This window comes from Erpetoichthys calabaricus, chromosome 17 (genome assembly GCF_900747795.2).
Source record: "Erpetoichthys calabaricus chromosome 17, fErpCal1.3, whole genome shotgun sequence".
Taxonomy (NCBI): domain Eukaryota; kingdom Metazoa; phylum Chordata; class Cladistia; order Polypteriformes; family Polypteridae; genus Erpetoichthys; species Erpetoichthys calabaricus.
In genome coordinates, this window is record NC_041410.2 from 442,969 (window position 1) to 575,230 (window position 132,262).

The 132,262-nt window shown below is 46.6% G+C and overlaps 1 protein-coding gene and 1 long non-coding RNA gene across 6 annotated transcripts; one reads left to right on the plus strand and one right to left on the minus strand.

Moving 5' to 3' along the window:
- Positions 1-4,089: 4,089 nt before the first annotated feature.
- gramd1a (GRAM domain containing 1A) lies at positions 4,090-113,447 on the minus strand. 5 transcript variants are annotated; one of them, XM_051920804.1, is made up of 19 exons: positions 113,200-113,447; positions 51,046-51,292; positions 50,935-50,955; positions 47,165-47,252; positions 45,998-46,101; positions 45,621-45,716; positions 42,273-42,353; positions 41,303-41,409; positions 40,329-40,485; positions 30,516-30,687; positions 29,265-29,408; positions 29,032-29,150; positions 25,346-25,488; positions 24,582-24,685; positions 22,384-22,572; positions 19,663-19,741; positions 11,264-11,371; positions 9,463-9,583; positions 4,090-8,387 (listed from the first exon to the last, which is right to left on the minus strand). In XM_051920804.1, the coding sequence occupies exons 1-19, from the start codon at positions 113,307-113,309 to the stop codon at positions 8,295-8,297; spliced, it is 2,283 nt and encodes a 760-aa protein (XP_051776764.1). In that variant the 5' UTR covers positions 113,310-113,447; the 3' UTR covers positions 4,090-8,294. The 5 variants fall into 5 exon arrangements, with proteins under 5 accessions (XP_051776764.1, XP_051776763.1, XP_028679278.1 ...); XM_051920803.1 differs by lacking the exon at positions 113,200-113,447 and adding an exon at positions 90,988-91,358 and having other exon boundaries at positions 29,265-29,405; XM_028823445.2 differs by lacking the exon at positions 113,200-113,447 and adding an exon at positions 90,988-91,358.
- A 319-nt stretch (positions 113,448-113,766) lies between these two features.
- Positions 113,767-117,034, plus strand: LOC127526186 (uncharacterized). Its single transcript, XR_007933807.1, has 3 exons — positions 113,767-113,984; positions 116,041-116,176; positions 116,961-117,034. It is a non-coding gene; the product is annotated as an uncharacterized LOC127526186 (long non-coding RNA).
- Positions 117,035-132,262: the final 15,228 nt, after the last annotated feature.

Here is a 132,262-nt window from a genome sequence, read left to right on the forward strand (position 1 = left end):
TGGGAACGATTCTCACTTCAAATGCAAGCATAGAAGAACTAAACGCAGAACTCGCCTCACGTGTTGTTATGGCGTTCAAAATCTTGTGAAAAACTCACGGAGTGTTTGCTTGTGACACACACAAATGGTGGCCATCGCAAAGCTGCCTCTTTCCTTTGACCAAACGGCGGAACTTTGCCAAATATTATAACGAATGTAATCATTTAACGGCCATCCTTTTTTTTTTTAAAGAGATATTGCGGTAAGGTGTCCTCGGAATTTAATGGACGTTTCAGACAATTCACACCAAAGCGATGCTGAACGTTTTGTAACTGTGATGATATCTCGCACTGCCACCTGGTGGAATCTTCCAGATTTTCGTAAAGTACGCGCGCGGGTGTACCCGGCACAACGCTTGCGCAGCAGTATCGTCCGCTGGCGGTCACGTCACGTCACGTAAACTCGGCCTTACTTTTCACTGAGCGCCTCCCCACCAGCCTAACGGGATACGCTCATGCAGTCAGGCCGCTTTACACGCGTATTCGCGCACGTCATTGAGCTTCTCTTGGACATCTTGAAGCCTTCAACTGTTCCTCCCGCTCGCGTTGTAATCCTCATCCCCGTGTTAGCGACACTCCCGGCCATTAATTTCGTTCTTTAGCGGCGCCCCTTGGATTTGGCGCACTTTTTTTCCATATCCGACGGAAGTCACGTGAACTGGGCTCCCTTCATAACGTTTATATCAAGACTGCGTGTAAAAGACTTCATTCAGATATTCAAAGAATTAAAGTCAATTACTTGCCGTAGGCTTTGCGGTTAACGTCACAAGCTCCGCGGCTTCACGTGTGCGTCAGTGGCAGCGAGCGGGGCCGAGGAAAGCCTCGAGCGGCTCCATAAACGATGACGTGTGCCCTACTGCCGCCCTGCTTCTCCGATCGACGCCTTTTTAACATTTGACATACGACTGATGCCGTTTCTTTTTGGTTTTTCCAGTTGAAGTGTCAGTAGCGGGATTTGAACCCGCAGCCTCAGGATTTCAAGTCCTCCGCCTTCACCGCTAAGCCTCACTAAACTGTCTTTGTTTGACCAAAACCTCCCACGACTGATCAGATGCAAACCTGTCAAACGTAAAAGACGACTACAGCGTCTAAAGAACAGTTACAGCCAACGTCACTGCTCCGTGCTCAGTTTTTAAAAAGCATACAGCTCACCAGTTCACTCCGTTGTAGATAAAAACTCTCGAAGTCTAAAGCCACGACAAACAAGGAGTCCGCCGTTGATCTGCACGAGTGTCAGCAGCGAGCGGCCCTTCCCGCCTATTAGTCTGCTGAAGCTACGCCGGCGTGAACTTCGCGCCCAGTGACTTCCGGGAATATTACGGAGGCCTCAGACGGACAAACCTCGTGGCTTACCGTTACCTCCCAATCTGCCTGAACACACTGCGGCTACACCGTTACACACAGGCATATGGGAGGCGAGGCCACAGGGAAATGTCATCTATGCAAACAGAAAGCCTAATGTGCTTTAAGACAAAAGAGATTTGTATCAACTGTGTAATATATAAAGAGCGGGGGGCCTACGTCTCAGGGACCCTGGGGCATGACGGAGAGAGACCACCTGGAGGGATTTGGGGAGAGAGAGAGAGAGAGAGAGATGTACTAGCAGATGGGGCGTGGCCATCGGCAGAAGGGGCGGAGTGTGTGTTAGCCTTCGAGAAAACACGATGAGGGACCCCTTAAAAAGCTGAACTTAGGACGGCCGCTCTGCTGCTTAAATCCGTTAGCTTGGCCTGATGATGCCAGTGATCTTGCGACGGCTGCTAGCTGGGATAGCGAGGAGTGATGGCGTTGTCTCCAACCCCAAATGAGCGCGTGGCATTGAGCGGACAGCATGAATGTGCAGACGAGGGACATAACAAGGGATACAGCACTGGGGCGGCAGAGAAGGAGCTGTGGAAGAAGATGGCCTCCAGTAAACCTCGCATGAGGGTCAGACACCGCAGGTCACAATGTATTAGGCTATCAGTGGCAGTGACGACAAATTGTCAGGCGAAAAACTGGCCTAAAAAATATGAAGCTCTATCAACATATTGTCATGAAGACGATCCACCGAAGGGCAGCATTTCAAGATATTTCAACATTGGCAGCAAACATCAAATGCCGAGAGCAGAAATGCAAATCAAAGCAAACAGAAGAGCCGGTGAACGAATCGCAAACTGAGAAGAAGTTGAGTTCACAAACAGTAAATTGGATTCAGGCGGCTAAGAACAACCCAGAATCCTGACTTTTATGAAAGGCGCTACCCAGACAGGCTGGCGCTGGCCAGGAGTGCCACCCGCACTCCAGTGGTGGCTGCTGGACCAGCTGATCCGATTCAGTTGTACTGGCGAATGTAAAACGCGTCCCGCCACAAAAGGTGCGAATCTGTGGATCCACCAGCAAGTGCAGTTTTGTCTGCGATTCAATAAGCAAGCGGACCCCTGTGAGAATACTACCCAGAGTGCTGTGCGGCTCAGCCATACTCTGAACAGGAATTTAAAGTAGGGACAGAGGACAGGAAAAAAGCCAAGGGTGGTCTTTAATCACTTCAAGCCAAAGAAGCCTGCTGTCAGATCTAACGGAGTAGCTTTGGTGTGCCAGGGTGAATGATCAGTCACTGATACGTCTGTTATTTGTCATGACGCCATTTCAGATTCACCGTACCTTCAGGATGAGCCCATGAGGCCGACTACTTGGCCACCCTGACCACTCATGTCTGCCTCGAGTCTCGGGCGTGTGGTGCACTACTTGTGTTGTTGTCATCATTGTGCCACGGCCTCGACATGCCCGCCCTTCGAAAGTCCACATACGATATGACTGACAGATCCCTGGCATCTGGGTAGGCATCACCTCCTGGGCTTTCTGTGTCCCAGACGACCTTTCTGGGTGAGGCTGCTGCTCTCATAGCTGAAGTCCGAGGCTCACGCAGCTCGAGGAGGCTAAGCTAAGGGTGACCTGATGGTGTGGACTGGGAGTTTGTCTCCCTAAAGGACTTCTTCAACAACAAGACCACAGCTAAGGTCACAAAAGAGGGTGAAATGGTGACAATCCATAGGATGAATGGACAGGAGAAGCCCTGGCATGTGGAAGTTGTGTTAAAGTCCATGGAAGAACAATGGAGCAGCACATCCAACCAAGAGCCAAATGCAACCGACGCCATTTTCAAACAGAGGCAGATTCAGGAGAAAACAGTAGAAGGGAATCCCGAGCGGCTCTGGACCTGCGCTGGTGGTGGACTCATGGAGTGTAGGAAGGCAAAGTTCACGGAGGTTGTTAAATCTGTTTGAAGGAGCTAAAAGGACAGAAGTGCACATGGTGCACGGCCTTCTTTGAATTCCAGGTTGGTGTACATCAGGGGTCTCGTCTCAGTCTGGTGAATGTGCCCAAACAGAAAGGTCCAGCCAGCGGCATCAGAAAGTAAAGGACTGAAGCCAAAAGACAACAGAGGACTCTCTCAGAATCACCAACCCTGAAGTAGTGGAGACGGCGAGACCTGTGGGCTCAGGAGTGACGCTGCCTGGCAGAAGTGCAAAGATCTGATGGGCGTTCTGGGGGATCAGAAAAAACACCAATTGGAGTTCAACGAGGGGCGGGCAAGACAAGGATGAGACCTGCGTGGACTTATGGGGCAGAAACATGGAGGCCGAGAAGAAAAGAGGATCGACTCTGCTGTGGTGTCAAGCAGAGCAACGGGGAGACAGTCTGCCTGCATATCCACGTACCGTACGAGGTGGTCCCATCATGTGCGGCAGAAGAAAAGACAGGCAAGTAGAGCAACCCAAGAGCTAAAGGTACCCCACCTCACCACAGAAGGGGATTAAGAGGGAGACACCGAGGGCGAAGCCTAATCTCAAAGGTGTCACACGCACTCCCTCATGTCACCCGGTCCCCACACCCAGTGAAGAGGAACCTCAATGTGCGCCACCATCTCCTCCTATATAGAGCAGTAGAAGTAAAAAGACAGACGCTTCTCACCTCTGAAGTCCGGGGGTCTTCGTTCTTATGTGCTGCCCGACATTCTTGGGCTCACCAGGAAGGCAGGAATCTGAAAAGAAGGACAGAGCAGCTCCTCTCCAGCTCATCTAAGTTTTATTAGACCTGAGGACTTCAGCACTTTACAGTTTCATTCTTAGAATAAGAGAAATTAACCAAATGAGACAGACATGAACTGAAATAAGAAGATCAACTCAGACAACCAGCAGCAAGATCAACATGGAAGGAAAAAGCAAAAGAGGAGCGGCTGGGTGCACAATGAGGACCGAAACACAACGGCCAGCAGCAGCCCCCCATGATGGCCACCACCGGCACAGTCCCAGCGCCTCCTCCGCCTTGCAGCGCTTCAGCTACGGCACGGCAGGTTCTTGCTGTTTAAGCAGCCGGTGCACTCATTTCAAATACTGAAGGACAAGCAGCGCAAGTCTTAGACAGGAAGAACGTGACGTAAAAAAGAAAGAAAAAGAGCAAGGCTCATAAATCAGGTCCAAACGGGAGGAGCACGTCTGTAACTTCGGCCTCCCCAGTGCATCACGATGCGGCTTTGCACCCACCCAAATAAAGGGCCCATCCGGCAGGCCAGCAGGTTAAACCCAATAGAGACCAGAAACGCTGGAGTCGGCAAACGTGAAATTGAAATCTCATTCGCCTTAAGGAGGGAGCAGCAGAGGTGCCGAGGTTTGAAATCCCAGTGCAACACCATTTCAGATTCAAAGGTCCACCGAACTGTCTCAAACAGAACAATAAATAGACCCCAAACCAAAGTGCTCCCTAATAAATAAGCCCTAAACAAAACAGTCCAGAAATGACACAACACGGACTCCCATCACTGCCCAAGCCCGGCACCTGCAGTGTCACTGGGTCTCCTCCGGGTGGCACTGCACTCGTCCTGGTTGAGCCTTTGGACGGCTCCACTTGGCCCTCAGAGGACGCAGGCAGACCTGACGGACATGGCGACCGCGTGCCTTCACTCTCGGCGCACTTCAAATTGTTCTGCCGAGTAGGAACGTCCAGGCCTTCCCATTGTAGGCCCGAGCAGGAGTAGCAGTAGAAGTGGGAGTCGGAGTAGAAGTAAGCCAGCGGCAGTGAAGGAGGGCATGAAATGGGGGCGGCCGGGCCAGCCTTTGGTCAGCCCGATTTCGCAATCTCGTCAGGTAACCAGAAGTCTTCATTAAAGACCAGCAGACCACAGTGGCACCTCGAAGGACCTTCGTCTTAAGCCTTAACTGCAAACTAAGCTCTTGTGGACCCCAGCGGACGCACCGCTCTGCGCCAGTCACTGAGGACACTCCTGTCCTGCGTCTCTTTGTTCTCTGTGGGGTGACAGATGAGCCCTGCGCTCTCCTTCACCCTCCATTGAGCCCCAGGTCTGGGCTAGCAGTTCTATTTGATTTTTTCGGACTTCTATTCCATACATTTCTCGGGTTTCTTTTCTCATTGTTTCCGGATCTGAAATATGCAGATGCTAATTCTAAACTTCATTTTCGATTAAAAGCCCATCGTAAAGTAGTTACATTATTTTTGCACTTTTCCCTGTGCCATTTGGTATTTACACAGATGATGGGGTGACCTCTTACTGGGGGTTGTGGTTTCAGCTCCCTGCCTGGTGTGACATTTTAAAAGTCAATTTCTAGATTTCAGACATTACTGATAAACAAACTGCTTCATCACTCGGCGTCTGGCTTGTTTTGTTTGCATCTCCAGGCACAGGAACTTTGGCTTTGACTTATGAATTTCTGTGTGGCGTCGATGACTGCGATCTGGACTTTGCAGTTTTGACTCTTTCCTTAAGTCACTTCAAACTGGAGTGGACTTCTATGCTGGGCCCTGCCACCTCTATCTAAGATGGACTAGCTGGCAACTGTGCCCGCTCATCTTCCGTTAACAAAGGAACTTCAGCAGCTACACTCCTGAGCCATAAAGAGTCACACTTTATCCTACAAAGTTGGCAATGGGTTACCATGGGTATGCATGAAGGACCACAAGGTCAAGACTCCACCGCAAGCCAAGCTCTTCACTTGAACCTGGAGCCACAGCAGGCTCACACCCCACTGGACTCAAGATGGCGCCAGCATTTATGAGCTTTTAACTAATTTGGACACCAGAGAGAGTCGAGTCACCGCAGAAAGCTCCAGTGCTCTCTCGGCCACGGCTCTGATTTAAAGTGAGGATGAGGCGACCGACGCTGACCACTATGCCATCTTAACAGCACAGTCAAAGCAGAGGTAACTGTCACATGTACCGTGGACCCGCACACTCAGCATCACCCACAGCCCTGAACACTACCGGGCACATGGCAGGGCTGGGACTTCATTACCACCCTGCGCCAGAGCCATCTTACTCTACCTTCTACATACCACCCTTCTCTGGACATGTGGAGTTCATTCAAAGTCTGCTAACAGAGAGCAAAGGAATAAAACAGCTGGTGAGGAAAAGTAAGAGAATGGCATTTGTGGCCCACAAGGCCATGTGTGTCACTTCACTCACATCAAACCATCAAGTGTGCTGCAGTCCGAGAACAACTACGGCAAAAAGGAAGAATCCTAGGAGTAATTTCAGAAGTTACTTGATGTCTCCTGGACATCTCAACTCCTACTCGTGTCAGATTCCTAAGTACGCGGGTTACAAGAGCCTTGTGAGGGTCCGCGGAGAAGACGAGGACCTCGAGGCCAGAAAAACGGTGACAACATCATGTGTCCATGAGGCTGGGCCTCTTCATCATCTTCAGCACACTGTGGGAGATGATGAAGCACAAGTAAGGGGGGCCGTACACACACCAAACCCTAAACACACACACACACACACAGATTAGGTGAACACTCCGCAGCATTTACAAATCTGGCGGATCGTGAAGACTTTGGTGCGTTCATTTTGGCTCCTTCAAGTGTGGAGTGTCAGCCTGTGTTGAGAAGCTCTGTGGGAGCCCCCTCGTTTTACACAAAACAATACACACATATTTTATAGAAACAGACACACTTGTGTGTCCTACCCTGCAATGGACGGGCGCCCTGCCCAGGGATTGGTCCTGCCTTGTGCCCTACGCTTGCTGGATGTCCGGCCCCTTGAAACCCTGCTGGCTTTGAACAGAATATCACACACACACACCTAACCCTAATGTCTAATCACACAGATGTTCCCATCCAGTGTCTCACTAATGTTACTGGTTAGGACTTGTGGGCTCTCAGTTTTCGGCCTTACAAAACGGGAGAGGAAATCTCGTCACCCTGGTAGCCAAGGCCAACAACGAGAACGTGTGTTTACAATGGCTGGGCCTTCCTGCTTAATGTCGAAGGAGTGAAGATGTGACCTTTGGCTCCTCCCACTCATTGTTCTACTGCACCTTCCTCACTCTTTGCCCACATAAGGTGGCACTGGCTCCTGCTCGTGGCATCTCATGTGCTTTTGGAATAGGCCATTTAAGACGAAGACGAGATAGTCTGAAATTCTCCTTGGTCTACACGTCTGTTAACAAAGCAGCAAGAGCCGAGAACCGACTGCCCTGACAACTTTTGCCCATAATGTCACGGGTGGATGTAAAGAGCGGGAGATGAATTCCCTCACCGCCAGCATTGCAGGCACAGAAATCCAAACCTTTCAAAAAGGTCAACAAGTACCACAGGATGTCAAACCTCAGTGCAGCTGCCGATCCCTAATAAATTAGTCTTTTTCATTCAAAGGCGGTGAAGCTAACTGCCTGCAGTGTAGCCCCTCTTTCAGTGCAGATGACGCAGGCCCCCAATCCCAGTGCGCTCCAAATTTCAACAGTGATGCTGGCCTTCGTCTTCCATCACGGCACACAACAAGTGTGGAGCTCCCCAGCACTGAAGCACAGCAGTCATGTTTTATCTTTTCAATTCCTCTTCGGACCCCGACTGCAGCTTTGAAGGTCAGCGAGAGACCCTGTGCTCTACAATGCTACATTGACGTGGCAGCAGTCTGCTGACCAAGGAGACAAAAGTCAAACCTTCCATTTTCTTTCACTTATCACAGCTCAGCCTCTTGGATGAGGTTTGGGTGAAAATGAATGTTTTTGTCCAACGGCAGTTTCAAGTAAGAACAAAACACTGATTTGTATAATTTATAAAAAATAAAAAGGTCATGCTCCTCCACCTCTGCACAAGGCTGCCATGAACTTCCATTTCTCTCCGTTTCTTTGTAGTAATTTTGACCTAATGGGCTTCCGGCTCCCTTCTGGCCACAGCTTCTGCCTATTCATGCAAAAGTGGGCTCAATGTATTGCACGTTGCTCACAAGACCCTCCAGCATCCTTGGAAAACCACATCACTAGGCGAACGGGTCCTCTTGGTTGTCCTCCGACGTCAGAGGGGCCTCCATTGTTAATATGCCTTTATGCAGCTTCTCCAAGGAAAACTTCATCTGGTAATAAAAGGTACAAAATAGTTAGCTGTCTGACAGTCTGTGTAAAGTGACCCCAGACCCCAGGTGGCACTGTCTCCAGCTGCCCATTCTATTGTGGGCACAGCAGAAAAGGAAGCCATGACCTTGTCGTCTGAAAGTCAACACAATGAATGGACCGTCTGGTGCTTCTGGTTTGGCTCCCTGCATTAACCTTTCTGATGTCAGCCCTGACTTGATGATTACTTGGAGGGGACACCGAGTACCTGACTGATGATGGTCAGGTGGGGAAACAAAACCAGCTGATCTGTCAGCACCTTCTCCTAAAGCTTCACAAGAGAGGAGTAAGAACAGAGTGCAGCAAAGATGTTTTCACTGGACAAGCAGAAAATGGCCACCATGTTAACCAACATGCAGCCGCGGCCTGAAACACTGAAGGTCCCTACTTCTGTTAGTGCAATAAAATGGCAATGGCTGTGATCCTGTATAGCCGACCCTTGTGCTCTTTAAAGTACAGGTTCAATGAAAGAGCCAACATGGAGCACTTCATGTTACTTTAGGTGCTTGAGGAAAAGAAGGAATGAATTATGGCTGCTATGTGAACCCTAATACCCTGCACTGGGTCTGGGGTGTGTTACGTCAAACAAGGGGAGCCTATTGAGCAGTTGGGACTTTACAAAGCACACCGAGAGTTGCTTTACAATTTCACTTACACTCCAAACTGACATGGCACTCAGTGACAGAGTAATCCAGTTCTTTATGAACCGCCCTGCAGAGCGTCTATGCAGCGTCACCTGGGACAGTTTGTGCAGGACTCTGCCTTTAATCAGCGCTGCTCCCCATAATGGAGGTGTGTGACTATGGGTGGGTGTTCAATTCACAATTGGAGAAGGAGAAGTGTCACCACACCACGGCTAAAACCCAAAGGTCACGTCTACCAGTAAAACGAGGGGCTACTCCCCACGAGGAGGATGTGAACTGCCTGCTCACGTACAACTGAATCTGATTTGACCAAAATAACATTAATGGGAATTAAAGGTTTAAATGAAATGTTCAATAACGAACGCCATAAACCGTTGCCAGAATATCATCTCACCTCATCCAACAGTCGAACAGAGGCCTTGAGGATCTGCTTCCACTTGCGGACTTCAGCATTGTGGAACTCCTTCTGCAGCTCCAGAATGTGAGCCCACTCTGTAACTGTCTGAGGCAACTTCCTGAGAAGAGAAAGAGTCGAAGTGTGTAAAGACATCGACTAGCGGGGCTGACACACGCAGACATTCCACAGGCACCACAAGACGAGACAGAAAGGTCACAGTCACTTCGGACAGCTTTGAAAGGTAAAGACCACCAGAAAGAGAGTAAGAGGGGCCGTTGGTTTACTTGGGGCATGAAGACAACAAGAAGTAAAAGAGCCCAAATGAACCACCGCAATCATTTTACACCGCAGACGCTGTCCAAGGCAGTGGCACAAGTTATTGAAGGAGTCTCTCGATAGACAGGACTGCTTAGGAGTCTCGTTCCACGCCACACGCCATTCTAGCATTTTACCGCTGAACGCACTGTGTGAAAAAGCCAGAGTGAAAATCTCAAGCTGCCATTTTCTGTGGTCAAGAATTAAGTACGAATGTCTTTGCTGAAGAATTCACTGTGTGGTGTCACTGGGGAAATGTTAGTGCAGCTGGTGCAAAATGACGTTTAACTGGTACAAGCAAGCATGACCCCAATTTTGGCTTTCCTTCACTGGCTTCCAGTTCGTTTTTGAATCCATTTTAAGATTCTTGTATTTCTTTTTAAATCCTTCAATGGTTGTGCCCCATTTTATCTGTCAGAACTGCTGCACCCTTATGTGCCGTCTCGCCCTCTCAGGTCAGAAGACCAGATGCTTTTACTTGTCCCCAAGACACGATGCAAACTTAGAGGCTTCCTCAGTTGCAGCTCCAAACCTCTGGAACTTCACGTGCTGTCCTTCAATCTTATTGTACTCCCTGGCCTTTGACCCCATGCGAGATGTCGACTATCTGTGCACTTTTTTTTTTTATTATGAATTTCTTCAGCTCTTATGTGTTTCTCTTTCTTTTACCCTTCTGGTTATTGTCTGTCTTATATGTTGGGTTTTACTGTACAGCACTTTGGTCAGCCCTCATGTTGTTTTCAAAGTGCGAAAGAACGAAATGTTGGCCGTCAAGTCCAAACCGAAGGCCTTCAGATTATTAACCAGCCATCTCATTCAGCTGAGCTAAAGGGCAATGCCCCCCTACTCAGGGGCAACACGGCTCCTAACTTATGAGGCAATGACGCTCTCTCTTCCAGCATGTGATCACTGCCAGTGTGGAGTCTTGCCATTTTTCTCACGTCTGCATGTGTTATTATTCTTTATTTATTTGGCCGATGCCTTTATTTAAGACTCAAAACATTTGTGAGATACAATTGGCTACGTTTCGTTTTCTTTTTCCACATGGCGCACAGACAGGTGAAGTGACCCCACAACTTTAGGGTCTTACCCACTACTCCACACTGCCTGTCCCTCCACATCGCCAAAGTCATGCTGGTTAGGGTCGGGGTAGAGGTCGCCGAGGGTCATGCCTAAAGTTTTTGCTTTAAAGTGCGCTTTTGAGTCTAGCGGGCTGGTAGTTTGTAACAATTCCCGACTTCCACTCAATGCCTCCCTCCACCTTGAACTGGATAAAGCAGGCAGGAGAATGTTGTGTGCAAATGAGGGCTTGACATTAGTCACGCGACCTGCATGTGTGATTTCATGGTTTAAAGCCCAGTACCCAAGATTGCAGGCCACACTGCCAGTGATACGACAGTTGTTCACAGAACTTGCCTAAAGTGAAGGAAGTGTTTGGTAGGACAAGAAAATGACAATTAGGGGGAGCAACAGTCACACTCACCCATCTGAAAGTGCAAAGGTGTGCAAAGTCTCAAGCGTGTGTGCAGCTCGCTCCAAGGACCACAGCTTGTAGAAGAGCAGCATGTTCAGCACCACAAGGACCACCAAGCTGAAAAAACAACAGACATAGGAGTGAGTGGTCATCACAGAGGTCACATTCTGCCCAATTATTTGACAGGGAAGGAGAGAGGGCTGGCGGACATGACCCTAAGACCAGTCTGAATGTCGGATGTGATGACTGATGTACAGTGCGGACCTCCATTGAGGAGTCTGTTATGAGCGGACCACACATGGCCGGGGTCTTATGAATTAAATTCACTGCAGTCAGTTCAGCTTAATGCAAGCAAACCAGAGACGACACAGATTCGAGTGTGCCAGATGTGATTCACCAACAGACATCACTTTACACATATGCTGATCTAAAACGGTTTACAAACAAAAGCATGCAAATATAACATGGATGATGGTCACATTCAAGTTATCAAGGTATGTTATAGGACATTCAAAGTAAAACAACACAATAATGGTGCGTGTGTGTGTGTGTGCCCTGCACCCCAGAACTGAATGACTCAGGCTTCAGAAGGGGATGTCATGGACGTGGCATGCACCTGTTTAGCCAAGGCCTTTACTTCGTCTAATGATCACGACTGCCCTCCCTATTCAGCTCTTTCACTAGCGGGTGAAATCACACAAGGAATTGAAATGGCAGGCCTGACAGTGGGCCAGCAAGCACAGCAAAGGTGACATAAACTGAGAAGTCAGTACTGGCAACTGAATAAACTGCTACTGCCACTTCAGGGTATGGGCAAGGAGAGTCTTTGGGTAGAGTGCCAACTAGTACTGGCACGAAGACTGCTGAGGGTGTCGCACATTACCATATGGCCGGATTGCGTCATCCATCTGAGGAGGCAGCTTACTACTGGCGGTCTGTGGGAAACCCAAAGTAATAAAAGGCACGAACACTAAAACAGGAGCTAAATATTCTGAGAACACCAAGGAGGCATCAGGATTGAGTTTCTAGTTGAATCAAAGGGGCTCCTGTGAACAATCAATTCACAACTGCCAGTACATGTGAAGATATCCAAGTCAGCGATCACAAACACACGACCAATTACTGGAAAAGATGTCTGCAGATGATGAAAATGTTCAAAACGAAGCAGGTTGCGTGCGGGCCACAGGTCCTGTCAGCAACACCTCATCTTCTAAACTCAGAAGAAAACATCATGAAGTACACTTAAAAACACTGGGAATGGTCGGAGTGCTTCATAAAATCACATAGGCAGCCTGGCACAGGGCCACCTTGATTAGTACCCCTAATTAAAAGCAACTGTGCTTAGTCAATCTGCCAGGCCCTGAACCCAACAAGATGCCAAACAGCCAGCGAGTTGCACTTTAATGTTGTCGTTCTGAAGTCTGGCTCACCAGTCAAACAACATTTGATTTGTAATTGAACTTCCTGGCCTTCTTATCAGTGAAAGTCATCAGATTAGATAACGTCAGTCCAGTCCTCCAGTGCCAACCACTTGGGGCCCTCAGCCCAGCACAGGTACCCACCACTTTATTTCTTTGGGTCGGGAGGTGTCCTGACACGGTACAGGCTGAAGTTGCCCCTTGTGACACTGCTGCTATGCTCGTCTGCAGTCACGTCACGCCACCCTCATCTGGCACAAGTCACTGCACTGCTGGGTAGATGGTTTTTTGGGTGGTAGACCATTCTGTATATATGAATGACTCAGCTCTGCACAAAATCTCCCTCAGGATTTCTACTCGTGATAAACTCATGCCAGCTCCTCCAACGCACACTGCCTTGCTCACCACAATCAAAGCCCATGCCTACATGAGATTCACTGGCACCCACCTACTTTAAGTAGGATTCTCTGCACGTGTGATGCAGTCACTGATTGAGCGATCCACAGTTTGGGTAGTAAAGTGACCACTCAGTGCTTCTTGGCCTATTCATGAAGGCTCGTGTTTAAAACCTATTAGGCAGGGGGCACGTTTATTAATCCCTGCTGTTATAAGCAACCTGCTACCAAACGGCTACGGGGCAGGCTGCTGTGCAAATCAAACGGATTTAAAGAACAAAGGTCATCAAACAGGTGGGCTTTCAGCCGTTGATGGTGGCTCAGCAGCTTTGTAACTGGACACAGGATGTCGTCAGCAGAACAGGATTCTAGGATGCTTGACGAGAGCAAGAAACTTAAACCAACGGCAGCTAATGTTAATATCAAGCAGAAATTAGAAGAATAATAATTAGTTAAACAAAGCCTATTTCCAGATTGCTAATTGCATTTTCTGAGTCATGCCGATATGCTGCAGATGTGACTCGAAACACAGCATTGAAAACAATCATTAGCAGTGGGAATGACTCATACAGTACCTTAAACAGATCCTGCAGCGATGCAGCGTTAGGGAAAGAAAGACAGACAGACAGAGACAGAGAGAGACTTGTTTAACGGTCAAAGAAAGAAACCCATAGAAGTAGTGAACATCTGAGCACATGTCAGCGACAGGCGAGTGTGAAAAGGCTTGGCACAAGGAGGAAGCCAATCCGTTATTTAAACTGACCCTACTCCATCACTGTGCAGAGGGTGGCTGAGCCAGGACAAGGGGACAGCCTCACGTTTGTCCAAGAGTCTCTACAAGCTCTGCATGTGCGGTCACTTCATGTGTTCAGACACAGTAGTGTTGGCTACGGCTGCAGACTCACAGCTTTGTTACACCGTGGGATTTGTAGCTAAATATCTCGAAGACCAGGCACATGATTGCAGACTTTAGGACCCCCCCCTCCTCTCTCAGTATTAAAAGGCTGACCAGGGGGATGGTGAAGCACTCCAAATACTTTGGGACGATGACTGATAACAAGCTGACCTTTAAATTTCCATAATGAGCCAATGAGTAAGAACGGGCAGAAAGTGACAGGTCTTAAAGCAGACACACCGTAGACTCCATCTTTCATAGGCCTTCTACGGAATCTGCTGACACTCCTGAACTTGTGTGTTGGTTTGGGAAGTTTAAGAACTGTCTCAATAACATTGTTAGTAGTTAAATTGTGGCAGATTCAAAATGTGCACCTCGGAGTCCACTTTGGTTTTTAGCAGCACAGTTTTATTCCAGCAGCAAACCCTTGACAACTGTCATTAAGAGGCACAATAAAAGTCAGCAGAAAAAGCCGATATATGGTAAGTAAACTAATGGATGTCACATGAAAAAGTTTGGGAGCCCCTCTCAGCCTGCATAATAACTGACTCTCCGTTCAATAAAAAAAGATAACAGTGGTATGTCTTTCATTTCCTATGAACATCTGAGTACTGCGGTGTTTTCCAAACTAAGACTTTTAGTGACGCAGTATTTAGTTGTATGAAATTAAATCAAATGTGAAAAACTGGCTGTGCACAAATGTGGGTCCCCTTGTCATTGTGCTGATTTGAATGCCTGTCACTGCTCAATGCTGATTGGTTGGATGAGCTCGTTAAGCCTTGAACTCCATAGACAGGTGTGTCCAATCATGAGATATAAAGGTATTTAAGGTGGTCAATTACAAGTTGGGCTTCCTTCCCTTTGACTCTCCTCTGACGAGTGACAGCATGGGACCCTCAAAGCAACTCTCCAAAGATCTGAAAACAAAGATCGTTGAGTCTCCTGGTTTAGGGGAAGGCTACAAAAAGCCATCTCAGAGGTTTAAACTGTCAGTTTCTGTAACTGTAAGGAATGGAATCAGGAAATGGAAGGCCACAGGCACAGTTGCTGTTAAACCAGCAGGTCTGGCAGGCCAAGAAAAATACAGGAGCGTCATATGAGCAGGATTGTGAGAATGGTGACAGACAACCCACAGATCACCTCCAAAGACCTGCAAGAACATCTGGCTGCAGATGGTGTATCTGTACATCGTTCTACAATTCAAACATCTGTATGGCAGGGTGATGAGAAAGAAGCCCTTTCTGCACTGACGCCACAAACAGAGTCGCTTGTTGTATGCCAATGCTCATTTAGACAAGCCAGATTCATTTTGGAACAAAGTGCTTTGGACTGATGAGACAAAAATTGAGTTATTTGGTCAGAACAAAAAGCACTTTGCATGGCGGAAGAAGAACACCGCATTCGAGGAAAAACACCAGCTACCTACTGTCAAATGTGGTGGAGGTTCCATCATGCTGTGGGGTGGGCTGTGTGGCCAGTTCAGGGACTGTGGCCCTCGTTAAAGTCGAGGGTCGGATGAATTCAACTCAATATCAACAAATTCTTCAGGATAATGTTCAAGCATCAGTCACAAAGTTGAAGTTACGCAGGGGTTGGATATTCCAACAAGACAATGACCCAAAAACACAGTTGGAAAACTACAAAGGCATTCATGCAGAGGAAGAAGTACAATGTTCTGGAATGGCCGTCACAGTCCCCTGACTTGAATATCATCGACAATCTATGGGATGATTTGAAGCAGGCTGTCCATCAAATTGAACTGGAGAGATTTTGTATGAAGAATAGTCAACAATACCTCCATCCAGAATCAGACACTCTTCAGAGGCTATAGGAGGACAGCGTCTAGAGGAGGCTCACCCGAGTATTGATGTCATCTCTCTGTTGGGGTGCCCACATTTATGCACCTGTCTAATTTTGTTATGATGCATATTGCATATTTTCTGTTAATCCAATAAACTTAACGTCACTGCATGAAATACGACTGTCTCCATAAGGCATGTCATATATTAAAAGTAAGTTGCTACTTTGAAAGCTCAGCCAATGAGAAACAACAATCCAAAGAATTAAGAGGGGTTCCCCATCTTTTTCATATGACTGTATCTACCAAAGACAGCCTCCTAGCGATGCTATGAACCTATAAACAACAACAAGACTAAATACGTCCCCCCAGTGCACATATGGCGCCCCTTTACTGTCCTTCAGACCAGCTCAGCGACAGGACAGATGAATTTGATCAGACCGCTAAACAAAGAGCAGCGAGAGCCTATCAGGTCCTGGATGTGAGCCCTTCAGAAGTACACTTGTCTTGGGCCTTGCTCCGACATGTCTTGGCCTCCTATGATCCTCTCAGTGATGCTGCAAGTCCTGGGCATTCAGCCTGCCTCAGAAGTATAAACTCCCTCCGTGGCTTTTCAAAGATGCTTCACAATGTCACAGCAAATCGAGGTGCAGGTCACAGCCGCTCTACGTGACATTCTGTCGCTCCCTTCATCTGTCTGTAAAGGGTTTCCTTTCCAGCTAAGAATGTGTCCTTTTTCACTCCTTGGTGGCTCTTCCATCATTCAGATTAGCCAATCAAAGTTCATTTCCTTCTCAGCACACTTAGCTGCTGCAGTGAGAAGCCTACGTTGCTTAAAGAAACAAAGACTGCAGTAGTTCAATAATTAAAGCGCCCCACTCCTTTTGCACCTTTAAAAATCCAACAGATAATGAGAAGCTGCTGCAAATGGACTGATGTGCTCACCGTGCGCGGAGTCTAAAGCATGTCTGAAAGGAGGCCAACTCTGCTCTGGGAAGTTACCGTCGCGCTGCAGATTTAAATTCCTCAGACTCACACGTAACAGACTGAGGAACTCAATCCCTGTACTCTCTGCGTTTTGAATTCTAGCGGCTCCTGGGTAAGTTATGACAGGGTACTGTAGGAATTCAGCACACTTAATCTGTAGGAATCCGTGGCGTGTTTTCAGCTAATTATCAATGGAGGTCATTTCTAGACTCCTGACTTGTTTTGTTCTTGCAGTGGGTCAATGTGCTTTAAGTGCTTATGTGTTCATCTGGTGCAAACAAATAATAAAGTCGACCTAAGCTAATGCATATCGTATCAGAGATGGTGGGGTTTAATGCACTAATGTTACCATGACCTTAGTGTAACGCGCAAGTTAAACATCCTGAACGCACCGATTTCAATTTGCCGTGTTAGAATTTCCATTTTTCCTTTAGGAACTTGAAGTAGCAGTGGAAGCAGTTAGAAATTAATAGACTAAAAAAAAAATCGACTGTAGATCGGAATCGACCAATTTCCACTAAAAGATCGGTAAAAAGGCTGATCACCAAAATTGATATTTTTTCAGCCCGTGCTTTTTAAGCTTTACAGTAATTTAGTTGCAGTGCTCCTTTACAAGAGATAATACGGTAGTTGAGCCAGCGCACATCCTTCTTTTCATCCTGCAGTGTAAACAAAGAGCAGCGAGTGGAGGCGAGGTGACTGGTATATTAGCCTTCGCATTAAAGAAAGTGCAGTAATAAACTGAACAAAAAATAATCGGAGAAGTCGTCCTGTGCTATCAGACCAACAGCAAGAAAAGCTACTTTAAGGAATTCAGACCTTTATTTTGTCCTATAAATTAAAATGGACACCCACTTGAGTTTGGACAGCATACTTGTTTAAAATGCACTTTTAATTAAGACAAATCTGAAATTGCTGCTTAGTAAACAATAAGCTCTTTTAAAAGATTTATACTATGTTTATTATTTGTTACATAATTAAAATGGGAATCCATATTTATATTTACAACTCAAGAATTACAAATGTCTAAGCTGATACACTGAACACACACAGCTGCATAAATATAGTAAATGTGTATTTTAACAGCAAAGCGCTGTAGTGCAATCAAGGATTTAAAATGATTAAAACCTGTAAGTGCAGGTATATTTATGTTTAAATGTTTACTTGCCAATATCAATGAATTGTTTGAGAATATATTTACTTTTTTAATGTTAGAGAAATGGTGAACACTACTGTTTTTAATTAAGCCTCAACTCAAGATAGTTCATTACAGAAAAAAACAAAACAGTACGAGTTTGTAATTCTGTATGTAATTTTCTTTTATGCCATATGTATTAAGGATGAATATTTTTGTACACGTTTTATTAGTTAAAGTATCTATTTTAAGGAAATTTGATTTATTTTAGTATTTTATAATCACTGAATAATAAGCCTACAGAGTTTCATTTTGTTAATACAAAATGAACATTTAACACCTATAGTTTAACTATAAAACATCTGGACGTGAGAGTCGGTAAGCTTTGCGCCGCTGGAATCAAGTTATCCAAACTATTCTCTAACATTTCAGTACTTACAGCTCTGATGCCCATCTTTCTGATCATAAACTGGCCATTACGATAGCAACTGATGAGAAGAACTCATAATTAACTGCAGAATTACAGTATTTGTGGGTTCCACTGGAGAGTTTCTTTCTTTTGCACGATTTGCTCAAACTCATCTCATCGTCTCATAATAGGCTTGAGTTTCGAGTTTGGTATTTTTCCATCCAGCCATTTTAGCTGTAGACCACCCTCAAGAAACTATGACACACACACAGACAGACAGACATCCATCATTGAGATATCACTGTTATCAGTATCAGGGGACCCTAAAACATTGAGATCCTTCAAAAACCAGAGATTGAAATTTTTGATGAATCTAAAGCTTCCCCACAGATGATGGCGGAGGGGACTTCAATAAAAAAAATACCCTTTAATATGGGGCATAAGGCTTCTATGCACCTGGTTATGCAGGAGCTCAGTGTGTAAAGGGCTAGGGTGAAACTCTGAATCGATATTGGAATCAGCCGATCAAGTAACATGAAGATCGGTGCTCGGCCTTACTGGTACCTGACTGGTTGGTTTTATTTTTAAGGGATGCTCCAGTTTCCGGCGCTGCTGTCTCACGTCTCTCTCTAGGCAGGTCCAGAGCAGACATTTTTGTTGGCTGACATTTTCTTGCTCAATTGTTTCCAGGACTTTGAAGTTCCAGACTTTTGGAAGACATGAGTGATGGTCTGTATTGCTGAGACATGAAGCACCTGTCTGCTAAATTAGGGGATTATATTGCTTGATGTCCCCTTATTTAGATTAAAAGTAAAAGGTATTCCCAACACTGAAAAATGTGGCAAGAGACATAAATTTTTGGCTGAACTGCCAAGTCGGGTCCTGCTGCCCTTAATTGCTCAATTTTAGTTAAGATTCATTTCTACAGACTTTCCAGTTTAATTTTAGTGGTTTCTTTTTTTTTTGCTAGAAAATTAAATCCACATTATCAAAATTCTGAAAGCATTTAAATGGCAGGTGCCAGTGTGGCACATGGATTGTTGCCCAGTCCAAGGTTTGCCTTGTACCCGATGCTCCAGGTAGCCTGTTAGAGTGCTAATGACGCGGATATACAAATACAGTACATTTAAAACAGCAAAGCCTAGCAGCGTCGTCTTTTATTCCATAAGCTGCGTTTATGGCCACCACATCCCACATATTCACCAGTACGTCTGTGCCCTTGAAAGGGAAGCTTTACTGTACGGACCCTAAACATCACCTTGTTTCTCAAAATGCAGGATGCAAGTTTATTTTGTATTATTGCCAACAAGCATGTGAACACGCTGATGGTCGCCTGCCCACCATCACAAAAGAAAACACACATTTACTCACATGAAACTGACGATAAGCAGGACAGTTGAAATGCCGTGGCTGCCACCAAATCTCTCTGTGTGCTTTAAGAAAGATGACGCTATAAGAAAGAAAACACAACCGTATGTTGAAAGTTTGTCTTCTGCAAAATGTTCCCTGCAGTGCAGCTTCTACCAGAAAACTCAAGCAGCTCAGCCACAGTCTTAAAGCAGAGAAAGTCAAACAACTAGGAAAGCAAATGCCGTCAGACAATTTACATGAGCCAAGCAAATACAAATTAAAAGAGGAGAAGCTTGTGTGGTTATGAGAGTAAGACTGACAAATACGTGGACAACAGGGGCTGGCTGGAATGATTAAACTCAGACTCGGCGGCTTTGCTCTTGTTCCTATAAAGTTCTAAGTAATCAATACACTTGTAGGACCCGAGACATTTCTAGTGCGACATTGTCACAGTTGTCACAGCTGTAACGCTGCTCTCGGTTTTCAGACCAACAGCAAACAGTGGCAGTCCCCCTGGATTTTCAGGTCACCCATTGTCACAGATACCTGCGCTAGGCCGGGGATGGCGCTAAATGCCAGGCACCGCAGGGGAGCTTGGCCATACACGTGGTGGTCATCAGTCGAGTTTTGTCCGCTTTGAATGTATTCCTTTACCACAACATTTAAACACTTCACCAGAGTTTGATCTCATTGTTTCTCACCTTCTTCATTCACAAACTTCTGGGTACTCAGCAACTTTAAGTTTACCCTTCAAAATGAAGTATTAGCTATAAGACCAGAGGCTTTTGAAAAATGATAACCTGCAAGCGTGAGGCTGTTATACAAATGGCTCAATCTTATCTGTGGAAAGAATGCGGAGAGCACCATGACAGGCGAGCAGACACATGGAGCCTGAAGTGCGCTACCGCCATCTACAGGATACAATACACACCAAATGAACGGCTCAATTGGATACCAACTCCTGACTTTACATTCATATAAATCACTGAGTTTTTCTTTGTTCTTAATCAGTACTCTTGCACCACAAATGCTCGGCTTGTCTAAGAAATTCAGACTGAGATTTACTGTAGCTAGACAACAGACACACGTTCAGTCTTTTCAGTTATATGATTTAGGCCAAAACAGCACTAGGAACACAGAAATTCCTAATTGCATCCATTTAGTCCTCAGGCCAATTCAAGCCTTCAGCTTCAGCTTGTCAAAATAAAATAAATAAATCATTAAGATCCAAAGTAAAACTGATTATGTGGAGAATTTCTTCTAAATGATTGTGCCAAGTATGGCAAAAAAAAAAAAAAATCAAGTGGGCAGAGATGAGGGCACAGCCTGAATGAACGAATGAATGAAGTGGCAGACGTGACAGAAGTGTGCAGGGCCAGCTGTTCCTCCATCATTATCTAAAATGTGTAAAAGCAGACATGCCGATTCAAAAGAACGACAAAGTGAACAATCAGAACAGGAGAAAAGCAAGAGGATTCAGTTGAAAAACTGGCAAACACTTAGGAAGGAAAAGTTGGGGTTTTTGTCTTTTAGCTTCGTTTAAACCTCTTTCAACGTCCTGCAACAGTCTGAAGGTGACAGAAATTAAGTGTAGGCTTAAAGATGAATGTCAAAAGCTTTCATAATTACAGCCAGTGTGAGTAAGTAAATGCATGTAGTGCAGCACACAGGGCTCCCTTAAACGGCGGGCCCTCCTCCTGTTGACTTGCACTTGAACTCGATCCTCAACCACACACTGATCGCCTTTAGTCAAATTTAAACTGCCATCACCAACCTGACAATTTCATTTGGGATTATTTCAGCACTTCATTATTCTCTTGCAGATCACATCCGAGATGCTGGCTGTGCCCTTGAGCCTCTGGGAGTGACTGGCTTGTGAGTGACCGGTCCGTTTCATGACGGCACTCTAATGATTCGCACATGCCATTGTTCCACTACTGCACTCCCATAATGAACTGTTGCAGTTTTCATGTTTGTTGTCAGCAGACAGAAATCTATGCTGCCAAACGCTATTTTGTCAAGCAGGTTCTGAGCTTACTGAACGCTGAATCAGGCTAACGTGGCACTGCAATGTCTCAGTGATGCTGGCCGTGTCCTGACAACATACATACAGTGTATGTGAACGTATCAAATTCTGGGTGTTAAGAGTTCCTGAATTCAGGTTTGTCCTTTATTAGTCCCAGATGTTTTACCTGAGTTATACTTCTTAACAGCCGATGGTGCACCATCTGGGGAAGACCGTAATCCTTGTGTGTTCATTATCTGAACTCGCTTATCCAATCCTGGAGCATGGGAGCTGGAGCCAATGTGAATATTCATGATATATGAACAAACAATGGAAAAAATGGCCGGTCCCAATCATGAACACATCCATGCTCAATAAAACTAGTCAACTTATTCCAAGTAACTGTATGTCACTAGGTTGAACACTTCGAGAGAAACAGGAGATGGTGTTCAGATGAAAGTCGGGGGCGAAGGCTCACTGGTGGGAAGAATACGACAGATGAGCGGCAAACATACAGTAGAGTAGAAGAGATCCAGTCTTTCTTATGAGATGACAAGTGGGAAAGCTCACCGTGTCAAGAAAGAAAGAAAGAAAGAGACATAAAGACAGACAGAAAGGGTCCAGCAAGCTGCCCTGGCCATTTTAAGTTCCCTTTGTGTCCTACATTTGGGCGGCCCTGGCTTGTGTGCTTTCTCACTCACTCACTAAACTCGTCATAACAGATTCTAGAACATTACCTGCACTCAGTCCAGCTCGTGGGGGTCTCTCCTTGTCAGCCAAAACTCCCAGGGAACCCAATCCATCTACATGATGTGACTTGCGGCTTGGATTGCGCTTCCTCCGGCGGAGCGACGGTAGTTTGCTGGGGGTCTCGCTCCCGGCTACCTCGGGTTTGAGGAGAGCTTCTACTTTAGACACCTTTAGCTCTGTGAAGACAACACGCAGACACAATGGTGGAAAATCAGTACTCGACACATTTTTATATTTTGTTTTTCAGAAAGAGTCATTAATCACACCCTATACATGAAGGAAAATAACTGTAAAGACACACCGATTCTACAGAAAATGTACAGGCTTCACTCTCCAAGCAAGCACAACATGACAACTAGGAAAAAAGGGAATTGTGCAAAATCGCCTATTGGTCAGGCCATGTGTGCCACGCTGTGTGCCCTAACACTACAGAAAGCAGAAGCGATAGCAGAGAAGATTTTAAGAGAAGGAAAGGTGTTTGAATTTCTCAGCCCATCACACACAAGTCTTCAGTTCAGCTTCTGCTCTGACCAAAAGGTCATGAGGGCTTTATTCTTTTGTCCGACTGGGCAAACAAACAATGAAAGGCAACGTTTTCCAGTCAAAAACAGCAGTTTTATTTTGAAACTGGCATTTTCTGATGTATTCCACTGCTCCCAGGGTCCTACCCTGTTTAAGGCCATCTGCATACTCCAGGCCCACTCTCCAAGGGTCACCACATACAGGCTGTCGTTTATGAAATACTAAATAGACTCACTGGGTTCTGCTGTCCTATGATTAACAAGAAGGGCACGAACTTCCATTTCATAGTCAAACAAGTCGAATACGGACAGCACAGCAATAACAGAAATCAGTAAAACGACAAAAGAAAACTCACTGCGCCTATGGGAGTGTCACTTCCTAATGCATACAGAAAGTTTTTCCACTTTCTAAAAATACTGTATTTTTATTCCATTATTGTGCTTTCAGCAGTGACTTAACTAAATAAAACGTCACCGGTTAGACGTGGTTACTGCAGCTTAGCAGCGAGACAGACGTCTGTCATCAGTAAAAACTGTCAGCCCAGAGGCTGAGTATAATAATAAAGCAATTTCAAGAACACGAACGGCTATGCGAGTTTGATTAAAAGCGTATTATCGCTCACTTGTCATGTTCAGGGTGGAGTTCAGCTACTTCTGCATATTTTTAACAAAGGCTGCTTGCTTTAGTGACGCACTCAGGATGAGCACTGAACCAGCACCCCTGGTGCCCAATGTCTTAGCGTTGGCATTACATCACCCTGTCCTCCTAAGGGAACGGTATGGCATGAGACCCGCTGGTGTCACATATGAAGTGGAGCTCACCACAAGGCCCAGAACTCACATGCAGTGTGCTTAGCTTCAGCCTGCCCTCTCACACACGCCCTGCAAAGTAAAATAATCTTCTCAAACCGGCTTAATTCAATAAAGGGTCACAAGGGGCTGGAGCCTGTCCCGCCAGCACTGGGGACAGAAGGCAAGACCATCACAGAAGCCACTCGCTCATTTGGAAAAGCCAATTAACTTAACCTGCAGGGTTTGGGAGACACACTGACAACCTGAAAAGACAATAAACGACCAAACTCGCCATTTGAAGGTCCATCCATGAGACAGCAGCACTAACTGCTCCGCCACCGTCCTGCTCCTCCGCTTAAAGGTAAACTTTTCAAATTTGCTCTCACCACGAGACGGGGCAACTCACAGTAACCAAGGAGAGTCGGACAGAAAACCTGGCAGGCCAGGACTGCTCAGCTAAAATGGTAAATTTAAAAGGGCAAACCTCAACATGGAGTGAAATGATTGCTCTGTGAAGCCCTTGTGGAATTGTGACCCAGGCCAGGTGGAAGACAAAACAGCCATGGAATGTGATTGGATAAATCGGAACAGCTACAACCCGCAGCTTTTTAGGCACTGCAGGTAATGGCAGACACTCAGTGAATGCATGTTGGAATAACCAGCTAGTAAACTGCAGTGAATAATGAAGGTAATATATATTTTATAATCTGAGAAAAGAGACAGAAAGAAGGAGTGACCCGCCTGTCCACATGAACTGCATTGTCATTTTAAAATCCAGCGCTGCATTCACATTAACAGCCTCCACCAGGCGGATCTTTGCCCCTCCATGATCTGAACAGCAGGCAGTCGTTTGAGGCCCTGGCCGTTTGTACCTAAATGTCTGAAGTAGTCCTCGATACCACTCCAGGTGTTCTTCTCAATAAAACTTTTGACCAGGTTCCACGGATGCTTCTTGTAGCGGATATCTGATGACACCCTTTAAAAAGCACAAGATAAAGGAGAGACATAAAACAAACAGACTTCACAAATTGGGTGATTTCAAGCAGACGTTCCTGCAGCCCACGATGACGAATGACCTTCACATGGCAGCTGTGCACTCAGCCTCCTATTCTGCGTGACGGCTCTCTGGGCTTTAGTTGTCCGAGAGTTCATCTCCACTGCCTGCCATTACTACACTTTGTTATGTGCCATCAAATCTGCTTTGCACACAGACAAGTGCAGACGTGCGGAGGATTCGAGTATGAAACCGTAACACGTGTGGGAAAGCCTGTGTGCGCCGTTCACACTCCTCAGCTGTGAGGGCAGACAGCCGACAAACACTTCTCACTTCCTGTCTCGACACTCTAAAGCAGATAAACACTCAGTCACACACACACACACACACACACCAGTAATGATGCCTTCACGCAGAATAACAGTTACCTCCACCCATCTCACAAGCTCAGAGAACTTGAGTAATTACCCAGAAGATCCTCAGGATCAAAATAAAAACACACTGGCTCCCGGGACAATCCCACAAAAAGGACCTCCATGAAATGCCATGGGGTACTGAAAACATGAGCTCGGTGTGGGGGGACAGGATTACAACAGTAAAATAAAATGTCATGTGGGAATTCAGGAAGAGACGGAGCTGTACCTCAGACGACACTTGCTTCTGGTAACGCTCGTCAGGCAGTAGCGGTGCACGGTGTAAAAGTAGTCCTGGTACGGGATTCCTTGCATCACAACTTCAGCGTCAATCACGTAACTCTTGCCCTTCTCGCTGCCTCGGCACAACGTCTGTGAAAAAGACCACCATCAGCTAAACATCATGGGCACTTCTATGGCATCAGAGATCACCAGATTAAAAAGAAAAGAAGAAGAAGAAAACAACCTGGGAGAGTAGACATAAAGCAAAAAATCACAAACAGACTTCATCTGATAAAGCGTCACCTCCACAGCTCACAGAAGTACAAGGCGCTTCACAAGTCCAGAGTGCGACACTCAAATGCTTACATCCATCTTGCTTCAAATGAAGCAAAAACCGGGCAGATGACTGGCAAGTCAGAGGCTGGGACTCCACTTGGCAGTTCAAGTCCAGTGCTTTAACCACTAAGGCACAAAACGCAGTTTTAGGGAAGTCTTGGCTCGAAACTCAAAGTGCACAGCAATGAAGCTCGGCATTCAGTGACAATGCATCTGGGAAATAAAGTGATTTACTCTGGGAATGGCGTCAGTAGAAAAATAAACCCATAAAGGACTTATTACAGTTAAGAAATAAGAAGAGCATTAGAAAATGGGAGGCACTGCTTTTATTTATTCGTTATTGGGTATTTAACTATTAAAAAAAATATATATACAGTAATCCCTCCTCCATCGCGGGGGTTGCGTTCCAGAGCCACCCACGAAATAAGAAAATCCGCGAAGTAGAAACCATATGTTTATATGGTTATTTTTATATTGTCATGCTTGGGTCACAGATTTGCAAAGAAACACAGGAGGTTGTTGAGAGACAGGAACGTTATTCAAACACTGCAAACAAACATTTGTCTCTTTTTCAAAAGTTTAAACTGTGCTCCATGACAAGACAGAGATGACAGTTCTGTCTCACAATTAAAAGAATGCAAACATATCTTCCTCTTCAAAGGAAACAGAGAGGAAAGCAAACAAATCAATAGGGCTGTTTGGCTTAAGTATGCGAAGCACCGCTGGTACAAAGCTGTTGAAGGCGGCAGCTCACACCCCCTCCGTCAGGAGCAGAGAGAGAGAGAGAGAGAGAGAGAGAGAAACAAAGTCAAAAATCAATACGTGCCCTTTGAGCTTTTAAGTATGCGAAGCACCGTGCAGCATACTTAAAAGCTGCACACAGAAGGTAGCAACGTGAAGATAATCTTTCAGCATTTTTAGACGAGCGTCCGTATCGTCTAGGTGTGCGAACAGCCCCCCTGCTCACACCCCCTACGTCAGGATCACAGATAGTCAGCGCAAGAGAGAGAGAAAGAAAAGTAAGTTGGGTTTCTTCTCAGCCATCTGTCAATAGCGTCCCTTGTATGAAATCAACTGGGAAAACCAACTGAGGAAGCATGTACCAGAAATTAAAAGACCCATTGTCCTCAGAAATCCGCGAACCAGCAAAAAATCCGCGATATATATTTAAATATGCTTACATATAAAATCCGCGATAGAGTGAAGCCGCGAAGCGCGATATAGCGAGGGATCACTGTATATATTTCAAAGACGGGAGGTCTGACCTTAACACGCATTTATTTCTACTTTCATTTTATGACAAAATTCAAACTGGATAAACCTCTCCATTTATCCCCCATTCTCGAAGCTTCGTTTTATGAAACGGTCCGAGGGGACTGGATGTCCAGCACGGTGGCATCCAGCACACCAAGCAGTGGGCAGCGGGTCATCAGTCACTCACATGGCTATTTGGAATAAAGAATTTCATAAATGCCTGACACGGCTTAGCCAGAGTTTTGTTCCTGTGTTAAGTAAAGTTTTCTTTAACTTAATCTTTTTGTTATTTATTAAATAAAATGTGTACACACTATTTTGTTATAAGTAATGTGCTTGGTACTCTTGTGTGTTACATTTTGAATAATATTTCATGTACTAATCATTAGTTTTGTATGTATTGTGTTTACATGTTTGGTTATGTGCCCTGTCCCCTTAAAGCAAACACACTATCTGGGGCGGGGCCACCATGACAATCAGCTGGAGCCACACCCACTGCCTGTTTGTGCCTCTGAGTCCGGCCCACCACAGTGGCACTCAGTCGGTGGAGTGAAGGTCTTCACAGTGGGTATGCTATTCAGATTTTTCTAGTTTTCTGATATTTGTGTTGTTTTTGGGACTTAGGAATTGGACTGCAGACTGGACTTGTTTGCTTTGTATGAAAATGCGCTATATAAATAAATATTATTGTTGCTTTGAATCGCCTTTTAAGGCAAACCCTTTTTTATTAGTTTTTTTTTTTTTGCTCTTTTCCCTTTTTTGTTCCTAATATAAATTCTTCATGTTTTATATTTGATTTTTGTCCTTGTCCTTTACGCCAGTGTTTTTTTTTTTTTTTTATGGTTTCCGTCGCCTGTAAGGATGTCTATTTCAAGATATTTTTGGGCTATTAACGCTATGCCCCATTTTTGGGCCTGTATAGGCCTTGAAACCTGCCTGTTGGGTTTGGTGTCTGGATGCCTGGCTTGAAGCCTGTTTTGGGGTCCCAGATCAGGGTAGTACTGGTCTGGCTAATAATATTTTGAGGCCTGCCTCACTTTTTCCTACATTTTGTGGAAATTTTCATAACAACCCCACCCAAGATGGGCTCCTACTTTATACTTTCTCCTTCTATAATGGCCACCTGCTCCTTGTAAAAATAACGAGGGAAAACTGACGATTAGAGGATCAAAGTTAAATAAAAGAGGCATATAAGGCCTGCACAGCTTTTACTTCAGTTAGGTTTGCAATTGGAATCTTTCTCATCATCTCGGTTCTCTCTTTTTATATTTTTGGTTTGCTTTATTTAGAATACACAAAGGCTTATTGATCACCTGCAGAAGGTCATTTAAGCTTCGTTTATGCAGATCAGCACATCATGTATGACTCTGCCGTATTCTTAGAATGAAGGTATGAATACTGAATACTGCCCATCAATTAGGTGGTGCGACATTATGCTTTGTCGTTTATTTCATCTTATTTTCAGCCAAAGCAGTCCTATTTGCCTTCCGTGTCCATATTCAGTTCACTGCTTTATTTAAAAAACACCTTAATGGTCTCAAACTGGCTTACTCAGGCTGCAGACAACCCCAAATAACACAACACAAAATGAAACAAAGTACCCTGGACAAGCTGCCTACCCGTTGCAGGCCCTCCTCAGGCACAACTCCAATACTGAATGACCATTTAAGACCACCTGCCTGTCTCTGGAGGTGTGGGAGCCACAACAGAGTGTGCGATTAGAACCCAGGACAATGGACCCAACAGACACAAACACTAACCCCGCTGCCTTGTTTTATTTGGAATATACTGTCTGTGTGGAATGCAGCTGCAAGCATTTTTAATAATGATAACATCCAAGGCCTGTTCGAGACCCCCAAATAATGGGTGCTTCACAACAGACAAGACACTGCCTATATGATAGTGCCTCTCTCCTTTAGGTGAGGATCTCAAATATTACTAAAGACGACGTTGTCTTGCTTTTCTTTTTAAATAAGATAAATGACCTCAAAATCCTTGGAGGTTTCTTTGAAATGACAGGATTTGACGAGAGTTTCGAGTTTGTTGCCAGTAAACACTTCAGAGATTGCTGCGTCAGTCAAGTGGCGACTGCGGCCCCCTCACCTGAGTCTCAATTGAAGGTGCGGTCTTTGGTCCAACAGGCTTGTTGATGCCAATGTTGTAAGAGATAACTCTGCTGGAGCTACCACTGTTGTCCTGCTGCCACTCATTGACGGTGAGCTCTAAAACAAATATGGCTCATTTAGTGCTGGAGAGACAAAGCATCTCAAAATAATGAAGCCAGGATGAGTTAAAAGAAGCAAAGACAGCCATGCGCCATGGAGGAGGCTCCTTACCGGTCATGTTGCGCTGCTTGAAGAGATCCTGCATGAAGTGAGGGTCAGTGAAAAGCAGCTCAAACAGCTTGTCCACGCCGATATGGTAGACAACATTGATATGCAAACGTCCAGCAAGGTCTGTGCAGATGGCCTCCACTTCTACTGAAAGAACATCAAAGGAATGTCACAAGACTGCAGCCGCTCTTACCTCTGGGCTCGAAACGCAACACAACACCGAATGAAATGTCGCAGAATTCTTCCTGCATATCCCTGCTTTAGATACCCTGCTCCCAGAGGGCTGTGGTGACTTCAGATTTCGTTCCATTTGATTTCAATCCTTGAATAAGACCCTGCTAGGATTACCGTCTTGTAAAGGCCTAGCAGTAAATGAGCACACCATCTGTGTGATCCATCAAAGGGTATCAGCACATGGAAAAGAGCATTCAGTGTATGCCAGGGAGAAAGGGGACAGACAGATGAGGGTGAACTGTGGAGAATTTAACGTCTGCTGAGATCCTAACATTCTGTCATTAATTGTAGCAGGCAGCAACCTGCTCAGACATAACAAACACTACACGTCTCCCGAAGTACAGCGCGACATTGTGGTGTGGGACAGAGAGTGACGTCTGCAGCTCTTATGTCGAAGATGTGACCGTCACGGAGCACAAGCGTCTCCACGGCTGGATTAGACCTGAAGGCCCACTGTTGATCAAACAGTAGGACCTCAATGGGAGTCCGCACAGTGATTAGTACTGCTGCCTGACGGATTTAAATTCCGGGCTTCAAATACCTTTTCAAGATGTCACTGCTGTGGAGTGTGCACATTCTCCGGGTGTCTGTGGTTTGGTTTTTGGTGTATGTTAGGACGACCGACAAGTTCTAAACTGGCTTCTTGTGAGTGTCTGCGATGGTCCAGGATTGGCTCCTGTCCTGTGCTCAATGCCGCCAGCCTCACCCATCTCCCTGAACAAAGTTAAGCAGGTCTGGAAATGTCATATTAATGTAATCAAATAAATTCGAGGTCAAACCCAGCACTGTGACAGGGCGGTTAATGATGGAGGTTTCCAAAGCTACAGCAGACACTTCGCTTGTCCATGTACCTACGTATAAGATTACTGTACTGTAGTGTAAGCGGGCTTCACCACTAATGTACCAAAACAAAAAAAGGTGGCCGTGAGTGGAACTCCATACTCCGATCACGCACAACGACTACAAGACAGGCTGGCGTTTGAAAAACCTTCTAGTGAAGCAGAAAACAAATCCAAGTACCTTCATCTTGTGTGTCAGAGGAATTGCTCATGTCTGTGGGAATGTCATCGTCATTGATTAGGTCCAAAGAGTACAAGATCCCCACAGACTCTCTTTCGGAAGCAGGAGACAGAATTTGATTGGGTAAGCCATCCAATTGGCTTTCAGGTCTCGGCTCAGGATCATCCAAAAACTACAGCAAAAAAAGAGAAAAATAATAAAGTGTTCAGTGAGATGGCGGCAAAGAAGTCCAAACACGTGCCTGAAACGGCACAGGACGTGCCAACATTGACTGCGAGTGCTCTCCACAAACTCCGCACCTACAGTGAGAACCGTTCTTATTTCCTCCGGCACTGCACTGCACTGGGGGATTCAAAGTGAAAGGAGCACACCCTTGTGAAGGGTCCTGACTCGGGCACATTCATAGCCCTACATGTCTGGTAGTTTCACTTTGTAAAGAGCTGCCAATCTGGAGGACAACTGGCACAGAAAGAGAACTCAAGGCAGCAGGATGCAACTCCACACAATTCCTTCTGGCTGCACTAGGAATGGCACAGACGTCCTGGGGTCATATGGAGGGAGCCTTATAAAACCAGAAAAGTCACAGCCCCTGCAGCTCCGAAGGGCATATTAAGGGCTGCTTCTCTTTAACTGGTCACATAACCTGTCCATTTAAATCTGCGCCATGTCTTTAGGTATTTTAGTTTTAGTGCATCTTTCTGGCATACGCTCATCCCACTTTTCCAGTAAAGTTCAGTGGCCAACTGAATCCAATGCCAGTACAAAGTTACACGCACAGTTGGTTTGGTCCGTTTATAGGAGATGGACGTCTGAAGCAGAGCTCCGCTAGCAGCGGCTTTATTTTCCCACGTATTTCATATTATTTAGAGGTATCCTGTATTTAACCCGACCAAGGAACTTCCACTACAATATACAAGCATGAGTAACAAGAAGAAAAGTCAGAAAGAACCAGAAAAGAAACTTAAAGCTGCATCGAAGTCCGGACAGACTTCCGGCCTGAGTGCAGGTGTAAGGTATGGCATCACGGAGACTGACCTGGAACAGGCAGAAGAGTGCGCAGAATTCCTGGGGCCCCGCTCCATTGTATCGTCTCCAGTCGAGAGTGAAAATGGGAGCGAAGGCGCAAGTGATACAGGTCGCGAGGGATCGCCGATTACAGAGGATCATTCGAGACTAGAAAGGGCTCTGCAGGACGTGCTCTCATCTACTCATCGCGAGCCTGTAACAGGAGCTGCATTTTCACTTGCGGAGCACGAAAGCAGAAGCGAACTGTCCGAACTGAAAGAGATGATCGCTACACAGATAGCTACACAGATAGCTACACAGAAAGAGATGAACACTACACTGGCCACTGCCATGGTTACGGCCATGAATGAGCTTAAGAAAGATAACACAAATGATCTTAAGAAGGTGGCCACTGAGCTCAAGAAGGATAACAAAGATAAGGAAACGCGTCTATTTGAACGTTTCGACGTGAACTTTAAAGGCATGTTGGAGAAATTAGTGGAACACATTGAAGAAACTAACTCCAAACTGAAAAGGCTTGATGATCATATTAATGACGTTTCAGACCAGCTGGAAGACGTTAAGCAGGGACTCACGGCTCGAGTGGAAACAGCGGAACAAATGGCATCTAACGCCGATGAAAAAGCCACAGCTGCGAACTCGGAATACAAAAAACTTGGAGACAGACTTGCAGCCCTGGAGGATGGGTGCAGAAGAAATAATATAAGAATTGAGGGTATACCTGAGAAACGAGAAAGCTCAAGCCCAGTGAAATTTGCAGTAGAATTACTGTCTAAAATAATTGGAGATGACTTTAAACTCGACAATGAGATAGCCACGGCTTATCGCACAAAGATACCAAGCGCCTTTAAATCTAGGTCTTTTATTGTCCGCTTCGAACGACTAAGATGTAAGCTTGATGTGATGGCACTTCTCAGACACAAGCAAGAGATTATATTCGAAAATAATCTTATTCGTATTTTTCCCGACTTCTCACCATCAACAGCTGCAAAACGCAGATCCTACAACGACATTAAAAGGATGCTACGGGAAGCCGATATCAAATACAGCCTCTTGTATCCTGCCAAACTGAAAGTGGAAGTTCAAGACGGACATTATATTTTCTTCAGCAAAGAAGAAGCTGAAAAAGAATTAAAGAAGCTGTTTCCGACACTTTTTTTGAAAGTTAATTAAAATTAAAGAGCCGTATTCTATCAAGGCACGGGAAAGACCGATGATCTGATCGCTGGATCCATGTTTAAAGAGACTGGTATTATAATTATACATCTCTTATTCTCTTTTTTTAAAATTTTTTTTATATCTGGACTTTATATGTTATATGTTTATGTTTCAATCAGAGTTATAGAGCTATAGACGTGAGTGTGAAAATGTGGAAGTGATTAAAGTAGGATTCGTTTTATTTATTTATTTTTTTATTTCTTTTCCTTTTTTTTTTTTTTTTATTTTATTTTATTTTTTTTTTTTTAATTTATTTATTTATTTATTTTTTTTATTTTACTATACCTTAAAGTAGACTGTTTAACTTCATACCCTTGGTTTAATGCTTGTTCTACTATTTATACAATTACCATTATACTATTACAGTATGAATTACCAGGTTTATCCTGGACTAGTTTTTAAAATCACTCCCAGGGTTGTTTTTTTTTTTTTTTTTTTTTTTAACCTTAATATCTTAACTTAAAAGCGCTGAAGATTATTTCAAGATTAAATATTGTTAATGAGAACATTTTCGGCAGATAGTATTAAGGATTTAACTGTAAAAGATATCTCTGTTTTAATTCTGTAACGCCGCTGCAGGGTGGGGTTTGTTTTGTTTTGGACGTGCTCTGTCTCTTCGTATGTCAGAGGACTGGAACATCGCGAAGTGGGGTCTAGCCTCATGTGGGGAGGCAAAATGGGGGGGTGGGGGGATAAAGGGGGGAGAGAAGGAGAGCAGGTTATATCTAATCTATTCTTATAATCCTTATAATTATAAATATCAATGCAGCAACAGGCTAACATGCAACAACTCCTGGGGAATCTTGAAACTAAGATTAAAACTGCCATATTACCAATTAAAACTATAAAATGACATTAAAAACTCAGAATCAATGTCTCCATGATGGGACAGTTAACTTTGTGAGCTGGAATGTTAAAGGCCTGAATCACGAATTAAAGAGAAAGAAAGTATGCTCTCACCTAACAGGCTTAAACGCTAAAATAGTATTTTTACAGGAGACCCACTTACTAACCAAGGATCAGTTCAGATTACAAAAAGACTGGACTGGCCAAATGTTCCATTCTAGCTTTATAAAGAAAACTAGAGGGGTGGGAATTCTCATACATAGAACAGTTCCTTTTGTAGCATCAGAGGTAGTGTCGGACCCTGAAGGGAGATATGTGATGGTCATGGGCAACTTATATAACAGTAAAATGATTTTGATAAATGTTTATGCACCCAATGTTGATGATAAGGAATTCATGCAAAATCTATTTGCATCCATTCCCAGTGTGAACACTCATAAAATTATAATGGCTGGGGACTTTAATTGTGTTTTAAATCCACTCTTAGATAGGACTCCTGTGACAGGGGGGACGACATCTAATACTGCAAAGATAATTACACAGTTTTTAAAGGATCACAACTTATCAGACCCCTGGAGGTTTCTTAACCCAAACTCAAGAACATATTCGTTCTACTCACCAGTGCATTATAGCTACTCAAGAATTGATTATTTTTTTATAGATAATAATTTCCTGCCTACAATTAAATTATGCAAATATGACACAATTGTTATCTCTGACCATGCCCCTCTAGTCTTGGAGCTAAAATCAATAAGCCCCTCGTACTCACCTCGCAGATGGCGTCTTAAACCTCTTTTATTGGCAGACGAGAACTGCACAGAATTTATATCCAAACAAATCAGCTTCTTCCTAGAGACAAACATGTCTACAGAGGTTTCTGCAGGAACACTCTGGGAAACTCTAAAGGCCTTCCTAAGAGGCCAGATTATTTCATATCTTTCCCATAGAAATAAATTAGAAACCAAGAAAGTGTCAGAGCTAAGAAATGAAATTACTAGAATAGATGAAGAACAAGCCAGGCGTCCAAGTGAAGCTCTTCACAGGAAAAGGCAGGCCTTGCATACAGAACTTAACATCTTAACAACTAAAGAAACTGAACAACTTATTTATAAGTCTAGACAGCATTACTATGAACACGGAGAAAAAGCTAATAAGCTTTTAGCTCAACAAATTCATAAACAAGAAGTTCACAATGCAATACCAGTAATCACCAACAAGAATGGAGAAGAAATCATCGACCATAATAAAATAATGCACACATTTAGAGATTACTATAAGTCTTTATATTCCACTGAGCCCAAAGAAGACAACACGCAATCTAATGCATTTCTGGATAATTCACAAATACCACAAATAGATGCTTTAAGTGCTGAGGAACTAGATAAACCTCTAACGCTAACAGAATTACTAGACGCTATAAAGTCACTACAAAGCGGGAAATCATCAGGCCCTGATGGTTACCCCGTAGAGTTTTATAAGAAATTCTCCACTCAGCTAGCTCCACTCTTATTGGTAACATTTACAGAAGCTAAAGACCACCAAATACTACCTCAAACATTTCGACAAGCATTAATCACCGTCTTTCCTAAACAAAATAAGGACTTGTTACAATGTGCATCATATAGACCAATTTCACTCCTGAATAATGATGTTAAGATACTCTCAAAAATCCTAGCTAGAAGGATGGAGAAAGTGCTGCCCTCGGTAATATCACAAGATCAAACTGGATTTATTAAAGGCCGACATCTATCTTCAAATCTCCGACGCTTGTTTAATGTTATATATTCACCAGCAAAATCAAACACCCCAGAGATATTACTATCATTAGACGCAGAAAAGGCATTTGACATGATCGAATGGAATTACCTTTTCACTGCATTGGAGAAATTTGGGTTTGGCCCGAATATTTGTGCTTGGATTAAACTACTGTATACCAGTCCAGAAGCTTCAGTTTGTATTAATAAAATTTGCTCAGACTACTTTAAACTAGAACGTGGTACCAGACAAGGATGTCCCTTGTCGCCACTGTTGTTTGCAATCGCTATTGAACCACTGGCGGTTCACTGCCGAAATTCTCATCAGATAAAGAGGATTGTCAGAGAAGGACTGGAACAGAAAATTTCTCTATATGCAGATGATATGGTCTTATATATATCGGACCCAGAAAACACTGTCCCTGCTGTTTTAACAGCACTAACAGAATTTCAAAAGATATCTGGTCTTAGAATTAATCTGAATAAAAGTATACTCTTTCCAGTGAACTCACAAGCATATAATATTAAATTAGACACCCTACCTTTTACCATAGCAGATCAGTTTAAATACCTAGGGGTAAATATCACAAGTAAACATAAAGCTCTTTATCAACAAAATTTTGGCGTCTGTATGGAAAAAATTAAGCAAGACTTGCATAGATGGTCAACCCTTCATCTCACTCTAGCCGGAAGAATTAACATTGTTAAGATGAATATCCTTCCTAAACTTCTCTTTTTATTTCAAAACATTTCAATATATATCAATAAATCGTTTTTTAAAAAGTTAGATTCAATAATAACCTCATTCATTTGGAACTCAAAACACCCACGTATCCGAAGAGCGACCCTACAAAGACCTCAGGCAGAAGGTGGCATGGCTTTACCTAATTTTCAGTTTTATTACTGGGCAGCAAACATACAAGCCATAAAAACCTGGACACAAATAAATGCACATACACAGGCTTGGTCTGCAATAGAAGTAAAATCCTGTAGTACTTCTTTATATTCCCTGCTTTGCTCTCCAATAAATGAAAGTTATCGCAAATATACTAATAACCCAATTGTGCTTTACTCACTCAGAATATGGAACCAAATTAGGAAGCATTTTAAGATGGAAAATCTTTTATCAGTGGCACCTTTGCAAGGGAGCCACCTCTTTCAACCTTCGCAAGTATATCCAGTTTTTAATACCTGGAAAAGTTTTGGGATTAAAATGCTCAGAGATCTTTATATAGACAACATATTTACATCTTTTGAACAATTACGTTCAAAATTTAACCTCCCAGCTACACATTTCTTTTACTATCTTCAAATTAGAAATTTTGTTAAACAGAAATTGCCCGATTTCCCCCACCTTGCACCCTCCACAATGCTGGAAAAAATACTGCTCAATTCCGAGGAAACAAACACTATTTCCGCAATATATAAAATCTTATTAGAGTCCCTACCTTTCAAAGATCCAAGAGGACATTGGGAAGAAGATCTCTTAATCAATATATCAGAAAAGGAGTGGAAGGTAGCAAAGCAGAGAATTCACTCGAGTTCTATATGCGCAAAGCATAGAATTATTCAACTAAAAATTATATATCGAGCTCATCTGTCTCGCTTAAAACTGTCCAAAATGTTTCCAGGCCAGGATCCGACCTGCGAGCGCTGCAACCAAGCTCCTGCCTCACTGGGTCACATGTTCTGGGCCTGCACCAAACTAACATCATTTTGGACAAAGATTTTTAAGTGCCTCTCAGACAGCCTTAGTATCACAATCCCTCCTAACCCACTAACAGCTGTGTTTGGTGTCCTTCCAGATGGACTTGAATTGGAGAAGGACAAGCAAACGGTGATTGCATTCACTACACTCTTGGCACGCAGACTTATTTTGTTAAATTGGAAGAATCCTAATTCTCCTCTTATAAGTCAGTGGGAAACTGATGTTTTATATTATTTGAAATTGGAAAAAATCAAATTTTCAGTTAGAGGATCTGTACAAAATTTTTTCAAAACTTGGCAGGATTTAATCAATATTATTTTAGAATAAGAGAATTAACTATTATTGTATTTAACTCCCTTCTCCATCTCTTATTTATATAGATATTTACTTCTCCCCTTCTTTTGTCTAATGTTGCCTTATTAAAAAGCTTAAAGAAATTTTCCTTTAGCTAAGCTCTCCTTCTCAGGGATGGGGTTTGATTTGTTTTCAAATTTGTTGGGTTATAAATGGATCTGTTTGTATGGAATGATTACAATGAAAATTAATAAAATAAAAATATAAAAAAAAAAATAAAAAAAAAAAAAAAATGAATCCTGGACTGGGCGTGAGCACAAAAGGCAGAGTGCGCGCTCGTGTCTTACTTATTCCGTCTTTCACAACCCCACATGGGCTTCGACAAACCTTTTTATTGTTTGTTTAATAAAATGCACCGCAGGCTGCAGGACACATCGGCTCATGGCTGTGAAGCACATTTGGACTCTTGGTTTTTGCAGTCTGAAGCCGCGGCTCTGGGATGTGGTCCCAAGGTACACAGTGGTTACGTTTCTTTTCATCCCAATCCCACCTTCATTAAGTAATTTGCTGTTTTTCATATTTTGGTGTCAAACACTGTTGAAAGTAAGCATTTCTATTTATTAGATGGCGGCAATGTCGTCTTTTTGTCTTAGGATTTCAATGGTCATGACAGCTGCCACACCGTCCTACATGTTCTGTTACTTAGTGATGAGCACAATGGCAGGTCTGGCGCTGAAGCAGCTGCAGGCATTCAGGCTTGTTTGCCTTGGTGTCCATTCTGCTCATCACTATTAGGACGCAATTGAAACAACAAACTCCACGACTGATCATTTTAAAAGGCCAACCAGGAGAAAACGGGATCAAAACCAGCAGACTGAGAAAAGCCAAGAATCAAAACCAAAGTGAGGAGCGAAAAAAAAAAAATGGAGGGTCTTTGAGTGGAGCTAAACTAAGAACACCGGAGAACAAAAAAGAAATATGCGTTATAAAAGCAAGAAGCAAGGTTTGTTATCTGCAGCTCCGGTGACAACACGGCAACCTTTGAACTCCATTGTTGCAATTATTTGTGTGTCACGACCCCCAGTGGACACTGGGATACAACATGGCACCCAGAAACCAAACAAAATCCAAAATATATATAAAAACCGCTAAAAGATAAATGAATAGGAAAATTGCAAAAAACAGTTTGCACATAAAATTTTGACAAAAATACTCTTAGATTTGTTAGAAATGCAACTCTGACGCGGATCTATCTATCTATCTATCTATCTATCTATCTATCTATCTATCTATCTATCTATCTATCTATCTATCTATCTATCTATCTATCTATCTATCTATGTGCTTTTCCAAATGCAGGAAAAAAAAAAGGAGAAACAAAGAGCACCTAATTACATAACAAAACCAGTTAAAGGAAAATGACTCACTGACTGGGATATTGTGGGAACAACCCCTGGGGGGCACCAGGACGGAGCTAGAGAAGGGGGTCTCGGTCCTGCTTGGCTGCAGTAGTCTCCAGTTTCCCAGTCAAAAAATGCGGTTAATGAAATGTCTTGGCCGCGTTACCACTCTCGTCTCGCCTTAACGTCCTCTGATGCTGCACAGTTTGTCTTTCGGAGGATGTCCTCAAATAATGCTTTGCTTCCAAATGATAATTTCTGTCAGTTACAAACTCTCTGTTGAATGTGGCAGGGCTGGTCTCGTGTTTTCATGACACAAAGAACCATCTTGATTAGCAGCAAACAAGTCACAACGTCAAATAAGTGAAGTCACACAATCCAGATGTCAGGCGTTCAGCTGTATGCTCACAATGCCCCAAACATGTATTGGCCAGAAAATAGACTCCTGCTTGACAGAGACGCACGCATCACTTTCAGGAGTTAAATAAGTAATGGAAAGTTCTCAATCGTAATCGGTGGACTAAGATTAAGCCCAATGCAGTTATGAATTAGCAGCAGTAATTTGCTTCTAAAGATGAAACTGACTGGAATGAAAACCAGAAGGCACTCTGGCCCTCCATGAACACGACCAAGGAGCCCCTCCTCAGAAGAACAAAAAGCTCAACATCAGAAAACAATGACAGGACAAGAGGAGATCAGCAACAAGGCACAGAATTAAATAACGTAGGGATGGGCTTCTGATGTGCAGCCCTGTGGCCCTGTAAGATGGAGGCTGGAGAGTTCTCTGTAGTCTGACTGATATCTCCCAGGGGCAGTCTGGTGATAACCACGAGTACTCCTCGGCGACTCAGGGGACTTCGCTCATTCATACAAGTGCTTGTGCTCTTTGTACAGGATACCCAGCTACCATTTGAGGTCCACAAATGGCCTGTTAGATCCTTCACAGATGACAAGGCCTGTGAACCTGTCAAATGACTTTGTGAAGCACAACAAGGCATCCTAGGGATTACCAATCTGAGGCGCTCACTTCCTTTGTTAATAAACATTTTGAGTGAGTGGAGCTGGAAACACACTAAAAACAGACAGCTTACACAACCCAGTTTGTTTAACACCACAAAGGATGCCAAGTCCTTTATACCGCACACCATCCTGGCATACCTGGATAATCTAAACTGCTATAATCAAAAAGGATCACAAATGTCTTCAAATGCTTGAATAAAAGAACAGGTCTTCAACTGTGGCACGGCAGAAGCTGATAAAGTTGTCTCCAAATAAAACTGGCACCGGCTCCACTGTTTTCTGGGCATATATAAAACACAGTGCCTTAGAGGGGCAAACGGGTTTAGTAAAGACCTCAACTGTGTGATTCCAGGCCAGGTTTTATCCTCAGATCACACTCCTGATCACCAACTAATGGTCCTAACTGACCTCATCTCTGTCCTTGTATCTTTGTCATATTGTATGTGACGTTTTATTCCAGTTACTAATCAATGGAAGACCTTCCTCTAAGAATCTCGTGGCACTGCAGACACAACAACCAACCTGAACAGATTGCTCAGTAACTCACCGATGGTCCGCCATCACTGCTCTCCACTGAGGTCATGGAGCGGTTGTTGACGCAGCAGTTGGCTAGTGGGCTTGCATCCAACTTGAGGTCCATACTGGGGCGAGATGAGTGTTCACTGCGCAGCTCCAAAAGTTCTGGCACAGCATCATCCACTGGTCTACACACCCAAAAGAACATTAAAAACATTGTTAAAGTCTGGTGTGCTGAAATGACACGTGGCCACCACCCTCTCTTCAATCTTGGGATCCTACTGTAGAAGACTCCAGAGCTGACTAGAGATGCCCCTGATCAGGATAGGGGAAGCAAATGTGAGTAAATGGGCATCTGAGGTACTGAATTGTATTTAACTAATAGAAGAGGAACACATGGAAAAACGCACGCATGAAACACTAAAGCGTTAATCCCCAGTCCTGTCCATAAGTGTCAAAAGCATACAGCGTCCCCTTTAATCAAGTGCGAATGAAAAGAGCGAAAATTCAATGGCATGTGTGTCATCTCACTGGTGAGTGGCGCTTCAGTGAAGCAGAAAGGTGTGTGTTTATGTTCCTTTCTAAATCAATTTGTTCTTGAAGGTTGCATAGCTCAGCCATTCAGCCCTCTGAACCGTTAAATTCTTGGCTTCAGTTCTACAGGATGCAGAGAAGGTGTAATTTGCTCTAAGACTGGGCAATCCATACGTCAAAAAGAAAGCCAAGCACTAAATATTACTAACCAGAAGAAAGTGCCGAGGCGCAGCGATGAGCTCCCAGGGTCTCGCTTTGACAACGTGGGTTTCTCCAGGTGCTCATTCTTTGCACATGCCAACATGGTACAACTAGACAGGCCCTACATGAGTGAATGGGGGGCCTTATGCTGTGGAAGGAACTAGCATCCCAGTCACAGCTGATTTGTGACTCGGCCAAACATTGATGGGATATTCTGCAGCCCCACATGACCATGAAATGTAAAAAGTGGATTAAAACTAGGAAACTTACATGATCTGATCAGTAGGTGAAACATAATCTTCATCCTCACTGGTAAGGCCCAGCTCCGTGCCATAGCATTGGTGGACAATGTGCCATAACTCTTTTGGGGACAGGGGCTGTAAAGGTAAAACACAGCAGCTTAAATCAGAAAGAAATGGATCACAAGCAGAACTGCAAAAACATGGGTGAAGCACAGGCGTCGGGGTCATCAACGAGCCTCAGACAGGATTTCTGCAATTTTATTTGTCAAGTCTGTGGAGAAGACCACTTGGCTCCTTTTCAGTACCGTTTAGCTTAAATATAAGTCAACTGCTTTGAGCCGCACAGCCTGTCTGAGAATAACTTGGTGGTATACGTTACTGGTATCACTGGGTTACAGTTGTATGCAATCTGTGAGATGTGGAAATGTTTGTCAATTAGCTATCTGCTAGATCCACCTGCGGCTTTCCCAGACACGTTAAGTTTCAGTTGTTCTGTACGTTTCATTGTATGATCATCAGGCTCAAGATCAACTGCAGCTCACTCTAATGGAAACTCTCTGGTCCTGAATGTGCCGATTTACTCACTTAGGAGAAATAAACAAACATTCGGTGTAGGACGACTGCAGACTCAACTGGCACGTTTGTGGCCTCTGATCTCACTTAACCAATAGCCAGTTTGCTTTGCCCTACATACTCCGTAATGACCCGCTCCTCCCTGATCCTGCCACTCTAGCCATAATCATCACTTCCTTCAGCAAGGTACAACTTGTAGGTGTCGCTTGTGTTTGCTGTGAAATAAGCCAATGACCAGTTACCAGTTTTGCTCCAGTGTGAAACTCCCAAACAGTCTTTTTTGGGGCTCCGTCATTACTGCGGCCTTCTTCAGCCTTCTCATTTACATTCATTTTCCAGCACCCTGTGCCAGGCGTTATGGACGTGGCTCTGTTATGAATGACAAGTCTTGGCAATGTGTAAATTTAAAGTACAAAAGGCCTCACCTTTTCCAAGAGCGCATTCTGCCATAGTCTGAAGATCAGCAGGTAACTGCGGTCTCTGGCTCCGAATGAGGTGAAGAAATGCTGCAACAATCAGATCAGAAATGTCACCAGGATGCATCTTAAAATCACACCGTCTGAAAATTGTAACGTTATGTCAAAGTTTACAAAAATTTCAGCCATATGGAAATGACGGACAGATTTTAAAAGCTTGGTCTAGACAGGGGGGTGTACAGGAGTAACTACTTACTGCACATACATGGACTGCAAGTCTGCTTTTCAAGGAGATTTTATCATTTAACCTGCACGAATATTCAGTACGGCTCACAGACAGTCAAGTGGGTAACAAGGAAAAGATACCAAAGAATTTAAAACCTCAATGAAAATAAACTGTAAGTAAAGTGGGATTGGGATCTGGAGCTCCAAACTCATTATGTGTCGCAGACTCGGCCTTTACTTTAACTTTGAGAATTCAGTAGTCAGCCTGGTCTGCCACTGAGGTGCTGTAAGCTGCTTTGGCGGAGGCCGACTGCTTCCCCAGTGCACTAGGTGGCAGTGTTCCTCAGGTACAGCTCTAGTTCGGACACACACAAGTTCGGGGTAGCCCTGTTGGGGTCCTTTGGTTCCACCAGAGGGCGCTGTAGGGAGAGGACACTCGTTTTCGGGAGATTTGGCCTGACCCAGAAGTGCTTATTGGGTGCAATGTTGCTGCACTGGAAGTTGTCTTACATCCAGCACTCTGTCTCACCCAGGCGAGTTGGGAGATGAGAGAATAGGAAGACAACAAATGGTGTACTGTGTGCAGGAAGAAATCCTTTTAACCTGTAAAAGGTATTGGTTCAAATAAAAGGGCTGTTGAACCCAGAACTGGTGTCTGTACAGTTGTGTCTGGGGTTTTGGGGATCAGAGAGAGATGCCCCCTACAGGTCACAATATGTGCACAAATGATCCTGAAAAGCATACAAATAACAAGTTTAAATATGGCATCATAACTACAGATGAAGAATTACAGGAGGACCTGGGCAGATAGGGGCATTGTTGTGGCAGACCAAATTTAATGTAAGTATTACATTTAGGAAGTAAAAAGTTAGATTTGCATACACAATGAGGGGTCTGAAACCTGAAAGTACCCCTTATGAGAAGGACCTGGGTGACCGGTTACTGTCCACATCCAAGGTTACGTTATATGTGTGCAGCACACGCCAAGGGAGGTCATACTCAAGCTATACAATTCAGTAGTGAGGCCTCACCTGGAGTACTGTGTGCCGTCCTCCGTCTCCATATTAGAAAAATACTCAACAATGCCAGGAAAAGTCCAAGAAAGTTCAGCTAGGCCGAATCCATGACTGCAAATTATGAGTTACAAAGAACGATAGAAGAGGCCCAATCCTAGTGGTTACTTAAAACAAATGCAACAAGAAAATGGGGGCGCAGATGGAAACTGGTTAACGGTAAATGCTGTACAAACATTAGAAAGTCCTTCTTTACACAGACAATCCAAGACACATGACATGAGCGACCATGTAGTGAGGGACCGAGTAGGACTTTGAGGCCTTCAAAACGCGACTTGATGTTATTTGGGAGACATTAGGCGAGTAGGACTGACAGGTTTCGTTGGGCTGAACGGCCTGTTGCAGTCTGTAAAATTCGGCGACGTCTTCTCATGTACTGGTTCTGCTCTTGTCCCAGGGACAGACATCTAGAAGGTCCTGGGAGCCGAGGGATCAGATTAATAAAAGGTTTTTGATTTTTCACAGGAAGCTGGAAGTTTCAATGTTGGAAAGTCCTGCTGTCCCTAAGGCAGATGTTCCATCCTGTTACCTCAGTTTCCATAACAGGACCAAACAGAAATAATGGCAGGTATTCAGACATGTCAATAACTTAGGAGCCTCGCATCACACTCAGAAGTGGCGAGACGTCAGAAATGCACAACTTACTCTCACATATAATAACAGTAATTAAAGCTAAGACATGGAGTAAAGTGGCACACAATCGTTTTATGCATTTAACATCACTCTGGCTGGCCTGCCAAACAGATTATATACAGTAATATATTGTCACTAGACAAGTAATTAACAAAGCCAGAGAGCTTTTGTATTGGCAATAGACTTTTAATTTGTCTACACCACAAAAGCAATGTAACTGCTTACATATGTTAGATCAAATCGGAGACATCTGTTTATTGCAGCTTATTAGCAATGGCTTCATGATTCAGCCTGTGGAGTGCGCAGCTATTTGCTAAACCATTAGCCACCTAAATGGTCCGTGGAGAAGAAGCTGAAGCTCTAACTGAAGGAGAGATGGTCAGAAAGCAAGCAGCTGACCATGGACTTGAAAAGCTCAGAGGGGCTCAGGTGTCAAATGACACCGACGGGGTGAACGGCTTTAACTTGGGAGAGTTGCTGATGGTCTTTAAAACTCCTTCATCATCACCTGGGTTGTTAGAGTGGTCAACATCAACCTCACTTTTGAGAAGGTCAAAGTCGGTCAGTCTGCCTTCCTGGATCAACATTAACTTCTAGAGAAGAACAGTGGAGGACAGCATTAAAGTATGCCATGACAACTGAGCACATGAGGCTGACGTGAGTGGTTACAGCATCTCAGGTCACTGGATGGCCCATCTGATGACAGATCATCTCATTGTCTGTGACAGATGCCATCGAGCAGGTGACACCGTAGCAGTCACACACACACACACACAGTACACCAGCAGACTGTCATTATGGCCCCAAAGTTGTCCGTTTCCCAGGACTGCTGATTCAGCTTTACCGTGTAATTCAAGTTCAGTCCTGGGACATCCTGTGACTGCAGCATTTCACTCCAGCCACTTTCACAATCGGTGTGTCATTCTTCCTTTTAAGTGATTGGATGTTTAGTTATCTGGCCTACAAATGTTTCAGAATTCATAAACAGCTGTATTCTTTGCCGTAACTTAAAAACTTACACTTCTTCTGATCTTTTCTGTTTAATTTTCCCTTTGCTGTGGAGTTTGCTCCCTGAATTTTATCCAAGTGCTGATGATTGGGAATTAGCAGTGCAAACACGCATCCAGACAGCTTTGGATACAAAAGGGGAGCAGGAAGTGTACGGCATGCTGGCAAGCAATTTAACGGAATGTAAATGAAGGGTTTTTTAATTTTATAAAACGTTTAGACTTTATAATGTCTGAGAAAACCCCAGAACTGTGATATTTTGTAAGCCAGTCTCTGGATTTCCTTTCTTCCAGTTTCGACTTTCAAATGACTTTTGTTGTACCCCCCTCGCTATGACCTACTTTCTCAAATCTTTCAGTGCATTTCAGTTTGTTTTTCAAGCACAGCATTACAGCGTATTCTTAAACTGCTCTTTCACCTTGTCCTGATCTGTACAAATCTGGATGGCATTGGGAATGAGCTTGGCAGTCTTCTCCTTGGTAAGGGACGTCACATCCTTCAGCTGGATGGTAATCTGGAATTGGCAAACGAAACGCATTACAGGAAATTACAATTAAACAGAGAATGCATGAAAACACACAGCGAGACCCACAGAACCTGAAAAGCAACAAGAAACCTCACAGTTAGGCCATCCATCCATTTTCTAGCCTCCTTAAACTGGAATAGGATAACAAAGCCAAAGGCATTCACAGTATGCTAAATAAAAAGTAGCACTGAAAATAAGTGTGTGTAGCGAAGACACACACACACAATAAAAATGGCAATGAATGCCCCCCTGCCAACCCTTGCACTCACAGTGGTTTCCCAGCGGAAGATGTTGCTGTAGAAACAGATCCAATTTTCCGACAGATAAAGGCGGCCCTGCAGGAGAATGTCTTTCTGAAGTGCGCAGGAGTAATCTTTGAAGAGAAGAACAAAGATGACAGGCCTCATTAAAAAAAGAAAACAACCTGCAAACAAACTCAGCTTTCTGTTCTGTCCATTATTCCTTATTAATTCCTCACTTTTTTCAATTCCTTAGAGCACTAATTGGTTCCATTCCATCTGAACTTGTGTGGTGCCGAGGTGTCACGTGGCTCTTGCATGGCTACACTCGAGTCCCAATCTGGGATCCTGAGTTGGTTAGTGCATTGTCGCACCCACCACATGACAATCAGCGTGTGCTCCTAACCATGGACTAGGGTGTTGTAGTGTGTTAGCCATTATGGATGCAATGAGAAGTCAAGCAAATTGACCCCTTGAATTGGCTCACTACAAAGATTACAATACGCCAGCGTTCGTGGCACCTCAGGCACCTTCTTCAGGCCAGACTGCATATTGTAATCTTTTCAGTTAGCTAATAAAAGGTGACATTTTGCTTGACTTCTCACTACATTACCTTCTAGAAAGTTTAGGGTGACTTCTAATGACAGCATGTCACAGTAGGCTATCAAGGTGACGCCATGTAACACTTCAGAGTTGACAACAGACTCCAACGAAATGGAGTTGGCTGTGATTAAAGATTCACACGGATTAGCAGCTCTGTGGCAATAGCAGGCCACCCTAAGTAGCACATCGGCAGACCAAGAATGAGGGTCAGCGGTGGCTCACTAGAAGGGTCTTCCTTAAAAGCAAAGAGTGACACATGCAGGGCAGGCATGTCACCGGGCACTTGGGTAATGTGGCTCAGTCCCCGGTAGGATTACTTTTTCAGGTGCTGTCCATCAGTCGAGAAGCTGTCATTTTTAACAGGGTGGCTTGGACTAGAGCTGTGCTGTAGTTCTGTGTGCTTTCACAAAACACACGCGTCTTGCTGACTTCACTGGCGTGAAGATGTCAAAGGCCAAAGGAAACCCACAATGACTGTCATGACCGTAAAGCACTGCCAGGTAAGACATACAATGGGAACCAAAAAAAAATGACAATACAAGACTCCTTAAACGGAAAGAAAAAGCAGAAATGTCTCGAAGAGGCAGGACTCACCGACTATAAGGCGCTCGGTGTCTGGTAACTTCTTAAACAACTTCCTGAAGTCCTCATTGCGCTGTTTGTAGGTGGGGCTGAGCACCTGCTATAGAGGAGGAAGATGAGAGATGAGCCACGCGTGTCACCGAGCGGAGAGCCCACCCAGAGCACTACTAGACACCCCTCAGCACCCAGACCCCAACGGAAAGCTCACTCATGTGCCGCTAATCTCCAGCGCTGCACGGTCAGACATGATGTAATATTTAGCTATGAATTGCTGGGTGTATGTCAGAAATATCCATCATTTGCTTTTTTAGGGCCAATACTCTGATCCTGATTTGCTTTACGTTTGGTTTTATTTCTCCTCCTATGTCCCTTGTTTGTGAACATTTATAATGAACATATCCAGAAAGCAAATCTTTCTTACAATAAATAGTCAAATGTTTCACAGTACTATTACCCATCATGCACAGTCTGCACTGAAGGGCATCGAGAGGTAACACAGCTTCGTCTTCATCACGTCTGCACTCACTCCATCGGTCAATAGTAGGACATGATCATTCTGGGTGCAGACCAGCTCAGCGGCCCAATTGGATGCCATTCGTGCCCGAAGGCCGAGCTCATTGCATGATTTTGGCCGTCAGGAGGTCCCACTGTTCTACCAGTTGGTTTGCTTCCTTCCCACCAACCTCAATCACAGTCAACATGAAGAGTCAGATTTCAAGAAGTACAATCTATCCCCAATACCGTGACTGAACGGGATTAGCCAAGTTCTCGATGTGGGCACAATCAGACAAGCTGGACACTCTCCTCTTCCTCAAAGACACCCGATTACCTTAAGATGGTAAAGATGACAGAAAAACAAACTCCTGAAAGGAAGGCCCTCCAGCTGCTAACATTTTCTGCCATTCAGAGCCAGTCTAAAGGCAAACTGGGATTATACTCAGGGATGAGTGACTATGGTCTACCTCAGTCTCCATGCAGGGAGCAGACAGAGAACTGGTTTGGGGTGCACCAGGACATGCGGTGAGCACATCCAGTATGCCACACATTTCAGTGGATACCGATGGGATCTTTTATGCGGCGCCAGGCCAGGGCAGATCGTTAGAGCTGGAGAGGACAGCCTGCTTCTTAACTCATCTTGATTTTCATGGCTGTGTCTCTGAGTGGGCATTCAGGGTCACTCCCTGCCAGTTTAGGCTCTGGTAGCCGGCAATGCTGTGCTGTAAATAAGCAACTGTAGAAAATGAGTGAATGGCAGAATGAGCTAACGTGGGGTGCCTGTCTGGTCACGTTCATGCGAGTACACACCAGTTAACTTATAGAGCCATGGCTGGCAAAAAGCGTGACAAGTAGGGGTCTGAGGGAGTCTCCCTTTATTTCACTACTTTCAGGCGTCAAACCTTGGTGTACATATCGGTAAGTTGTACAACATGCCACCAAGTCACAGTCACTCCAAGGCAGGCATGACAGGGTGACATTATGAGAATGCATATCCATATAAACGGACAGCTGCACTTCAATGTCATTTAAGCACATAAATAAATAAATAAATAAATAAATAAATAAATAAATAAATAAAGCAGATCCCTGCTCTGGGAGAAAGGCAAAGCTGCTTCTGCTTAGCATTACTTTTATCAACAGGGGGCCGGACTGCCTTAGTCGTTTGGTTAAAGTGGCTCAGCCAGAGCGATTCTCAGGACTTACACCTCAGGCCTCACCATCTTGACACATCTTTACAGGAGTCAACAGAACCAATCTGATGAAGAGCAACAGCGAAGAATGCACTTTGGGGAAGCTACTCGAGTGGTGATTTGACCACATCTGATATTTCAAAAGTAGAGATTAACAATAAGTGGAAACCATTCTGGTGGACTGAAACCAAACGACTGATATGTCTGTCTGATTCTAAGAAACATCTGACATCATCCCATCCTGTTTGTTTGTTACACTAAAGTGATGATTCTTAGGAGTTTATTTAGCTTCTGTAACAGCCAGACAAAGTGATAGCCATCGAGCTTTCAAAGACTCCTTTTAAAAGGCAAGTGATGATCAAAGGCAGTCAAAATTCAAACAGGCCCAGCACCATGGTGGAGCGAGTGGAAGTGTGCAGGCTGCTGCTTCTGTGACTCTGTCTCTCCGTCTACATGGGCATACGTTTCGTCTCCATGACATTTATCTTTGTGTGTTCACAATTCTATGTGCGGACAAAACGGGGTGTTACAGTCGGGAATTCTTTAGGGCTTTCCACACAATTCAGAAGTTCTAACCACTGTGGCATCATAGCAACTCCTTTGGAATTTTACATTCCTAGACAAACATACCATCGTATAATATTTGAATACTAGTCAACCCGCGGCATAGCATACGCCACATAATTATGTATTAATGGGTAAACACTTCCTGAAAGACACAGTTGTCCAAATAGGGTGGGTTTGAGGATACGACTGTAGGTGAATGAAAAGATGGAACTCTGGAGAGGGCAACATACAATTGTCCGTGACTGACAATTGGAGGACCGCCGTCGTACGCTCATTCAGTGATTCACATCCGCGACAAACAAACTGTTTTACACGCTGCATACAGCGATTCACATCTGCGACAAACATGATTTTTCTTAGATGGTTCTGTCGCGTCCACCCTCGCACTCGAAGCATACACACCGCCTGGTCATGTGCCCGCTCGCAAGAGCAACTCACGGAGACCTGCCCACCAACTCTAAGACCATGGCGTGTAAAACAGTTTGCGATGGTGGACGCGGTCGTGCGTCGTAACCGAAAAGAATAATGAAAAGTCAACGTGGCTCACAGGTGCACGTGGAGTGTAGCAGAGATGAACGCGAATGACGCCGTGTTTTGTGAGTTGCTGCGTCCGAGTTGGTGGGCGTGGCTCTGCGAGTTGTCGTCGTATCCAATGGTCTTAGAGTTGGTGGGCGTGGCTCCGTCCTGCGTGCTCCATGGGTGTCTTGCTCACTGGCGGCTTAGTGAATTATATATATATATATATATATATATATATATATATATATATATATATATATAGATAGATATTTTCCACCAAACTATTCTGCAGCACAACTCCTCCTCCTCATTTTTGCACCCTCCCAGGTAAGCTACAATGCCTTGAGGAGTCAGGAGCCCCAAATGGAACACTTGACTTCATGTCCATGGGGCAATGAAGTGAGCATTTGGACTCCAGACAGAGAGCCATGGCAGCAGAGTATCACCCAGAGCTCACCTTCTCTTTTAGTAGGATGGCCACAGACCTGAATGCCCTGTAGTCCGCGTTAGGGAGTCTTAACTAAATGGAGGGCATAAAGACGTCAAGCCTCACCTCACCTCACCTCAGAATGCTCTTCAAACGAATAATTAAATGTCATTGTGGAAGAACGACTGACTTAGTATTACAGCTGCAGGCATAAGAGAAGAGTGAACAAAGAGTATACGCGTCACACCCTACAAGACGTGTTGACACCAACAGCCATGGAAGTATGCCCAGCAAACAGTAGCAAGAGTACAAAAAGCAAACTGAAGATCCAGCTTCTCATGCCACAGGAAAACAAATATGTGGGGTTTGTAACCTCCGAGGTAACACGTTTGGAGACAGGATGGCCCAGAAGTGCTTACACAAAGTTTTCAGGCACTGCACATTAGCAGAAAACTCACCAATGATGAGAATTCAGAGCTGACAGAGCAGGTTAAGAAAAAGAAACAAATGCTGGGCCATGAAAGGCGTGGATCTTAGGCAGTGAAAGACAAGACATCAAAGGCGGCCAAACGTGTACTTACATTGTACCAGCTCTGCATCTTCTGGAAAAGACAAAACAAGCAGGTGGGTTACTTATCAGGGGGTGCAAGGGTCTCCGTACAGAGCGACTTCACATCTGTGCCGTGCCCTACCTTGGCATTGCGTGCAAAGTTGCGAGCAGACAGCGGGTAGCTGGACGGAGTGCTGTTGGAAGAGCCAGGAGGCTGAACCGGTGGCGTTGCAGACCCCTTTTCTGAAGAGCTGTCCGAACCCTTCTCCACCATGGTGATGCTGCTGCTCTCCCCGTCACAGGAGCGGGATGAGGACCCCGATGGGAGCAGGCGTTTACGCACAGCTGGGGAGCTGCTAGGAGTGCTGCGCGGAGAGTTACTGGCCGTACTGCAAAACGAGAAAGAAAACAAGAAGAAGTCAGCCAATCAGTCAATGGGGACGTATCAGAGCAGCACATACAACAAGGCCTGCTGAGGAGAACGTTGTCACCATCACGAGTGTCACATCAATCCTGGCCAATAAGACGTCATTAGTAAGACCGCCCATCCATTTTCCTGTACCAAATAAACCTCTTCACAAAATGCTTGGCCTTGTCTGGACCCTCTGAGCTTCTCCTGGACTTTATCTGGGGAGTTCTGCTCGACTTCAGATGGCTGGTACTCCTCCTCTGAGATTTTTAGATTTCTAACTTTTTGGAGACCTGGTCTGGGACTAAAGATGTCCAGAAAGCAACCAAAAGGTGGAAATAAAACAGAGTGGCAAAACCATATCAGGCAATGCCAGGATCTGATCTGGACCCCCGAATGGGCCAAAAAAACAAACCAAACTCCTTTGGTATGCACGGCTTTCAGAGGTGCAGTTTTGAAAATGTCCGACCTGTAAGTGGAGAGAACTTCCAAGTTGTGTCTCACCACCAGACTGTAATATAGAACTTAGTTGAATAAAGAACAAATCTAAAATACCAATTTAAACAAAAGCACGTATGCTTCTGAGGGGGCACAGGGGTTAGCGCTGCGGTCGCACGCCTCCAATGTCTTTGGTCAAAGCCCCACATCGGGGTGTTGCCTTCTGTGTGAAGGTCCATTTTGACCTACAAGACCCCAACTCTGGGTATTCTGGTTTTCATCCCAGTGATTGGCACACGTCCAGTGTCTGACTGGTGCCCAATCCAGAGTCAGATCCTACCTTTCACTGGATACTCCCAGGATTAGGCTGCGCCCTCTGACCCCATGAACCGGATTGAGCAGGTTTCAGATTGTTAGTATGTGTATCGTGACCCCATGACCTGCAGTTTAGTAACATCTCTGGCCTATTTCAAGAGGCTGGCATCAGGAAGGGCACTCGACTGTGCTCCAGTATCCTCAGTGGGGCAGGGGGCAGCTGGCCATCAAAGGTGAACCCAGGAAATGTCTTTCAGCCTGGCATTTACGAATAATTCTACACCTGTGTCCAAACACGCCTGGGCAGACACACAAGCAGCCAGTGGCATGACCAACGCTCAAAGCAGAGCCTCGCCAGCCCCAAGCAATAAGAAGCCCACAGCACTAACTTTATTCAGAACAGACGGAACCATCTGGAAACTGGAGCAGACGTTCAGGCGTGCGCGATCATGTGACTGTGTGTGTGTGTGTGTGTGAGCGATGCCTTTTAAAGGTTCTCTAAGCTGTAGTATTCCTTCAGAGAGTGGCAGCTTTTGGATTATTTTTCTTTTTGCTCTTTTTAACAAACTATTCTGATGCACCAGAATGAACATTCAGACATTGAGCGCCACCAACATGTTCTGGGTTTGTTTTTGCACATTTATTTATTTATTTGGTGTCCTTGCATAAGGCCGAAATGAAATCAGTTTCACTTCAGATTGTGCTTTCACATGAAATCAAATTAAGTGAACTTGTGTCCCACTGATATCAGCGGTTCAGTTTTTATAACCCATGAATTGTCACTCGCTTGTATTTTGTTCGGAGCTCTGCACTTGTAGTGATCAATTCTGTCCCCTTGTCTTGTCACTCGTGTTCCCCCAAGCTGATGTCAAACTACTTTGGATTGGCTGCAGACGCTCTCCGTGCACAAGTGGCATGTCTGTGGCCGCAGTGCTAAAGGTTGGTCCTCCATTGGTCAGGTTTTCTTTTTCTAGTTCTAGGAGTAAACATGGCCGCACTGCTCTCTGTCGGCACTAAAGGAAATGGCAGAGCAGAGATCTGCTCTTCAGGAGATGAAGGTGTGCCAGACACCAGTACCAACATGGAGGTGGCATTTCACCACAGCAGAGGGTCTACAAATGGATTGAGAAGTTCAAAAATGCTGGACAAGTGCCAAGCACACAGAGTGAGTGGGATGCCTGTCCACAAATCAAGCAAGCCCACACTACGATTCTGACAAACTGCGAGAAGATTTCGAGCCCCGGTACACCTTAAAAAGTGGACCACTGCACCAGAGAAGAGCCGTGGGCAAACGAGAGCACAGTGCCCAGCAGAGAAACTGGCTGATCAAAGTCGAAACTTTAGCACTGCGGCCACAGAGACACCGCATTGAACGCTGGACAGCCAAGGCGTGCGGACGAGTGCGGACTCCGCTTCACACACACGGCACGTCGGTCCCAACAGCGACTGTATACATGGTTTGTGTTTTTATGGTTGTGTGTGTCAATTCTCTGGCCTGCTGGGTATTTAACGCATGTCTAATATCTCGTTTATAGTAATCCCTCCTCCATCACGCGGGTTGCGTTCCAGAGCCACCCGCGAAATAAGAAAATCCGCGAAGTAGAAACCATACGTTTATATGGTTATTTTTATATTGTCATGCTTGGGTCACAGATTTGCGCAGAAACACAGGAGGTTGTAGAGAGACAGGAACGTTATTCAAACACTGCAAACAAACATTTGTCTCTTTTTCAAAAGTTTAAACTGTGCTCCATGACAAGACAGAGATGACAGTTCCGTCTCACAATTAAAAGAATGCAAACATATCTTCCTCTTCAAAGGAGTGCGCGTCAGGAGCACAGACTGTCAGAAAGATAGAGAAAAGCAAACAAATCAATAGGGCTGTTTGGCTTTTAAGTATGCGAAGCACCGCAGCACAAAGCTGTTGAAGGCGGCAGCTCACACCCCCTCCGTCAGGAGCAGGGAGAGAGAGAGAGAGAGAGAGAGAGAAAAACAAACAGTCAAAAATCAATACGTGCCCTTCGAGCTTTTAAGTATGCAAAGCACCGTGCAGCATGTCGCTTCAGGAAGCAGCTGCACAGAAGGGAGCAACGTGAAGATAATCTTTCAGCATTTTTAGACGAGCGTCCGTATCGTCTAGGTGTGCGAACAGCCCCCCTGCTCACACCCCCTACGTCAGGATCAGAGAAAGTCAGCACAAGAGAGAGAGAGAAAAGTAAGTTGGGTAGCTTCTCAGCCATCTGCCAATAGCGTCCCTTGTAGGAAATCAACTGGGCAAACCAACTGAGGAAGCATGTACCAGAAATTAAAAGACCCACTGTCCGCAGAAACCCGCGAAGCAGCGAAAAATCTGCGATATATATTTAAATATGCTTACATATAAAATCTGCGATAGAGTGAAGCCGCGAAAGGCGAAGCGCGATATAGTGAGGGATCACTGTACTGCTCACTAGCCACAGTTCCTGTCAAATCAGAATCATGAACTTCCTCTGCATCTGCGCTGCCCGTCACTGTCTGAGGTGACCTTCTCGCCTCCCGTCACCTGGTAGTCACCTTTACTCCTCCTCGTACGTCACACACCAAACTGACCAATCAGATTGCTCCGAGGGCCTGGACACACATTAAACTTGACAGATGGATTTAGAGTTTAATGTCCTGCAGAGCTGCGGTGGGCTGGCGCCCTGCCCGGGGTTTGTTTCCTGCCTTGCGCCCTGTGTTGGCTGGGATTGGCTCCAGCAGACCCCCCGTGACCCTGTGTTAGGGTATAGCGGGTTGGATAATGGATGGATGGATGTCCTGCAGATGCTCCATTTTGGGTGACGTTTCCCGTTTGTTTCTCTTTTTTATTTATTCATTTGTCCAGTAGTTAGTGTTTTTTATCCCATTATTATGAAATCCCTGCCAGTTCCGTTTTCTTTCTTTTTTCCTTGTGTAGTGACACTTGCCGCTGTTATATTTTAGTTCCCTTTCAATTTCTATAAATTGCTTTACCTGTGCACTTCTTCTTTTTGAGTTTGATTGACTGGGGGGGGCGCCATCTGCAGACATCAAGTTAAAGGATTCTGTCGACCCCTTCTTTGATTTTCGGCATGTCCGCTCCACCCACCCAGGAGCATTGCTCTCTGTCACGAGCCCTGTTGCTGTTTGTAGTGATGTGTGAGAAAAAAAAAGTGAAACTCGATAGGGGCCTTTGGGAGAAACGCAGCGCCCAACAACAGCAAACACCATTAAAACATCAATGGAAAAACAAATCGTACATTACTCGTGTTGCATAATCCATGGCAGGCCAGGTATCCCGTCACATGTGCCCAACGTGGAGGAGGCTGGCAGTGTGCGCCGATCACCCATCCGGATTGAGAGCCCAGTGCAGCGCACTGCAACAGCGTTAGGTTCTTTATGGTGGCTGGAGTGCCAATCCTGCCATCGACCCTCAGGTGTTCCCTGCTAGTTGGCGGAGCTGCTTGCAGGGCTGAGCGCAGATTAATGTCACACTCAGGACGGAGCAATGGCAGGTTAAGGGCCTTACTTGGGGGCCCAATGGAGCGGAGTCACTTCTGGTGTAAATGCCAGAGCCACCACTCCGCCTACAGCACTGAACGGGTTAATAAATCATCCAAAAGATGAGCGTCGTGCGGACTCAGCGAGTGAGGGGAGCGGCGCATCCTACAGTGCACATAGAGCCCCCTTGAACGCACCTGCTGTCGTGCAGTCCTGGACCACCGCTGGCCCACACTGCGGCACACAAACGTTCTCCATGAAGTGAGGTGAAGAACCGATAGCCAAACAGTCATTTCTAGGTGTGCGATATTCCTTTAATTTCTTTACAAAAGCATGCATTCAAATCCATCAGGTTCTTGCCTTTTAACCCAGCCGCCTCCATGGATACCCGCTCACTGGTTACCCCGAGTGGTCCCAGGTCATCGTCCCCACTTAGCATCAATTCTCTGACGTGCACCCACATTCTCTTCAGCTCACGGACGCCTTTTAAAGTTAAGAGCCACATTGTGAGCAGCCAATTAGTGAACGGGGGGGGGGGGGGGGGGGGGGGGTATGCAGTCAATAGCAGGCTAGCAGCAATTGGCCAATTTGAAAAACGCCCCCCCTTCTAGTTCCGTTAGTTTGAGTGTGCAGCCTTACAGAGTTTGGTTTGACGATGTGAAGGGTGCTGGCTGCTCAGGCCTCCCACCGTTCTGCTGCCATCCATTTTCTTTGACAGTGAGTTGTCATCAAGCCTTAGGCTGACCTTCAGTACAACACGTCTGTTGCTTGTTGCCCATCCATCTATCTTCTTAAGCTGCTTACTCAGGGCAGGGTGGCATGGGAGCTGCTGCATGCCCAGCAATCACCAGGCACAAGGCAGGAATGATAGCTGGGCAGGGGGCCCGGGTACGTGCTGTGTACATTGCTTTGGATAACAGGGTCTCCTATGTGAAAAAACAAAAGGACTACAAAAAAGTTGCCCCACCATTGTCTTTTGTCTTTTTCTTAATTCGTTTTTTTCGTTTGTTTTATGAGAGTAAGGAACTCCGAAGATTATCAGAGACAAGTGCTAGAAGTTTAAAATGAGGTGACATTAGAGGCCTGAAGTTGACTTTGCTTATTCACGTAAAGGACACACCTCAAGACAAACTCCTCCAGCTGGCACCTGAAGGCACTCGACATTCGGCCTGACCGTGAACCGTGACGCCGTGTCATACCTCGCAGACAACACTGCAGCAGGCTGCTCTTCCGATGGTCACTTCAGACGTCAGCAGGTATGGTGACAGCTCTGCTGGAACAGGTACACATCATGACTGCACACACAGACCTCAAAATGGCATAGCTGGCCTGCACTTAGAAAGCCCCTTCCACCATCCAAAACTAAATACCAGAAACTGGGAAACAGGAAAGCTCTCCGGCTGGTGCTCTGACGCAGGGGGCTCTCAACCCGGTGGTCTTCAACAGGCAGCCCCGCCAAGCTCCTGGATGTCACCGACATGCAATCACACATCAGTTCCTCTGTATGTTTGTACGTAGCGACTCCTAGTCCTCAACCAGCTCGGCAAATCAGAGCACTTCAGGAGGCGGATGACTGTTTCTAATTGGACGTTTACTTCTTGCAGGCAGAAGACAATTAGGGGGTGGGGCATGCAAATGAGAAGGGGTTACGGCAATCGGAAGATGACGCATTGTGAACGTGAGAGGCAGAAAAAGAAGAGATGAAGAGCAAAACACTCAAAAGGGTGGGATGAAGACAGCAATCCAGTTGGCGCCTGCTTCTCATATTTATCGGGACACTCATCACATGTGAGGGGCACACTTGCTTTGCACTGGGCCCATTAAGTCTCATTTTCGAGCAGGTCTCTTCATCGGTGACCTGCAATCAGAACAATGTCGTGCCATCACTTGTGCCTGTCCCCTTATATTGTGCCTTTCCTTTGTTCATTCTCCTTCAGACACCATCAAAACGCTCACTTTCTAAGTATTTATCAGAGGCCATTTGCCATGTGGCACTGCTGGTGTGCCCACTTGATACACAACCATGCTGTTGCTGTGCTCCAGTGATGTCATCGTCTTCACCGTCTACAGGCCACTGTTTGATTCCCTAAATGGCCAACTGTGTCTCTGTCACGATTAATTTTCAGAAGCAGAACTCGGAACCTTTCATAAATTTCTCAGCTATTGTTTGCAGTGACGTGTTTAAATAAAATACGCGCACACACACCCACACCCACGCACACACTCTCATGCGCACACTCACACCTGCTTTAAATACAAAAAACGCAGCTCCTAAACCCGCATTCCCTGCAGGTAGCGACGCACTCCTTAAATAAGATCCTCACTTTTTAAACTGGAGGTGACGTGTTCCATGTTGATTAGCAGTTGCCAGCATCAGTTCTACTGGACTCTCCACACAGAACTACAAGGACCCCGTCTACTGGTCTGTCGACTATATAGTGCCTTACAAATCTACTCGCTAAACTCGGATTAGCACGTTGACGTAAGAATGTCACTGGACTCATTAAAGCCCCAATAAACATACAACTTTCACCAGTTCCTGGATTCATCTCTCCCACTGTACAAGCCGGACCACCACCAGTAGACCAGGACCTGCAGATTATGGAGAAGGCCCACTTCTTTTAGAGCCCAACACTCGCTAGCGAATTTCTCATTTACGTAACATCTCAACACCTCCAAGGTCCACCAAGCTTAACCATTCGCTGTTCCCTCTCCATCTTCCTCCATGCCTCCTCTTCTGAGGACCCCGGCTCCTTCCTTTTTCTGCCATTTGTCCTCTTGGCCCCCTCAGCTTCTTGCCTTTGTGGCAGGAGGCTGGGGGCCAGACCCAGCCGGGACGCCTGGAAGGACTGGGAGGCAGTCTGAACGTTTCTCGGGCCGCGAGGGGGCAACCGCCCTGGATAAGCAGGGGACCACGGGGACGGAGCAAGGAGGCACAAACCCATGGGGGCCCCAAGTCTCATAAAACCTGGGAGGTCTGCACTTCCGCCACACCTGGGAAGGTCCTCCCAGCGACACCCAGAGTGCTTCTGCACACCAGGAAGTGCCGCCGGAAGAACATCATCAAGCACCTGAGGACGTCTGGGTGAACAGAAAAGGGGCCGCCTTCCTACAGTCGGGAGCAGGACGAAGAGAGGGGGCCCACGGACACTGAAAGGAATGAGGAAGGGTGTTGTGGCGTTGGGAACACTGTGTGTGTGTGCGGGATTTGGACTTGTGTGTGTTTTTTAAGAACTGCCGGTGTCCGTTTGGTTGTGTCCGGGCAGGTTCTCTCACACCTTCCTGACTTCACCTTTACTCAAACATGCTGTACTTTCAGACATCCGTTGAAGATGTTGTGGCCGTTATGCGTGATGGTCTTCTCTCCTAGTCACATATTCATAGGACCCTTAAAATAAAGCACGGCCTGAAGTTCAGCCAAGAGGGAATGTGATCTGAAGAAATACGGAAGAACGCAAACACATGCAAGGTGGCCAGGTGGCGTCAGTTCGGGCCTCTCGGCAGACCTTCAAGACCACCAGACGGTGAAGCCCCACCCCGGTACAGACCTGATCTGCACCTTTGCTTTGTAAAAAACTTAGGTCCTTGATGCTCTCCTTTGCTGCGCCATCACTGATGGAGGTCACTCAGCATTTCAGTCACATATACAGCACATGCCCAGTACTGCTGAACTGCCACTCACATTGAACTGCACTTGGCCAAAGTCACTCCGACAAGAGGACGTCGTCACCAAGCCCGTGAAGCCACAGCCAGGCAGGACTCGGGAGCTCACACCATTCGGTGCAGGAGTTCTGTCACACACGGTGCCCAGGAGCTCGGCTCTCTCCCACAGGAGGACCTTGATGTGACTTCGTATCTGGTGAACGGCTGTGGGGTGATGGCCATAAACTCTAAGTGAAGAGCCACACAGCCAGTCCACTGTCCCCTCACTGGAGCGATGCCAGCTCTGTCAAGTGGTGACATCTGATGAGCTGAAGGGGGTGCTCTCAAGCCAGCAGTGTAGCTACATGAACACCGAGGAGGACAATGACAGTCTGACACACGTGTGCTGTCACAGGCACTGCTCAGGAGCCGATTACCACGCCGAGTTACAAAGCACAGGTGATCTAAAACACACACAGGGTCCCGGGGACGAGGGCCTGACACAAACACAGACTCGCTCTGGCAGGCTTGACACAGACTTTGAATCCATGAGGTGGCAACACGAACCACAGTGCCACCCCAACATCAGAGAAAATCGGACACGTCTGTAGGCCTCCGGACGCCTGGCACAAGCTTTACCTCAAGGCTCCGTCTCGCTCTTCCCCCCTTCTCTCCATGTCTGCCTGCCTTCTTCCCATCAGTCAAAGCTCCACAATCTGACATCCTGCGGCCGTCAAGCTCACTACTAGACTGTACCTCACGGAAGGGGCTTTCAGGCCAGGCGTGAGTCAGCAGTCTAAATAGAATGAGAAAGCCTTGACTCAGCAAATGGAGGAAAAACGACAAAGGAGAAGCGAATCGGGGCACTTCAAACCCGCCGATGTTTAATGTTAATTCTCAGAGATAAGAGAGTGGCAGTGTGCAGCAGGAGGGGCATCAGCCAGGCAACTAAGAGATTCACTGGACTGCGCACAGGTGACAAGAAAGACCCCACAAGCCTGCAACAGTCAGCAGCTCTTCTCCAGTTCAGCAGACCCTCACGCCAGTGGTCACGAGCTGCAGAATACGGAGGAAGCCCATTTCTTTAATTCTACTTTCAAGCTTCTCCTTTACGTAACACCCGACCACGAGCTACTTTCAACAACTCTGAGACCACCAAGCTTCCCATCTTCTGCCAGTCTCGTTCCTCCTATCAGTCAAGGTCTCGTCATCTTCAAGGGGCTTTTCAGCCACAACTCCTGATCCCACCCTAAGGGTTAGGCAAACCCCACCTAGCCAGGCCGCCATAACGTATAGCAGAGCGCCACACATGCGGTTATGGCTCCCCTGCTGTCACCTGTCTCTCACTGTCCTTTTATTGGGGGCTCCGGATACTGTCCCCTTGTAGGCACACTCCCACCAGGTAAAGGCACTCTTTCTTCATCCTTATGAGTGCCCCTGCTAGTAGCCCCCAGAACCCCACCATGCTGGCAGTCCATTTACCCAAGAATGGCCACATAAGCAGGCACCAACACACCCTCTGCCAGGGTGACTCCTCACTGCGCAGTTCCTGTCCTGCACCATACTGGAATACCAACCGACAAACCCCCCCCCCCCCCCCCCCCCCCCCCCCCGCCCCCCCTTTCATTCCGTTGTATCAATTTCTTTATGCACATTCACATTTCTTCTAACAATTCTGAATCTCTCCATCACAAACCGAGTGGCAGGCCGGGCTGTGTGTGCACCACATGTCAACACATTCGCCCTGATGATGCCCAATGTTGTTGGCACAAGCGCACAGCTGCCTTACTTCTCACTTCTGGCCTTACATGTGCAGTCTTAGAGAGAGCGGGCACATCAACCTAAAAATCAACCTACACACAGGGGCAGAAAGTGATCTCTCAGGATTTCCTGGCTGACTGACGAGAACGATAATTAGACAATACTTGTCATCTTCTTAAAGAAGTGTCTGTAGAAGACTTGCTGATCTGAACGGTAGCTTACTAATGAAGTGAATGGAAAGGACACTTAAGAAAAACCAGTCTTACTAATGGACTTCAAACTGAAGTAAAAGAACAGAAACTTTCAAATCAAAGTGTTAGTGAGATCAAAGTGAGAGTAAACCATTTCCTTGACGTACGCCACTTTTTCTGCTAAAGTTTGACGAGTGTGTTTTTGTGCTTGTACCTTGGGTGATTGAGACCGGTCGTGGACAGTGGACTCCTCAAGCTTTCCGTATTCTTCATATTCCATGCGGTGGTCAGGTTGCAGATGAGGAACCAAGTTCACTTTTGAGTCGTCTTTAACGGCAACCGATTTATGACACAGTGTGCAGACTGCCATCTTTGAAGCAACATCAGTCTTTACAAAGCCAAACCAGCTCCAGGCGAGTGATGATGACGATGATGAATCGAACGACATGGATTGCGAGGCTGTGTTGTCCCCTGGCGCGGTGGCTACCTGCAGACTGTGCAGGCCTTCGTGCTCGCTGTGCACACACACAGTAGTCAATCCAGTTAGGTGACAGTGAAGGTGTGGATTCTCAGGGCGTGTTTTTGATTGCTTTTTGCAAAGTGAGTGACATACTTGATAATATCAGCTTGCACATTATTAAAACAAGATAATGAGCGTACATAGAGTGAAAGGCACTATAAAAATCTATCTTAGATAGCATAGACAGATAGATAGATAGCACACACTCCTACATACACACCATCTGCACCTTTCTGATCAAATCCTTCTGTCGCTTCCTTCCAGAATTCCATTCTATTAGTGAAACACGAGCTCCCCGTCTGAGCCCTTGACGACTGTTCACGCACACTCCTGCTCCATCTACATTATTTATTTCACTTTGCTGCACATTACGCTTACCAAGAGCTCAATGGTCACCCTAACTGAAGTCCTCCGATGAGGTGGGAGAACCCATTGGACAGACGGACGCCCAAGCTTAGAGGTACGCCATCAATTAATGTTTTACGTTGGGGCAGCTGGATGGCAGGCACTTTTGCCAAACGACATTTCGAGGACTTTGAGTGAAGACAGTTCATCACCACACCGAGAGATGAGCATCACGTCACCACTGAGCCAAGACCTGCCGTCTACGAAAGCAACTTCAGACACATGACACTGGTATTAACAAACATCTGATGTGCCCTGCTAGGACGTATAATTACATCCACAGTCTGAATTCGATTCACTGTCACAAATAAATGTAACAAAACTGTGACAGCAAATAAAGAAAGTAAAAAGGCACCGACTTTCAAACAAGCGGACCAAGCCTGTGAAGCACCGGACTGTAGGCTGACATCTTCTTACTTGTTATAAGTATAATGAGATATCATCATCTGCCGGCTTCCAGTACTTTCCAGGAGATTCCACAGATTTCCCTACAATGGGCACCAAGCGTTTGTATCCGCACTCGCCCCCGTCTCCTGGCACTTTGTTGGATTTCAGCCTTTCTAATCCAAGCAGCACTTCTCCCTCCACAGTCACTCAGGTCTTCCGTCTTTGGTGGTCCCCTGTTGCTGCTGGGAAGTCATGGACTTCTTCACACGTGTAAAGCTCAAACTTTTGGGCACTTGCCATTTCATGGCCTGTATATTTGAATTTTCACTTCACCTCCTTCTTGTCCATACTTTTGCTAATAAAATACTGAAAGAACTCTCTCTTTGGGCCATCTTGTGCTTTTCCTTCATCATTTCTCTTCATCTGCCTTTCAACTCTCCTAAAAAACGGTCAGAATGAAGATGGGCACAAAGACTTGAGAGGATCAGACAGGATGTGGCAAGGCCTTGTGGGCTCCCTACACGTCACAGACGGCCTTACGGGACCCGAGCAGGGAAGTAGCAGCCTGCCAACAAGTCGTCCTGCCAACACCAATGGTGATTTCAGCTTCTGTACTGGAGCCGCTGGCACAATGGGCATCAAACACCTCTGCCAATCAGCAAAAGCGACAGCTGAAAGAGGACAAAGGAGTTGACGAAGCAAAACCTGAATATCTCTGTGGCTTTACGCAAAGTCAAGGGTCAGCCGACGCCGCAGAAACTGGGACAATGAAGGCTTTACATTAAACAAAAATCCAACATGATCCAATTAAAAAATAATCACGGTCTTTATTCTGCTGTCTGACCTAAGCGGCTGCACACAACAGGTGTGAAACACCAGCGCAGGGCGAGGGCGAGGGCGCAGCGGCTGCTGATCACCACACAACCTGGCTGGCAGCAGCTGTGCTCCATTCAAACGCCCGCCCGCCCGCCTGCATTATGCAGAAGCACACAAACACAAAGGGCCTTTGTTCCCAGACCAGCTCGTCAACCGTGTCCCCCCAGGGTGCACCTGGGCCACACGCTTCCTTGTTTTCGCTACAGCTGGGGATTCTCAACCTTCCGCCACTAGTCAGCCCCTTTTAGTACCATGGGTGTCACCACCTTGTCTAACTGGGCGAATGCATGACCCGATTTCTCACAGAGTTTTAACCTGGGCAGCAGTGGGATGTAAAACGAGGGGTACAAGGAGAAAACCCCTCAGAGCATGCAAACTCCAGACAGAGCAGAATCGAACTGCGGGCCAATCATCTATGGAGGAGTATTAGTAGGCACTGTGCCACCCCAGATGCCAACACACAGTATCTTTGGTCTTCTTAATGTGCCAATGGAGCAGTCGGCCGTTATCTGGGACTGTATGATACATAATTAAGAACAAACGATTACAGTTCATTGTCATTTATCCACAGCCAGCGCGTCACTCGAGTTCTTAATGATGTTGCACAGCTACTGACGCTGAAGCACACATCTAAGACATCACACACACACACACACACCCACACAAGACTAGGCCCCACATTGTATAAAGTGAGTTTGATAATGTAATGTGCCGACAAGCCCGCTGTGGTTGCCTGTGTCCCACCCAGGTTGGTTCCTGCCTCATACCCGCTGTTGCCAGGACAGCACCCATCATCCCCACCCAGGATAACCTCAGATAGTTTGAGAATGCATCTCCTGCTTGTACCAGCTTGCTGTGCTTACTTTGGCTTCTGTTTCTCACGTCGGGACTTTGCCACATTTTCAACATGCCGCACATGAAGGGTACGAGCCCAGAGAGGATGGCACAAGTGACATTTTAATTGACTTTTACTTCAAATGTTTAATGCCACTAAAGCAGGTACATTAATGAAGTGACAGAATGTGACACTATGGAAAGTCGCTGTGTACGTCAAGACGTTCTCCAGAGGAGGCCTGTGCCACCTCTACAGGAATTACACAATCAACACGGGAGGAGCTGTGCGAATTTAACTAACCAACGTGATGAGCAAATGACACAAAGTACAAAACTGTGAAGCCAACACACACGCAGTGGAATCACAAAGCCTTCAGAGCCCCTCACTTTCTGCACACTTTTTATTTTAAATTCACACATTTCCTACTTTTGCCCATCAATCTACATTCAATAATCCGTAATGACAAAGTGACAAAGTTTTTTCAGGAAAGTTTAGAAAATGTACGAAACATCAAAAACTGAAATGTCTCCTTCCTAGAGGCCTTCAGATCCTCCCTTCAGTACTTCTTGGGCAGATCGATGCAAGCTCTGCACCCCCGGATGTGGGCACTTTCTCCCAATCTGCGTCTGTAAACCGCCGTCTTCAGGGCTCTCCACTAAAGTTCTATGGGGTTGGAGTCCCAGTCCTGTTCTGCAGACACTCCAGCTAGCCTGGGACGTTAGGCTACGGGTCACTGAAGAGTGGTGTGCACTCTGCGGCAGGTGTTTGTCAAGGACCCCTCGGATTTCGGAACATTCCCTCAATTCCCTGCCCCTCACCCCATAGCATGATGTTGCCTCCGGCGCGCTTCATGTTATTGATGGGGCTAGGCAGGTGCCCGCTGGTCTTTGCTCGACGGTGATAGTCCTTGGGCTTCTGCCCAGACAGTTCACTTTTGGGGTCATCAGACCAGAGAACCTTCTTCCTCGTGTGCTTTAAATGCCATTTGGCAAGAGTGGCTTCCTTCCAGCTGCTCTACCAGAAGTGTCTGATTAACGGTGCGCTGCCGAGATGGTTGCCCTTCTAATAGGTTCTCCCGCTCATCAGAGGACTTTTGACGCTCTGTCAGAGTGATGATTGGGTTCTCGGTCACCTCCCTGTCCAAGGCCCTTCAGCTCAGTTAGTCACATGCATGAGTCAAGGAAGAGTCCTGGAGGTTCCAAGCTTCTTCCATCTCATGATTCTTAAGGATACTGGGCTCCTGGGAACACTCGGAGCTTTTGAAGAAGTTTGACCCCCTTGTCCAGATCCGTACCGCACCACAATCTGATCTAGGCGGACGTCTACAGAGGGTTCCTAGAATTGTGGGACCTTACATACACAGGGACACATGTGCTATTCCAAATGGGGGACTTCAGTCAAGTTCTAGAAACATCTCAAGGAGAATTAAAAGGAAATGGCACCTGAACACAACAGCAGAGGGTCTTCTAGCAATACGAGATTTCACTTTTATTACGTTTCTGAAAACACACCTTCACTTCGTCATTATGAGTCATTGAGTGTAAAGTGCCCCTTAAATAAAGTGCGCAGCGAGTGAAGGGCTCCCCAGTAATCCATGGAGCGTGGTGGGCCTTCTCACTTGGTGGTCAGGAGGTTGTACTCGCGGCGATGAGTGGCAGGTTCAGGCCAGAGCTTCACTGCAGGCCCGATGAGAACGTCTTTGTAAGATGTGTCTGTCGTGTCATCTCAATGCACACCAAGTTAGCTCTTCACACAAAGTCAAAGGCCACTCGTGTTGTGCGTGGATGTGAACTCGTCAGAGTGTGTGATGATCACAGTTCTCAAAGGCAGAAGACGAGAGCACCTGCAGGCCTCTCTTCAGACAAGTCCAGGGAGTTTGCATTGGTCAGTAATTCATAAATACTTGTGCCAGAGACCAGCGCCCGTCACATGTGCAGGACTCGCACTCTGCCAACACAAAGTCTCTGCCATTTATTTCCACAAAGCTCGAGAGTCAGGGCTGGGGGGCTGTCAAAAGGAAGGGCCTGTTAAAGTCCACTGTGGCACTTCTTGTGTGATTCTGGGCTCTGTCAAAATAAATTGTATCGCATTACACTTCAAGTGAAGACCCAAGGGGCTGTGGAGGGGTCCGTTTGAAATCCGCACCTCAAATGAACCCCCCTAACAAATCTAAGGAAACGGTTAAGAAGGGTATGTGCCCAGCAGCCAGTCAGCCTGTACCCTCTACACACAAAGAATAAAAGGGGGTCTCTGACGAGACGAATTACGAGGGCCGCTAGGGTGCAGCCTTATGGAAACACAGAGACTTTGTAGGCCGCCTCTCAAGCAGCAGAGGGATGAGAGTTTGGATTCTTCAGCCAAGATGGCCTCCTGCTCACACGTGGAGGATTCAAATGGAGCCTCAGCACCCTTAAAATATTAACACAAGGCTCGTTGAATATTTAAGTGGGAGTGATGGAGAACAGAACGGCGGCATAAATAATTGACTGAACGGCACAACAAGCTGACTGTTACCTAATGAAAGTGTCAGGGGGGCACAGTCATCTCGTGGCTGGTGTGGGTGACCCTCCCAAAGTAACGGCCACACTCAGATCCACACAGTAGGCCACTGCTGTAGAATGTGCTGATGACGTTTAATAAAAGGACATGGGCTGTGCAATCCGATGGCAGGTCACAAGTCTTGAAAGATGCACGCTCAGGTGACAGGAGGCTGGTGGCCACCGTTTATTTAAGGTCATAACCCCCTGGGTGTGGCCGTCAGCGTCTACCCACCAGTCGTAATGTGGAGGAGCAGTCACTCAGGAGAACAGATGATGTTGTAACACACCAAACGTTATATGATACGATACACACACACACACACACACACCATGTATACTCTTTATTAATCAGTGCCACTGTATTGGCGTCAATGCTTCGGAGGAGAGTGCCAGTCATTTTTCTTTAGTTACATGAGAATACGTGTGACCTGACTTGACAGGACTGGCAGCTTCAGGCGCCCTGGTTACATGTTATGCGCATGGAGGACACAGGATTCTGATTCTGCCCTTCTCAAGGGGTCTTGGCTTGGGCCCTTGTGGTTATCACCCAATACTGGATGGCGTGAGGCTGTGCATTTTGTTGCGCTCTCGTGTGTCATGGCAGTGGACTGTGGTGGCATGTTGTATACTGCTGCTGCCGCCACCGCTTGTCAGAGTCCCAAACCAGACAGCGGTACTGAGGATACTAAGCAGGAGTCTGTGCGGACTCACCCAAAACACAGCGAACCAGCTCAGGATCCCCAATTAGGACCCAAGTGTGGCCGTGTGATAGGTGACACCTCCACACCACACTAGTCAGAATGGAGCGGGGCAGTGCGAGACGGCTAATAAAATGGTGCTGAGGCTGAGGTGCCTTGTAAGGCCCATGTGCAGGTCTGGTCTCTTCGTCCCATAAAGGACACATCAGACAACAGCCGCAGCATACAAGGAAACACTGAAGGAGGGTGGCGGGGTGCCAGGTGTTATTTAAAAAGAAGGTCTGGTACCAATGGGAGGACACACATGGAAGCTGCTTAAGGGAATTTCACACAAAGAAGTGCAACTAACGAGCCAGGCAGTTTACTCTTCGCTCCTACACAACTCCGCTGAATGCCGCTTTGCAGAAATGACCTCATTCATGGAGGTTGGGTGTTATGGTCTGCTTGGTCTCCCGAGGATGACAAGAGGCATCCCAGCTGCTGGCCACAAGTCCAAAAGCAAAGGAGTGAAGCCAGGTGTCATCTGGATCATCAGGAGCAGCGGTGGAGCAAGTCCTCAGAATGCCGTTGATTAGCGCAGTGCTGACCCGTCACACAAACTCTCACAATGCTATCGCCTCAAATCCAGACCACCGGGGCCTTTTAGTTTGCTATCCTCGAGTGTAAAGGCCCCTCCAACCTGCCCAGGTAGGTGAGGAGGTGCCCTGATGACTCACAGCCAGACGTCTTCCATCGCCTCTGGGGGCCGCGGCCATTTCTCTGTCAACACAAGCAATTCACAGGGAGGACTGGGCATGGAAAATACGAGGTTGAGTTTCAAATCGAACACCGAGGATCCGGGGAGGTGAGCGGGGCAGCAGCTCGTCTTTCACCTGGAAGGGCACTGTGCTGGAGCCTGGCCTGCCACGCGAGCGTCTGTGCACAGACTTGTTAGAGACGGAAGTGATAAATGAGGCACGTCGATAGTATGGTCAGGTCCACAATATTCAAATGCGTGTTGCATTGATGATGCGGAGTTTCGTCAAAAGCCCTTCGTGAAATACAAGTGAATATGTAGGGGCTGGAAAAACGGAGAATTACGAAGACTGCCTGTCACAAGAGGAGGGCTAGAAGGATTTCAAGAGTCACATGAGGTGTGAACCGATGCTGGCAAACGCCACCTAAAAGTGTTCAGCCCTCTCACTTCATGTCGGATTCAAGCACTTTAAGGCCCACCGTGTGTGTGTGCCCACTGCACGATTCTCCACTGGGTACTCCAAAAAGCACAGAGGGGAGATGAAGTAGCAACTCTGCAGGGGTGGTGGTCCAGGGTTTGTGGCAGGCCGAGGCCAGTGGGGCACTACACAGCTGTCAGACACTGGACGCATACACTTGTGGGATCTCATCGTGTTGAGGGGGGCAGCTTATACAACTTGCTGTCAATTCTTTTTACAGCCAACTGATGTGGCGCCTGACCGCACTGGTGCCTGTAAGAAAGTCTATGGAGAGTTCAGCTGCAGTCTCGGCCCAGTTGTTTGCTTTTTCCATTCTGTCTCGGTACAGAAACACAAGACATTAGGCCATTGGCCAGTCTAGCCTGTCTTCTGTTGGTGTTCTCCAAAACACCGATGGTGCTATACTCGCATTGGATGGACTGTCACTCTGCCCGAGAGCTCACTGGCCATCAGCTCTCGCATACCCACAATTCCACCTTTACTGTAGATCTAAATACCAATCAAGCCTGTCCAGTTTGTCAAGGGAAGTCACGGAGCGCTAGGCCGGGATTGTCACACTACGTGACCAGCATGTGGACCACTCAACTGAACAGTACTAGACGGGATATGTGGGCTTCAAAATGACTGCTTGCGTCATCTTGGCATGACGTGTACCCACAAATCCTTGCAAATGACACGTCCAGCAGTCTGTGTGTATTGCACACTGCGTGGTTTACTCTCTCTTTCTTGTAAAGGTCCTCAAGCTCAAATCAGACTGGCTCCTCTCACACGTGACAGAGGACAACTGACAAGGCTGGCAGAGTAGCGGACTGGTTAAGGCTCTGGACTTCAAACCCCAAGGCTGCGGGTTCAATTGCTGCTAATGGCATGGTGTGACCCCGAGCAAGCCACTTCACCTGTCTGCTAACTGAGTGGCAAACAAAAGAAATGTCACCAATTGTATCTCGAGTGGAAGAAGTCGTCTTGAATAAAGGAGTCGGCCACACCGTGAGGTTTAATTCTAATAATTACGTACATTTTTCACTTCTTTAAAATAAGAGTAATAAACAGAAAGTAGCAAATTTACTTTTCAGTCAAATGTTTTGTGAACAAGTCAGACTTGGAAGGAACAGAAGGTGCCGGCCAGCTCACGGTGGCAGAGACAGTCAGCCATAAGGCCTTGCAGATGAGGTGGGCCCATTTGGTGGGTTTCGTTCATTTGTACTCCCTCACGTGCCCGGCTGGTGTGTACCAGCTGCACTCTGCTAATAATAAAACTCCTCTGCTGCTTGCCACGGGGGACACCATTTATAAACCAGCACACCTCTGTGCTTTAAAAAAATAAAAACAAAAACCTTAGCAGAGAAAGGGCTTCACCAAACACTGGGCACAGCACTCGAGTGCCAACGTCACAACACTTACAAGGCCTTGTGCCATCCCCGCCAGTCTTCCTGGGTCTCACTTTCATAACCCCTGCTCAAAATAGCATGTTAATCTGGTCCATCTGGAGTGGTGACACTGGGGGACGGAAGCAAAACACCGTGGGAAAAAAAAACAAAAACCTAGCTGAGCACTTCTTGAAATGGGTCACCCAGGAAAGGGAGAAGGAGACAAAAGGGCCAAAAGAGGAGAAGAAGAAGAAGTCAAACAAATACGCAAATAAATAAGAGAGAAGCAGTAACGGAGGAAGGCCGAGTGCCAGGAAGGAGCTGCACTTCAGCACACAGCCAGCTGTGCCACACAGTGTCAGTCCTTGTGGCCTCCCACTCGACGCACACATTCAGCTACACAAGCCTGACATTTCTCCGACTTGCAGAGCACCACAACAACCACGACAAGGAGCCGATGTCCTGCCACAGCGCTCTGCTGCATTGTTAAGATTTTTCACTCTGACAACGTCGCGAGGGTCTTGTAGCACTCAGCCGGTGCCCGAATGTGACGTCGATTTTAAACAGCAGCTGCCAGAGTCCTCGAGGATTTGTTATATTTTTGCTGTGTGCCCGTTACTATAAAGTACCTGGGCCGAGAAGAGTTTATCAAAGTCAGAATACGTTCAAGTTAGTTACAGTTCTTATTACTACATTGGAATATTCAAACCTGATTTGACAGCCGACTGCGTGTGATGCTCCTCGTCAGACTTCACCACACGGCTCCATTTACAGTAGTAGACAATAAAACAGCAAACCGCACAAGTGGGTCTGCCATCAACCAAGGAGTGAAGGTTGCAGAAAAGACAATCATGGAGGACTCTGCCTTTCAGGCACGACAACTGCTGTGGCCTAAAGTGAAGGTCCACCTCCGACGCTCCAGTTGCTGCCAACTGACATATAAAAAGATGGCAGACTAGACAGCGATAGCCTGGCACACCCCAAACCAGATGGCTTCATGATGGTGGCAAGGCAACTGCACACAAACTGCGAGATGGCCAGCAAGAAAAAGCAGAGTGGCATCAGGGCAAGGGCCAGAGAGAGTCTCAGGGGCCTGACAGTGTCTGTCTGCAGTTGGACACTGGCCCCTGAGGAGTGGGCTCACACAGAGGGGCTTCTGGAGAGGACACACTTCTACGTGTTTGTGGTTTTATCTTTGTAACTCGAGCCAGAAGCAGGGACAGACACCTCTACTAAGTGGCTTGTGTTCACCATGCTGGGCACTTCAGTCACGTCACACTGTCCACCGTCCCACACGCCCACTATGTTTGTCTTCTTTCTAAAGAAGTGCAGCAGCGCGTCATCAGCTCGCTGCAGAGTCAGGAGGATCGGACAATTTATAGGCTAAACCAACCAAATAGGGACGCAGACGCCAAGCCATCGACTAAAGCATTTCTCAAATTGATACAAAAGCGGTGATGAAAACCACTTCACCTATCTGTGCCACTCTTGTATGAAGCTGCTCCCATATTTTTCTGCCAGGCATTCCAGCCGGCTTGTGCTCGAGAAACCGGTCTCCATAGCGACGCTCCCACCGCCTGCACACGTTTTTGGACGGAGTGTTCCTGCTCTTCTCGTGTATCTGAAGTGCTGAGCTAAGCTGACAAGAGCCAGACGTGCACACACACGGGCACACACACGCCACCCCCGCCCCGTGGCCTACTGATGGCTCCTAACACCTCGGCTGCCTTAACAGGACGCCCTGACACCTCGCTCACAGCTCTCTGAAGCTCTGCCTTCCAAGTCAAACTTGTTCTCTACGGCCCACCAAAGTGGTACTGTGACCCCGTGGCACATGGCCACCTAATACCGTGTGTGTTGGCGTGCACTTCCTCCAAGATCCCGTGTTTTTATGGGACCAGGCAAGTCCACACAGCACGTGGGTAGGAGTCATGCATGCCATGTGATGGACTGGTGACACAGATTCCCCCCCCCCCCCCTTGTTCCTACAGCTGCTATAGTAGGCACCAGACCCCCATGACAGAAAAAAAGGAGGTCAAGCCTCACACTGAAAGACGGATGGACAGAAGCCGACGACTGCAAGTGTTGAAATGAAGAGTCAAACATGAAGTATCACCTCGCTCCTGCTAAAGCTGTTCACGTCAAGCAGTGGCATACAGGGTGACAATGCCCGCCAGACCCCACCACATGACACCGGCCACACTCTTATCTGTGGCTCACGCAATGATGAAGCACAGCTGGCTGATGAAGACTGCGGTGGACAAGACCGGAATCGCTGCTGCGGACCCCCAGTTTGAAGTGAACACGTGGCGCAGGCTCGTCCTCCTAGCCGTACAGATTCAAACTCTGCCAGGGGCAGCCACATGCGTCTGTCTCTTCAGCTTGGCCTGGCACCATACCCAAAATATGCCCAAGCAGAGACTTCTGGATTGTCTGTTGACTTCTTTGCTCTGCCATTTAACACATTCGTAATTAGCAGTGCCACATACCATACGCGCGCACAGGAGACGCGGTCCACTCTCATCATTCAAACTGCCAGGTGGGACAGGAGACTCGTCATCTTGGGTTCGAGTCCTGCCCATGGCCGCGGTCAGTGTGGGTGTGAATGCTCTCCACATCGCCAAGACATGCAAGGTCTAAAGCGACTCTCTCCCCCTGGGGGGCCTGTGACGGACTAGCAGCCCATCCACATGGGTTTCCTGCTTGTGCCCAATGCTGCCAAGTTAGGCTCCAGCCCCGTGAAACTCCAAACTGGACAGAGTGTATCCCGGAGGGCCGAGCTCTCGCTATTTTAGTGGGTCACATACCTGACGCTTTAGAAGGACAAGGCCTCGTTGCTGTAGCTCACTTGTGTGTACAGATGTGAAGAACACCCACACTGGCCTGCACTGCTAGACCACTGCCCGTGGGTCTTTTGGTCATTTACTTCAAATAAGCTGGTATCAGTCATTGTCCAACCTGCTATCGGCTCATTAGTTTAAATACAATGTGAAAACAGAAACCAAATGAAGAATGATGGGCACCAGACATCCCGAAGTGGCCGATCTGCTGTAGAATCAGAGCTCCAACTAACCCACTCAGTGAGCCGCAACGCAGCCCACTCAAACGTTCAAATGTTAACGGCAGAGGCTGCCTGTGCTGAAAGAGCAGCGGAAGACAAAGATGCACAGCAAAGGCCGACTGCTGCGAGAGCTCAAGTCTCAATATGGCTTCCTGAAGTGCTGCCCTTCTGCATGTTCAGGCAGATTTCATTAATAAAGGTTTCAGTTCACTAAATCACTTTCTCCGCCATCCAAGTAAGTTAGGAAGTTGAAACCTGAATACATTTATTTAAATTCCTCTTCTGTGCCTCAGGCTCCTCAGATAAATGCATAATAGAACAGTCCGGCTAACCGAGTCACATGGTCACATGAAACACCAAAGTCACTGGGCACGCAGGACGTGACTGACAGAGGGACTGTCCAATCAGAGCCCAGGCATCACCTAGGTGTGGAGCACCTGAAAAAAACAGGACACACAACAGCAAAAGGCCACGGAGGGCAAACAATGGCAACTGAAACACACAAAAATAAAATTAAATAAATAAATAAAAGGACTTGAGCATTCAGAGCCCAAAAAAAATCAAAGAAAAAAAAAATGAATGAACGACAGGCTCAAAGTCCGAGACGATGGTCATCTCTGGTCAACAAAATCTCCTGCTGCTTTCCTTTTTGTATTCCGTCTCATTCAAAGCACATCCACAGATGAGCCCAGAGCTGCTCTATAAACTCACTGGAAATACGAGAAGCAAAGCATCAATCAAAACTGAACACAATTACACACACACACACACACACACACACACACACACACACACACACACACACACAGAGACAGAGCCCCCTGAGCTTGCACTCTGTGAGGAGCGCCACACAAGATAAACTGGACAGACATTTTATACTGTCTATACTGCACATATCACACACACACACACACACACACACTTGGCGAATTCAGTAAAGTGCCCGCCCGGCCCATGTTTATCTCATGGCACTCACTTTAAGCACCGCAGACTAATCACAACACCGTAAATGCATGTGGCCGTCTGCTGGGCTGCCATTTGTACACCCCTGGAAGTCCACCCTTCTACATTGCGGGTAAGGGACTTAACTGCGACATTAATTCGTGACACATCTTCAGCCACAATGCAAACACAAGTGTCATCTTGGCAGAGAACATTTCAGTCAATGGCTGCTTTTCAAAGGACCGCGTCTCGCTGATGTGCATTTCCTACCCCCCCCACCCCAATGTATACACAACTATTTGGTAAGAAATGACCTGAACGCTGCGCTCATATTGTGTCCTCAAGGTCTGTCGTCTGTCAAAGATGTTCGGACTCTTCTGAGGTGCGCCTTCAGTTCAGCACGGCCATTGATCTACGCACACATCTGCAGCGGACCATCACACTTTTAAACGTTTGCTTTTTTCCGTCCCTTCAGCAGGTCCTCGTGTCAGTGAGTAAGAGGTTTAGGCCTGAAATCGCACCTTCACGGGCTAAAAGGAAGGAGCGTCTTCACAAGCGAGACCCGGTAGGAGCCGAGCGCACACGTCGGCTAACGGTTGGTTACTTTTGCTTTTTCCAATTGGACTACAGGCAGGCCAAGGACCTTCTCATGGTCAGGGGCTGAAGTCCCCAGCTGTAGCCGCTATGCCCACTGCCCCTACTGGAGGTGCCCCTCCTGTTCCTGTTTGTAGAGTAGAGCCCCCCCCCCCCTCGAGTTTCAAAGATCAACGGCCTAAGACTGTGACAGGAACGCCGCCGAAACCTTCAAGCCTCCACGTGTGCCGTCCACAAGCTGCTGGATATTTAGGTCGTTTCTCTGTCGCTGGACCTTCTGCCGTCTGGTGTCCACTTGTGTGTCCACTTCACAGAACGACTCAGCTGATGCCGATTCAGCATTTCGAGGTCACTCACAGACTCGTCAAGTGGACCATCTCTCTCATGTCGCTGCTGCTGCTGCTGCTGTCCTTGGTTTCTGGATGCTCTCGGCTTACGGCGCAGGTCATTCGGATTGCAGTTCTGATGCGGTCCCCTCCTTGCACTCGGCGCTACTTTCTGCAATATCCTCCATATTTAATAAGCAAAAACGTTCTTAAGAGCACACTTGAAATTGTCTCTTTATTTATTTTCGCCGCAATTTAATTAGGATTCCTTTTACTTGTAACCGGTACTGAAGCAGTAGCAGTGGAACAGCTCACCTCATCCTTTATTGATTCTTAAAGTCGTTCACCATTACGTCACAGTGAACGATGGCAGGCTACTGCTAAGTTGTGCTATACTTGCTCTCGCTGCCCCAGTGCCTTTAACACAAACGCTGCTGAGGCAAGAAAGCAAGCTGAACTTCTGCCACCCTTGCCAACGTACTTTAGAGTCTGCGCTGGTGAGCTTGGGGCAAAGCACGGACTGGCAGGCAGTGAGGTACAGAAACCAGGCCCAAACATGTCCCATCCTGCCACTTAATGTGTAAGACTAGCATGCTGGCCTGAAGATGTCAACGGGCAGAAATGGATCTTCATGGTAAGCAAATCCAAGAACAAAGCTGGAGTGCGGGATACGGCGTCACATCGCGAAGCTCCAATTTTACTGAGCCTGGTACACCAACGTCACAAGTAAGACTGATCGCCATCAGCAAAGCAAACCGCTTCCATGAAAACCCCGGCCCTCTCACAGCATTTGAGTAGAATACTCGGCCCTTCGGTAACAGAAGATCCCCACTGTGAAGTAACACCTCATAAGGGAGACTCCTGCGTCCTAAGAAGAACAGCAAAGTCCCTGCCATGGCCTGACTGGCGATGCTGGAACAGACCTTTGCAGCGTGGAACTCGCCATCTTGCAGGCTTTATAGTTGATCAGAATCTCAGGGCTCTCCTGCTTTATTCCACTTTAGCACCAAAGCGGATCGAGGCGACTCCACAAAGGCTCACCGCTCTCTCTACGCAAGTCGATTCCGTATTCAATCCTGGAAAAACACCCTGAATTCCAAGAAAGTGGATTTTAAAAATTAATGAGTTCTGAGGTACCTGATCAAAGGCCTTTAGAAATTCCTGGTAAAATGACACCGGGTGTCACATCTTGGGCTGGGTATGTTAAGCCAAAAAGATGGCGACTACACCCAAAGACACACTCGGCGCTTAGATATGATTTCATTTGTTGTTTTAATAATTGATTTCTGTTCAATTACTGTACATGATACCCCAACGCCAAGGCAGTGTACCATTTCATGGAGGTCAGCACTTTGAGCTGTAGAGCTATTCGACATCTTTACACAACAGAAGGCTCCTTCCTCACACATTTCACGGTTATTTGACGTTCCTACTTTGAGTCCACTGGGACTGACGTGTGTGTGCAGAAATGAAAAGAAAGAAATCCACAATTAAAATATCATCCAAATACACACAGTGCTAGGATTATACTAAAGGGTCTACGTAAAACTAGCAACAGTAATAGATGTGGATGGATTACTTAGGACTGATCCATTATCTGAGCAAAACGTGAATGGACATAAACACGAAAAGGTACAAAGGATGGTAAAGTAAAGCGATGCGCCACCAGACCTGTGCCAACAGATGAATCCTTCAAGCTCAAACAGCTTCCTGCTGCAGTGAATGTTCCTGCGTGTACCCATACATCCAGTCTTGAACCCACTTCAAGCAATTCAGAGATGGATGGGGCTGGAAAGCCATCCTGGTGGAACAAGTAGAAAGCAGAGGCCAGCACTGGATGTAGTGCCAGCAGGCCGATGGGAAGTCAGGAGCACTCCCCACACTCACCCTTAGTTAGCCAGTTTAAAGCTGAGCGACGGCGGCCAGGCCAGGTTTTGAACCCAGTCACAGCAAGTTGGCAAGTAATGGAAATAACCACTGCACCAGTGCGCCAACCTGACAAAGGAGAGGAAAAACAAACCACCATTTAGCAGCGTGGGTATGGTGGCTGAGGGGCTCATGCCATGCTAGCGTGAGGGTTGTATGTGTAATACTCGCATCAGAGTTGCCATGGTCATCCCTCAGATAGACTGCACTTACGTTACACAATTGTGGAATCGTTCTTATGGTGCCATCTGGCAGTTCATTTATGTGAATGCTGGTGTGATTACTCAACATCCAAAGACACCAGTCGAGGGTCAGAAAGGTGCCAGGCTGTTGGTCCTAAAAATTCTGAGATAGTACTTCTGGCCCACTTGGACTGACAAGAACCTCACTGGACTAAAGTGTGTGTGTGTGTTCTTTTAGAACAATCCAATTTGACCCCATGCTGTAGGTGTTGGGACCCCAGGCTGACTGAAGTAGGTTTCTGCGAGCACCTTTACCCAAACCCATCACGTGCAGCACAGCAGGTTGGGGTCCTTGGCGGTTTAACTTGCACAGAGATGAGGTTAGCCATTTGAAGGCTGCATGAATGACCAATGGTGCCCTACGCAGATTTCAGATGAGCCAGCAGATGTGGCGATAATGGAAACTGCACATCAATAAGGACATTGGCGACAGTGAAGCACAGCCAGACAAGGATATGGGGTACAACCCACCAAAGAACACAGTCAGATAGAAACAGAGCAACAAAACAAAGGGCCCGATGGCATTTGGTCAGCAACCTTCCTATAAAAAGGGTGTGTGACCCTCAAACCCACGCTCAGAAGAAACAAACAATCATAAGGGAGGACTGCGAGCTCCTGTTACATGTGGGGAGCTGTCTGGTATAAATCTAAGAAAGTAAAACTTTCGTACAGCGTATGTTCTATATTACACGCACACACAAATATAAAAGTTTTTTTTTTTTTTAATAAGACTGACGACCAAGAGATGCGCAGGACGCGTCTGCTTAAGGTGTGAAAACGTCCTCACTGAATTTCTGCGAGTCCTTCGCTGTGCTATACAAGTAAGGTGTGAAGCAGCTGTGGCCAAAGGGCACTACTGGCAGACCCTGCCATCTCCAGCCCACCTACTGCACAGCCAAAGATGGCAGCAGAGTCAAACAGTACGCTAAACAACAGGGGGGCTGAGAGTGCTGCTGCATTTTAATTTTGGGTTTAGTGACTTGCCTGAAAAGAGAACAAAAGGCAATGAAGCACAAAATCAGTTTCTCATTTGTAGTCCATTCAACTGTGGCCTGGCTTCCTGATTTTCAACTTTTCAGTTCCCACTTTGTGTTTCAAAAGTTTGCCCACCTGCCTCCATCTTTAGGTCAGTGGAAGAGAAGATAAAGGCAGGATCTTCTACACTAGCAACTACGTGCCAGTCTGACTTCATCGGGCGACCTCGCGCTGTGTCCTAGACCAACGTGAAGCTCATTAAGAGCGCCGAGTGAACACAATGTGTACGAATGACACAAATCATAACAACAACCTGACAGTTGGCTCATTCAGTTCATCACAGCGAGCACAAGGCCTCCACATGGCTGCAAGTCCTGCCAGGACACAATCTGTAACGAGACGGGGCTCTCGCCGTCTTTCATGGCTGAGATGCCATGTGCTGGCACTTGTGAAGATATGGATTTTGCATGATGGCGTTTCACTTTATTTTTAAGTTGCCTTCTTTCAGATGATCCAAGGAGGCAGAAGGAGTGGCGAGTAAAGCTGCCAGTCGTTAACAGGAGCAGCCAAGTGGCAAGTCCTACCACATGAAGAGCTCAAGCAGGACTCGTCTCAAAGCAAAAAGATCAATTTAAAAGGAGAAAACAGAGCACCGAGTTAAACAAACGGTTGGCATGGAAACCACCAGCCTACGAAACTTCAGACGACAGAAAACACGGCTTACAATTTCACTGCTTTCTCCACACCGGACTCAAGAAGTAAACCCCAAAAGTCACAGTGGGACGAGAAAGCACATCGAGCTAAGATGGAGAGCAAGGCCATCCCGCAGCACAATCACATCCAGTTCTGCTTTGATAGGTGGGAGGAAAATAGAGGACCTGGAAAGGACGCCACATCAACGTGGGAGAAGGTGCAGACTCCCAAAGGTCAACCCACGAGCCCAGGCTGCTAGGTCTGTAGAGCAGCTGCACACAAACTACTGCAGCAGCAAAGTATAAATCCTAACATTTCTTAACATGTCCTAACATTTCAAACAATTACTTAATAAGATTCCAACTGCAGCATTGTGTCATCACTGCTGAACTATTTCTACACTTGTAATGGGCGTCCCTACGCCAATCTGAGGAGCTCTCGTCACATCTGCTCACATTAATACTCTTTTGCTTGGGCTTAAACGATTTCATCTTCCAGGTTTTCTTGGCAGCCATACCAGTTCAGACCCGACTAGCAAGAACGTGAAGTGGGAGCACAAGGACAAGGAGGAGACCATCAAGACTGGTGGCCTCAAGTCCTGCTCTTCAATGCATTCTCGTGTATCACGGCCCTGTTGGTCGGACATGTGCAGAGCACAGTGACCGACTGACACGTGACAACATAATGGCTGCTCTGCCACGGTCACCCTACAGTCCCAGGCAAAGCCATGCAGCTCTCCTCTGGACTTGCCTTTTCCCAGTATTCCCAATGGGTGTCATGCAGCAGTCATAAGGGATGGAGATCTAAATAAACGAAGTGTGGCCTGTGACACACGGTGACGGGACCACGTCAGATAGGAGACCAAAGTGTTCACGTGCCAAACTTCAATGGTTGCAAACTGTGAGGCCAACACGTTCATCAAGATGTCCGCAAAGCTGCGCCAGGACATCATAAATGATCAGAAAACAAAGACGACTCGAGCTGGAGTGGCACTAGTGTTGCTTGACATCACAACAACAACTTGTGAAATGCAATCAGAGTCACATCTCAATGTGTCAAGGTAGCAAATATGCCATCTTGAAATGTTCAAGAACTGTGAATTGTAACTGAAGGATGTATTCTCTAAACGTCTGAAGGCATTTGTGAAGTCCGTCCCTCCCAGATATGGAGCTGCAGGTCCAGTCAGGGAAGCTCTCCGATTCTCTGGTACAAAACGAGCCACCTTTCTGGGTCTCCAGCTGTCGCGAGCCACACACTATTTGTTTCAGACATTTTCTACAAGGCACTATAAACTGCACACGGAGAACAACGAGTGAGGGACTTCACACTAGGAGGACATTACTAGGCAAAGGTTTACTTGAAACAAAATGGCATAATCACAGGGGCCCTGCATTTTCTGTCTAGTCAACGTGAAAACGTCTGAACCAAACCACTAAGCTGACACCTGCCACTTCGGAGGCCATCTTCAAAACAGGTGACCACAAAGAATGGCTGCTGTCTTATTTAAATACCTGTGATGTCAGGCAGCTGGCTCCTGTACTTACTGCACATCTCCAGGGCCTTCAGCGGCCTTGCTGCATTTGGCCCCTCATGACAAGACCGTGCAGAGACGTTAGAAGTCTTCTATCACGTGGGTCACAGCTGTGTGCTGAATGCTGGGTAGGGAAGAATGCTGCAAAGCTTAAAAGGCAGGAAACGGTCCAGAGGTTAATGTGGCTTTCACTCTCGTCTCAAACCATTTATGACTCAATCAAATGTCACCCAGATTAGAACACAAAGGCTCACTCTCGGGCATCCCCGTGAATCACTTCTTGGGTTGTGGCGTTGTCCTCAACATCGTGAGATCACAGCACCTCGGCAGGAGAGGAGACCTCCACAGCTCCGCGGCATTCAGGGGGTTGCTGCCTGGAACTGCACATCAGTGATGGCACGCGATCTGCTTAGTTACACTCTGGGTAAGACAAGGGCTGTGGGACGGTTATGTGACTAAAATAACGAAGACTGACAAGTAAACCAAGTGACATAAATGTGCAATCCACCTGGCAGCTGACCCTGCTCCAAATCAGACTTTCCTTCACTGTAGACATACAGATCACTGCTTCCATCTAGTGGTTAGGAGGACAAAGCCTGAACTGCATGCTCTTTGGGACAGGCACATAACCAGTCACCGGGTACCAGTCCACACTTCCCTAGCTAAACATGTTGCCAAATGGCACCTCTCCAACCATGCCAATTGCCAGAGCTCTACCTTTAGTAAGCTGCATTACTTGGACTTGTTTCCTTCATCTTCAATAACATTTGATTACAATCCCAAACAAGTGGCCACCTCCATCCATAATGGCACCTGCTTAGTCCAATTCTATCCCATCACTTCCAGACGTAAGTCACAGCCCTAATGTAGTTCACTGCAGGACACACACACACAGATATTTGACCAGTTTCAGTCTCCAAGTGGGGCCTGACTGGGGAGGTGACATGCAGAGTCCACACTGGTGGTCACCGCGCAGGATTTCAACTGCAGGACACCGAAACTGACAGGCAGCCGCGCTTACCACTGCGGCACCGTGCTGCCCGTTAACGGGGATACCAAAGTAGCGCTATCATTCGGGGGTCTTCATTGTGACAGGTTCTAATAAAGAGCAGCCACGTATGCGCACAAAGGCGTCGGATTCACAAGTTAAACAGGCGGCGGACTGTCGCTTACATGTACCGTCTTGCCTCTCGAGGTGCGAGTTAAGGCAGGAACGTCCGTTGAAGGCGCCCGTAACGTGCGATCGCACTGAACGCTTTGATTTCGTCTGTCGCGAAGCAAATGAATGAGCGCCGTCGCGTGAAACTCTGCCATGAACGCGGCGGCATGCAGCTGTCTGCCTTTCGAAGTGTTTAAACTGCGCAGGCGGCGCTCGTCTTTTTGTTGTAATGCGGATGCTCCACGCTCGCCGTTTTTGTTGTTTTTAATTCACCCATTTGAACGAAATTCACCCGTAGCGCCCAACGCTTCCACACAATACTTAAAGATTTACCGCAGAAGCTCAAAGACACCGGAGAGCAGAGAGACGGAAAGCGCAGGGCACCGGAGACAAAAAGGCAACATTAACATGCCGTCCACGATCAAGTGAAACACATCCATCATCCCTCCGGCGACTTCTCTGGGACACAGAGCAGCTCAGTCACCCTGGGTGGCGATGGTCGCTTTCTGTTGACGGTCAGAGGGAGAGCTCGTGCAAAAAAAAAAAAAAAAAAAAATACAAAAGGACAGCGAGAATAAAATGTTACTTACTCAAACATAGCATGGAGCTTCGAGCGATTGCACTCCGATTCCAAAAACTGCCAGCTCCTTGTGACAAAGCCAATGGCACCTCCAACAAAGGGGTGTCCCGCTACGGGTTCATCTCATCGCCCTCGCTTAAGAATCATCGTTTCTGATGAGAAGCCGGAGCTCCATGGAGCCGAGCCGAGCGGTAGATCGGTTTGGGAGCCAAGCGGTCCCGGGCTGCTCGCGCTTCTGCTCCGCCCGCTGCTCGTCTGAATGTGCTCGTCTCAAAGCGACAGGACCTTTCAGCGAGCCAGCCCACCAGCCAATGGTCCCTGGGCCCCCCTCCACCCCCTGCTGGCGGCGACGCGAACCTCGCTTTGGGGGAGGGGGCGGCTGCATGCGCACTTCGAGATTTCCGCTGCCGCGACCTGAAGACGGGAACGTGCGCTGCGCTGCTCTGCTCTGCGGTGCGGTACGGTACGATACGGTACGCCTACCTGTAGCGAGCCGGCCGAACGGCTAGGCAGCGGCACGCAATGGGAGACAAAGTGGCAGGCAGGTGCACGAATCTCCCCGTCGCGGACGCGTGGGGCTCGGAGGTGCTTTTAGACAGTGGCATTTCAAAGGGGGACATCGCACATCCACGTTTTAATTACACCGATTAGCGATGGACAATACTAAAAAAGACTTGGCCGAAGGTGCAGCTGCTTTGTCTCGTCGGGACAGCCGATCTGGGCTTTCGATGGCTGAATTTTAAAATGAAGTTCAATGCGCCTGTGGACTTCAGCATGGATGTGCCAGCTTACATCGTCCAGAATTGTACCACAGCTCACTGGACAATGAAACTCCCAATTCCAAAAATGAGGGACAGAATGAAAAAGGAAAAGAAAAACAGAAAAGGAATGATTTGTAAATTCTATTCACCCTGCAGCTGTGTGTCACTGGGTTAATGAAGGCCCTGGACTCCAAACCCTAAGGGTGTGTGAGTGTGTTCAGATCTGCCTGCTGACGCTGTGTGACCCTGAACAAGTCACTTCACCTGCCATGCTTCTATTGGGGGGCGGACAAAGACACAAAAATGGATCCAATTGCATCTCTCGGATGTGGCAAGTCACCTCAAGAGAAAGGCGTCAGTCAAACTGTATGTGATAATAATAAGACGGGTACACTCGGGTCAAATCTGATGACTGGATGCGTTACCAGCCTCAATGTCAGAGTAAGCAGGGGACTGCAGGGGCACAACATCAAATGTCTGAATACAAGTCCAAGTCCACTTACACTTCACTCACGTTTGCTTTTAATGGCATTAGGTTTGGCCCGACTGTTTCGGAATTGGGGTTGTTTAAAGTAAAATTCATGACTGTATTTATTTTCTAAATTTTTATGAAACATATTTACACCACCACAAAAAGTATAATGGGAGCATTTATGGTGTGGGACAGGAAATCAAATAAGGAAGAAAGCTGCGGCAAACAGTATGCAAAGTCTAAGGATGCTAATTTGTGCTCTACATTTGCACATACGCATACATACACATATGCAGATTATATACAGTAGGTCTCCCAAATATTAAATACATATATATGATATATAAAACCAAGTGAACCTCAAACGCTGTAAGACACGGTGGATAAAGGTGTCAGCTAAACAACAAGGACTTACACGGAAAAGTGGAATAAGCAGGTTTAGATAATGGAAGGAGGGCTGCACAGTAAGTGTGTGTGTGAGAGAGACAGTGGCCTCCATGACGTTACAGCTGCTGGTCTGCTGGGTTTGTGCCACTATGCCAGAGGCCTGAAGAGAATGCCCGATTTATCCGTTACTTTTACCTTTGGGGTCAGCTGGCCACATTAACATGATGGCAGGATAAGTGCTCACAAAAGAAAAAGGATGACTGCTTATACCTCAGCATAATAATCAGTTTGGAATATCTTTATAAAAAGAACACACACACACGCTGGGCAATCGTGAGGCTGCTCATCAAAGGCAGTCGAGGTTCAAAAAAGTTATAAGAAATGTCTAAAAAAAAAAAAATATATCACAAATCCCTGTTGCTTAAATTTATAAACACCGTCTATAGAGTAGAAGTGAAGAAGAAAGAAAAGGTTGAGTTTTAAAGCCCCAAAAGCTGAAAGGCCACCCTTGGATTTGATGGAGTACGGCGATGAGGCAGCAAAGATGCGACACCAAGTGATGATGATGATGATGACAGAGAGGACAACAGCAAAGCACAGACAGCGGTTTGGGGGTTTGGTTGGGATTGAGAAAGGCTTTGGATTGCCATCACTGATTCTAACACTGGGACATGAACAAGTGAACAAGGCTGGACATGGATGGCGATTTCACAAATCATCTCATTATTATTATTTTTTAAACGGAGGTCAACCAGACAGGAGAATCAGAATTACTTCAGAAGTGTTGATAAATATCTGCCTATGCATCAAAAATGACCCCCAGTCTAGAAGGGGCAAATGAGAGCTCAAGTCAGGGGTTCCTTGAGAGAGAGCCACCGCATGAGGAGTGCAGTGGGTGACACCACCTCAGTACCACACTGGAAGAGTGCGAGGTTTAAACACACAAACACCACCACCCCCACCACACAGGGGCTGGACTGCCAGGCTGCTACCAACCCAAAGATCTCCCTGCAATGTTGGAGGACCTGCTGGCAGAGCTGGGTGCAGATGAACGTCCCACCGGGGGAAGCAATTGCAGGTTAAGCCATTGAGGAAGGCCCTCAACGGAGTGGAGTCACTTCTGGCGTTTACGGGATCTGAACTGACAACCTTCCGCATGCTGGTGCAGATCTCTGGCCTCAGAGCCACCTAACCCTTAAGGGAAAAAAAAAAAAATCAAAGAATATCTTCGTAGAACGAGTTCAATGGGAGCTTTTAAATGCAATCAAAAATGTATTTCACTTGCTGAGAAGGAGAATGAAGTCTGAAAGCCGACACAACAGAAAACAGCTGCAGTGAGAACTTGGCAGGGCACCCTAAAGATTCGACTGAAGTTAGAATCTGAAAGCAGACACTCGCCAACCTACAAACGAATTCATTTGTTCAAATATCCAGGAAGGCAAGAATCGGACAGTCCTGCACTGCAATTCGTTAAGATGGCAGCTGCCTTTTAAAGGACACGACATAAACAGCAATGTCGATTATACTTTGAAATAAAAAAACAGAGACCCCTACTGCATCCTAAATCAGTGCAATCCATTCAGAAACACAGCTAAGGCTTCAACAACAATGGGGCTCACCTGAGGGAACAAACAAGATGGGCACAAGGCCGTCACTAAAAGCAAAAGAGGGAGCCTACCACTTAGAAGCCGGGCTGCCGTTTAGTCACTGGACTCCTCTGGTAAACGGACTTCACTTCTGATTACACTCGAGTCTGAATGATCACCGAGGACTCCAGCACTGCTGGGTAGACATTGTAGGTCAGCTTACCCTTTTTGTCAGTACGGACCCTGCACAGTCCTTTTAAGAGACGTGTGACAAGAACAAGACGACAGGATGGAGCCGCGTATCCTTAGAGGAAGGCCGCCATGAGTCTCCTGTGTAGGTGCTGCAGTAGGCGTCATTTTAAACAATTATCTGTTTTTAGTTCAGATGTCTGTGAAATTAAAGTAGGCGTTGTTGTAGCGCTCTGATAAATGCGCAGTGCACTTTAGATTCTACCCACCCATCCATCCATTTTCAAACCTGCTCATCCAGTTCCAGGTTACCAGGTGCTGGTGCTGATCATGGCAGCAATGGACACAAGGCAGGAACCAACCCTGAAATGGGACCCCAACCCTGAAATGGGACCCCCCCCCCCCCACACACACACACAGAGAGTCTCCAGTTAACCTCACAGGAACATCTTCATAATGAAGGGGCAAACCCACAGCACCATGGGAGAATGTGGTGCAAACTCCACACAGGACTCAAACACTGAGGTAGCCCACTAAAGACGTCAGTCTCCAAATATCACGGCCATCAACAATACAAGTTGTGCCAGTCTCTGCACTGTGACTGGCATAAAGGCACAATAGGAACTTCTTTATTTCAGGTGCTACTGAGGCAGCAGGGCTATCATTTCTCCACAACACTAAGCTCTTTGTTTGGTGCAGGAATAAGGCCCAACATTATCCGGAGATCAACATGCCTGCCATGAAGCCTGGCGATGGCAGCGCTATGCTATAGGCCTGCTTCCAAGTGTTAGGGCCGGGAAGACATGTGAAGGTGAAATCCTGGAAGAAAACCAGCTGCTGTCTGCCATCCCTATGGGACCAGAGGGGATTCTCAGTTACTCCTATGCCCTCAGGACTTGACGTCGCTGTTGTTCACGTCCGACTCTGTGATCAGCTGGCATCCTGTCCTGAGACTGTTCCTGCCCTGCTCCCTATGCTCGCTGGGATAGGCTCCAATGTCGCTGTGCCTCTGCTCGGGATGAGCGGGTTTGGAGAGTGGATGGCTGGACTGACCGTATTTCACCAAGTGCTTCTGTATTGTTCAGTTATTCTTCACCATAGTGCACTCATCGTGGGGTGTAAGCTCTTAGCCCATACTTGGTGAAAAGTCAGAGAGCACAATCACCCTGTCCTTCCAGGAGGAGGATGAGATCACCCAAAGCATACAGCCAAAACAGATTATGGAGGGGTCCCAAAAACAAACAACATCAAGGTTCTGGGTGGTCCCCACCACAATGTACCTGAAGTACGTCATCAAGATGAATGGACAAAACCAGAAGTATTCTGGTGTCATAAACACTGCATGAGACTTCGCCAAAAGCTTTACTAATAAAACAAACAAAGAGGCAAGTGGCTCAAGACTTGTAATGTGTGCTTAGCCGAGGCACATCTACAGAATGGCACTTCAACTTTGGCCAAATAAGCCCCATGGATTGAACGGCCATCGCTCAATTGTCAGACTTCTTACCTTCTAATATCATACAAACCCTTGCTACAACAGAATAAATCACAAAATGAACATCACTTTTTGGGGGTCACATACAACATCCAATAGACCAGACGCCATGTCCAAAGGAACAAGGTGACAAAATATTAAAATGCCAAAGGAGGCGACCTAGAAGTGAAAAAGCACAGGGTGGCCAACGAGGCCTCCGCGTAATCAAACAAAACTGTGAAGGCCACCTATGGTGTCCTGCTTAAGGAGGCCAAATTTTCAGGATTTACACGTCCAGTCCCAAGGAAGTGCGAATCTGGCATTTACAAGAGATACATCAGTCACTTTCCTCACATGTGGCCACTGTGCCTTCAAACGGACTGCGCCTCCCAGGCTGCCTGCTCTCTCCTCTCCGGAAATGCAACTCCAAGGATTATGAAGAGCAATTATCCAAAAGGCATTCATCTTCTAACAGAAATGATAATCTCCTTTGGCTCTGCCGGCCCGTCGGCGCTCTGCGGAGTGCATGTTAATCCGCACACTCACAAGCCCCAATGTCGCTTGCCTGACTAGCGCCCGCGCTTTTTGATTGCATGCTGTCACGCTTTGCGGCCACATTAATCAAGCACTTAAGTAGCAAAAACAAAACGGGGCAATCTCGTGGAAGGGCTTGTGAGGACAAATCAGTTTCTGCTGCTGCTTAATCTCTACCCTAAATTGGATTGAACCAGTCGTAAAATGGCCAACGTTTCGAAAAGAGTTGGTTTGTAAAAAGAGGAAACCTTAAAAACGAGCCCTGGGGCTTTCCATGCCCTTGGATTTCAGTGGCACCCATTTTCATTTGGCCTTCATTGGTTGACTTGTGCCTTATGGAAGTTTGAGCCGTTCTCAGGTGCAGTGCTTGGCAGGGCAGACTCTTCTTTAAGAAATCGGTCATCAAATGGTCACAGAATCTGGAGGCCTCCTTTATAAAGCAACTGTTATGACAGATTTCATCTTCCGACAAATTGGGATTAATAAAACCAAACATTTAGGTGAAAAGCAAAGCATTCTACTGAACCAATGTGCCCTCACCCAGACGTACAGTGCATGCAATGCAGTGATGAGGAATAAGGATCATGGGCGCTCTGGACCTCGCTAACAGAAGAGAAGCTCGTCTGTCTGACGTCTAGCATTTCATGTGCCATCAAAGAATGGAAAAAGAACTAAAGTTCAGATTGTGGCTGAACTCACTGGACCAGAAAAGCCTTTGCACAGGAAGTGGCTCCATCAGGCAGAACTTTATAGGTCACACAAAGGGACCTTCCAGCACTGTGTCACATCTCCAGAGTCACGTAAGCGGCGATTTCTGGTCAAGGCGGGCATCCCCTCCGAGTAGATGTCGTGTAATGGGACATCAGCTTTACTCAAGTTGGGATGAGATTTAAACCACAGCAATACAAAAATACACTTGTTTCAGCTAATATCAAAAGTAAAGCATTAAAAGAAAAAAGACAAATAAAAGAACAACAAACATGAGAATGGCAGGAGTCGAGGTCAGCAGAACGGCAATGCAGAAAGACTATTGACGGCACTCAATAAAATACATGGAATTAATGAACAAAAGTGATATGAAAATGGGATTTTGCTGTGGCCTGTAACAATACTCTCACACCTTGTGCCTCATTACTTGGAATGTCAAGTAGATAAATGTGGTCCGACATCTTTAATCACGACTTATGGACGTGTGCTCACTAGTTACAGCATCTGAACTCAGTCTTCTGGAGGACGTCAACATCATGTAACATACAAAGCACTTTGTCAGAGGTCTGTTAAGATGTTTTGGCTCATGATGTCCGCTCTGGCCACCAAGAGCCACCTTAATGTCACAGATAAGAGATGCCCCTGGGAGCTTAAGTAAGCACAGCTATGCTGCTCCAATTCTTGATGTATGCGTTCTCTGCAACTTGGACCTTTCAGAGAGGGAATCGGTAGAAGATGGGCAGGGAGTAACTCGGCTGAAACAGCAACAGCCCGCTTACCGAGTGTTAAATCCAGTGTGCCGTCGTCCTAAATCAGACAGGTCCTAAGATACACTACTACTACATCATTTATTTATACTGTAGAGCACATACTCATACAGATGATGCAGCTCAGGGTGCTTTACAAGATAAAGAAAGAATATAAAAATTAGGCAACACTAATTAACAAATAAAGGAAGGTCTGATGGCCAGGGAGGACACTACACTACAACAGCAGACATTTGTAGGTGACAACAGGTCTGCAATTTACGATGACAAGTCCACTCCAGTGATTTGTGTGTCTTTAGTTGGGAGGAAACCAAAGTGCCAGATGAACACAGAAAGAGCACTCAACCCAAAAGTGTGAAGCGGCAGTACCAACCTCTGTGCCACCATACCCCAAATATTACCAGTCTTTTAGTCTTGTTTTTTTAAAGGACCAGCTTACACATCACAAACACCTGAAGCCACCGTCCACTTTCAGGCCGAATCCAGACACTGTGCCTCTATGGACGTCACTTAACGTACTCGTCTTCAGCCACTGCTGCGTGGCAAACTGGCAAAGGCTGCACTTGGAAGACACGCCAAAAATAAAGTTAAACAAATTAATTAAAGTCTTGGCCTATTTTTAGCCCCTGGGGCCCATTTTTGGCAAAGGGAAGTCACCCTGCCATCTAAAGTTGTTGCACATGTTGTAAGCCCACTATGTGCCTCTTCCAATTAACCACAAACATGAAACAGACAGGCAGTAAACCTGCCTATAAAAGCGAGATACTACTTGGCATTTGTGTACTAATGATATGCTGGCAACAGACGTCTGTGGCGTCAACCAAATGCTGCCACAATAAATACAGAGGAGGCCGTTTCAGGCCCATGACTGCGGCATTGTCTTGTTTTTGTTTTCCAACGAAATGGCAGGAGTTTGAAACAGAACAGACTGTCTGTCTGTCATAAACCAGAAGAGCTTGAAGAGAGGAGATGAGTGACGATAAGGCCTCAGCAGAGCCGTCACAGATGTGTCAAGGGACAAACCTCTGCTTCATTCACCTGTGGGTACAACCTGTAGGCACGGATTATCACATTTCAGGCCTCAGGACATAAATGCTTGGTGAGCCACAAGCCTGCAGTGTCACTGGTCAGTTGACAAATTAATTAGGACAGGCACAGCTGATGGGGCACCTGCAGCTTCAGCACTGGCTCCATTACAGAATGTGGACATGGACGACAGACTTTGGCTTGGTCCAATTTGACCCCTTGGGGTGAGAAGTTCAGTTATTCGGGGGGCTTTTTATCTCAAGTTGAGTGTCGCTTTATTTTTTATTGATGCTTCAGGACTCTCTAAAATAAATCTCAGAAGGATCACACTGCAGATGGCACAGTGGCATAGCAGGTAGAGCTGCTGCCACCACACCGCTCCAGTCACTGTGTAGTTTGCATATTCACTCTGGTCTTGTCCCTCATCCCAAAATGTACAATAATTGAGGAATCTCAGCTGGTGTGTGTGTGTGTGTGTCCCATTCAGGCTTAGTTCATGCCTTAGGTTCAGCATTGCCAGGACAGGCTCAGGCTTCATACCACCTCATAAGAACATTTATTACAAGGGTGAAATGATGGAGGTTCTAGAAATTCAAAAGATTTCCAATCTAATCCAAGAAAAAGCTACTTCTCATCTCAACTGAGACAAAAGCACAAGTGAAAGCCGTTAAATATCTGAAACTGCCATGGAGCCCCTTACTAGCCCCGCTGTCCTCTCCTCAGACTGGGACTGTGGCTTTTAAGAATGCTCCTTCATGTCCACAGCATCCTAAAAGGCTGTAATCAGAGCTAATGGTAGCTGGCGCTTTAAAAATGTCACATCTGTCTAATGTTGCCAAACTGTCTTCCACCCATCAGTTGCATAATAGCCTGAAAACATTTCAGCTTTGACCCCGTTTTGTTTTAGGGAATCGACAATCAGTGAAAGGATCTTTTCTATTAAGATGTTTCTGTTTTTTCCTGAACAGCTGTAAGTTCCATAAATAACCCAAGGTAATGCGCACGCACAGACACACACACACACGTATAATAATTAACTGGCACACTGCACCAACCTGCAGCTGTCACTCTCCGTGGCATGGTCCCTGTACCCCCGCCGGAGCCACTTCTTCAAAAGGAAACGCTTGCGTCGTGGCGAGGCGCTGGGAGTTGAGCAGTTGGACCACCGCTGCATGTCTTCATCACTGGATGGCGTGATCTCAATGGTAGGGGGCCGGAGGACGCCAGCAGCCTGGGGTACAGCGTGCTCCATCTCATTGCCTGCGCTTGCACCCCGCTCCACGAGTTTTGGTTTGCGACGTTTCTTGAAGGTGGGAGTTGATGAACGTGACCAGGCTTCACTATCTGAGGCAGGAGGAAGAACCGTCAAGGAAGGAATGGAGAGAGGCTTAGCCATGTCGTTTATCTGATGCAAATCACTTCCTCTTACTTTCACAAAGAAGAGGAGGTGATCAGTTTGTCCATTAGGGTGAACCTCTACTCCGGTAACGTTATTCAAACACAGAGTCTCTGATCGCTCAAAGTGTAAAAATCCCAAATCCAATAGACGAGGCTCTTGCACTTGTTACAGAAGACCACTCGTAAGACACGTCACACCCACACAAAGCCAGGCCATTCCATGAAAGCAAAAGGAGTCCGATCTCCCAGGCCCACTTCAGGAGGAGAGCGGTCATGAAGGTAACTGTCCTTCCATCATGATGGTCAGAAGAGGATTCTAGAAAGTTCAGTCCAAAAAGCACTCTGCATAGGACTGGGTCCTGGTGTTTCAAACAACTGAAAGGCAAAACGGATGCTGGATCACCAAAGTCAGCCCTGCAGGGGACAAAAGGGTTACGTTTTAGTAAAACATTTCAGTCGTATTTCTTGAATGTTTAGAGAAAGAGCAGGCGTTTATCACTGTAGCCATATTAGCTCAGGAAATCCGAGAGGAAGGAGTAGTGCTGGTACTGAAATGGTCAGATTACTTGGCAGATTGGCTGGTGTCATCTTTATAAAAGGCCAAAGCAGGCCTCCTAAAATAACAACTGGAGCAAACGGTTAATAAACGTCAGGTTTTTGTTGTTGTTTTTTAATCCAAGTGTGAATAAACCAAACTTGTTGGACCAACTGGCCGCACCCTGGAGGATTGGGATGAAAGGCAACACCAGATAAAGAAAAAAGACACTCGCCTACCTCTATGCGACGATACGAAACCAAAAAACACAAACGTTCGACAATTCAAATTGCAGACCTCCCTCCATATCAAGGCATCATAATACAGCGGAGCGGACCCGATGCCACCTACTCCATCCAGCAGGAAGTGTGGCGCTCAACTGTAAACGCACGGTGTGAGCCCCCAGTGCTCACATACTGGAAACACACACACACACACACACTGCTGTCCTCCTGCACTTGGCACTTTTATCCAAAACAATGTGCAAATGACATCTAGGAAAGCAAATAAGGAGATTCATTTGTTTACAATTTGCACATTGTTTTAGTGGGCGCCGACAGATGAAACCTCATACGAGAAATGGCAAACTAAGTAACATGACATTCATACATTATAATAAAATAATATCCACCCCAAGCTAAACACTTGATGTGCGACTGTACAATGACACAACAGCACACACACACACTTTACAATATCAGGGCACGTGGGCACAGAGGTTAGTGGCGCTCCTAGCCGTGCGCTCTGCTTGTTCTCCCCGTGCTGCACGGCTTTCCTTGGACACCGTGTTCATCCCACATCCCCAAAGACCATGTGGGGAGGCTGGATGGCAGCTCCTGACAGAGGACTGTGCCCTGTCTTTCACCATCCAGGGCTGTTTCCTGCCTTACACCTGATGCTGCTGGGATCGGCCTCAGCCCTCTGCGGCACCCCAGTCTAAGTCCATGTATGTAACAATGTTTTGGGTTTTACACCTGCGTCATTTTCCAAACGGTGGTGTCTTATGTGGGATTCATTCTTTATGGCATTTCCTGAGCAGTACGCCATGACTACACATCAATAGCGGAGCTAAACAACTTGGAGGCTTCCTGTAGTAAGTAGTGAAAGGCAGCAGACCAGCAATGTGCAGCCTTTGGACAGAGTTGGGACTTTCAGTACGAACAAACTGAATTTGGAGAAGATCACAACCCTTCACCGGTCTCTTTGTTTGTCACGTCTGCGCAGACCACAAGGCAGTCCTTTTGATTCAGGGCCTAGTGGCAGTCTGTCCTGGGGGTCGAGGACACAAAGGCAGATACTGGAGAGGCCACCGGTACTGGTCAGACAGCGCGGCCCGCTTGGCATTCACGTTTCACAGCGTCCCTCATCTTATTGAGCTTATACTTGCACACCACTTCACATGAAATCTCTGGGAAGGAAAAGTTTCACAATGAGATAATCAAGAAGATTTGGAAGAAACACTCTGCTCATGGCTTTATTAGGAAAGTCTATGCTGGCACACACACACACACACACACACACACACACACAGAGCATGTTACGCAACTAAAGTCATCATTGCTGGCAGTTTGACTTTTTCTAAACACAAAGAACATGAAGGCTATTTTGGAAGGCAACTTTCTACAAAGACACGGGCTAAAATGAATAAGTCATTGAATTTAGAGCTTTAAACGCACGCCCGTCATTAAAAGAGTGAACTTTACCTGAACTGCTTGATTAAAAGCAAGTCAAAAGGAAGCTGGCACTATGGCGTAGTGATGGAGGAACTTTAGTTTCTCAAATCCTTGTGAATTCCTTCTGGCCCCCCAGAACAAGAAGAGCAGGGGTCTTTAAGTTCAGTCCCAGGGGAGCGCAGGGGCTGCTACTTGTTGTTCCAACGATCTTCCTTATTTAGAAGCCAATTTGTGATCAATCTGCAGTTTTGTGCTTCCTTGTCATTAAGATTCCCACCTTCATGGCTCCTTTTAGTCGTAAACAGCTACATCAGCTTTTTAACTGTTTTCTTAACAATGAAGAATTGTTACGATTCTCTGGCAGGTGCTAACAAATTAACTTATTTGTAGTAGAATGGACTGCTGCTCAACCCGCCTCCATCCCACATCACAGAGACTGGCAGCTCCTGCACCACAGGAGACCTCTTGTGACAGACCACCTGACCCACTGCAGTTTGCCCATCAGACTCCGTTGTCTAGCTGCTCCTCAAGGCTAACTCCTACTTTGACAAAGCGGCTTTTGATTTCTCCAGTACCTTCAATACCATCCAGCCATGTCTGTTAAGGGGTAAGCAAGCGGGCAAGCCTATGGTGTCCTTCAGAACAGTCAGTCTGTCCAGCAGACAGCAGCCTATGAGAATCAAGGACTGTGAGAGCAACAGGCCTGACCGCCATTGTCTTTACCTTGTACACCTAAACCTATACATGTAAGAGCAGGTCTCGGCATGTGCTGAAATTCTCAGAGGATTCTGCACTACTGGGGTGTACTAGGCGAGTGCGATATACAGTACATCATTTACGATTATATCTTAATTGCTGTTTTAACGATGTGCGAGATTAAATTATCGAGTATGTAACTCGCTTGGCAAAAAAAAAACGCAGAGTTCATTCACTAATGCAACTGTATAGACCACTGCGCGTGCACAAAGAGAGTTGTGTAGGTGTGCATGTCCAGCAAGCCTCAAGTTAGCGTCGCTCCCTGCCTCAAAATGAGTGAGCAAACAGCGCCAGATGATAAAACAGCCTCGCCATCTATGTCGTCAGAGTTAATTGCCAGACATGGTTCATTCTCACTCGCGTGGCAGTGGTTTGGTTTTGAAAAGACTGATGTTACTCAAATGACGGCAATCTGCAAACTATGTGGTAAATCAGTTGCTGTTAAAGACAGCTCGACAACTAACTTGTTTCACCATTTGTGAACCAACCACTGCACTGAATACGAAGAATACGAAAAGCTTAAGGAGTCAACTGTCCAGCATAAATCTAAAGTAACCAAGGTACAAGCACAAAAACACACTTAGCAAACTTTACCGGTCAAAAAAGTGCCTTACGACAAGAAAAGCAACAGATGGCATGACATAACAAACGCCGTCACCAATTACATCACAAAAGATATGGTGCCAATTCAAGTGGATGAGAGAGATGGTTTTAAACAACTTTTGAATACTTTAGACCCAAGGTACACACTGCCTGGCCGAAAATATTGCAGTCAAACAGCTCTGCCTAAGTTGTATGATTTGTGTCGCCAAACTTTGATGCATAAACTGCAAAAGGTTTCACATTTTGCCACAACGACGGACTTATGGTCAAGCCGAACATCCGAGCCATACCTCTCCCCGACGGTGCATTTCATTGACGAAAACTGGCAACTGCAAAGCTTCTGTCTGCAAACATCCTACTTCCCACAAGATCACACAGGCGACATCATTGCGCAAGGTCTGAAAGATGCCCTGGCATCATGGTCACTGCAAGAAGACCGCATGGTTTGCATGACAACAGACAGCGGGGCTAACGTCGTCAGTGCACTACGGATTAATAACTGGAAGAGGCTACCTTGTTTTGGGCATAGGCTTCATATTGCGATTGGTGAGTAATTTGGGGTTCCTCTGTAAAATGCAGTTTAGGTTAAATTGATCTCTTATTTATTATGACGTTTAAAAATACAAAAAGACCTGATAAGTAAAGCTATAGATAACAAAAATATAAATTCAATATAATTTCAAATAATACATTACATTATCTTGGAATTATCGTTATCGTCAAAGTCCCAGAAAATATCAAGATTCCCCCCCCCCCCCCCCCCAAAATATCGCACACCCCTAGGGTGTACTGACAAGGTGGGTAAGAACCAGAAGGCTCAGGGGCAGAACTTTATTTCTTGATGTAGAAAGAATGGTCAGCACGGAGATCAGCAGAACAAGGAACTGGTTATGGACTTTCACCACACCAAACAGCTTCTGCACCACGTTACTGTTCAGAGAGTGGATGTGGAGATGGAGCATTGCTAGAAGTACTTGGGGGTTCACATCAAGGACATGTTGGACTGGTCTCATAACACAGGGGGACTATAGAAGAAGGGGCACAGCAGGCTCTTTTTCCTTAGGAGACTGCGTTTGTTCCTTAATAATGGGGAGTGACATTCTTAATGTCTGGCCAGTGTCATTTCCTATGTGGTGGTATGCTAGGCCAGTAGCAGAACTTTAGGAGAGGCCCATTGAATCAACAAGCCAACAGTGCAGGCTCATTTATGGCATGTGCTCTCTGGACCCAGTGAAGGTAGCAGTGACAGAGACAATGATGACCAAACTGAGTGACATTATGACCAATGCTGCACAACAAAATCACTCAGCAGAAGTGTCAAGAGAAGAGACTGGGGCTCCTTTATACCACCAGCAATACGCCTGTACAGTCTAGAGCCCTCCTGGGCCTTTTGTGCCAATCAGACCCCTTACTGGGCCCTCCAAGCTGGCTGATTTGGTTTCTTGAATGAAAACCCCCCAAAGTACATATCAAGGAGCTCATGCCACCAAGTGCAGGCCCTTCAAGTATACAGTACAGCACATCAGAAGGTGTTCATAAATGTGCGTCTCAAAGATGGCTACTGCAGGCTTACTTACTTCTATTGACCTTCTCACATCCATTCTCCTCACATCTGGACTTGGAGCTTCTGTCTAAACAATCGCTTCTTAAAGCCTGGAGTTTTAATGGGGTCCTTGCTGCCACCTTTACTTCTTCATTCCCCTACCTTGGTGACATTTCTCCTCTGTCACTGCACAAGTTCATTTAGTTATCTTTGTTTGTTTTCACCACAAAGGAATCGGGTCAGGTCCGGTTGGGGAGCCTGCAGTGGTACAGCGCATCGCTGCACCCACCACACAACAAAACAGCTCGGGATCCTGGTTGGCCACCCCCCAGGCAGACATGCGGTCCAGACCCACCCTCAGAGAATGACCCTCTATCTGCCGCAGCCAGGTGTCATGTGGGCATTCCCTTGGCCTGGTCCAGCCACTCAAGTCCTCAACAATGAGGGTCCTGTGAGGCAGATCACCCACATGGCCATAGTGCAGTAACTGACACTCCCTCACAATGCAGGTCATCTGCCTCATTCAGGACTCCATGAGCAACACAAAGTCAAACCAGCGGCCCCCCAGGACTCTCTGAAGAGACACACCTGAAGGAGTCCAGTCTTCATCTCAGGTCACTGGATGGCGTCCATGTCTCACAAACTGAGAGCACCAGGACTCTAAAGACTTGGACCTTCGTCCTTTTGCAGATATGGGGAGCGCCACACACCCCTGTCCAGTGACCTCATGACCCCCCATGCTCACCAGAGACATGAATGTGGCTGTAAAGGTAAGTAAACTTTACTCACGTACCTCAGCACAAAGGAATGAGGAGAAATGAAAGCACTGATGCCCTTTATAATCTCCGCTTGAGATAGTCTTGAGTAAGCGTGTTGAGGTGACTCAATGAGAAAGGGAGGAAGTTCATTTTCAAAAGATGAATAAAGTCTTGCACTTCCTACTTAACAGGAAACGTATTGCCCATTGTGAAAACACCGACCACATCCCATGTGTTGACCCCGCCATGATTTTCAGTCATGCACAAGGCCCGGCCTGGTCAGAGCACAGCCACAGTGTCCGTGCTGCAGCCAAGTCACTCACAGAATCGACTTGGGCGTCATTTTACTTCTACCAAAGTGGCAAGCAGCGAAGGTCTGGCAGGTGTATTTGTGCCCCTCAATCTGCTTTTCAGGTGCTACCCTATGGGCCGCTGTCTCCCTTCACTTGCACTTTGTATGATGTCGTTATTGAGAACAGAAATGCTGAACAGAATTTCAGATTACGCGTTATGCTTGACAAATCAAACAAACATTCTTGAAGAAGCACCATCAGCATTGGTGGACTTTTGAATCTGTGCCCCCCACTGCACCTGAACTCATCTGAATACTGAAGGGGTTGTTAGTTTACGGAATGAGACTGGCAGGTGAGCGATTATCTAGCCATCTGGCTTCAGCCTGCTCCTCATGCGATCCCCTTTCGTTTTCCATAAATCAGGTTTTAAAGGGCGGTTTTCTTTTTGGCCCCGTTATATTATTTACGTGCCTTACACGGTCCATAATTCCTGTATTTCTGCATGCCAAATATTTCGAACACAAAACCATGCCTCACAACTCAAGGAAATGATACAAATAAACGTGACGTTCTACACCTAGGCTTAAGGACAGAAGACGAGAGTAACCAAGCTGCCAACGTTTGAAAACCTTCTAACTAGAGACCCAGGGCAGCTACAACTGTCCACTGATCTTCATGAGATCTCAGTCAAGAAATCTACCAACATATCCATTTTAAAAACAAGTTTAATTGTAGGGTGTCATAAGGAGCTATCAATGTGTAACGACCAATATACTAATTGGGGACATTGTGAGGAGTGTTGCAGATAAGGAGCTAAAAGATGTGCCATCACATCACGTCTACCCAGGCGGCTGCAGACCATCCAGTGAACTCGTGTCCCACCCTAAGATGGCGATCGCTACACCTTCAGCTCCTTCCTCCTCTGAAAGTGATGAAATAATTATGTCAAACATTAGGGGTGCACAATGGATTGCATTTTAACTGTGATTACGATTACAGGAACAGCAATATGCCAATTGTGAAGTGAAGATTGCTGCCTTCCATTCTGTACTTGCCCACTGTCAGAGAAAGGGTCTTACACATCGCGTGATCAGAGAGACGGACATTTCCTAAGCACAAACACTCGCATCATATGACTAATTACAAGCGACCCTGCTTTTTAAGAGTTCAGCCCATAAAAGTAGCAGCAGTAATACTGGACCTAAGCCACCTTACACATGGTTTCATACCAAAATAAAGAGAATTGTCCGTAATGTGGTATTATTTTGGTTTTCAATAATGTTAATGTGATCAAAAAAAAAAAAAAAAAAAAAAAAAATCATACATACTGCACTGTGTAAGCTGTTAAAATGTACACAGCCATCTAAAACTCAACCAGATGGTCTAGGGTGGCATTGAAAGGTAAGCAAGCAGCCTCAAGTCCTCGACACGGACAATCATTAGCACACCGAGCCAGAACGCATGTCTGTAACCAGCAGGGTGCCAAAAGTAAAATCAGATTCCATTAATCATTGCTCTGCTTAAAATGATGTGCAACAAAACACCCAGGATAAGACTCAGGCCGTGCTCTGCCCTCCAGAAAGGTTTCCAAAGTTGCATTGCTTTTACTTTATTAAAAATGTCTGACAGAATTTTACATGAATTTGAAACAAACAAATTAGCACCTCCTGCAACCACAGCTGATTTGTGGTGGACTACAATTACGGAAACAGGTCTGAACACAAACAGTTCAATATATTGAGGAGGAAATGCTTACCAACATCAAACTCTCCTCAGACACAACGACTCAAGGACTGAGAGTCACAAGGGCCACCTGGGGCTGATGGGAGAAGCAGCAAGTTTGCAAGATGACAGATCATGGAGGATAGGGATGAGTGTAACACAGAGGGATACACATTTATTAGGAAGGATAGTCAACAGAAAAGGAGGTGGGGTTGTGGTTTATGTCAAACAGAATTTAAATGTAAGTCCTCTTCAGTTGGACGATTAGTCCGTCTTAGTGAGGACATGTGGCTTCACCTGGAAAGCATTAGGGAAAGAGGTCTTATTTTAGGAGTGTGTTAGAGACCACCCAATGCAGACAATAATTTCAACACACATCTTTACAATAATGTTAAAAATGCAAGTTTACAGGGAGATATTATACTCATGGGGGGCTTCAATTATCCGAATATTAACTGGGATAACCTTGCAGATGGAGGAATACAAGAGCACGAGTTTTCAGAAGTAATCAGTGACTGTTAATTAACACAGCATGTGTAAAGGACAGCCGGGTTCCATGCCCGGCAGGGACGCCTCTGCTGCATCTGTTCCGGGGGAGCAGCCATGGACTGTTCAATACCTCCCCCGGGATGCTTGGGGGCAGCCTCCCTGGCAGCCAATGATTCCCCAACCCGGCACATGGCTCCATGGGAGATGGAGTCCTCCACAGCCTGGTTGGGGGCTCGGATGGCCGCCAGGGGGAGCTGCATGGACTTGGCAGCCCGGCTGGTCAATTCCTCAGCCCCACCTGGAAATGCAATTAGGTCCAGATGATCAAGCACCTGGAATGCTTCCGGGTGGGGTATAAAAAAGGCCAGCCACCACCACTGAGGGGAGCCAGAGTCGGGAGGAAGGAGGACTAAGCTTGTGGAGGAGTGGTGGGAGAGGAGAAAGAGTGCTGTTGTTGTTGTGGACTTGTGTTTTGTGGGACTGTGTATTACCTGTGGGTCACAGGGAAGACGTGCGCCCATGGGAGAAGAAAATAAAAAGTCCATTGATTTTATACGTGCCTCTGTGTTCTTCTGTGCCAGGTCAGGCGCTTATATAGCGCCTTATTACACATGTTAAAGCGCCAACACGGGGTGAAGGCTGTCTGGATTTAGTATTCTGTAATAATCACGACAGAAATGAGGGTGTGATTGGACCACTAGGGTCAGGTGACTATAATATCATACAATTCTGAGTGTTTTGTGAGAGTGGAGAAGCAAAGACTAAAATTGTTAAGTTGAACTTTGGTAGGGCAAATTTTGAGCAGATGTGGCAAAGTCTAAGGAGGATACACTGGGATAAGTCAGTCGAGGATGAGTGGAACAGGTTTAAAAATGTTTGACATGTAATGCAGGACAGGTACATACCTAAATTTGGAATTAATAGGAAATTTAAAAACTCCACAGTGGGTTAAAGAAGAGTTAAATAAAGAAGCTGCAAAGAAAACGAAGACGAATAAGGCATATAAGACTGACTGCAAAGTGAATCGTAGAGCGTATGAGAACATGAGCCACCGTTAAGAAGGATATCAGGGAGGCTAAAAGACAGTCAGAGAGGAATATAGCAGATAAGGCGAAAGACGACCCTAAGAGATTCTTTCAGTATTTTAGTAGTAAAAGAACCATCAAGGAGGAGGTCAAGTGCATCAGGAATAGTAAAGGGGAATTACAAGTTTAGAACGCCCACTATTTCATGGTCTGTATCTTTTATTTTTCTGAGGTCTTCACAGGTGAGCAAGTGGATAACCACCCAGGCGTAACAAGGACTACTAAGGAGGTACTGATCGATTTGGAAATTATAGAGGGAGAAGAGCTGCTCATATTAAAAAGGCTGAAATTAAACAAATCACCTGGACCAAATCATATTTACACTCGAGTTCATAAGGAGGTTAGCGAGTACAGAAACAAACCCTTGACATATTTTTAGGAAGTCACTGAGCACTGGGGAGATTCCCAAGGACTGGAAAATATTATCCCATTATATAAAAAGGGTGACAGGACAGATCTAAGCAACTAGGGGCCAGTAAGCTTAACATGCATCACAGGAAAATTAACTAATCTATGAGGAAGCAACAAAAGGATACGATCAAAGCAAAGCACATATTGATCTGGACTTTCAGAAAGCATTTAATGAGGTGCCACACAAGAGGGTGGGCATCAAACTAAAAGTGGCGGCAGTTCAGGGTGTGGTGTGTAGATGGGTACAGAATTGGCTCAGACACAGGAAGCACAGGGTGATGATGTGAGGAACCTCTTCAGAATTGGCCGATGTTAAGAGTGGTGTCCAGTAGGGGTCAGTGCTGGGGCTGCTGCTATTTTTAATATAAATAAATGATTTACATAGGAATATAAAGAACAAGCTGGTTAAGTTTGCAGATGATACCAAGATAGGTGGATTGGCAGATAATTTGGAATCCATTATATCATCACAGAAGGACTTGGACAGCAGACAGGCTTGGGCAGATGAAATATCAGTAAATGTAAAGAGTTACACATAGGAAGTAAAAATGTGAGGTTTGAATACACAATGGGAGGTCAGAAAATCGAGAGTCCACCTTATGAGAAGGATTTAGGAGTCATAGTGGACTCTTAAGCTATCGACTTCCAGACAGTGTTCAGAAGACATTAAGAAGGCTAACAAAGACTGTCAGGTTATATAGCGCCTTGATGTGTGGAGTACAAGTCACAGAAGGTTCTGCTCAAGCTTTATAACACACGGGTGAGGCCTCATCTGGAGTCCTGGGTGCAGTTTTGGTCTCCAAGCTACAAAAAGGACATAGCAGCACTAGAGAAGCTCCACAGAAGAGCAACTAGGCTGACTGAGGGCTACAGGGGAGGAATTGTGAGGAAAGATGAAAAGAGCGGAGCCTTTACAGTTTAAGCAAAAGAAGATTAAGAGGTGACATGATTGAAGTGTTGAAAATGATGAAGGGAATTAGTCCAGCGGATCGAGATGGTGACTTTAAAATGATTTCATCAAGAACATGGGGACGCAGTTAGAAACTTGAGGGGAAATTTCGCACAAACATTAGGAAGCTTTTCTTTACACAAAGAACGATAGACCCTTGAATAACAAGAGACTGAGTAGTGTGGTGGACAGGAGGACTTTAGGGACCCTCAAAACTTGACTTAGAAGAATTAAGTGGAGAGGACTGGCGAGCTTTGTTGGGTTGAATGGCCTGTTCTCTTCCAGATTGTTCTAATGTATTGTAGCACCTTATAGAAATGACGAGGGCAGCAGCATGTAGCAGAATGCCACCATTTCATGAACTTGCTATATATGGTTACACTTAATACTTTAACACACGTGTACAGCACAACTATCAGGTGGTGTTTAACTGATTTTAATTTTACATTAATCTCACTTAAGAAAGTGTTTGGCTTTCATTTTTACATACACAGACATTTCTTAATCAAAAGCTATGGAATTCCTATGAATGTAAGAGATGTTCCTTCAGTCTCGGGCTGAAGACTTACATTAGTTCGGCATACCCGGACTAGAGTTGCCGACTACCTGTGCACACTGAATTACTCTTTGTTAATCATTTGTACAGAAAGAGAAGTAATACAATAGACTGCTACTGAGCCTCCCCTATTCCATTTCTCTTCTCAGTATCTGGATGTGGCACGTGGCGCGCTGCTCTGCTGTATGGGAAAGACATCCCAGATAAAGGGGCGTTGGAATCATCGGATGGAAAGATTCTCTCATCAGATTGGATGGCCAGCACAGACTCCACTACAGGAGACCCAGGAGCAGACAGGCAGCCAGTTGGCCGAGGTCTCCAGAACTGGGACTGCACTGGACTTTCTCCGTTGTCAGCTGGCCATACTTCACCAGTTAATTAATGGCCAGATATTGTTGGTTTACATTTATATTTAAATCAGTTTCTGCCTTGTTTTAACAAATCTGCATTTACAGTATATGGGGGTCTGTTCTAGATTTAGTAATTAAACTGTACATTCCCGTTTTTGACTCCCCCCCCCCCAACATTTTGTATTTTTTAATAAGGGAGTGGCAGTGATGGCAGGTTTTCTAAATGTAATACAGTGATCCCTCGCTATATCGCGCTTCGCCTTTCGCGGCTTCACTCCATCGCGGATTTTATATGTAAGCATATTTAAATATATATCGCGGATTTTTCGCTGCTTCGCGGGTTTCTGCGGACAATGGGTCTTTTAATTTCTGGTACATGCTTCCTCAGTTGGTTTGCCCAGTTGATTTCATACAAGGGACGCTATTGGCAGATGGCTGAGAAGCTACCCAACTTACTTTCTCTCTCTCTCTCTCTCTCTCTCTCTTGCGCTGACGTAGGGGGGTGTGAGCAGGGGGGCTGTGTGCAGCTGCTTCCTGAAGCGACATGCTGCACAGTGCTTCGCATACTTAAAAGCTCAAAGGGCACGTATTGATTTTTGACTTTGTTTTTCTGTGGCTCTCTCTCTCTCTCTCTTCCTGCTCCTGACAGAAGGGGTGTGAGCTGCTGCCTTCAACAGCTTTGTACCGGCGGTGCTTCGCATACTTAAAAGCCAAAAAGCCCTATTGATTTTTTTTTTTTGACTGCTTGCTTTGCACTCCTTTGAAAAGGAAGATATATTTGCATTCTTTTAATTGTGAGACAGAACTGTCATCTCTGTCTTGTCATGGAGCACAGTTTAAACTTTTGAAAAAGAGACAAATGTTTGTTTGCAGTGTTTGAATAACGTTCCTGTCTCTCTACAACCTCCTGTGTTTCTGCGCAAATCTGTGACCCAAGCATGACAATATAAAAATAACCATATAAACATATGGTTTCTACTTCGCGGATTTTCTTATTTCGCGGGTGGCTCTGGAACGCAACCCCCGCGATGGAGGAGGGATTACTGTACTTTCTTTTTTAAAACAAAAAGGAACATTTATGTTATTTTATTACAGAATGATTTGAAATCAGTAATTTGCTGTATTTACTATATTACAAAAACATTGAGAAATATTTTTACTAAGTGTACTGTACCTTTATTTTACAAAATAAGAAAATTTTATACATTGAATTTTAAAATTTTCAACTAATCCAGCTTTTAACATTTTCACCTTAACAATTTTAAAGTGGTTCAGTAATAAATGGGAGGTTCTACTGAACTATATTGACACACAATACAATATATACAGTTGGCAACACAAAATCTGTACATCACTGTAGTGTTATCAATTAAAAGTGAATTATAATATCAACTGCAATACTCGTCAACTATAAATTTGGAGGTAAACGTGGGACACGGAGTGTGTCAATAGGCACTGACGCGGTTTGCACATTGCAATATTTACAGCAAGAGCAGCAATAAGAAATGACCAGAAGAAGTTCAAATGCCAAATAAATCAATCAGAAATAAGAATTGGCTGCCATACCCTTCTGTCTCTTTTTATATCCAGTTTGGTTTGTCCTGAAATCTCACAGTGGTTCTTTGTCGTCTCTTCTGTCCTCTAGTATCCCTCATTCAGTGGTAGTTCCCAAAACAAAGCCTCTTTCTGTATTATTAGAAAGCCACTTGTAAGCCAGTCACTCAGTGCTGTTGATTTAGGATCGTGATTTACAAAAGTGTCATTTCAGCATCCAAGTACCCCAATAACCAATCTATCCATTTAGGGGATGTGTGCATCACTGGTGTTCAACTCCAGGCCAACGGTGGAGCTCGCCCTGGAGATGCAAGTCCTGCTTGCGTCCGTCTCCACTACTTTCCTATACGGTGTTCCCTCTGGGTGTCCAGTTTCTTCACCTCCTCCAGCAGCTCTACTCATGTCTTCCCTGCTAGAGACACGTCCTCATCTTTCTAAGAACTCTGCAGTCGGCCATCACAAGCCCCACCTCAGTTTTAGCACTCTATATCAGCCCTTGGATTCACTTCCCAGGTCAGAGCTTGTTCTACCAATTAGTGTGGCTACAGAATCACTGTGCCCCCCCCCCACCTGAACAGCCACCAATGGCACAGACACCCAGTACTTTTCTTTACTTATATACGTTTCCCCATTAGACAGCAGAGCCTCAGTAGCTTTTAACTGGAAATCTCCAGTGGCCCAGTTGCTGGATTAGGGGGATGTACTCAGGCTTTGAGAGAAGACCCCAATGTATCTGCATATGGTAAAAATGCCCAATAAATGCCAAAAGAGCACACACCGGGACAATGTTCACCCAGTGAAAGTCCTGTTAGTCCAACTGCTCCCCTAGGCCGGGGTGGTCATGCAGATTTACAGTTAGGGGGTTCTCTCTGCAGGTCACAAACCCACTTCTAGGGATCCAGTCATGTTTCATAGGTGGGCTGCAGTCCTCACAATAAGTGTAGATGGAGTCAACTTCCTATGACACATCCATTCATCTGTAATCCCATTTAAACCATCCAGAAGTTGAGAGAGCAGAACCTCTGCTGGGCAGCAGGCACAAACCAACAACAAATGGCATGTCAGCCCTAAGAAGGGTCCACCTGCAGATACATACATACACACACACACCTGTGTCTCTTATTAAACAGGACAACTGGGAGTCATCAGTGAACCTAACCTGACATCACCCAATTAAATATTATTTCATGGTGGCACAGTGCTGTAGTCAATGCTGCCGATTTACAGCTCCAGTACAATGGGCTCCAATCAGGGTTGAATTTCTATGCTCTCCCAGTCTCCGTGTGGACTTTCACCAAGTAACTATCTTCCCAACATTCCAAACACTTGTATGTCAGGTCAACTATCGACTCTAAACCCGCTTGTCATGAACAAGTGTAGGTGTGTGCCTGGTCAAGCCAGGCCTTAGCCCTCCAAGACCTTGAATTTGAAGAGATGGACTCATTCTGTGAATGGATGGAAAAATAAATATCAGCCAATTATTATTCAGTCCTGATAGCAAGGGTCTGCAGAGTTAGCATGGCACAGTGATAAATACGACGTTTCAAAAACAAAAAAGGACAATATCAGCTGTGATGGGTCCTGGCAGGGTGCCACCATTTCCCAAAATGAACCCAGTGAAAGGAGAATTACTTCATGGTGCCTGGGCTATTCGGATGCCAAGTGCCATGCATTCTCTAGCTGCTCTGAAGACAGAGCAACCAGCAGCCAGCATTCTTTCTACTGTGTTAGCAGAGGGCCATTTATTACAAAATAGAAAAGCTGTCTGCGGAGGCTCATGACAGATAAGACAAGGTGAAGAGTGACACCAAAGCGGCCCAAATGTCCGCCAATGAGACAACCGAGTCTTATTAAGCACAGCTCAATCTGCCAATTTCATTGCCTTCTTTTCATGTAGCACGCCAACTCACTGCTCATATTGTCCATTTTACAAATGGGCAGCATGGGTGTGTGAAGAGACTTGTATTTGCCCGCAGACTGTGGTGGGATTTGAACCCGTATCCATGTTCATTTCTGTCTGGAACCTTAGCCATTAACATCATGGGATGGGCCTTAGCAATCTGGGTAATAAGAACATCAACTCTCATAAACAGGATCACTGCTGTAGCCTGGGGCAGTCAGGCTAGTTGGCCTTAGGTCACCCCTTAAAAATTAAAGGTCAGCACATGCGTGGTTCCATCGTATAACCATCGTTTGAGTTTATTTTCTGTTCCAAAAGGACGATTTTTGTCAGAAACTAAACGCAATAAGCAAGCTGGCACTCAAGACATCAGTGTCCTCCACATAAGACCACATCTAAAAATCTAGTTAATGACTGGGAGAGCACAGGATGGAGGTGCTACGGCCTCACAGCTCTAGAGGTCCGGGTTCACAATTCCGGCACATTGACTATCTGTGTTGCCGGCTCATGTTCCCCACAGGCCCAAGTGCATTCCTGCCATCTCTCTAAGAAGTTTGAGCTGTACTGCACAGTGGCTAAACTGGGCGAGTGTGCGCCATGTTCAGCGGTCATCTCTCAGAGGGCTGGCTCACGCCCTTGTGCCCAACGCTCCCCAGCCCCTTGCAACTGAAAAGACTGAAAATAAAATGAAGGGATAGGTGGATGGATTTTTGCAAAGTGACTGTCCTAGACATTAAAGAGCTGCACACTTGGAGCTTCAGTTGAGAGCTCAAGTGGCACAGGCCACCCCAGTGTTACCTTTGTATGACGTATTTGGTAATAACTTACAATAAAACAAGTTAATATGTAAAGCTTGAACGGCTTCACCCCAGCACTGGTCAAATCCAATCCCTTTCCATATATGTAGTGTATACTCAGTAGTACTAGGGTGTTGTACCGTGTTAGCCATTATGAATGTAAAGAAAAGCCAAGCAAAATGACACCTTTTATTGGCTAACTAAAAAGATTACAATATGCAAGCTTTCGAGGCAACTCAGGCCCCTTCTTCAGGCGAGATGTAACCCTAATAGTGTATACTCAGTAAGTCCGAGTGGATCCTGAACGACAATAAATGGAAGTGACATCACATAACAAGCACTGCGGAAGGACACACCTAACAGCCAAGGGGTCAGCCTCCTCTACTTCCATTTTCCCTCCTCCTTTTGCTAGCTAAATGAACCTGGACACACACTGGGCCATGTAAACCCAGTCCACTACAAAGTCAATCGTGCTCTATGGTGGACAATGGTGCCACGGCGCTGCTGAGCCCCAACTTGCCTACACTCTTATGGGCCTTCGTCCTGCAATCTGCCAGCCTGCGGGGGAAGTCGCCATCTGGCCTTCTATGAAACCTGAACTCTCAGCCCCTGTAGATCTGCTGCCCCCTTGCACTGCCAATTCACTTAGAAACAGTAAATCTCAGATCACCTCCATGACTCTCCTGCCTGACAATCAATTAAAATGCAGAAAGCCCACGTTATGGAAAAAGAAGAAGTAAAAATTAATAAAATCAGGATGACTTACCAGATGGGTGTGGCCCAGAATAGCCAAGACAACAATCCTGCGTTCATAACAGAAGGCGGCACATCGTGTCTCAACAGGTAAGGCAGTCAAGACCAGACTGGCACATTCTGAAAGGCCTGCTCTTTTTACTTTTTTCACCAGAGACTGGAATGTTGCACAAATCTGCCATTTATCTGCCCACTTCCGTCATTTGACAGACATTTACAATCAGCTGCTGGTCCTGTCAGGCAAGAGTGAGGTGGGTGAAGCAACTGTAAACATCCTCCTTAGAATTTAGCATCAGCTCTACAAGGCTCCATATTCAACCTGCACTGTACCATACAAAACACACTTGGCATCAGCAGCTAAAACAACAAGACTTGGAGCAACAGCTTCGTTTTCAAAAGCCTCCCAAGACGGAGGTCAGAAGGGCATCTTAGGAGGGCCACTTAATGGGGAAGTAAACCCAGCATCAGGGCCACAGACAGGATGCCAGCCAATCACAGGGCACGCCAATAAACAAAAGACCGTCTCACTTGAAAGTCATCTTAATTTCTACACCATTTTTGTTCTGCTTTTCGTGAATATGTTGAGCTGGGCTGACCAGACCTCCTTCATCCCAGTTCTTAGAGAACACTCAAAAGCCTAACAATGCAGGTGACAGACACAGACCCTGAAGTGTCTTGAACCCCTGCCATGCACTGCAACAAGAGGGCCAGTCCACCTCAGCTGGCGCCTCCCAATTTACAGAAGCAGCAGTTCTGCTTATTCAGGGGTCCTTACCCTCTCGCAGACAGTGAGCCCAGCAGTGCAGGATTCTCATTCCGGCGCTCACTTTTTCCTCTTTGTTTCAATCACACACACATACACACACACACAAAATTGAGAAGTTTGAGCAGCAAAAACAAAAAAATAACATTCAGTCAAAACGCCCAGAAAGGATGTGAAGGACCTGCATCTGTGGTACTAAATGAGGTGCAGCCATAGAGCATCCTACTCAAAGGGGACCTGTGTTTGAATGTTTAAACAGGAATGGCCTGTAAGCGGGACACTAACTTCACTTGGTGCGACTCTTTGTCACATCTCTGCAGTGAAAGTCACGATGGATTACGGTACCAACACAGTGTGCCAACAGTAAGGATGTAAAGTGGCAGACGAAGTAACAATTTGGGATGTCTGCGGCCGCCCAATACAGCCCATATCTGCTACACATTTTCAGCAGGAACTGACATGGCCTAAACAGGGCTGGTGATTTTCTTGATTAAATCATTTAAATTTAAATTAAGCGGTTTAAAGTGATGTTAAAAAATTAAAATCACATTTATAAAAAAAACAATTAGCACGATTAAACAGTTGAAAGCAATGAATTATGCCAACAGCTAGGTACATGTGCACAGTCTGAGCTGTGAACCACTCGAGTGACCACTGGAGATCCCGGACTGAGGACACCAAGACGACAACAAAGAGAAGCAATCCTTAACGTCCAAGAGCGGTCTCCCTGAAACCACAGCTGCGTTTTGATATCACATCCATGAAAATCGCGAACAGCAGACAACCTTGGATGGCCGTTGCCCATATTGAACAGACTCAACCCAACACCCAACTCTCACTCTACAAATAAACAGACTCAATGGTACGAACAGCCGCAGCCCCGAGACCCCATAGTCACGTAGCATGGAGTAGCTGCTACAACACGACACAGAGCACTAAACTTCTCCTAGATCCAGAAAACAGGACTGGCAAACTCCCACGGCATCTTAAACATCTGTACCTCAAAGATGAGGGTCAGCATCGCTCCTCCAGTCAGAGGACTCTCTCTCCATTTCAGTACCCAAGGGGGTGAAGGAGTGTGATGTCTCAGTCACCGGAGCACAGCCCACTGTCCTGAGGTCCCAGCCCTGCATCACCCGCCTGAATCACCACGGGTACCACAATAGGTTTCTAGATGGGCCACATTCACCCATTCACCCCTGCAGCCTTGGCACTAAGGAGCTTTCTGCTTAAAATGAAGAAGCTTCAGCCACACAGATGGACACAAGCCCACCTTGCACATCTGGGGAGGTCACAGCTGCTGGATTTAAGAGCACCGCTCAAGGATATCCCAAATTTGTGGTCAGCATTAGCAGCTTAGCATGGGAAAGGCGCTACATAAATAAAAGGTATCATTAACCATGTGGAGGACATCCTTGAAGATGGGACATAACATTTAATAACAGAATACAATTCTCAAACCTGCTCTAGTTCAGGGTCACGAGAGACCACAGAATAACAGAGCCACACGTTTTATTGGCACAGTGCAGATTGGTTTATTTTTTGCAGATGCTAAGAAACCCCATTGATGTTTTGCTGGCGGAAGATGTGACTTGTTTAAAAAGAGTCCACTCGTTTTTCTTAAATGTCATTCTTTTCCAGTTTTCTCTCACACCCTTGCTTCAGTCTTATTGTTTTAGATTAAATCAACTTTATTAATCCCAAGGGGAAATTCAAACAAATGTTTTAACAAACAGGAGATGTAGGGCTCACTCATGGTTGAATGCACTCATGTGTGCGCTCATCATCAAGAGGCTCTTTAGAAAAGCTTCCATTGCTGGTGGAAAACAACCCAAAAAGTTCACAAAGTAAAGCAAATTCCCCTTGCGCCCCTCAGAAATCCTCAAACACCAACCTCAGAAACTGGTGCTGCAGGTCCCTGCCTTTGATTTTACACTCGGTTTCATTAGTCACATTGTTTTTAATTTCTAAGAAGCGTTGGGGACATAGCAGGTCGATGAAGTGACACTCCAAGTAGTTTCCACACAATTAAGAGCCAGGCCATGGCCGAGTCTGTAGGTTCTCCTTGGACGAAAGTGGGCTTCTTACTGCACTGAAAAAGACATGCGGTTTATGGGACAGAAGACTTGAACTGTCCCAATGCGAAATCAGGCAGAGTAGTGAAAAATGAATCATTTTTGTCACGTCTGTCCACTACTAACTGACTGCTTTAAAGATTTTTTTCACAAAGCAATACCAAGAGATCAAAATGGCAAATATTGTCTGAAAAGTAAAATCTCCACGCTAGTCTCAAAGACGCATTCGGTTAAAGACCAACAGTGCTTTGTTTCCCAATTAACGGTTTGTTATGGAGCTAAAAGTCCGCAACTGACCCCCATGGCCCTTGTAAAATGAAACAATATAAAATAAATTAAGATCTTTAAAAACCCCACACATCTGATGTGGTCAGTGCAGGCCATTCTGCATATCTACAACATGAACACAGTGTAGAGTGTGAATTTACTAAAATAATAGCAATACACAAGATGCAGTGCCACAATATCGTCTTTGAAATACTGTACTTTAAAAGTTGGACTGAAAAATTCATAAAAGCCTTTCTCTCAAAGCTTTACATGTAAAGGCCAAATTTGTGATGATCTGAGCAGCAGTTTGACCGCTGTTTCTGCCTGCTTTAAATTAAACTTTCCAATTTTAAAAGCGTTGAATTCACACAAAACCTGGTCAGTTCTTCAGACTAATGAGAAAGATGACCAGATAGTTTCAAAACAATTAGTCAGCACTTCAATTAAATCAAGACATCCTCCATAGACCAACTATGAAGAGAGTGCATACTGCACACTGAAAAACCAGCGACATCAGCAGACCCCACACGAGACTTACTCAGCCGTCACGCTGGCAGGCTTTCTGAGGCCGGACACGCTGTGAGGTGAAACCGTTCAATCGCATTGTCCTGCAAGGCCCACCATAATACAGGGGTTCTGGATTTCTGAGCTGGGAACTGCTTGCGGTTTTTTCCCCCCCACCAGTTTCACATATCAGCGAGTCACTTACTTCTAACTGGGGTATTTAACTGCCCTTCTTGCCCCTTCTCTGATTTTACATTCTGGAAAGTGTGCCAGTGTAACATTTAAAGGTCGACGACACTCAAACATGTGCATTTCTGAAAATGCTTAACCTTATTTGACCTTTTTCAAAATAAATTCTCCTTTTCTGTTGATTTTGCTATCTTAACTGTACCTGAATATTGACAATTAGTGATAAGAAACGGAAACACTGGAGCTAATAACACCGATAACTAAAGGGGAGCAGCTACTTCAGTGTCGTTTTCACTTGTGTACTTCTTAACTGGCGCTTATCTGGGGAGGCCGGGGCCTATCCTAGCAATCACAGCGCGGTGACCATGACGTTTTTTGATTTCTCCTGTGCATTCAATGCCATCCAGCCACTTAGGTTAAGATGGAAACTCTGACTGCTCTTTTTATTTTTAGCAAAGCCACAATGCTCCTTTCTTTTTTGTCATTCTAGGGTGTATTTAAGAGGAGATTTGTTGTTTGAAATAATGGATTAATGTTTATTTCTTCATTTATTGCACTTCTGTAAAAATCGGCATTTCCCCCAGGGGACAAATAAAGTACTATCCATCTACACGGAATGTGATATTTGGATTGATTTTTTTTTTTCTGGCAAGCTGAACATTAATTTTGCCTGAGGGTTAAGAGTATTAAAAAGGTGGTTAGAGTTGTGGAGGAGTTGGAGGAAGGCTGGCACGTGTGGAGGGCAGCAAGTAAAGGATTAGAAAGAACTGCACGCCCCACCTACCTGGTAAGGGGTCTCGCTCGCTCACCTGCCTTTCCCAAGGTTTCTTCCATATTTTTTTTTAACCCTAAAAGGGTTTTTTTTTTTATTCCTTTGTCTTCTTACAGAGTCAAGGCTGGGGGGCTGTCAAAAGGCAGGGAATTTTAAAGCCCACTGTGGCACCCTTTGTGTGATTTTGAGCTACACAAAAATAAATTGTATTATATTGTAACCGAGACCCCCACTACCCAAGTCATCAATTCTCTTAAAAAGCCTACTACGAATTGGTCAAATAAATGCACACATACACAAACAACCAGAGCATTCATAGGTGCAAACTCCACAGCTCAAACAAGAAGATGAATTCGCCTCAGCGCAGCACACAAGAACGCCTGCTGCACCCCAGAGCCAATTTTACAAAAGCCGCTCGTAACGTCTGGACGGACTAAAAAAAGTAAGAAACACTCGTTTGACCAACACAGGTAGAGTCAACTTGAAAGTGAATTCAGTTGGGACAAACACGCGCAGCCGCGAGGCAGACCTCGAGGACCACCCAAGCCTAACGGGTCACCACCTCCCCTTACCTCGCCGATCCATCGCAGCTCTCCTCTGCAGTTTGTGTCCGAAGATTTTCACTCAAAGACCCGTCCGCCGCAAACTGCTCGCCGATCCCATCCCTCTCGCCCGAGCGCATTTCCCCTTTTCGTTGTCTTCTGCTACGGTTTGCGGTGAAAGAATCGGCGTTTCCAGTCTACTCGCGAAATGTTTCAGCTTCGTCCTGCTAATAGAATTTTACCGCCATCTTCTTCTGAAGTCGCTTACTCAAATTCTACCAAACGTCTCAAATGGGCTGCGAAACTTAACTTCCTCTCGGTGGATTCCTTTCGAACCATTCACGGAGGATGAGCACTTCAGCACGTGAAAGTCCTAGTATGTCATCAAAGAAAACACGTGCGGCTGTTTTCAAAACACGCTCACTTCTCCGAGTTGGTCGCCGGTCCTCCCCACGTCCACTCCCCTCCGAGTAGCGGCGTCCTGTCAAGTTGGGGAGTCGCGGTTGGGGTATCAGGACTGGCGCCTTCATTTTAGCCAATCCCTGCAGAGCACTCTAATAAAGGGTGGGCTCTATCTTGAGCCGGGCCAATGAGAGAGCAGAACCGTGAAGCCGCGAAGCGGTTTTCCTACTAGAAGCCTCGCTGGGCGGCTGGCGCGCTCGCCGCTTCTTGTGACTGGCAGGCGCTTTCGTTTGTATTAAGAATACAAGACGAGAATCGGAAGAAGGGCGTGAACAACAGCTTGGTACGTGTGACCGATGCCGACACAGAAGCTGGATGAAGTAGGCTCGCTGAATGGATGGATAAGCGGTCGGGTGGGTAACTTTAGAGTAAGAGAACGTGCACCCTGCTGGGTTCGAACAGTCATAATTGGGCCATAACTACCGGTAGATCAGTTGTTGAATACTCGCCGTTAAACTTGAAAGGCCAGTGTTCTCCGATTTGCTGTATGCACAGTGTTGTCGTGTGTCTCTTTATGTATTCATACTTCTCTCCATTTTCTAAACCTGCTTATCCAGAGCAGAGTCCAGGAGAAGCTGGAGCCAATCCCAGCAGTAAGCCTCAGCTGCAATCCCTAAACAGGACACCAGTCCAACCCATGATAAACACACACAGACACACAACAGGAGCCAATTTAGCACCGCCATCCCCCTAATCTGCTCATCTTCGGACTGTGGGGGTTAACCAGAGTACCTGGAGGAAACCCACATGCACAAAAGAGACAGACCACACGGGGAGTTCCTTGGGCCTGGACCCTGGTCTCCTTGCGTGACACTCTCGCACCACCTTGTGTATGTAAATGTGCAGGAGTTGGTTTAACACTGGCAATGGATTCAAAGCAGGTGCCGTGCCAGGCCAGGGCTGCAGCCCATTGTAGGGAATGCACATTCACAGTTTAGTGTCACCTGTGAGCATGTCTTTGGGCAATGGTAGGAAGGCCAAGCAAAAAGAGAAGTGGGGAAAAAAACGCAAATAATTCACCCTAGCTGGGGATCAAACTGGAGTGCAGGTGCTGCCCACTGTAATACAAGGCATTGTGTAAATGTATTAATGAAGACCACCCTCGCTGGAGATCATCGTGTAAGTGTATCGATGAAGAGTCCTTGTGGCAGTCAGTGACTGTGGTGAAGGTGCCCTCCTCCTATCCAATAAAGTGGCACATTTCTTTACAGCAACAACACAAGGCAGAAGCCAAACCAGGACATTGGGACACGGTGGCACTCCGCGGCTGATGACACCCACACCCACACAGGCTCACTCACTCACTCGTACCTGGCTAGTTCACCAGATAAAGACACACATTCACACAGCTGGAGTGGAGGGAGGTGAGATAACATGTGTGGGTCAGGGACTCTGCCACTCTGACCAGTCTGCCTAATGGCTGGCTGCAGTTTCTCTGTTGTACTTAAAGTACGTGAGAAATGCTCAGCCTATGCAGTAGGCATCCTTATAAAATCAGAAACCCACTGGTATTTCACAAATCTATTCAAGACTTTTTATAACACCTGTTATGCATCTAAACAAAGGCTCCTTCCGGGACCATCTTGTGGATTATTCTTTTGGGAACCAAAAATGTTTCCTTATGGCATTGTTCTGAAGAACCACATTGGCACCCTTATCTTTAAAAGAGATTTGAGAAAAACATCTGACATTTACGGTATTTACACAGACCTCCTTTCTTTCTTTTCATTTAACTTATTTGCATGTTTATTTTTTTCCCCTGTTGTGCCAGTTAAAAGTCCAAGAATTTCAGAAGTGGTCTGCTATAACGCTGATTGAATAAGTCAACAGTCAGGGAGACATTAAAGCCACAGACTGTGTTAACTGTTCACAGTTTCCTTTGTGTATTCTACTGCACTGGGCAGTAAACACAAGGCTGCTAGTTTAGTTTTCACCTCAGTCACTGTCACCTTGACTTGGCCTCACTTGTCATCCATCACTTAGAGAAACAAGGATCTATTTGACTTTGATTAAAATCAAATTAAAAAAACATAAAATTGATTATTTGGAGAAATATTAAGAGAGTCATTTTTATTTGCCTTTGCATATTATGCAAAAAGGCACCAATTGCGTCAATCTGTCTGTTTGCCTGAACTGCCTCAGCTTCCAGTGGGTTGATTTTGTTGAAATGTGGCACATTTGTTCTTCAAGTTCAGTTTTCAGTTGGACCTCTCAAATAGAACTCTCAGTACAAAATGATAAAAAGTCCTATTGAAAAGCACTGGCGAATTTTCAGACTCATCCCTGTTAAAGCAGAGTAACGCTGTGTGCGGCTTCAAATGCCGTTTAGTTTGCTGTCTCGGTTTACTTTATGAGAGGTTACTTTGGCTTGCATGTTTTATATATTTTCCTCCCTTACTCGCTTGACAGCTCGTCCCGACGGAGAACTGATGCCCAGTACACGCTGATGAAATACCAGATGGGTCGCATGTGCCTGAGGTGGTCATACAAGGAACTTGTGTGAACCTCCGCAACACCATTTTGCTTCTGCTTGCAGTTGTATCAGGTGAGTTAAATGATCTTAGTAAAAGTAAATAAAATCATGCAAATAAACTTATCGAGAAGAGGAAGCGAGCCCCCTAAGCGTAGCTCTGCGACTTATTATGCACACAGCAATTAAACACATCCTCAGTCTTTACGTCTCATTAACCAGCAGGTAAGAGTGGCTGAGTGTTAGTCTGACACTAAAGCCGTTCATCGTGCACCACTGCAGCCAACGATTTTAGTTTGAGACTTCAGCACAGGTGTTAGCTGTTCATGGGTACTGCTTTATAAAGCTGATGTTTAACAATAATAATAATAATACATTGTAGTATTATAAGCCAACCACAACTAACACTTGGACATCAGTAGATCAGTGGCATTTCTGCATTACAGATGTTGTGTAAAAAAGTAATACATTTCCCTCTGTAATTTATTATTAAAATATTTAGAACAACTTTCAGCTTTGCCTTCTTAAGCAGCACTTTTCCCGTTTTCCATGATATGCTCAGTGCAGTCTCTTATTGCTCCCTGTGGTATGTGCCATTGTCTGCATGCCCCTCTCTGGCTCTATTGGCCTGGCAGCGTTCTCTGTACCTTTAGCTATGCAGGTGTTTGTACAAACTGAACCGCTCAGTTTTAGTGATGGGGCTTGAAGGTGCAAGCCCCTTATTCTCAGCATTAAAATGTGGACCCCCCTTTCTTTCTGTAATCGTGTGTTTGCACTTCCAGTTCAACCTTTTCCCAGCCAATGCCGCAGTAGCCAGTGAGGAGATGCAAACAATCGAGAGCCATTTGCTCTTTTGCAGGAGGTGACAGTCATTTAAAAAAAGAACTCAGATCAGAATGAGGAACACCTCGAGCAGAACACACGACCACTGAGAGAAAAGCCACATAGGAAGCCTTCTGTGTGCTCTTTGCATTTGATGGAAGAGAAGCCAGCCATGTGACTGTCAGATGCCCCTGTTTGAAAGGGTGGTAAGAGCAGGTTAGCCTGCCTCCTGCTGTCCATCAAACACCCGGCCGTATGGCAGTTAGGCTGCTACTAGACGGCCCCAGAGACTTGTGTTCAAGTCATGCAGAGTGGCTTGTCCCTTGTCACCTCAAAGCCATGCATTCTAAACTTGAGGTGTTGCTGTTTTAATGTAAGACGTTCATAGCCAAGCAGGTGGTTGGGATGGCCTCACTTTACTTAGCACTTGAATCTCTATGACGTCTTCTTTTTTTGATGATGATGATGATGATGTCAGACTTTATCAGCATGATGTGATGCCAATTGAGACAGACCGGGTAGCAGCACCTTATTGTCTGGTTGAATGGTCCTTGTATGGCATGTTTCACTAGTGCTTAACAAAAGATGGACACACTTTATTTGTTAGGTAAGTTCATGTTAATGTTAGGGAGGTTGGCACACAGAAATGACATTTCTAGAATGGCAGCACTACAGTTGTCATACTCAAAAACACCACTCTAATAGATTGCAATGTTTTGACCTCACGTAAGTTGGACTCTGCTGTCTATGAAAGCCGTTTCGACTGCCAGAAGCCTACTTGGACTTGCATTTGAACTACTGTACATATATTACAAAGTGCCATTAAATAACTTGCATTTTATGTACCCTACTAACACATCATGACATTCTGTTTTCACTGTTATTTTTATATATAATTTAGTGTTACCAAATATCTATTAAAAAATTGGACAACTGACTCGTTCATGAAGTGCACTGTATGGCCAAATGTATGTGGGCACCCCTCCACACTCCTGAGGTCACGCGTTTCATTGTCTTCAGGCGTATAAAATCAAACACATCTCCATTGGCAAACACTGGCAGTAGAACGGGTTGTGCTGTGATTTTAAACATAGCACTGTTAGAGGATGCCAGCTTTGCCAGAAAAAAAGTACATGAAATTTCTAATGTGCTATTGTGAAGTGGAAGTGTCGAGGAGCCATGAAGTGGTGGACCCCGCAGACTCCAAGAGCAGGCCATTGAGTGTTTAAAAACCACGTCATTCACTACAGAGGTCCAAACTGCCCATGGAAGCAACATCAGCACAAGGACTGAGCCTCAGGAGCTTCATGAAACGGGTTTCCATGGCCGAGCCTAAGATCACTACATGCAGTGCCAGGTGACTGCTGGTTTAGTGGTGTAAAGCACACCGCCTGCCATTTGATGCAGGAGCAGTGCAAACATGGAGTTAAGAATGATTCACAATTCACTCCCTGCAGCTCTGATGAACGTCTGGCCAGAGCTACCTTCTGGTCTGCATAGTGCCTACTGTAAAATTCAGCAGAGCAGGGATAATGGCGGGGGACTGTTAATGCAAAGTAGTTTTAGACAATTGGGCACTTCCAGTTTCTGTGCCAGCATGACTGTGCCCCTATGGTCCGTAAAGACATGGAAGAACTCAAGTGGCCTGCACACAGCCCTGATCTCAACCCTACTGAACACTGTTGAGATGTTGAGATGATTTGGAATGGATGCTGTGACGCAGATCTTCTCATCCAACATCACTACCAGACCTCGCAAATGCCCATTTGGCTGATTGGGCACAAATTCCAACAGGCACACTCCAACATTTAATTGGAAAGAAGAGTGGTGGCTGTTATTGGGAATGGAGACTCCATATTAATGCCCATAGTTTTCAAATGGGATGTTCAACAAGCTCATATAGGTATGGTGGTCAGGTGTGCACCAAGGTTTGCCCATATAGTGTAACTACAAAAACTGAAAAAGTGTGTATCTTTAAAAAGCAGTTAAGAACGACACGCCACCAGATGCACCTGAATGTTATGCCATGGATACATTTTCTGACTTGTTTTAAACTGCAGCCATCCACGCACTTTCTGAACCTGGAGTCACAGGGACTGGTGAGGCAGCCCTGGTAGTAACAGCAGTCCACTGCTAGGCACAGTCACTCACACAGGGCCATTTTAGAGTCCTGAAACAACTCAAACTGCACCCAGGAAAGTAAAAGAACTCAGAAAACAAGGCCCAATGCTGGGATTTGAACGCAGACCCTCAGACCACGGATGTGGGAGGAAACCTGACATGGGCAGGATGACAATGTGCAGACCCCACTCTCTTTATCAGATGCCTTGCAGAAATCCATACACATGAAACACATTGTGGTGCTTGGCAGGGCAGAACAAAATTCACTGGTGACAGAAAACACAAATTAACAAGTGAAGCACAAGGAGGTTAATTAAGATACGCAATACAACAAAAGATCACAAGAAAATGGACACGCAGCAGGAGGCCAAGAGCCGAAACCGTCCGTCATGTCCAAGTCCCCCTTATGTAACCCCGCCCATGTTTCCGTAACGTCACACGAGTAGGTCCCGCCCACACACTCCTGCAGGAACTGCAAGTCAGAGATGCGACAAAGCCGCAATGGCAGGAGCTGATTTTTTGTAGCAGAAGTTTGCAGACCTCAAATCATTCCGAGGAAATGCGTTATCATGACGCATCGTTAATCATTGGTCATTTAGTTTGTTTGTTTGTTTTTAAAATAAATGTCCAAACGGTTCAGCACATCTTCACACTCGGCCTAAACGTAAAGGTCGTCGATGTGTCCTCATCCTTACTGTCCATTCGTATGCGACTTCAAATGCACGTGAGATTATCCACGGTGCTGTGTATTTAGCGCAGTCTTAATGTGGCGTATTGATGAATTCAGTAGTTCAGACTTGTCTGATAGCCTTTGCAACTTGACGAACGGAAAGGAAACGAGTTCTACATCAAAACTACAGATGCCGCATAGGAAATTGTTCAAAATGAAGGACTGGTTTGGGCGAGCGGTGCCAAGACGCCATCATTAAAACATTAAATAGCTGGTGTCGTACTCTGATCACCGAGAACAGCTCTTTACCAGTAACGCCGTCAGCATGCAGGCTAGCAGCTCGTCTTTGCCTTCAAAGCACAGAAGCCCCCCGTGAGAGCCATAAGTTCATTTCAGCCTCGTTTCCGTGTACGCCATATCACTGGCGCATCGTGTCACAGATAGTTGATCGGTCTGCTGCCCACCAAAAAATAAAATGGCACTTTGGCTCGGCCAGTGCACGAGCCGATCGTTTAACTGCACCTGCTGTCAAGCCGAGGGCGCCATCACTGAGCCTGGTTATCACCAAACCTCACCAGGCCTTCGTTGTCCTCGCCACGGTCACTGTCTGTCACCAGCAAAGGGAGTGACGCAGACGGAGGAGTAGAATTATCTGTTGGACTCGGTCAGCCATGTACTTCTTCGGGGCTTTTCCGCAGCTTTGTTTAGGGCTCCAGAATATCTTTTTGATGTAATCGTTTTCGTCTTTTAACGAATCATGTGCCCCCTACAGAATTTTGATCAAATATTTTTCATCAGTTAATGGTATTTCTTTTTTCAATTTAATGCAAGTATATACTTAAATTAATTCGCATTAATGGATTATAGAACGCATAAGGAGGTAAGGTAACTAAAGGGTTAACCAAACGCAGCTTAACGCTTGGGCACGTGAGGGTTAACTCATCTTCACCAGAACCATCAAGGTAATTACTAAGGTTAGAAAGAGGTAATAAACACCCCTTAAAAAAGCGAAGTCAAACTAGTGAGACCACCCAAACAGCCCTGTTGTGAAGTGGATCAAAGCGAAAACCCGTGTGGGACTGGGACTGGGACCGGGACCGGGACTGGGACCCCCCCCCTCCTCCCCCCGACTAAGCAAGCGCTGTTTAGAACAATAAAAGAATCGACGCGTATGCGAAGTTACGGGTGACGGTAGTCGATCAGCTAAGATGATCTGCATATGATGACGTGAGAAGGTGACGGTAATAGAACAACAGAAAAGAGAAGGAATTGTTTAACTGATGGCTCACCGCACGTACTGAGACTTTGGGGCATGTCTATGTGCGAAGAAAGAATTGTTCTGCATTTTCATCCCGTCCCCGAGAAATGGCTTTCTTTAAAAGTTTCTTCCACAGCACCCCCAGGATTAACCCGGCAAGCCCCTTAACTGCAGGTGCAGCGCGGGCCGCCGCTGGAAGCACAGAAATGGTCGAAGCGTAGGATTTGCTGCCACCTATCGGCCATTTTCAAGCATTGCAGTAGTCGTAAATTAGGACCGAATAAAAATGAGACGACCAGAGGTACAACAAAAGTTGGGGGGACATCTAAGAATGTACTGGAAAGCAGGTTAGAGTGGTCTGGACATGCGATGAGGAGAGACAGGGAATATGTGGGCAAAGGGGCAATGGACATGGAAGTACAGGGCAAGAGAGGACGAGGGAGGCCAAAGTGGAGGTGGAGTAATAAAATGGAGATCTGAAGGAGAAGGGCTTGACTGGCAAGGCGGGTGCAGGACCAAGTTGTATAGAGAAGGCTGATCAAGCACAGCGACCACACATACAAGTAGGAAAAGGAGAAGGGCAAGTGTGGAAAATGGAAGGTAAGGTCACCTAACATCAGTTCCTGAATGGAACAGCTGGCTGGAGGTGAACTGGAGGGCATAAAGGAAGGAAGGACATCGTTAGCAGGCTGGCAAGTATGGAGATGGGTTTACAAAGAATGAGCAAATCTGAGTGGACACTGGCCAACTGTCTCATGGGAATGAACAGAGGTGAACCGGATAAGCATTTGACCTTCTGTGGAGGCCCAAACACAGGACACCCAAATGCCATCAAAAGTATAAAAATAAAGAAAAGAATTGTTGGGCGGTGGTCCATACTGGAGTCAGCATAGTGCTTTATTGGGACATGAATGATGAAGAAGGATGACCAGCAAATTAGATTGTGGTCCTGGGGACAAATGGGGAGAATCTGCTGGACAAAATGTCAAGCAAACAAGGAAATCCATGAGATTTCAAAAAGAGAAAGCAAAACGCTCCACCAAGATATGGTACCTGTGGCTGAGAAAGGAGGACAGAGGCAATCGCAGGAAGACAAGAGTAGGAGACAGTGGACACCCCCAGGGAACAGACAGACCAGAAATCAAACTCCATCATCTGCTGGCTGGACCCACCTAGTCAAAGAGGAGACAGGGTGGGTGCCAACCCTGGACGGGACGCCGATCTGTGGAACATCTTGGTGATTCATTTCTAAGACCTATACAAACTTTTTGTTTGGTGGCTCCTTGGCACCAATGCCAGCTGGAGGCCGCTGTGTGTGTGTCCCATTCAGAGGACACGCCTGAAGTCTGCCTCAGTAGCAACTCCGAGTACATGCCTGTAGCTGTGAGTGTGCCCTGTGAGGGACTGGCATCTCTGCTCAGCTGGGTTCCTTTTACTGTCCTGGTGCTCTTGTGGCACCAGACTAGAGCTGTGGGTGAATGGACGGCTTGTGCTTCTCCTTCTGTGTCTCTGCTTCAGAAAGCCCTCACTCCATCCTCTGAGGTGGACGGCCACCGTGAGCAGAGGGCCCAGCTGCTGTCCATCTCGGGCCTTCTTAATTAAAGTCATTACGGAGTGGGAATGGAGGAGCAGCGCTCTGGAGGGGCACAGGAGTGAGTCCCTTCTGTAGGCCACAAGTGTGTCAGGTCCATCCTTCAGCCACAGCCAGGGTGTCCTCTGTCAGGGTCTCCTCCACCAGGGTCTCCACAGCTAGGGTCTCCTTCACCAAGTCTCTTCTGCCAGGATCTCCACAGCTAGGGTCTCCTCTGCCAGGGTCTCCACAGCTAGGGTCTCTTCCGCCAGGGTCTCCTTCATGGCTGGAGTTCAATGCTTGTTTGGTGTCTTTGATGTTCATTTGTAATTTCTCTTTGCGTTATGGTCCTTGTGTTTTGTGGGTGGTCCCCAAGAGGCGGGGCCACTTGCCAATCACTGCCAGGATCTGCCTGGGCCCCTCTAAATCTGGAGGGTCTCCCACACATCCTGGCGGCTCATTTTGAATGCGCTTGAGAGTTGGGGAGTTTTCTTGTCTTCCACTGTGCTTTGTGATTTGTGCCTGGATTCCTGATCATTTTGGGATCTCATTTTGGGACTTGTTCCTTTTGGATTGTCTTTGTTTGCAGCTCCCTTTATACGTTGTGCGCCCTAAAAAGCTTCATGTACTTGCAGAGCCTTTTTGTGATCTTTTATTTTGTAAAGATTCTGCTTGGCCCTCTGTTGTATCAAGCTGGGGTTTTGCTGTGATTTCCCCCTCTAGTGGGTGTTTAAGGAAGTGCTTTTGGGGCTCTGATCATAACACTGCCTTTGTGAAGTGCAAGTCAGCCAGTGAACCTGCTGTGTCCTCCAGCTTGCCTTTACCCCCCGTGCCCACCAGTAGTGCGGCCTCATCCTCCACTTTTGGTCTTTCTTGTTACTTGTCCACCTTCACCGGCCCCTCTTTGTCTGTTTGCTGCTATTTTTCGAATGTCAGGAGTTCAGTTCATTTTAATTCTCCAAGTTGTTTCTGTCCCCATTTTGTTGTCATGGTGATTGTAGGATTCCTGTTGTCAACGCAAAGCTCCTGGTTGCCAGGGGAGTTTTCCCCGAAGGTCTCGACATCTGATGTCAATGACCAGCGGTGACCACCCGTCCGTCGCCTTTCCTGGGCTGTTTGTTCCTACGATTCTTTCCTGGTGGCAGATGTGTTGGCTTTGCCTTTCAGTTCAGTTGGGATTTTGTCGTCGGGCTTCTGCTTATCGACGAGTCCCTGCTCAAAGCCCCCCGTATCTCTGCTGGCCTTGCCCCTCACACGCTTTGTTTGTACCCCCCCGCCCCTGACTGTCCCCCAATCAGAACTGCAGGCACAGCTCTCATCCTTGAGTTTGCCCACCAGCTGCCATTTCTTGGGTGGTCTTAGGGGCACAGCCTTGCATTTTCCGGGATGTTTACTTTGATGAGAATTTCCAACCCTCTCATTTTATCTTGTAGGTGACCTTCAGGCCTGGCATTTTAGAAAGAGAACGGAGCACAAGGAGCCACCTTGGAAGAGGCCCACTGTTGAAGGAGGTGTGTAGCGGCTTAATAGAATTTTGGCATCAGGGCAGTGCTAGAAGAGGGCATGTACCCTGTGGTCCCAGTGCCATAGCGTAGTGACGGGGACACTGCTGTAAAAAATTGGAGCCGTTTATCACATGAGATTTGAACCGAGGGGGTCATGAAAGACAAAAAGGCTGGAGTATACCCCAATATTCTGGCTGAATTACCCACCTATTGTGCCCCCTCTCTGTCTCTCCCAGCCCTTCAACCCCTCATGTGTGGTGAGCGGACTGGCACAAGAACGGCTGCCCTCGCGTCATCCAGGTGGCCACTGCACGCTGGTGGTGGCTGAAGTGGATCCCCAAGGCATGTTGAGTCGTTAGAAATAACGCTAAACTGTAAATGTCATTAATAATTATTATCAAATGGGGGGCTTTGGGGGACCCTCATCCTGAGGATTCTATGAGTGGCGCACCGTCAACCCCGATTGTGCAGGTGGCAGCAGGGACCCATAAAGGAGGAGAGTGGATCTGCCAGTGAGCTGGAATGGGGTGCCCAGTCCTTTACAGGGGTGTAACTACACCATAGCCCAACAGGGGGCAGCACTGCTGAGTATTTTCAGTGGGTGATGTGACCCTGGAATTGTGCCCGGAGGGCCGCCTGCTTGATCTGCCCCATACAGAGCCTTTCAGTAGCAGCAGTGCCATCACAAAGCCCTTCACACAGCAGGCGAGGGCACAGAGCTCAGGGCTCCCCCCCCCCACAAGTCTGGCACATGTACCTTTACACAAACTGGTGGCGTGGGTCATCATGGCAGCGCTCTGCACCCTGAAATGACCTTAGTAAAAGTCAACTGGCGGGAGGAACGATCACAGGGAGACCACAAACACAGAAATAAAAAGCCGACGCCCGCTGCCTCTCTGCAAAGCCAAGCAGATCCTGAGCTCCTGCCAGTCCAGTGGGGCGGCTCACCCTCATGCACACCACAGTGCCACACAAAGCTCCCCTTTACCTCCAGTCTCGCTCTCTTCCCACACCAGTCCGATGTTTGCCCGACTGTTGGCTACTGGGGTCCTTTGCCTCCTTGCCCTTTAGTCTGTGCCACTGTAGCAGCTCCAGAGATGGCCTGTTTTACTGGGACACTGTGCCCTCTAGTGGCCAGAAGGTGTTGAGCACACTGGCTGAGTCTCCTGCCCTCCAGAATCCTGACAAAGCATTGCCCGCTCCTGCCTTCGCCACAACTCTGTGTTTAATGCTGGCACCCCTGGTGGAGCCTCTTATCCCACACTGGCTTTCTCTCACCTAGAGACTGTCTGCATTGCACTTTACTATCTTGTGCTATCCTGGTGGTGCCCTTTGTCCCGGGCAATCTCTTGCTAGCTGGACAGACCCTCACAGCACATTTAGCCGAACCCTCAAGTCAAAGCCGATGTCCTGCTCTACATTAGAGGCCATTCAGAGTGGTCCTGGGCACCGGTCACACTGAGAGCCCCTCGAAGTCTGAGAAGCATCACCCATGAGCGTCATACCTGCAGGTGTGCCCGCCGTTCTGACCTTGGCTCCAGCAGCTCGCTGTCCTGCAGTCCTCGCTGGTGTAAGGTGAGGGTGAGACTGCTCAGCACTCGACGAGGGGAGTTCAGGGGGCACAAGAGGGCAGCCGCTCAGTGTGCGTGTCACTCTGTGGAGGCCATCTGTTGCAGCGCTATCGGGTTTAATGTGGCACCATGCAGCACGGGCACAGGACACTGGAGCTCATATTGAATGCCAGCCAGGAGATGAAGGATGTGCTTCTGGAGCTGATTGATTCATTTTGTCAATAACACGTTTGAGCTGAAGGGCAGTGGGCAATTAGAAATATAAACCAAACATATCGGTGACAGGGACCTCGGGTGACAAAGGAGCAGCAGAGCCAATCACATGGAGTGTGGGTGGTGGCTTTGTAGCTCCATGAAGTGACTGAGCAGTTCAGAGGGGACCAGTGGTGTCCCATTGTGGGCATCTGTAACAAGATTAGCGATGGTGTAAAAATGCCACGAGTCGGCCCTGACCTCCCTGTCACGGTGTGGCCATGAGTGTCACTTCACATGCCAGTCCTCACGTTCTAGAGAGAAACAAGGAAATTACTGTGGCGCAAAGTGTTCCCTGCGAAAGGCGCTATATAAGGCCACCCAGTTGAGGACTCTGAGCAAGTCACTGCCGGTGTCCTCTGATTTTGCAGAACTTGGAAGTGACAGGACTCTGCGCGAAGTGACGGTGCCTACCTTGAAAGGCACTCTGCAGAAGCCCTGGGTGAGCCCCTTGAAGCCCCTGCCCTCGCAAAGCCCACAGGTTTGAGACGAGACGAGAATGGCCATCACATAAAATCCCTTTGAAAGGCGCTATATAAAACACAAATTGCTACCTGCTTAATCTGCACAAGAAGCTTTTGTGATGCCCTGCCGTAGGGATATATAGGTGGCAGTCCTGTGAGTGCACAGGGTCGGAGTGAAAGGCGCTATATAAGAGCGAGTCACAAAAGTCTGAAACAAGTGGAATGAACTGCTGGAGGGGAAACCAAGGTTGCCAGATTAACCCAGATTAACTGCAGTTGGTCAGAGCGGACAGAACAAGATGGCGTGTACCTTCAAGATTGTCCTGGCTGTACACTGGCCATCCAAACCAGGGTGGGCCTACAGGCCACCATGTTGTGCCCACGTCACTTATTTCCTCTTGTGGCTTTTCTTGCCACTTCTATGATGGCACTATCTTTCTGCCCCCCCCCCCCCTTTTCTAACCTACCTGGCACAAAGCTGAGTGACCCTGCCTATCATCCCTCCCTCCACATCCCCACCAAGGCCCCCCATCCCACACTGTCTCCTGATCCAGGACACACTCCCCTCATAACTGGATGGTCTGCTGTGGCCCCCTCCATCCCCCCCAGAAACAACGTGGCCACCAGCCTGCCTTCCAGACACTGTGGACCGCAAGGTGCCAGCAGGAGACCTCCTTGGAGAAGCAGGCTCACCACAAGGATTAGAATGGACGAAGCACTGCTCTCCAGGCTGGACATTGCCCTGGCACCGGACCCCCTTAGTCATCCTTGGCACGCTGGTGCAGGGGTCTTCCTTTAAAGCGTTTTATTTTCTGTAACTGGCTGGGATTGGCTGCAGCAGACCCCCGTGACCCTGTGTTAGGATACAGCGGCTTGGATGATGGATGGATGATTGGATGGTCCTCCTCGTATTTGTCTCAGTGGCTTCAGATAAACTTCATAAAAGTCCCGAGAAATGGACCGGCGCTATATAGATTGTCACCCTCTGATTGCTGACCTGCTACTTGTTGTTCAGATCCTTCTTGTCCCTGTGGATTGTGACCGACTCCTGGACCACCATGGACGGCAGCCTGCTCAGAAAGCTTAATGGCGGTGAGTGGTCCGCGAGGTCCCAGCAGCGTCACAGCCAAGGCCGGAGAGTCATGCGGTGTACGCGTTTAGGATGTCACGGTGACGGCCGCGTCCCTCCCCTGCTGTTGTCACTTGACTTGTTTATATTCTTTCCATATTTAGAAAAGCACGTGGCAGCGAGAGGTGAGACCCTCAAGGACGTGATGAGACGCAGTGCCAGCATTAGAGAAGGTGGGCTTGGGACCACCGATAATGAATGTGGAGACCACAGCTCTGTTTTTAGTTGCCATCTACCACCCAACAAGGTAGGAGTGCCATGCCACCATCATGACCCCACGTCTACATTTGCTTAGCAGACGCTTTTGTCCAAATCAACTTACAAAGGAATTCAAAATAACGGAGACAACGTCAGCCTGTTTGGGAACAAGTGTGACAGGACAAGGGGACAAAAGTTGATCATCACAGGTGGGACGACGTCTGAGCGAATTACAAGCGAGCTGCTATTCATTTAAGCACAAGAAATGAGAGGCTTCATCGAGGGGCTCAGGAGGAGGTGGGCAGCTCGTTGTACCAGCCAGGAGCCTGGACTGAGAGGTGATGGCATCACCAGCACAGGACCTCACAAGGGTCTCCATATGTATGGGGGCCGACCTGCTGACCACTCCGTAGGCCAGCGTCAAGGACTTGAGCTTAATGTGCGCCACCCCAGGGAGCAAGTGCAGGGGTCCGCAGAGAGGGTTGACGTGTGCCCACCTCAGCATTTTGAATCATCTGCAGCGGCTTAATAACACATGGTGGTCCGCCTGCCAGCAAAGAGTGGTCCAGACGTGGCAGGACTAAAGCCTGGGCCTGAGCTTGTGCTGCCTGCTGCGGTGGGTACGCTCTGATCTTCGACAGAGTGATCCTGCCAGTGACATCGGTGACGTAGTGACCCGGTGAGTGAAGGACACCTGCTCAAGGCTCTGTGCTGCCCAGACGGGCGGCGGGCGGGGGATTGCAGGAAGGCCCCTCTTCACCAGGGTAATCTAGACGTCGTGTCCCAATATCACTGAGACGTGCCGGGATTCTAAGATGGCAGAGGCCAAGAAACGACGGCTGTGGCATCGTGCAGGAAACAAAAAGAGAGAAAGAAAGCAACATGGCCTAGTCATCATCATCATCATCGTCATTAGGACAGCTCAGGTCAGGCTGGGGAGCATGCACTGATACCGCACCACCCCCCACACGACAAAACAGCTCGGGACCCTGACTGGCAAGGCCATCCTCCGGAAATGACCCTCCATCTGCCACAGCCAGGTGTCTGGACCCCATGATGCTGCCCAACACCCAGAAGACCCCCCAAAATCAACTGGGGAGAACACCGAGGGTCTGCCTGCACTCTGCAGAGAGTGTACATCTGTCATCATCATAACTAGAAATGCAAAGACCACAGCGACACACCTACACGTATATAGCGCCTTTCACGTCTGACATCCGCACTGTAAGAGCCACCCGCACTCTGCGTGTGTCCGAAAATGTTCATTCTGTCTCTCCGGGATGAGTACCAGACTGGCAACTGAGGAGGGCCCGGAGCTCATGGTGACTGCCTGGCACAGAAGGGGGGTGTGCTGACCATGCTGATTTGGGCACCAGAGCTGCCAACGCTGAGTGACGTCAGACGCTTAGGTGACTCTCTCTCCTGGACATCTGCTAACCTTGCATGCCTTTGTTTTCCCACACTTGGTGCACCAGTCTTATCTTATTATATAGCACCTTTCATCTCTCTATTGTTATACAGCGCCTTACCTCTCTCTATCTTATTATATAGCGCCTTTCATCTCTCTATTATTATATAGCGCCTTTCATCTCTCTATCTCTCTATTATATAGCGCCATTCATTTCTCTCTCTATGTATTATATTTATAGCACCTTTCCTCCCTCTCTCTCTGTTATTATATAGCACCTTCCCTCTCTCTATCTCTCTATTATATAGCACCTTTCCTTCCTCCCTTTCTACCTTATTATATAGCACCTTTCATCTCCCTTTCTATCTCTCTATTATATAGCGCCTTTCCCTTCTCTCTTTACCTGTCTGCTGTGTTCTTCTGCCTTTCACGTGTCGTCACCTCATCTGTCACCTTTTATGTCTGCAGACGAGTAAATGGAGATGACGAGGAGGTGACCCCCCCATCAAGGGAAGCGAAGGGCGTCAGTATGGTGGACCCTGGCCGTTACCTCCAAGTGACTCGGCTTTGTCACTTAATGCAGTGCTCTGCCGTGTCCCCTACAAGCGGTGGCTCGTCCCCGTCACCTGCTGCGGCTCAGGTGAGTTTCCTTTTCTGTGGCGGTTTGCTCGACGGTGTGAAGGGGGGCCGACGTGCTGTGGAGTGTTGTCTTCTCTTGGCCTTGGCTGTTTCTCCTTTGAATCTTGCCCACCCAAATGTTTATAATGGATATTGGCTACTTGGGCGGGCACCTCCTTTTGTTACGAAGGTTTGCCATCTTGGCAGCGGTAGAACTTTTGACACGTTGAAGAAGCAAAGCGTCTAACAAAAACAGGGAGTGTTGGTTTAAAGTGGTGGAGCGTGTCGTGCTGTTGATCGTTTGCATGCCAGGTGAGCCTGTGGGCGCCTTGTCTACGACACTTTCTTTCTTTTTTTATGCCAGGCTTGACAGTTTAAACTGTTGCTGTTCGTGATCAGAATTTGAAATGCCGCTGCACGCTAATAAATCTGTCTTTGTGGCTCCTCTAATGCCCCTCCTGGTTGGCGTAGTGATTGGCACCACTGCCTCACAGCTCCAGCACCCTGGGTGGAAATGCCATGCCCCGTCTGTATCTGTGTGGAGTCTCCATGTTCTCCCTTTGCCCGGGTGGATTCTCCTCCCACATCCCCTGCTGGTCGCTTTCCGTTTGGACCCCCCAAGTTGCACTTTTCCTCCCCTCTGGTTTTTCATTGATGGTCCACCATGTCGGGTCTGCTGCTCTTGACCGGCTCGTGTGCCCAAATCTCGTGTGCCCTCGCCCTCACTTCACCCAAGTGCGGTGCTTTTGTTTCCAATGTCAAGCACTTTGGCATTGTCCTGGCTGTGTAAGGCACTATATTAAACCTCATCCTGTTCTGGTGACATTGTGCCCATCTGTGATTGTTGATGGTTTGTTCCCATTCAGTTACGGGGATGGCAATGGTGTTCAGAGAATTCAGTGATCAGAAGGGGACAAAGGGGCACAATGCGCCCTCATCCTGACCACCTTCAAAGTTACCCCTAAATATCAATCTGGACAGACTACTTGAGCAGTGGGTAGCGTGGGCACTGCCATGCTGTGACTTCACAACTGGTTAGTAGGCCAGTCCTGACCAAGCCCGCACCCCTCAAGGTGACAATCTGGGTGTGGCACTTAATACCATTTAGGTGGCCTTGAGTCTATTGGCCAGGTCGTAGGCACATGGAGGGCCAGGCGGACGATGACCTGGCACAGCTGGAGATACTCAGTGAGACCAGAACAATCCTGTGCCCACGCTAGTAGGGACCCCCCAGGCCAGCCCAGGGCCGCGGTCTGCAGCAGCCTTGAGCAGCGGGGGTGTCCACATGGACCAGTCACTCGAGCCTCGGCCTTCACGTCTGCCTGCTGGAGGACGCGCTGGTGGCCTGGCGGGGGGGTGGCAGCAGGAAGGCCGTCCAATCACCAGCGAGGGTCTGCCCTTTGACGGCTCGTCAAGTTCTTCCTAGCAGCCTTGGAGCCGAGCACAGAGTGGGCGTCTTATCGGGGGCTGCCAGCTCAGCTGACAAGGCCTTCGGAGATGGCAGGTGGAGGGCTGGCACCCTGGGGGTATCAGTGGGGTGGCCAGGAGACGATCCGGCCGGCCGCACAACAATCGCTTATGCTACATTCCAAGGACCACCATCTTAGGCAGAGGAGCCCCCTTTAGTGACCAGTCAAGCTTCACATTGTGGGGGCCTTCAGTACACAGTGTCCACCTTGCTAGTCTGTCTTTTAACCCCTGAAGTCCTCCGTGCCCACCGCAGGGGTCCCACTCCAGCTCAGCCTTTCTCTTTCCTGGTCCTACCCTGACTGAGTGACATTGGGGACACACACACTCTTCTTGAAGTGACTTGGCGCGTCCTCTTGAGGGGTCTGCAGGTTTTTCTAGAAGTCTAACCACTCAGCGACCCAATTCTATGGCATCCTTCACAGGGGTCTGGCACCAGTGAGCAGTTCACCCTGGCAGTGCCATCTTTGGGTTCACGCTGAGTTGTTGGACTCCTTAACCTGGGGAGGTCCGCCCACTGCAGTGACCAATCAGATGCTGACTTATTCCCTCCATCTCCACCCAGGCTGTGGCGCGTTCTCCATTCGTGCAAACGCGGGGCACGGTTCAGTCGACTGGCTGGCACCCGATTGGCGTGAGTGGAAAGCGCAGTGGTGTCGTCAACTTGACGTGCGGCGGCTTGGGCTCCAGGTTTGAGTCGCCACCAGCAGCGTCCAGGCAGACCGGTATGAAGGGTCTTCAAATTGGCCGAATGCTAAGGGGGCTCACATTTTTGACATTGGAGGTCAACAGGACATGGCAGGTGGTCTCCAGACTCTCCATCCCATTGCCTAGTGATATTACTTAGGGACTAGTGTTTTGATCCGGGGGGCAGCGCCAGCCTCTATTTCAGCATCACCTGTCCTTCGGACCCCCGCATCTCTGCTTCAGGTTCTAATGTCCACATCTCTGCTGTCACCCCAGTCTCGCTCACAGCTCAGAAGACCCCATCCTGAATCGATGCCCCTGACCACTCGAGTCACAGAGGGGTACAAAGGTCACCGTGGACGAGACTTTGGAAGGTCAAGTCGGCAAGTTCAAAGGTCAGACGGGGGGCTGGGTCATCATG

Excerpts from the sequence above, each read along its gene's own strand:
- gramd1a (XM_028823445.2), bottom strand. The coding sequence starts at position 91,328 with ATGGCTAAGCCTCTCTCCATTCCTTCCTTGACGGTTCTTCCTCCTGCC. Across the intron at positions 45,717-45,997 it reads TCTTCCGCTGGGAAACCACT|ATTACCATCCAGCTGAAGGA; the intron begins GTGAGTGCAAGG and ends TGCCAATTCCAG. Across the intron at positions 19,742-22,383 it reads ACGAGCTGGACTGAGTGCAG|CGTCATCTTTCTTAAAGCAC; the intron begins GTAATGTTCTAG and ends TCTTTCTTATAG.